The sequence below is a fragment of the Idiotropiscis lumnitzeri genome, chromosome 5 (genome assembly GCF_059441095.1).
Source record: "Idiotropiscis lumnitzeri isolate Australia: NSW breed Sydney's pygmy pipehorse chromosome 5, RoL_Ilum_1.0, whole genome shotgun sequence".
NCBI classification, from domain to species: Eukaryota; Metazoa; Chordata; class Actinopteri; order Syngnathiformes; family Syngnathidae; genus Idiotropiscis; species Idiotropiscis lumnitzeri.
This window is the reverse complement of record NC_142395.1, coordinates 3,563,999-3,667,362: the sequence shown is the minus strand read 5'-3', so window position 1 is coordinate 3,667,362 and position 103,364 is coordinate 3,563,999. Positions and strand designations below refer to the sequence as shown.

The 103,364-nt window shown below is 40.5% G+C and overlaps 3 protein-coding genes and 1 pseudogene across 6 annotated transcripts; 3 read left to right on the top strand and 1 right to left on the bottom strand.

The window, feature by feature from the left end:
• The first annotated feature begins 3,974 nt into the window (after window positions 1–3,974).
• On the top strand, window positions 3,975–7,162 carry tlnrd1 (talin rod domain containing 1). Its single transcript, XM_088297234.1, has 2 exons — window positions 3,975–4,581; window positions 4,655–7,162. The coding sequence occupies exon 2, from the start codon at window positions 5,509–5,511 to the stop codon at window positions 6,571–6,573; it is 1,065 nt and encodes a 354-aa protein (XP_088153360.1). The 5' UTR covers window positions 3,975–4,581; window positions 4,655–5,508; the 3' UTR covers window positions 6,574–7,162.
• Window positions 7,163–18,159: 10,997 nt separating this feature from the next.
• Window positions 18,160–76,467, top strand: il16 (interleukin 16). Of its 4 annotated transcripts, XM_088295604.1 has the most exons (25): window positions 30,182–30,205; window positions 30,351–30,391; window positions 32,558–32,801; window positions 32,883–33,129; window positions 34,670–34,809; window positions 36,409–36,523; window positions 41,846–41,989; window positions 42,180–42,285; window positions 42,866–43,014; window positions 43,154–43,261; window positions 43,601–43,715; window positions 45,329–45,402; window positions 45,625–45,871; window positions 46,353–46,470; window positions 53,735–53,867; window positions 54,431–54,524; window positions 60,468–60,691; window positions 63,202–63,307; window positions 63,453–64,561; window positions 64,704–64,858; window positions 65,062–65,227; window positions 67,879–67,980; window positions 70,514–70,733; window positions 74,652–74,780; window positions 75,029–76,467. In XM_088295604.1, the coding sequence occupies exons 2-25, from the start codon at window positions 30,379–30,381 to the stop codon at window positions 75,187–75,189; spliced, it is 4,419 nt and encodes a 1,472-aa protein (XP_088151730.1). In that variant the 5' UTR covers window positions 30,182–30,205; window positions 30,351–30,378; the 3' UTR covers window positions 75,190–76,467. The 4 variants fall into 4 exon arrangements, with proteins under 4 accessions (XP_088151732.1, XP_088151733.1, XP_088151730.1 ...); XM_088295606.1 differs by lacking the exons at window positions 30,182–30,205; window positions 30,351–30,391 and adding an exon at window positions 18,160–18,296; XM_088295607.1 differs by lacking the exons at window positions 30,182–30,205; window positions 30,351–30,391 and adding an exon at window positions 21,452–21,489.
• Window positions 47,586–53,335, top strand: LOC148335997 (uncharacterized; annotated as a pseudogene).
• A 1,728-nt stretch (window positions 76,468–78,195) lies between the features above and the next one.
• stard5 (StAR related lipid transfer domain containing 5) lies at window positions 78,196–95,798 on the bottom strand. The gene is made up of 7 exons (XM_088295608.1): window positions 95,658–95,798; window positions 95,269–95,457; window positions 92,665–92,714; window positions 91,337–91,469; window positions 88,079–88,196; window positions 82,183–82,276; window positions 78,196–82,056 (listed from the first exon to the last, which is right to left on the bottom strand). The coding sequence occupies exons 2-7, from the start codon at window positions 95,356–95,358 to the stop codon at window positions 81,906–81,908; spliced, it is 636 nt and encodes a 211-aa protein (XP_088151734.1). The 5' UTR covers window positions 95,359–95,457; window positions 95,658–95,798; the 3' UTR covers window positions 78,196–81,905.
• Window positions 95,799–103,364: the final 7,566 nt, after the last annotated feature.

Here is a 103,364-nt window from a genome sequence, read left to right as displayed (position 1 = left end):
AGAGGGAAGTATGGGCTGCCCTGCGGAAGCTGCTGCATCCGCGACCTGACCCCAGATAAGCGGCGAATAATGGATGGATGGATGGATGGTTTTTGTGCCCATTCTTGCTCTTGTCCGCTTCGGCCTGTCTAAGTGGAGAATCGATTTGTGGAGGTAATCACATGAGCTTATGTTTGATGTCAATAAATCCAAACTATTGTTTATAACGCTTTTATACTTTTATAGTTTGAAGTGGACAAAAACAGTAATGAGCATTTCCATTTTGGTGGCAATCTGTCGCCATTTTAGATAACAGAACTGACAATTCGAGCAATATTACCTCGCTCACCTCCCTGCTGTGACATAGACACTGAGACTGGGAAAAAAATAACAAGCCGAGCTCCAATAGGACGCGTTCCAATTTGTCGTAAATCTCATCACAAAAAAAAAAACTTAAATCACTACAAAGTCTTTTGGGGGGGTTTGGTACATTTTAGTACTGATGTAATTTATACATGAAAACCTATTATATAATTGCTGTTGTTATTGTTAACGTCGATGAAGTGTCCCTTTAATGAAGGTGGCCCACTTGATTCTGGTCATCATTTGCCATTTTTCACCTTCTCATTCCACAGACCAAGAACATATACTAATTTCCTTCAGCAGTTTTTCCATATACTCAACTCAGAGCATTATCCCATTCTGGCCGCAAATGCAGAATTTCCTCATGCAGTTGAATCTTGGTCAGTGGATGACGATGGCTTGCATATCAATTGCAGCATCAGCTATAATCTTGGTTTCCTGATCGCAAATGGAATTTGTTGTTTCAACAATACTCTCACTTTATCGGTGCACAGTGCCACCAGCACACTCCTGCGACACATCAATAATGTTGTAAAGTGCCCATCTCTGCAGCCCACCCAAGTTTCTCATACACAATCCAACCAGTGAAAGAAGGATACTGCTAGCCAATCTCAGATAAGGGATGTGGCATATTGCAATATAAAGCCAAACGGTCATGTGACATAGCCACACGGAAAGGGTTTGAACACAAGCGCAGAGACAGTACCACTGGCGGTTACCGGGAGTTGTAACAAAGTGTTGAATAAAACTGAGTGTTAAATACAATACTGTATGAATCAAAAATAACACATAATACCAGGCGCGTAGGAGAATAGTTCCAATTTCAGCCAAAATCCACTATATTTGAATAGCCAGATCCCACTTTGAGAGGAGAAATAATGATCCTACACATACAATTTTTATATGAAATAAATCACCTTAGGCTACAACCAAATAATCAACTTTTACATATTTACTTTGACTGAAATTCAAATACATTGTCCAACATCAATGATACAAAGCACATCATTGTCTAAAGAATTTAGACAATGGAGTGACTGGATGCAGCACTTCCGCGTTCTATGTCTTAAGGCACCACAGCTTCTGGTGCGAGGTAGACACTATAGCGCAGGGGTGTCAAACTCTTTTTTGTAGACGGGCCACATCATAGTTACTGTTTCCCCCAGAGGGCCGTTATGACTGTGAACCTTACGTTATCACATACACACAACAAATTGATGGAAAGCCACTTTTGAAATCAGAAGTCAGTCAATAATTGTTTGTTCAACAATTCTTTAATATATTTTTTAAAGGGGAGGATTGGTAACAGATAAATGGCAATATCTCATATCTCGATATTGTTAAAAGTCAAGAAAATGTGCTAGAAACAGGAAATTGGCACACATTATTTGCCCTCCGCGGGCCACATAAAATGAGGTCACGGGCCAGATCTGGCCCCCGGGCCTTGAGTTTGACACCTGTGCTATAACCCAAGCCTTAAGTCCATAATTGACTCAAAAAGAACAGTGACTGCTCCTTTCTTTAACACTGGGACTACCAAAATTCTTTTTTTTTTTAAATAATTTAGATCTGCTACAGCCGTCATTTTTCTTTGACAGGAAAGTCTAGACATTAAGCTTGAGTGTGCATCTCTGGAGAGGAAGACAGTAGTGCCCTTAAAATCCAAAATACTGTGGCAGTTATTTTGATGTGATCAGAGGTTGAATAGGGCATACACATAGCATGTGAATTTTGATAATTATTGGTCACAGTTTTCTGACACCAAGCTGCATCAAGCTTTTTGACATGTAGGGTGTAAGACTATCACACTTTGACAGAATGTACCTTGGCAAAGACATCTTTCCCTAAAAACTACATATTTCACGACCGTAAGGAACACATCCAAGTCCTAGTTCTTCCTCAAGACAGACAAAGCAACCTGTACCACTGCGATGTGCTTTGTGCACAGACAGAGACACATATTTTAGTACAGATGCCATCTACTCAAGCAACTAGCTTGATACACTGTTGTGCATTTCAGAATGCACGTTAACCAACTCTACAAGTTGACGTTGGTGAATGCTGTGTGCAAAATACACTGCCCAAAGCACACCACTTGCAACATCTCCCTAACCAGCCATCTGATTGGCTGAGGCTGATAAGCTCCCAGAATGCCTCAGTACTCTTTTTGTGTTATTTTTATTTTGGGGGGGGGGGGATATGAATGGCATGAGAGATGCATGGTTTGTGTTAATTGTATTTCTTTCTTCCAGTTTTGCTTGTTTGCTTTTCAGTGATAGTTTTGGTTTTGATTTAAAACCGTGACTCTAAGGGGTGCCGTGACTAATGAAATCCCTCCCCTGACTGCAACTTCATTTACACGCAAGGTAATACGCTTCACTGGCACTATCAATGTCAAATATCATTCCTTTAAAACGCTAGCAAGCATGCGCGAGCCTTTTGGCCGTGGAAGGACAGTATTAATACTCACTGTATGAGAAACTTATTTAGGCCATTTATTTATTAAAAGTCTGTTCTGACTATCTTTTAATGTAAATTATGTAATGTAGCTCCTCTCCTCGGAGCACCAGTCCACCAAGTCCCGTCCATCCCTCTCTGAAGCAGACGAGTGTGGGTTAGGTGGTTGTGCTTCAAACAGAGCCTGCGGTTGTCCCCTCTATCACATCTAACCACCAATAATTTCCTATCAGATCATAATAACACCTTCAACTGTGCCGCCGTACAGCTCTTCACTGGAGGGAGGCTGCTCTTGCTCGGACTTGCTGTCTCAATCATCCTTGGACTCAGCCTCGTCATCATTTTGAAACAGAAGCGTCCTCAATGAACAATGCTTACACATTTAACTAGATTTTTTTTTTTTTAGAATGGTGACTTTTCTCCAAAATCAATGCTGCTGCTCAAAAGTGTTGGAAGCACAGCACATGAATAAGGACTCATATTCATAATATAATAAAATGGCATCATGAGAATAATATAAATACAGACAGGAAAAATTAAAAGGCCAGGAAAGTGTTTGATCTATGTAAACTGAGTAACAACACATTCAGCTTTTGAACAGTGAAAATGACAGCAGTGGGAGTTCTAGTCAACAAAGAGTGACCTTCTGGGGTTGACGGCTGCATTATTACATCAGCAATAAGTAATTGACTTTGGTGCTTTCTGTCTCAAACAATTTATCTCTGCGAATGTTAACAACCCAATGCCTCTACTACTCATCAAAGCGGATATACACTGCAAAGAATCAGTATATCTGGTCAGGCACACAGTAGTTATGGCTTGATGAAGTGTCCTCTCTCCTCTCGAACCATCGCGAAAAAATAGCCCAGAACGTTGACAATTGATGGAATTCTCAGCGATAAAACGGCTTCAAAACAACATTGTTTGGCATAACACCGGAACGGGACATGCTTTGGAGATTCTACCGGAAATACGTCACACCACCCGGTGCATGTCGTCTTTTGTTTAGAAATGTTCAAATTTAACCGAAAAAAATCAACATCTGCTTTTATTTGTTGAGTGTACATGAAGGGGGCGGGGCAAATTAATCATCATCTTTTTTAACCAAATGTCTTAATCGTGACTTTTCAGGCGTGCATTTTTTTTACAAATGTGAGCGTCGTATTAAATATCGCCAAAATGTGTACCTTTATTTTTTTAAACTTCCGGTAAGTGTTGGCTCGCTGGGTTGGTCGTACACTTGACTCGGGGATGTCTCATGGCAGAACTACGAGGAGTTTAACAGCAAATGTAAAGGCGTTGCCAAATTTCGCCGACCGTGTTCCCCCGATCTCCACCTTGAAGTCCGTTTATCTGGGACTGTCGAGCCCCCCAAAATGGAGGGTGGTTCGTCGTACGCGAATGGCTCCTCATATCAGTGTGTTTCTACAAGTTGGCTCACTCCAGCGGCCGTTCAGCGCGACCACACCCTCCCCTCTTCCTCATAGTACTTCAGCGGGAGCGCGCAACGCCACTTTGAATCGCTGGGAATAACGGCCACTACTTGGAAACCCATTTTTATTTTTCGGGGACACTGCCGCCTGTTCTCACAAGTGGATTACACGAGGGACGACCGCCGTGCGGTATGGATATAAAAGGCGAGTGGTCACAGGGTCTGTGCGGGGTTTCACGCGCTCTAGTCCCGGGTTAAGACGCCAAGGAGGAGGTGGACATACGGGCGACGCATATGGAGTCGAAGAGACCGCTAGCGTGTCACCCGGGCTTGTGTTTGAAGAAGACGAGGTTGAAACTCGATCGTGGCGTCGGCGCGGATGGACTTTAACCGAGAGGATTGATTTTTTTTTTCTTTCCCCAGCGGATTTCATGAAACGATGGCGCTGGAGGGAAAGCCACCTCTTCTCGCTGTCCAAAAGTGCTGCCCGGGTGGTGCCCCGTCTGTAACAAGCCTGAGTACGACAGACTGGTCAAACTTACCGGGAACCAGTCGGGCAAGATGCTGTTCTAGATCCGCCCTTATTCGAGTGGACATAAGATGATATTATATTGAGTTAAACCGAAAGAGACTTCAGTTAGTTATCTAAAAAGTTTTTTTAATCGTCACAGATAAACCAGTGTAATCTCAAATCTTGCTGAACAGCACAGACAAATCTTCCCAATTCAACTGAAAGTTGTTGTTTTTTTCAATGTAGATTGCATATTAGACCATTTTCAATCTGCACTTTGCCTCTTGGAAGGCATTTAGTTGGCACTGCAATTTGTGATTTCATTTTAAATTCTACCTGTGAATTGTTCTGTTCTACAATAGCCTGAGACTTTTATGATACTAGCATCTTTAATTCAGGGCATTTACATTAATGGGTCTGCCTATGCACTTATATGTATTAGTAAATAACTGGGGGACAATGAGAATGTCATCTTAAAATGCAGTCAATTTATTTTTTCTTTTCACCGGTGTTTACAGTAACATTACAACTTAAGTGCATCAGCATTTAATGTGCAGGTTTTTTTTTTGCCATATTGTGAAGGAATTTACGGAAGACTTTTGGCCAGTTGTTTTTTGGAGATTTTAAACTGCAGTGTGCATTAGCTTCATATTTACATTTCTTGAACAGAACGATGCAGTTTGCAGTGTCAGCAACAGCAGAAAACTATAAATAACCCTGTCAAAAGAGCTGTTTGACCGCCCCCACCCCAACTCCCCTCCTTATTATGGCTAGTGGTGGCTCTGGCAAATCGGCTAGTGAGGGATCCACCAGCACACCCAGTGGCAGTCTTCAGCAGAGAAAGCGTCTTTCGTCTATCTGTGACACATGTAAGAGCAAGATGCAGCTGGTGGCCGACCTCCTTCTGCTGTCCAGTGAGACCAGGCCAGTCATGACTTCTGACGGTGTGGCCGTGGCCGACACCTTTGAACAGTGTCGCGACACGGTCATTGCACGGACTAAAGAGCTCTCTATTCTCACCCACGACATACAAAGCCAGCTCAACATGGGCCGATTCACAGAGGTGGGGGACCGCTTGTTGGAGATGGCTGATCTAGTGGTTTCTTTGACTGAGTGCTCTGCCCATGCTGCATATCTGGCAGCAGTAGAGACCGCCGGCTCACAGCCTTGCTTGCCTGGTCTTGTGGACCGTTACAAAGTTACCCGTTGTCGGCATGAGGTTGAACAAAGCTGCAGTGTCCTCCGAATCACACCCCTGCTGGATCTCACTCCCCAGATCCTCCTCGAGCTCTCCCAGAACATCTCCACCAACCTCAAGACTCTGACAGACATCTCGTCGCTGGCCAGCGAAAGGTCCAGAGACCGCTTTGGAAAAGAGCAGTTCAAACTGAGCGTCAAGAGCATGAGCACGAGCGGCACTGCCTTCCTGGCTTGTGTAAAAGAGGTCAAAACTCAGCCCAGCGAGCTAACAAGGAATCGTTGCGTCCTCTTCAGTGCCGCGCTGGTCCAAGCAGTCAATGCGCTGGTCGGCTTTGCCACAGAGCCTCAGTTCCTGGGGAGAGCTGCGAGTATCTCTGCTGAAGGGAAAGCTGTACAGACTGCAATTTTAGGGGGCGCTATGAGTGTGGTTTCAGCTTGTGTCCTCCTCACCCAGGGACTCAGGGATGTCGCCCAGCACCCTGAGAGCAGCTCCAAAATGGCTGACTACCGGGAACGCCTACGAAACTCAGCATGTGCTGTGTCAGATGGCTGCACCCTGCTCACACAGGCACTCAGAGAGCGCTCGTCTCCAAGGACTCTGCCGCCAGTCAACTCTCAATCTGTGACTTAGTTCAGGGAGAGCAAGTATGATTTCTGCTCCAACTCTGTCCAATTTGAACATACCAAAGAGACACATATTATCCCTTCCAGCTCATGAGGTTTGAAAAGGTTTGGGAAAAACATGCTCGGAAGTCTGGTGTCTGTTCATGAAGAGTGCTTTAACATGAGCGAGCACTTCTCTCCAGGGATTTGTGTCATGCTGGTTGTGACTCTAACCCAAGTATACAGGCCACTTTGCCACAATCAGCACAAGGTGGGCTCAGGTCTCCTCCCTGATCTTCACAAACTGACACCACACCTCTTAACCTGAAGAGTTTACCTCAGTTTTCAGCTCTGGTGAAAATGCCAGCCTTGATGTAGGATGGATGTAGCTTTGCTATGTGAACCTATGATTGACTGACCTGCTCTTGCTTGGTAGGAGTGACAAGTGTCTCGAGTTTTGCTTTTTTCAATGTGTGTGAATCCCTACTCGGTAAAAGCTGCTGTGAGTGTGCCATAGGTTTTTACACATTTTTAGACTTCACATAGTACTTTAATGTGTTTGACCATGCATGTAATGGAGTATTTATTTCAACAATTAAAAATGTTTCTGAAAAGCGTTTGTTTGGCTCATTTACTACATGCAATTCATTTATTATATTAAACCAACATTTTTTTTATATCACCCAAATACTACTGGATGCATAATATGTGCAATGGCCTATTTTGGTTCTATGATGATTCATTCAAGGACATTTAATGAATAGACTTGTTTTCAAAGATGCGGCCTTGGGTTTCCAACTGGCAAAAATGCTATTTGGCTTCCACTTCAATGTTCTTATAGAATGTTTAGTTTTCCATATAATTAAGACAGCACAACTTGTTGCATTTTTAATCGGTCAGAAGGAATTTACCAGAATAATAATCCAATTCTTAATGTCCAAATGCTTACTGTCCAACCATACTTAGTGGGTGATTTTATTGACAGACCGACACACAGACAGAGGGAGAGGCGACAAGGTCGTCAACTGGCAAGCACGTCCGCCTCATAGGACAGAGGTGCAGGGTTCAATTCCGGCTCTGGCTTTTCTGTGTGGCGTCTGCATGTTCTCCCTGTGTGTGCGTGGGTTTCCTCTGGGTACTTCAGTTTCCCTCCACATTCTAAAATTACGCATGGTAATGGTAGGTTGATTGGACACCCTGAATTGCCTCGAGGTGTGTTTGTGAGCGCGGATGGTAGTTCATACGGCGATTGGCTGGCAACTAGTCCAGGATTGACTCCGCCTACTGCCCTAAGATAGCTGGGACCTGCTCCAGCATGCCTGCGACCCTGGTGAGGCGAAGTGGCCCAGATGATGGATGGATGGATATATATTCATAATTTAAGGGGAGACTGGGGCTTGATGGAATCAAAACAGTATGTAGAAACAAAATGTGTACAAGATGAAAAACTAAATTCTCAGGTACATATTTTATATGAATTATTTTGTATCAGTCAATCAAATAGGGAGTGTGAACATGTGACATGTAGCCCCATCATCGAGTAAGTTGTCTCACTTTATCCAGTAAGATGTCGCAATAGATTTTGCAAATAATGGTGAAACAGGTCAGCCTTGGTTTCAAAAGTTTCCAAGAACACACTTGAAACACACTTTTTTCTAGATGCATGCGGGAAAACGTGTTATTGTCAATCGTCACTACGCAAGAGAAGTGTATCAAAACATGATGGAGGCTTAAAGACAATTTTTGGGGATTTAAAAAAAAAAGTGAAATTATTATTTTGATCAGGTCATGTTCAATGAAACATAGATGAGTAATGCATCTGCATTGGGTTAAATATAATTCATATGTTGCCCAAAATATGCCACCAAAAATCAATAACAAAATAATAGCATTTGGTAATATCAAACTAAACTAATACTTACTGTTCCATTTGACAAAATCTTTATAGCCTTGGATTATTTGGTCACTTTATGACTTTTGCAAATTCTGGAAATGAAGAAAATTGCTGTTTTTGTCCGGTTCTCCGATCAGCTGAAAAATCACATGATTGCCCCTGATTTCTGATCTCTGTGATCCAATCGGGACATCCCAGATTTCTACTAATGCACCAAGTTCGAGCAAGAAATTTCTAATATTTTCAGCATTGGTTTGTCAGAGAATGTCTTCCTTATGAAAGTGAATTTGTTGCTCTGTGAAATCCTGAGCTGAAATGAAAATCAAAGTGAATTTAATTGTATAGCTTGTCGGCAGCACTAAATGTGACTAAAGATGTCATTGTTTAAATCGTATTCAAGGATCAAAGTAAGCTATTCAAACAGTCTTTGAATTAGATAAAGTTAATATTTGGTGATTTTGCATTAATTCCAAGATATTATTCACGTAAAAGTCTGTGACAAGTTTCCCAAAAAAGAGTAATTAAAAAACTTGTTTAATGGCAATTTATATATATATATATGTTTCCAATATTTTTTCCAGTTCCTGCTTTACTTTCAGAGAGACTATTCCTCGCATAGAGGAATAGAACTTCATGCCTCTGTGTCAGCAAACACAAGCTGAAGTGTTGTGGGTAAAAAGATCCTTGCCTTTAACCTCTGTGTGGAAGACTTAAAAATGCATCTGTGAGATGGTCTTATGTGCTGGACTAAAATTTCCACTAATATTACCGTTGCAGATTCTCTACATTTAATGATTTTATTTGACATGCCAAAAGGAAAAGAACACGTGACTATTTAGTGTGATGATAGCTGTGCCCTTGGTATTTACACTGCCCCACAATCTCACAGTCATGACAGACTGATACATTTGTCAAGTACAGAGCCGAACCGCACTGAATTGAGGTTATTGTAAGGTGCTCATCCTTTCTCGTGTGGGTTTTTCCTACACTAGTTATCAATATATTGTTATTCCAGTGAACACATAGTAACATGAATCTTAATAGTTACTAATATTGCCCAAGGAGGCCAATGGGTATAATAGGTATCACTACTACAAGCCAGAAATATCGAATGATAGGCTAACCTAATCAAACTGCTAAGTATATATATATATATATATATATATATATATATATATATATAGTACATGACCTGTTTTATGGGGGAGTGGTGAATTCTGGAACAATGGAAAAAAGTCGCATGAAAAACCTAGTAAATTTTGGTAAATTTGTTTTTCTTCAAGAACAGTTTTATCAAGTACAGTAAGAAAAGGTAGCTTTGTTTATATATTTTTTTATTTAATTACATTTAACTTCATTTATATTTATCTTTATATTTCATGCACAAGGTAACTCAATAAGCTTCACACAAGCAAAGACAACACCTACAAGAATTTACAAACAGCAGATAACGACATTCAAAAGAAAAGCAAAGAAAACATGAGCAGCTTGATATATTTACTAAAAGAATGTACAATGTCAAAATTTAAACACTTTAACAGAATCAAATGAATGGTAAAATCACAAAAAGATGTTTTAGAAAATTACTATTAGAAAAGAAATGATATAATAGATGTAGGGCAGATGTAGAAAACAAACAGTATTATGCCTGAAAAGAGTTATGCCTTTATATTTTACTGGGAAAAATCTGCTTGAGTACTCTATCACAATTTTAAGAATTTAAGAGAATAACGTCAACTTTTGCACCAGAATCAGAATCAGATTATTATGCTATTTGAAAAAAACCTGATATGTAACCTGGACTTAATATTTTGGTTGGACATAACTAATAAAACAATAGCCTCCTAGTTTTGTCATTAAAATCTTAGTAATTAATATCAAGTTTAATGTTTTAGCGTCTTAAATGAAAATTATTTACTTTATTAAACTAAGTTGGATTTCTAAGGGGAATGCAGAGTCAAGAAGATGAATTTACCTAAAAGATGCTCACATAACATGAACTAGCTCATACAATGTCTCTGTTTGAACACCCCAATGATATTATAAAAAAATAAATAAAAAAAAAGAGGTTCATTTTTTTGCATATGTAGCTCAATTTGTGTACTCCAAAAGATTATATTGTAGTGGTTTCCGAGAGGACAAAAGAAATAACTTTTAATTAATGGGAGGCATTTTTTGTTTATGACGGCCCTAATTATTTTCTCGGAGGCAAATCATTTAAATGCTTGAGGGCTCAGGAGTCATCGTCCTAATTTTTTAAAACCATTACAGATTGCCAGTCACTAATTTTCAATGGAGCTCATAAGTATTTGTTTTATTTAAATGTATAGTCTTTGTCTTAACCCTCCATTTAACGGTCTATTAGTGTACAATTAAGACAAATGCACTATAATAGCCTATTTGTGACATGATCCCAAGCAGTAGTTAGACTGGGCTGCTCATTTCACAGCATTCTTCAGCCTTCCTGTCTGCACTGAGTGAAGCCAAAGCCATGAGCCCTCAACAGGAAACCTATAGCCTGCACTATCAGGAGTGGCTTCCTTCAAATGACAAAAGACTGGAGTCATAATTTTGGGCAAGGCTTCGCCCATTTCCTGCTCCAGGAGGGAAACACTTGCCTATCCGTTTCCCCCGATGGGCTCCCATCCTTGTTCCTTCTGTGTCTTAGAAGGATGCTGATTGACACACACACACAGACACAAAATCCTTGTTTACATTTAGCCCTGTGTTTAAGAAAATTTTCCAAAGAACATTTCAGTTTTACGTTTTAACACACAAAAAAATGCATGTGTACCAATATCAGGATGACATAAAACTGATGTGCTCTCTGTTTAGTTAGTAAGCAATTGTAACCTGATAAGAGCAACTGATCTCGTTTAAATAATTTATATCTTTGGCTGATTGAGTGGTATAGCAGCCATTCTACTGTTACAACGAATTTCACAATAAACCATGTCACTAAGACACCACATGGCTCCAAGATCTTGACCAGAGTGCCTAATCTTTTTCAGCTCATGTTATAACAGACATTATTAAATTATCATAGTCAATTAAAACTGTGCATTGTAGTCATTGAAGGTGCAGAAAAATGGGCCAAAGAATTAGGCCTTACAATACTTAACTTCTTTCACGCCATCATTGTAAATAAAAAAAAAATCAGCAATTGTTTTATCTGTAAGAGCAAGATCTCTAAAATGATATGTCATTACAAAGCCTCTGTCTTATTCTCAACCATGATTTTGCTTGGAAGAGGCGCTTTATTATCAAGCAGCCAAATTATGCGTGTTAATTTTGTGTGAAATTCGTGTAAATTGCACCTTGTAAGGATAAATGGTGAACTATTTTGTTGGTGAAAACAACATCTTAAATAATGTGTTAGGACCGTCACATGATAACTGCAAAGCGCTGTGATGAGAGGTTGGTGCGACATCCCTGCAGAGCTGGTGAGGCCAGTGAAGGAGGTTCATCTGCTGGTATTTTAGGTGATATGACTGAACTGATGTTCTTTAGTCTCAACATGTTTAGTTTTACCTTTAGAAAAAATCACCATTTCCTTTCATCAAAAGAATATGGAAACCTGGCTGTCGAATTTAGAATTCCTAGTCCAGTTTTTCATTGGCTTACATGCCAGGCCAAGTCTGACCTTGGACTTCTTTTGGCCATCATTTACCTTTGGATTTCCTGACAAAATATGTTTGGCAAGACGCAGTCACACCCACACACTGACCTACAAAACATAATGCTTCCATGATCATATTCTATGGTTCATGCCATTTTCACAATTTATTTTCAGCGGCCATGGCACCCCCGTTTGCCTGGAACGGATTGGGTCATAGGATTTTGGCATTTTTTTCTCCTAATTCAAGTTTTCCAACAATCTATCACTGTATCTTTGATGGGAGGAATAGGCTACTGAGTTGATGAGGCTCAACGGCGCACTCTGGTTCTGTCATGACTCTGTTCTGTTTTGGTCTGTTCTCAGCTAGAGTTGGTAGGCGTTCACTCCAGCGGCACATCTGTGACGTGTTATGTCTCTGGGAGTGGGGAGCGTTCCCTCCAGCGACGCACCTGTCATTCATCATAGTTCCAGGCTATTTAAAGACTTCCAAACCAACAACTCAATGTTGGATTATTCAAGTCTCTTGCTCATGACGTTGGTCTCAAGACATCCGCTATTGTTCTTGCTACGTTTGTTCACGCCTTGTTTTTGCACTTATCCATATTAAGTACTTTTTGGTTTTTAAACTTAGCCTGGGTTTGTTTTGTATCTCTCCGTGTTTGGCCACCATCTTGTCTTTTTATGCTCTTTCCGTTATCTTTATCCTTGCCTTTTTACAATCGTTTTGGGTTTATTTCTTTTTCCAAGTTCTTTTTACCAGCGCCCTCTGTTGTACTTTGTCGGTTCAGCACGTTTTTGTGTCAATAAACTATTTTTGTTTAAATTCCGTTAGTTACACGAGTCCCATTCAGTTATGGATTCTTCCGGAACTTAACAGAATAAGCCGACCATGGACTCTGGGATCTAAAAAAAGCACTGTCCAGCCAAGGACAACGATTGGGTTGGCGGAACTCTGGGACGCAATAGCCTTATTGGCTCACAGGTTTGACGAGTTGGGTACTCGTGTGACGCAATTTAGCACCCAAAGTACTTCACCATCACTTTTGTCCACATCCATTACTAAGGTGTATCCACCCACTGTTGTAGGTCGCAAGCCATCCCTCCCTTACCCATCTCATTATGGTGGGAACTGGGGCAATATGGCCAGTTTATCTCATATCAGCTTATCTATCATTGTGGACTTATTTTTCACCAGTAGCCTCTTGCAAAGTGGCATTCATTTGACTGACCAGGCAAGTTTATGGGCCAAGGGCATGAGCAATTCACGCCCTGAGTTTTGGTCTTCCTTCCCGGACTTTATGGGCGAGTTTCGTCGGGTGTTTCACATCTGGTTCGAGAGAAAGAAGCCGGAAGCCAGTTACTAAATTGGCATTAGGATAATCAGTCTGTTGCAGACAATTCTTCTCATCAAAATCCCCACGAGGTGCAGGTTTGTTTTTTTTTATTTCCAAGAAAGTCAAACCCCTGCAACCACGCGTGGATTACCATGGACTCAATGAGATAACCATTAAGAACAAATATCCTGTTCCATTGCTTGATTCTGCTTTTGCCCCTCATATTTTTATCCTTGCATTTTTGCAAGCGTTTCTAGTTGAGCTCGTTTCCTGGTTCTTTGTTCTAGCGCCCTTTGTTGTACTTTGTCGGTCCAGCGCATTCTTTATGTTAATAAACTCTTTTTTTTCCAAATTTAGTCTTTGTCACCCGTTTTTAGAGGCCCATTCGGTTCTGGATTCTTAACAGGTCTACTGTGGATGCTTGTATGTTCCCATCACATTTCTAAAATTTTATTCAAGATCGGACCCATTAATCACATTCAAGGCTTTCTATGGAAGCATTAGCACTTTAGAGAGAATCTCCCGTCCCACTATTGCCCGGCCCCAAGTTTTCCTCGGCTCTATTACATTTCACTCTTTACACATTTTGTTCCACTGGCAAATAGGTTTAGAATATATACTGTGACAACAGTAGCACAATTTTTGAAAGTTTAAAAATCTAGATGGTCACATTTATATATCTATTTCTCCACAGTTGGCCTGAAACATGACTGCTGCGGCTTCAGGGAATATTGTGTAAAGGTATAGTATTACATTGTGTCCCTGTTCACTTGAAGTCTTCATGATTGAAAAATTGTGATGTCAAATGTGTTGTTTGAAGATCCAACAATCAAATATCATCTTTATGTTCACTAAAATAACTTCTAAGAAAGTCATCCCAATTTACTGTTAATTATATTGAAGATTTGATTTGTATTTAAGCCTTTGTAAAGGTGAAAACAAAATACTGTGGTCACAAATAGTTTCATTTGAAGGATTTATTTTACAGATATTTGTAGCACTCTACACTGCAGTCAATCGGTCGATTAAAGTTTAATTCATACAGTAGTTTTCATACATATAAATACAACTGAAAGTGCTTCACATGAATTAAAATCCCCTATACCCCACGCTTTTGTCTTTGGCACATGATAGGCATGCTGTATTGGTTGAGATCAGGCGCCTGATAACAAGCAACAGAAGTGATGAATACTCTAAATAAGGAAAACATGATTGTCAAAATCCCGAATTGAGAGACATCTTCATAAATATACAATAAATATTTATAATGAGGTGAAAACCACTTGGTAAACATTTCGGAACAGCAAGGTCAGATTAGACGATGACAGAAAATAAATGAATAATAATTAAAGCAAGTGACAAAATCCAACAGAAGTAATACTGACACAATTTGAATGCCAATTATCAGTTAAAATAATTGAGAGGTAGAATGTAATTTTTGTTAAAATGTGCACATGATCAGAGGGGACTTGTCAACGTTTGCTTTTTTTTTTTTTTCTCTCCGTGTTATTGTTTCGTGCTTACTTGATAGCCCTTAATAGGTGTGGTCCATTTCCTTTACACAAAAACATTACACAGAGTTGCCACAGACGTAGAATCATTTGACTTACATTTAGGTTATATTCTCAACAGGAACAAACAGTAAAGCAGGAATCACTAACATTTATGAGACAACTTTTGACTAAACATATCAATATTGAACATATAAAATAATAATTATGTCTTAGATACAGTTATATTTTATCTAGTCAGTGAAGATTGCATTACAAATTTAAAATTAAAATTTACCGCATTTGTTGAGTAGGCGTTGAGTCGCATTTACCTTGCTATGCTGCATGCTTTAATGTAATGCTTACTGCATTAAGAATTTAGTGCCATCCTCCATAAAGTTCGGGCACTAAGCACATAATTTTTCAGAACTCATTGAAATATTTAGGTTCTGCATCACTAGAACAAGTCTTGCCGTGGCAGCCCAAGAGGAGGAGTCATGGTCCAGGGTTCCAAAAGTTGCCAGGCTACTAGGCCCAAATTAGCAAGGTGCCCGTGAAACATGCTCTGAAATGACACGGAGGAGTTAAAGGCCTCAATGAACATGCTGACAAGTGAGGTGAAAACCTTCACAAAACAACAGGCCACAATAACGGATTTAATGGAATACAATACAATAAAACTCACCCATTTCACAACAGCTGGAGTTGTAATAAAGCGCTATATATATTTATCTATCTATCTATCTCTCTCTCTCTCTCTCTCTCTCTCTCTCTCTCTCTCTCTCTATATATATATATATATATATATATATATATATATATATATATATATGCCTTTATGGAATTTGAAGTTACACAAAGCAATGTATTCAGGTCAATTATAGTGTAGTGGTACATTCGCCTGACTTGTGTGCGGGCAGTATGGGTTTGGTTCTCAGTCTGTGACGGTGTCTATGTCAGTCCTGAGACTGGCTGGCGACCAGTTTAGAGTGTCGTGCGCATTTCTCCCGTAGTCAGCAGGGAAAGGCTCCAGCACCCTCCCGCAACCCTGTCCAGGATAAGCGGTATGGATAGTGACCAAACGATATAAGGGTCGGCTGAGCTGGATAAGCTTCTCTTCCTTTCTCCGCGCCTTCTCTAACTTGCATTTTATCATATTGTGCTTTTCTCCTGGTTTTGAATTGGCTGCAGCCAGAATGAAACTAAATTTCTCCGTCCATTCATTTAAAACAACACGCATCGACCTTGCTAACTTTTCAGCAAGGCATACTGTCAGCAGCACTCTCTTCCGGTCTGCTGCGCAATTGGCAGTGGATCGTAAACAAAAGATTTGATTGGCTCAAATCAGTGAGGCCTTTTCCGTATTTACTAGAATTGCAGCGCCAACGTTTGCGTATGCGTCCTGAAAAAAATTCATCATAGATTGGCCATGGGTACGGCCATGAGTCCGAATCCGGATCGCGGTCCGCCATTTGTTGATGCCTGGCCTTCGACATAAAAGACACTGTAGCGACATCTAGTGGTTATCGGTTGTGACCGGAACAAACAACAATGAGAACCACTGTTCCCCAATAATTGAGTCAATTAATTTACTTAGACTGCGATTGGCTGGCAACCAGTTCAGGGTGTACTCCGCCTACTGCCCGAAGATCGTTGGGATAGGCTCCAGAAGATTAATGTATCTTCTCTCTCTTGGCATCCATGCTCCATGCCGAGGCAGCTACACATGGAAGCAAACTAAAAACTAACACAAACTAAAACAATTCATCAAGTTAACATAAAGCGTAAAACAACTAAGAAAAAAAAAAGCCTGTCATGGGTGCAGTTATTTACTTACTTAAGGCGGATACATTCTATTACATTAGAATAATGTCAAAAATGTAATTTATTTCAGTATTTTAATCCAAAAAGTTATCCAAATTATACAGATTCATTTACTTTTGAGAAGGCAAATTCCTCATTTTTATATTTAAAATCTTTCGATTATTTCTGAAAAATAATTTCTTGAAATACTGAATTTAGGGTTTTGGTAGGCTGGAACGCTATAATCAGCAAAATTATTTAAATGAAAAATAAAACCATGACATTTTTCACTCGAGTTTGTCTTCAATCAGTATTCGTTCAATTCCAGTACTGAATACCTCCAATAGATGGCAGGAGAGACCATTAAAAAATACACCTAATGATGAGCTCAGACTCACTGTGGTTGGGGGGAATATACAGCTAAATATGATTTTAAGTCGGTCGGAGCAATAAAATTGTAGTACAGTACTTTATAACTAATACAATATTTATTGTTTGTTACCCTCCCCTCCCCCGCTTTTTTTGCAAACACACATTAGGAAAATCGATATATTTAGTTAACTGTCCCTTCAACCAGGGATGTCAAAGTCAAATAGACATGGGGCCAAATTAAAAAATTTCCAACAAGCCGAGGGCCGGACTGATCGAATGTTCATTGAAAAAAATAAAATTATCACACATAGTTGAGTTAACCAAATTGAACATACCTAACATATATAATTCTATATGATTGGATCGGATAAATAAAGCAATATTTTGTTATGGTTCTGTCAGTAATTTTTAATTTTCAACAGGCACAAAAGACAAACTTTATAAAATCCTTGTAACATGCACATTAAATGAATGAAGCGGTATAATTCAAAGCACCATCAGTCTATTTTGTCAGGGAAATGAAAAGTCAAAAGGAGGCTAAATTTACTTTTTATCAGTTACTCAATTGAAATATTTTTAAAACAATTGGATTGAAACGAAATCAAGTAATGTGCAAACATCCTCTAATAATAGAAAAACAACACTTTCTTCTAAGAAAAGTCACATGTGCAATAAAAACAAATATTTAACTTAACTATAGTAAAAAAAAATCGAAATATGTTATTGCACAGTAATGTTCACTTATTTGAGGCTGAGGATGATACTTGGTGGTGTCTAATCTTTCGTACAAGTTCATCAAAGTCAGGCTCTGAGCTGAGGATTGAGTGAAGGTGTTCAGCAGTAAGTCGACTTCTGTGTAATGTTTTGTTCAGCTACATTAAAGAAAACAGTTGTTCACACAGTTATGTTCAGCCAAACAGAGCCATTGTTTGAGCACTTTGAATGCGCAGCTGGGGCATTGTGTCGAGAAGGAAACGGGAAAACTCCGCAGGACCCACTGCCGCATATTTTGCCTTCTGTGCGTCATTGCATTGGGGCTCAATCAACTCGATTGAGAGGTTAGGTGGTGAGCTTTCCACATCAACTAAAAATGGATTGCTGAGCAGTTCAAACTTCCCTTTTTGTGCTTCAAAGTCAGTAAATCGGCTTCGGAAGTCAGCGGCAAGTACACCAACTTTATCAGCAAACTGTGCGCTCAGGAACACACTGGTAGAGAGCTTCTGTTGCATGGTCTGACAGGTAGGAAAGTGGCTCAAGTTTTCTTTCCGCAAATGTGCCTGCCACAGTGTACGCCTTCACTGTACAGTACATATTAGAGATGTTCCCGTCTCCCGCTCAGCACGCCACCGTTGCATTATGGGAAATGTAGTTTTGGCGCAAGTGAAACACCAGCTGCCTACGGGCCGTTTCAAATAATAAATAAATATCATCCCGGGGGGCCAAATACATTTCTGGCATATTTAACTCAACCTTTAATTTGCGAAGGCTTATATTTCACATCAGAAACTATTGATAAGGCAGCTTATACATAATTATTAGGTACCTTCAGTTATCTAGTGGAAGAGCATTTTCATTGATTTGCCATGTGTTTGGAATAAATTAACGAACAATAATTCATAACTTATAACTCACAATATATGTTGGTAACTGAGGATATCTCTAACAGTGCACTGGTTGAGAATCACTGCTTTACATAACATCATCATTGTCCCTGCATGCAAAGACACAAAACTTTGAGTCGCAAGAAAAAAAAATAATACTGTAGCGTCACTGGGAAGCTGGTGTGCTCCCAGCATGCTTTGCGGCACTTGGAATATGAATGGCACTTGAGATGCATGTTTTGTGTTGATTGTATTTCTTCGATCCTTGTATTGGTGTTTTCATTGTTTCCTGGTTTGCTTCCCAGTTGATGTTTGGTGATAGTTTTGGTTTTGATGTGACACCGTGATTGTACATTAGTGTGCTGACTAGTGAGTTGCCTACACTTGGCATTTTGAGCATAAGCGACTGTTAGGTTTTTGTATTTTTATTTGCTGGGTGGTAACAAAAGTTGCTGGTGTCTCTCTCATTGATGTGTGGGTGTCACAACATTGTACACTAAGAGTAAAGAATTTATAAGAATCTAGGAATCAATTAAATTATATTTTCCACGAGGAATTAATAAAACTCAGAATTCACGTTGGCTGTTTCGCTTGGGCACGCCCACCACCGGGACAGCACGCAGGGCCCAAGCGCCGCGCACGCACCGTCACACATACTGGTGTCGCACAAACACGTCCGCGGTCATTTGTCTCGGCTCGCACACACTGATAAGCGTTCCTTCGACAGACCATGGCGACAGTGACACTCGCAAAGCTACTTCACGCTGATAACCGCAATCTGGTACAAGTAAACAAGACATAGGTTTGATAGAGTTTGTACTTGTGCTACTGTACTATTTACAAGTCTACTACAAGTCCATGTTGTTAAAACGTTTTTATTTTATGTTGCTTTAAGTGAAATAAAGCCACAACAGTTGCCAAATGAAACATTTTGGTTCTTGGCTTATTTTGGAGCAATGAGCGTTGATTCCACTGTTGCGTTATCTGTTTGTAATGCATAATCCTTAATAGTCCATCAGAAAGTCTTTGCTATTGGATGGAAACTTTGTATGCCTATTGTTAACTAAAACGGACTGAAACCTTTTTGCGTTTTCGTCGACTCAAACCTTTTTGAGTTTTCGTCGACTAAAACTAGACTAAAACTACCACAAAAAGGAATGATTAAATCCGACGAAAACTAATAAGCATTTTGGTCCAACTAACTAAGCCTAAGACTAAATCTAAAATTCCTGCCAAAAACAACACTTAGAGCAGGGGTGTCAAACTCCAGTCCTCGAGGGCCGGTGTCCTGCATGTTTTCCATCTCTCCCAGCTGCAACCCACCTGATTCAAATGAGCAGGATACTTATCAGGCTTCTTCAGAGCTTGCTGATGAGCTGATCATTTGAATCAGGTGGGTTGCAGCCGGGAGAGATTGAAAGCATGCAGGAAAGTGGCCCTCCAGGACTGGATCTTGACACCCCTGACTTAGAGTCACGGTTTTAAATCAAAACCAAAACTATCACTGAACAGCATATAAGCAAACAATGAAACAAATAAATAAAATTAACACAAAACATGCATCTCTCATGCCATTCATATCAGCAAAAGATATAACACAAAAAGATTACTGCAATGAATTCTGGGTGCCAATCATCCTCAGCCAATCAGATGGCTGATTAGAGAGATGTGAGTGGTGTGCTTTGGGCAGTGTGTGTGTTTTTTTTTTTTTGCTGAGTCTGTTGTCTAAACCTGTGATGTTTCGTGCTTGCAATAACATGAATGATAAGACGGACTACATCGTGGACAGCTCCCCTTTTGTCTGGCTTTCTCCTGCAGTACATACTGGTCTGTCTAAATGACTGTCTCAAACCATAACTAAAACAAATACTCACAGAGTTTATTTGTCACAGTCGATTCTGAGCCCTGGGGTCTAAGACTTGAGCCAGCAGGGTGTACTAACATTCACTCTGAAATACCCTAAGATGCTTCAGGCCCGTTAGTTGAGAGAATGGTGAGAGAATGGTATATGTATAGATCTCAGGGTTGCAGATTGTACACAAGGCGCGCCACATCACATGGTGACTCATGGTCGCAAAAATATGGTACATATACCTTGTAAACGTCTTGCAATCCTACATAAATGAAAACATTAGATCGATACGACATGGCATTGCATGGACAATAGGATTCTACAATAAAAAACTGGTCAGTCTTGAAGCAACACTTACTGAAGGGATCTATAGTGTCCAGATTGGTCTTCAATAACAAGCTCATTTTAAAGGAGGACAAGATCCAAGTGGCCCATTTTTCATTAACAAGCTCAGTTTGTATATTCTTTTATCAGGAAACTGAAATCAGATATCATTTTCTTTTTTATCTCTATATTTTGGAGAAATTAGAAAAAGAGTGAAAACTTGAAAAATGCCTACTTTGACTGAGGAATATGGCCACGCCCCCCTCCACTCTGCCCATGTTATGGTCGGAGTCATTGAAGAGACCGATTACAAACTCTACATTGTAAATTATTTTACTTTCATTGCTTATGACGTCCAACAAAAACAGTGATCATTTGGCACCAAAATTCATGTGGACATCCCTACCTATGACCACTATTAAAATAAAGAGTAATGGGTAGTGATGGGCACTCTGAAACCGAAGCTCCGGCGCGCGTTTCAAACCTGGAAATAAAATAGCTTCGGAACACTGTTCAGTCTGGAGAAAAACACGTGACCTATGAAGTCCAAAGCAATAACGGTTTTGTTTCCTTCTCTAAATGAACTCTAGTAAACCCTGTGATTGTCTCCTACAGGGTGTGCGCGGCGTGCGGAGACCTCGACGCTCAAATACCGGTAACTCGATGATTGTTTACTTCAGACAACAGGAAAAAATAGTGAAATTCACATTCACAACATTTCTTAGCTGGACATTAAACAAGGTATAAGGATTTTTTATTTACTCAAAAACTGCCACAATACACAAAAACATATTTTTTAGTATAAAGAACGAGGTATCCAATCATTGTGTTCAATCGGCCTGCCATGCATGTTTTGGAATGTGGGAGGAAACCGGAGTACCCAGAGGAAAACCACGCAGGCACGGGGAGAACATGCAAACTCCACACAGGATGAACGGAGCCGGGATTGAACCCACGCCCGATGCTGTCTCTCACTGTGAGGCCATCGTGCTAACCAGTCGGGATATATATATATATATAAATATATATAGATATATATATATAAATAAATATATATATATATATATATATATACAGTGAACCCCCGCTACTTCGCGGTTCACCTTTCGCGGGTTCAGTGCTTCGCGGGTCTAAAAAATATTCGGGGGCATTGTAGTTTCGCCGAGCGGCACAAGGGGGCGCTGAAGCGGTTAGACGGCCGGCGTGCGCCGAAGAGGAGAGTGGACGAAGAAGAGAGTGGTTGAAGAAGAGCAGGTTCCCCCGGACACGATTGGTGGCGACGGACACGATTGGTGGCGACGTTTCGCGCGGTTCGGACCGTATCAGAGCTCCGGCCGGCGTGCGTGGCAGTTAAGCCGTAGATGAGCAGCTTCCCCGGGCACGGGCGGTGCCAAACGGCCCCTAAGTTTAACTGAATGGAAGCTCCCGAGGAGGAGGGCATGCTCGCGTCACAGTAAGCCGAAGAGGAGCACCTTCTCCGGGCACCGGCGGAGCGCGAGGCTGTCAGTTATGAATGAATAAATAAATAAATAAATGAAGAATGCCACCTTTCATTTCACTGTCATGATCCGTGCCTGTCATGCCGCGTGTGTTTTTGTTTTTTCAGCTGTGTGTGCGTTCTTCCAGCGATCGTCTCGTGCTGCGAGACGCGCTGATTACACTGACTATATTGTGATTATAATAAATATCTTTGTATCACCACCTTTTTTCCCGGGTCTGCGTTTGGAGAGTCCTGTTCAATCCTCCAGCTCTGCTGGAGGATCATAACATTCACAGGGCACACCGGACGGCGTACCAGCAGGTAAAAGTTGAAGTAATTAAATAAATACAAAAAGAAGTAATTGAATAAATACAAAAATAATGGCTGGGGAATAAAAAAATAATAGGTTTTAATAATAATTTGTTTTTTTGTTATAACATGAATTTCACTCTCTCTCTCTCTACCCGTATTCTATATGGTGTACTGTATACAGGGGGGTATATAATTGCATCATTTTGCAAAATTTTAAAACGCAAAGAAATGCACATACAATACGGTAAGCACCACGGGCAATTGGGCAATTGGCCAATTCACTACAGTAGCTCAAGCTTCTCCCGATGCCCATCAGTCCACGCTCATCTCGTATACGTATGTACAATACGCTTCTGGCCATAGATCGCGGTTAGTTAGTCTTTGTCTCGCAGTAATTTTTTAAGTGTAAAAGTTTTGTGGAGCCATTCGTGATGCCTCCCAAACGCTCTTTATCCCTTGGTGCATCTAGTGAACCGAAGAGGAGCAGTAAAGCTCTTCATGCCCCTGCGCAAAATGACGGACTAATTATGTTAGTGTTTGCTTGTTTTTGTATGTTTGTTTTGTTTTTGTTTGGTTGTTCGTAAGTAAATTGTTTGGTAGAACAGTGTTCTAGTGTGTTCACTCTCTCTCTCTCTACCCGTATATTTTTTTTAATATATATTTTTTTAAGCATTTTTGAAGGTGCGCCGCTATATATAATTTATTTATTTTTTTTTTTTTTTGAAGGTGCGATGCTACTTCGCGGATTTTCAGTTTCGCGGGTGGTCTCGGTCCCCATTAACCGCGATAACCGGGGGTTCACTGTATATATATATAGAGAGAGAGAGAGAGAGAGAGAGAGAGAGAGAGAGAGAGAGAGAGAGAGGAGAGAGAGAGAGAGAGAGAGAGAGAGAGAGAGAGAGAGAGAGAGAGAGAGAGAGAGAGAGAGAGGAGAGAGAGAGAGAGAGAGAGAGAGAGAGAGAGAGAGAGAGAGAGAGAGAGAGAGAGAGAGAGAGAGAGAGAGAGAGGATTTTTTTGTACAATGTATGCAGATGTAGCCAATCTCGCTGGCGGCGTTCGCTTTTCAAGTAAATTGTCTGAGAAATGACTGCTGTCCTGACAACTGGCTTTTTAATTCCTTCATCTTTCTCTTCCTCAGCTCGCTTTTTGGCGGAAAGTCGGTATCATATTTTCCATGAACAGTTCGAAAATACCGCTCCACATTTCCCTTCTTTGGTATGCGATGGTAGACTGGCAGATGAGGCAAACGCACTTCGAAAATGTCATCGTGAAAAACAACTCCTCCTCCCATTTCGTATTAAAGTGATACGTTTTTGTCTTCTTACTTGGTCCAGCACCCCCACTCATGATCATACCCCCCTTGAGTTCAAGAGAATAAAACGAGGGCTTAAAATTAGAGGTTACCAATACGCTAGCTTGTTAGTTGTGCTGCATTTTAGCACCGTTGTTTGCGCATGCGTGGTGACCAATGTGCCACCAAAAAAAAATCAGCTGTCATCTGACTGGGTGCCCTGTATCAACCACATGACGGATAATGATAGGCTGACGTCTATTTTTTAATGTCATGCGATCTACCCATACTACCTTTGCGATCGAGTGGTCGATCGCGATCGACTTAATGAGCACCCCTGCCAGAGTCTGTAGTATATGACTGCAGTTCTAGTTTTTCGTCACCAGATGTCCTTATCACTGACGCTTTGAAGCTTCAAACCATTTTGAACCGATTGCTTCAAATGGTTCAGCCCTTCATAAAAGCTTCAGGATAATGTTAAAGTCTATTCTCTGAGAGAGCCAGGCAACCAGTGTAGAAACATCAGAACACAAGTAATATAGTGCGCCCTCTTGGTCTTAGTAAAAACTCTAGCAGTAGCGTTCTGGATCAACAGTAGTTGTCTGACTGACTTTTTGGGCAGACTAGAGCCCAAAAAAGCAACTACCTCAGTTTTTGCTCTGTATAACTGTAGAATGTTATGGGACATTCATTATTATTTTTTTGTTCAGTGCATTTACCCAGTGCTTGTATGCTGCTATGGTAACCTGAGGACTGATGAGCTGTGTATCATCTGCATAGTTATGTTAATGGATTGCAATATTTTCCAATATAAGTGGAAGTAATGGAAGCATGTAGATGTTAAAAAAGAGGTCCCAGGATGGAGCCTTTGGAACCCCCCCCCCCCCCCATGTAAATTTGGGATGCCCAGATTTAAAGTTACTTATTGACACGGAAATAATACCTTCTCTTTTAGTGGGAGGCTAACCAATCAATAACTGTGCCAGATATTCCCACCCAAGTTTCCATCTGATAAATTAACGTGTCTTGTTGATGGTCTCAAATGCAGCACTGAGGTCCAATAACACTAACACTGAAGATCGACCATGATCATTGTTTAAGCGAATGTCATTAAATACTTTGACCAGCGCACTCTCAGTGCTGTGATGTGGTCTACAACCTCATTGGACGACAATGAAGCAGCTGACTACAGTCAGCAAGGGGTTGAGCTGTTGAGACACAGCGCTTTCGATGATTTTACTTTAAAAAAAAAAGATTTGATATGATATTGTTGTTGTTGATATTGTTCATTAAGGTCTTTTCAAAATTGTTCTTTTTCAAAGAGTGACTGCGTAGTATATTTTTTAGAGGCTGAGGGAAGAATCATGAGTTTAGACACATGTTCACGATCTGTAGCATCTCATCTGTGGGGACACATTTCAATAATAATATTCCCTTTATTAGTCCCACAATGGGGAAATTCGAGATTCGAACCCAGGCCTCCTGGGGAGACTGGGTCCTGAACGCGGCGCCTTAGACCACTTGGCCATCCTGGCAACATCATCCAATACGCATGTCGTGCATGTTACGTATTCAGGAAACAAAAAAAACAACTGACTGTATTCCATTACAGAAAAAAATGCAGAAAAAACAATCAGATTACTGGTATATTAATAAAAATGTGCATTGTTTTGCAGAATAAAATATTTAATGTCTAATACTTGCCGCTCTCGACTTGTTGGCCAAACTAGATTTTGCAGAGTTAAGTGGATAACTGTTCACAGTACACATCAATGGTCATCCCACATATGTTTTATTTGGCCAGCATTTAAATAACTGAGACAGGTCAGGGCTGCATGGATACATGGTGGTGTTAGCGCTGCAATTTCATATGTGACTCGATGGTGACTGTTTTGTATCGTATTCTCAGTAGGACTTATTCGTTTTCAAACAATTTTATCAATAACAACAACCTAGCAGTGGTAGACGGTCAAGGCCTTCAAGGCCTTCCCTGCTGGCCTAACATAATCAAGGAATCATGATTATATTCTTCACATTGATGTCATATTAATCGTAGTGTTGTATTTTTAGGTTTGACTTTTTATCCAATCAGAATCCAGCTAGCTTGTTTTGCCAGGTAGATTTCACGATACCACACGCACTATTCGTCCGAGGCCTTCAGATACAATTGTGCGGCATCTGTTCTGTGTCTCTAGGGGGCTTTTACAGTTGATACACAGATGCGATAGCCAATCAGATGTCGAGTTGATGACAGTAAGGCCTTCTTGTTGGCCTTACGCCTAAGATGATGAACTCGTTTTGTGATTGGATATTCACTCATGAGAGGGCAGCGCTATGCGGAATCAATTCACCCGGAAGTTGTAACAGGCGACCGTTCGAAAATATAAAATATATTCTTGCTTTTTTTTTAACCACAATGGCCGAAGGAGGGAAAAGTGTGGATTCAATTGCAGATACACTAGTGAGGCCATTTTCAAGTCGGACTTTTCAATAGAAGCTACGTCATCCAACATTCACTCAGTACTGTGTCAGTGTGTTTCTGTATGTTATTTGTCCAGCCGTGGTGTCATAAATGATGGTATTGTGTGGAGTATTTATTCAAGTCGGACTTCACTGAAGGCCTACGTGTGAAATGCACGGCCCGCCACTGCAACCTAACAATTTTGAAACATGTGAACGGTCAAAATCATCCTTACTGCTTGTTACCATGGAGGAGCGCATAGAGCTAGCATGCTAGCCCTACACCTGCAACTTATAAGTAAATACTTCACATATTTCCATCACAAATCACCCACAGCTTTATGTTTTAAAACACCTTTTACCAATATCAGCTGCTAAATTAGTCACCGGGTATGAAAAAATAAATAAAAATACAAATGTTTAATATAAAATAAAAATACAAACAGTTAATATGGAGAAATCACAGAAGGTCCGCATGTGTGTGTTTGTATGAGGTGGTGGTATGAGACCATTATTGTAGCAAAACTATTTACAAATGTGCATTGCAATCCACAAATGTGTAAAAAGAATCCATAACCAGAGTCACAATCGCGTACCGAGAATTTACAAATGCGTAATGGAAGTCACAAATGTGTACAGAGAATCTATAAATGCGTAATTGAAGTTACAAATGTGTTCAGAGAATCTACAAGTGTGTACAGTGATCCCTCCCTATATCGCGCTTCATCTTTTGCGCTTTCGTGCTTCGCTGATTTTTTTACAGTGGAATTGTGCTCAGTGTAGCAGCCCCTTGGATTTCGAATAAGGAGAGAGTTTCAAACGGGTGTCGATAATCTTTTATCTCTGAACAAGCATATTCACCATTCTGCACCGTGAAAACTACAGAACAATAGAAAAATACAAATTGTAATAATAGTTTCACAAATAATTCACATATCAATCATATATGCACAACGCTCCTATCAACTAAATACATAGGAATAAAGAAGTACAAATGAATCAAATTACACCATATTATTTGCCATCCAACTAATAACTTACATTTTTAATATATTTAACATTTTATACACTACCGTACCTCATTCCGCTCTCCAAGGGCGCTAGTTAACAGTTCCGCCAGTCAGCTATCTTGCCTTAGCTTGGGATACATATCGAGATTCTGAGCTACGGACAATGTAAAACAACGAAAAATCACAATGTCAATTCTTTCCCAAAACAATCAAATGAATGCTCTATACCTAGTGTGTGTTAATATAGATGGCTTTTTTACCACTCCTCTGTCAACATATGAGCACACGCCTCAAAGTGAAGCAACCCCGAAGTTGAATAACAAAAAAAAAAAAAGCGAGAATAAGAAATAACACGCTTAAAACGAAGGTGACACTGCAGGACCACAACGTCCCATCGACACGCGCAAACAAACCACAACAATGCATCATATTAAATGCATTGTAAAATAATAAAAACTTAAATAAATAAAGCTGACTACTTCACGGGTTTCACTTATCACGTGTTATTTTTGGAACGTAACTCCAGCGATAAACGAGGGATCACTGTACATGGATTGTATGTGCACTGGGCCTCCTGATTGGCTGCGTTCTTAGAGCCAAAAATGCGTGTGGCGAGTTGCAAATGCGTATCTGGAGACTTGTGTGGCTCCATAGATACACATTCAGACCACAAGGGGACGGTAGTACTCTACCAGCCCAGTACCACCAATATATACAAGAATAACATGGATAGTATCGACGCACGGTCAAGTATAATTTATTTAACATTCTTTAAATTGGAATCAATGCAAGAATAAAGTGGAACTAACTGCATTGTTTGTACATTACACATCGAACTCACTTAGTCAGTGTGTCTTATTTCCTCATTCCTCCACGTTAATATCCGGTCACAGAACAAAATAACCTAGGCACTACTGCCCTCTAGGGGTAGTAACGTGAACATTACATATCGATACGCTAACAAAATATCAAAAATAATATGATCACAGAAGCAAACAAAAAAATGGATGAAACTTCCCTAAACCTGACAATTGACACATTAACTATGCTTCCCTTTAATGCATCTCCTAAACACTTCTTTTTTTCTAATTAAGTAATTTATTTTTTCAGTAAACACTGCACGCCATATAGACTCCATCCGATCATCTGTCTCCCGCGCCTGTCGAATACTACCGCAGCGCCCCCTTGTGGTCTGAATGTGTTATTACGGAGCCACACAAGTCTCCAGATACGCATTTGCAAATCGCTCCACGCATTTGTGACTCGTGCGCGACAGGACTGTCGCAAAAGTCACGTGAAAGAACGCAACCACTCAAGAGGCCCAGTGCGCATATAATTCAATGTACACGTTCGTAGATTATTGGTACACATTTGTGACTCTGGTGACAGGTACGGATTCTTTTTACACATTTGTGGATTGAAATATGCATTTGTAAATAGGTTTGATACAATAATGGCCCCATACGGTGGGACGGAGAGGTGGTGTATGGTGTGGGATGAAGCGAACGTCTTCTCTTTTCTACATTTCACAAATGATCAAACTGGTCATGTGGAAATGTTTGGAAAATCTTACGAATCTCCGAAGTTTTCTTTCCCTCGCCAGATGAAGTTGTCTGTCTGCCTGTCTGTCTGTGCAGCATGGTGCAAAAGTGATTAGTAGCTCTCCCTCACATATCTTGTGTTTTGGATTTGTGGATGTTCAGGCTTCCTCCATAATTCCAAAAGCATGCATATTAAACAACCATAAGATAGGAAAGACCAGATAAATATTCTGTTTTATTGAATTTCTGATATATCTGGTGTTGGTATAATCCAAAAGTCATTCAACATATTGAAGTTATATTACGTTATTAAAATGGCACTTTGATGAATTACTAAATACATTTTTAACAGGTGCATCTTCTTAACCATCAAACGCACCAACCATACATGCGCACTAATATTTTGTTCCATGAAAATTTTAAAATTGTGATATCCGGTTGTAGTGGGTTCACCATTTGACTTTTCACTTCAAAGTGGAAGCAGCGGTCCTGGCCTATGTCATATAGATTTAGCACCACCTCCTGGAGAAAACAAATGCTGTGTGTCGTCCAAATGTACATTTGCATCACTTTTCATTCAAGATACTATGTCATTAACCATGACGAACAAGGATGCACAGGTCTCCTTTCATTGACAGGTCCATCCCATCATCATTAGCTCATGATGCCGTCAAATCATATAGAGCTGCAAAAATATTCATTTATGTGGCATAGAAACAAATGTCAGACTTACTCATCCAAAAAAGGGGATGTGTTTAATCTTGGCACTTTTAATCTTCATTCATTCAAATGTATTTTGTAAATTACTGATTAGCATGCATAATAAGTGAATAAGTGTTACAAAATCTGGAAAAAAATATATGGATAAATCATCATCCCCATCATGTCTCACCAATGAAGGTCCTGAGGTCAGCGAGAGTGGTCCTTTTAGTGTTGGTCCACCACTGAACTCTAATCACATTTTTCACTTCCTTTGAGCAGCACAGACCAAAAGCAACAACTTCACTCATGAAAACAAAAGAGGGGTTTGGGTTCCCAGTGTAAATTAGAGTGGGCCACAGAGAATTCATTCATACTCTACTGCCTGCACACACATGCAGGAAGCCTTGAAAGAATGCAACCAGTGTGTGATGCAAAATAGGTGTGTGGTCAGAGCGGTGTGGTTTTTTTTTTTGGAGTTGGCTCTTAGGAAAGGGGGAGTGATTTTGAGGGACCTTTCTGAGACGCACCACTATACTCTCCAAGTTCAGGGGGTGGAAACTGCCAAAGAGGAGGAGGTAAATGCACTCTTCCCTAACGGAATCATGTTTAGCTTTTCATTTGAATTGTCTGGTTTTGATCGTTTGTTGATGTTTTTTTATTGCTGTGCTTCTTTTCTTGGATAAAATACATTATTTGGGTCTCTTTTTGCACCTCTGGTAGAAGCATTCAAGTTTGACTGAGACTTAAAATGATCGACTACGGTGAGTACGAATGTACCCTTTGAATAATCTACCAATTATTCCATTCCAGGTTGGAAAAACTACACAGACTTATTATTATGTTGTGTATGTTGGAGATTTAAGCAATGATTACATCAAATGACCGAAGATAGATAAAACGTTACAGCACAAGAAAGTTTAGTAGTTCACTTGCTAACTTCAAGGCTGGATACATAAAATAATATGCATGTCAGCAAGTGGAGGTAATCTTTGTAGCACAGATCTGTAAGGCCAGCAGTGGATGGTTTGACTACCTCTCTATGTGTCCACACCCGCAATTGTGATATGAAGCCACACAGGATATAACCACGTGGAACATATTTAAGAACATATTTCTGTTTGTCTCTGCATGACCCATTCTAAGGCACAACCATTTTGCAAGGCATGACTGAAAGTGTCCCTCTTACGTTTTACTGTTCATTGTCAAGCTTACTTTGGCTCACCGACTGGAAAACTCCCACTGCAAACTCCAAACAAGACACATGTTGTTCAGCTGCATGGAAACCCCACCCCTCGGCATATTCTCCAATCAGGGTCTTTTCAACTGCAGTGCGTGTATCTGTAAGGCTATAGAGATCATGTTTGTATCGTTTCTCTGAGGGCACACTGAAATGTGGACATGTTTATTTAGCCGTCATGAACACAGTTTTCCTTAAACTGTTGCTTCTGTAACACCAGTAGAACTGAGCTTGTGTGTCTAAAAAAGGAATCCATTATTTACATTACCGGACATTTATTTATGAATTGCTGCTGTAAAAATGTAATTGAATAAAGGTTGAATCATTGTGCAAATTAACTGTGCATTTTTTCCCAAAGTTTTAATCAGTTCGAAATTGACTTCCATCAGTCAAAAGGCAAGCTAAGGGAAGGTAGCTTTATAAGCACAATAAATATACCAGGCAACTCATTGTGCTTTGCATAAGCAAAGACAGAGTACCTAAACGCGTTTAGAAAAATATAACTGCAAATGACATTCAGAAGCAAAGAAGAGAAAACAAATGTAGCTTGCAAAAATTACAAAAAGAACGTACGGTGCCGCCATTAGCGTCCACTGTACTGCCTATCTTGCGAGCAAACAGGTCAGGTTTTTGAAGAAAGTTTCCATCACTGCTGGTAAGAAGAATTAGTTTACTGTGGCTAACAGCTGGAAGTCCCATACTATTAAAATAATAATAATAATAATAATAATAAAAACTGGCAAAAAATAAGAGAGCAATAAGGGAACAACATCTGGAAACATAATTCTGAGATATTTCAGTTCACAGGGAGTAAGAAATCCACCAGTCATGCAGAGAGTCTAAAACTCTATATGTATTTCAGATTTTAAATATGAAACATGTCAGTCAAGGAGACGGGGCTTGGATAATGGATGTATAAACGTCCTGCCAATAAAAGCTGCTGTAACTTGACCCAGATGATCCTATCTTCTCAAATTTCACAAATTTGAAGATAGTCCTGGCCAGAAGACATCTACAAACTTATTTTTCATTGTGGTGGTAGCTCTACCTACTGGCATGAAACGCTGCTGGCAATAATGACATTAAGCCTGACTAATCAATATTTTACTAATTTAATGTGCAATTTTTTAAAAATAGCTCAGTATTGCCCCCTACAAATTTAAAATGAATTTTTACATGAGAACAAATAATTCCTGAAAATATACTGGATTGCCCATGGTACTTCTGACACTCCCAGGAAGGGATTCACTGAACTTGAGGTGTTCCAGATAAAGAACCATTGCCTGTGTTTACAAAATATTTGTGGTGACTTAGAAAAGCATCCACAACAACATGTATAATGCATTTGAGCATCTTTCGGTAATGTGATGTTGAAGACTACAGGCCATTAGTCAATTTAGTCCATTATTATGGAGAGCTGTGCATGGCCGCGTAGAGTGAGTGAGAGAGTGAGTGAGTGGGTGGGTGAGTGAGTGCGTGGGTGAGTGGGTGAATGTGTGTGTGATAAAGAGAGAGAGAGAGAGTCAATAGGTAACTGACAAGTTTATTTTTCTTCCAAATCTGGAGAATAAAAGTGCTTCAGTACTTTAATCCCTTGATGTCTCCATAATTGGCTCTGTAGTCTCTCAGGACACTCTTATTGATGGATTCAGTCAGACTGTCCTAACTGAATTTGTTAATTGCTCTCCAGAGCATCCCTCTCCATTAAGCTCGGGACCAGGAGTGAGTGGTGCACTGGTTCCCGAGCTGCCAATGCACACATATCGACACCCACTGGCCGCCATGCCTCAAAGGTACTCCCACCAGAGGAGGAAAGCCAGCACAGCTGCTGCAAGGCGGATGGAATTGAGAAGCAGGGACCAGCGCAACACTAAGAACAGCATCCCAAACAGCAGCCATAACCAGCGTTCCAAGAAGCTCACCATGCTCTCCAGGTATCAAAAGCAACAACTGGGCACATTAATGTTACTGCCCGTTCTTGATTCCTGCTAACTTTATTCTGACTCTCTCTCAAGGTCCTTGATTCTGTGTCACTCTAAGACTAACGATGACTGCCCCAGTTCTGAAGGGAAGGAGGCTTGTGGGAGGGAGATGTCAGAGGAGAAAAGGACTTGGAGTTTAGGCTGGAGGACAGATGTTGCCACTGAGGAAAAAACAGGATATAGGAGTGGAGAAATCAAACACTGGAGGACACGGCATTCAACCTTGGACACACCGTTAAGTAAAAATAAAAAGAGCTCGCGGAGATCTTTTAGTATCAAGGTATGAATGCAGAGGCTTTCACTCAACATAATCGACTGAATCCAAGCATGTATTTTTTTTGTAAGAGAGATGTTTCCTCAATCGCTTCAAAACATTCGGACTGCATACATAGTATATAGCACATACATTATTAGGTTAATGAATAATTTATGGTGTATGTGCTACCACAATAGAATAATGGGGAGCTGCATCCATTTTAAGCAGAGTACAATTAATAATTTGGAGACAGTCGACTGAGAAGTGGTTAATTGTGCTATGCTCCATTTCCTTGATACCTGGGCCACGACGATTCCAAACTGGAGTGATCATTGATTTACGTAATATCGATGCTGGTTACAAACTACATATGCACAACTACTTAATACGATGTAAACCTCCCTCTCATAGCAGCACGGCATAATAAACATGCACCTTAAAAAGGAAGCTCGGCTAATTCCCGATTCAATTTAGGACAAGGACAGTCGTCTCTGGAAGCTAGCTGTAATTGACACACACAGGCTACCATGTGGGTCTGATGGAACACCACATGTGATGTCGTGTTGTGGTTCGCTCACATAGTGTTGCGTCTGCTGTGGATTACGTCAGCCTAGTCAGTGAACTCACGTTTATTCAAAACAAAAATGCATTTTTTTATATATCCGTGATTTTACATCAAAACAACAAGAACACATGTGCTACACTGTAAAATCCAATAGCTGCACTGACATGCAAACACGAGTGAACTACTAGTTTATCAAAAATATGCCTCTTTGACTGGTATTTATTAATCACTTGCATGCTTAAAAATCCAAAGGACTTCATGTTTTGAGTAGCGATTACTTAATTTATAGTTAAGATCAACAACAAGTGGCAATAATATCTTCTGTGTTTTTAATCATGGCCATTGTTAGACTGCCATTCTCCCATCGGTGGAGGAAGATTCATCAATTTTTGACAGGAACTCGTCCGGAGTGTCGGGGCAAGTGCCCTTGACCAGATTGTTCCCGGTTTACATGGTAAACCAAAGCATCAACTGTTTTTGACAGTGCGGGTTTGAGTTTGGCACAGCTTCTCGCGGTTAGTTCACGCAGCAGGGAACTATTATTTTACTTTTACTATTACAATACAACCCCAGATAGTTGGTGAGATTTGAATCAAGGTTTTCTATAAACAATGTTCAGAAACTTGGATCTTACGGATCGCGTTTAAGTACTCCAAAATATGCATCACTCCAGCGGCTATAATGGGATTTATGAGGACCTTGAAAGAGCGGCAAATTTGAGTTATTATGGCACCACTGGAACTGGTCACCCCCACCCCAGAATCATAATGGCATTGCTTGTCTGTTCATCATCCTCTATCGGATGTAACCTGCTAAAACTGCTCTTCTCAGTGCACTTAGAAATTGCACCATTTATTTTCTTTGTCCTTTACTGTGAACCCAATAACCTACCGGTAGATAATATAATAGTCATAAAGCTTACTTTATCTCCTTGCCTGAAAGATTCACTCCAGGTTATGGTTGTTTACTCTCTTTTTCTCACGTGTATCTGTGTTATAGGAGAGCAGTATTTGGAAGATGTGTGTAGCCACAAGGCCAACAGAGGAGGTGTGTATACCACAAATGGCAGATAATTGCGGCTTGACAGAACACAACGACCAAAATATCGAGCCAAGAAGGAATGGAGGTGATGCAAACAGGTAGAAAACTATGTGTGCTGGACAAAGAGTTAAAATGTTACGTGAGCACATTTTACTTTCTCTGGCAAAACACTTCCCGCTCTGTCAAGCACATTGGACAATATTATAGTCTGAAATACTAAATATCATACACGTGTGCTGTAATTAGGGCCGGTCCTGGTCTTTGTGGGCCCTCTAACTGATCAGCAGCACCAACCGTGCCACTATTGATTACTCTAAAGCTCATTATGTCAATGTGACTACAGCAATCTCTTCATTTATACTTTTATTCATTGCAAAAACAGCACCACTAAACCATTGGATCCTTTCTAATCAGTTACCACTGCGTAAGTCAAGTCAGGACTACACCCCAGAAAAATTTACATTTTCCTGCCTGCTAATGCATTTTAATTTGGTCCAGTTGCGTTAAGTCATTGCATTTACACTTCAATGCAATAGTCTGATTCATAATTATACAAAGACAAAATAATTTTATCCTAACATCAGATAAGAAGAATGAGACTTAATGCATTTATGAATTATATGATAAACAAGCCCAAGGAAAGTATCTGAGGTAAATTATTATTAAAGTGCCATAATGAGTACCTATACGTAATTACATACATGTTTTTTTTCTTTCTTTCTTCATGGTATAAGATCAAATGTACCATGTATCATTAGAGTTGCATTGCACATTCGTACCAAACCAATTTTAAATAAAACAATAAATAAAAAAGTCAATAACACGAAGACATAACCAAAAAAGCCTAATGCAAGATCTAACGTTGAGTACACGACTTATTTCTTTAGTTAATGCCAGCGAACTCTAACGGTCCTGAGAATAAAATTAAGAGGCATGTCGCTCAGACACAATTTAAGCTTTTTTTCCTTTTAAAATGTCGGTTAAAATAAATAAAGTTCCGACGTGTGATGATGCAGCCAAGTCTGAGCGAATACACCCGCATTGTCACTCGACAACGTAGACAACGTAAGTTGCTATTCTCAATTTAAACGCTAGGCATTAACATCCTCTGCGTTTACCTCGAGATTGTTGCTTCTTTTCTTCACATTTTCTTTTTTGCTTGGTGCCCTTGTTTACACACAATTGCACATTGTCTTGCGGACCAGTCATCAGAAAGTGAGATATTGTGTCATTAATTGGTTTTCCATAAATGAAGCGCACGATGTGTGTGCGCATTAGTGTTGCCAGATTGGGGCCCTTTGGTAAAGTCTGGGCCCTTCATGGCTGCGAAATTGGCATATAGGCAACTGACTCTAATTGATACTTTGATATGCTTGTGTCAAAAAATTCTTGAATAATAAAACATTTACACAACATAAAGCATGCCTGGTTTATCTAAACATCCATTTTCAAAAAATACACATTGTCTGTGATAAAAAAAAATACTGAAAATACCAAAATTCAAGAAGCAGAAATTGATGCATGTCTGACAATGATTATCATTATCTTTGTTAAGTTAAATATTGAAAAATAAGGCACACAAAACATAGTGTAAAAGTGCATATACTTACAGAGCAGTATTTAAAATATCCTAGTGGTTTTATTTCCCATTTAATTTGTATGCTAAGCACCATCTTGTGTTCGATTTTTTTCTACAGCGGTTCCACCTTCTTGAACCAAGACAAGCTGGCACCTATTAACGGACAGTGTTTAAGCAATGGTGCATGGATGGAGGGGGGTGGAACAAAAAGCATACATAGAGCCGATAAAGAGGTAATCACACTAAAGCAATCACGCTTACACTATAAAAACATACATAATATTTGTTGGGTCATATTCTACCTGAGAGAAAATAGTCTACACCAGGAATGGGCAACTTAACTGCTGGAGCAGGCCACAGTTTTTCGTCAATGCCACTGGAGTGCCACTCACTTCCTACCCAGATGTTTGACAAAAATGCAATTTTAAATATAGACAAAATATGTGCTCATGTGCAAAGGTGTTCTTAATAGATTCCACTTTTGATAATAAATTTTTCAATGCATGTACAGTTATAACAGATCCACTATCCTAATCAAACTACAAAATAACCATATACAAAAATTTCTTTTCCCATTGTAAAAGGCTCTCTTACATAAAAATACCATTCAAGGACATCTCAAAACTGTTGAACAAGAATCCAACATTAAGTGCAAGAACTGATTTTGTAAAATAATTTTCACAAAAATTAGTCCATTCAAAATTATTATATTATATAAATTATATATTAATTATTGTCCTACTCACATTCTAGCATAGGACAGCATAAGACCCAGTGTAATCGCAATCAAGGCTCTGTTCACACTGTAGCTCAATTCTGAATATTTTTGCCCATGCGCGACACGTATCAGATTTTTTTTTCACGCTGTGTGAACAGTACAATTCGATATGCGATACATCTGCAGTAACAACGATCATCCATACACATCCAAACTATGTCATCAAAAGCCCAATATTTGCGCTGGCTCAGCTTCCCTCCGGACGGGTCGCCAAGCATGGCAGAATTGGTGATGGAATAAAAAATTCTCTGACACAGCCATTTTGGTTAGAAAGAGATTTTATTCTCGTCACATGCTGATGTCCAAAGAAGTCTCCCCAAAAAGAAAAAGGGAAAGGTGTCCCCTCTCTCCGGAGTTCCCTTCTTATAGGGAATGGCCACACAGGACATGAATATCTAATTTTACCTTGTTGCATATGCATTCTCATTCTACTAGTCTTCAACTTTGCCCGAGAAGCCCCCTTCGGTGAGAGCAGATATTTTTGCTCTTTGAAGTGGCCTTCTGATGCCATCCAGTCTGCTACTATCCCCTCAAGTGCTCTTCACATCCTGAAAGGCCTGCCATAAATACTGGTCAAGCCTTTTGTCCCCTAGGACAGTACCTTGTTACATTCGAATTTCAACACAAAGGTTCGTCACTTCTTTAGTCTCCAATTCCCTCATAGTTTTTTAAAGAGAATTACTAAAATGTTCATAATAGTGGATATAAAAATACACTACAAATCCTTCCTCCTTTATCGTCCACATGGTGTCCTCAGTCACGGCCGCCTTTCCTCTATGTACTGTAAGCAGCGTGTCGGCAGCAAATGCTCCCAGACAGTCCAGCGGCGCGCTCATCAAGGTCACACAACAATTACAGCTTTTGGAACTCGGTGCACACATAAGGCATGCATTATAAGATGGCTCCGTCCATTTTGGAGAAAAATCATGTATATATATATATATATATATATATATATATATATATATATATATATATATTGAGATGAATAAAAAACGCGTTAAAAAAACATAACGCCGTTAATGGAGCTTATTTACTTCCGGTGGGGGCTGACCTTTTACCTCTGTTCACGAGGTACAGTCAAACTTCAAGGAGAATCCCTGACACAAAGATGGACAAAGACGGGCTTTTAGGTGTCTTAAAGTTTTACTTTAAAAAGTTGCTCGACAGCTCATTGGAGAAATCTCCAGTAGTTTGCTCACTGTGTAAAGCTGAATTTAAATATCACAGAAGTTGTTCCTCTTTGTCGTATCATCTTCGAGCAAAACACCCTGCTGAAGTTAGCAACACGGGGCATCGCCAAGCAACGCTGCTTGAGTGTGGTGCTCGTGGGCGCATAACTAAAGCTGTAAGTGAGAAAGTAACCGATACCTTGGTTATGTGGATAGCAAAAAACTGCCGCCCAATTAGCATAGTTGAAGACGACGGACTACGAGAGATTATTCGAGCAGCATCCGGAGATAACCTGTATAATTTACCTTTGAGGGGAACTGTAGTATCACGAATACACACTTTGGATGAGGATGAGAGGGCTTGGCGAAAGAACATGCTTAAAAAAGCAGCGAATATTGCTGTCACGGGTGATCACTGGACTTCTGTGAACAATGATAATTACTTGGGGGTCACAATGCATTTTCTTGGCAAAAAATGGACTCTGCACTCATTTGCGCTCGCTGTAAGTAAAACCGAGCAATGAAACTATGCTGAGGCATGCACTGACCATGTTGTGGATATTGCAAACAAATGGGAAATAAAGGAGAACTTAACCACTCTTTGCACTGATAGTGCCCGTAACACTACTCCCATTTCAACACTTGCCCTGCACAGCCCACAGTCTGCAACGAACTGTGACAATTTGCTTTAACAACAGTGGATTTGAAAGTGTTTTGGCCAAGTGTCGCAAGATTGTCGGGCACTTCAAGCACAGTCCATCAAACGCCCAGGAGTTAAACGAACAGCAAGTTGCACATGGACATAAGCAAGAATCGCTGCCGCAGGACGTTCCAACAAGATGAAATTCCACCCTCGAGATGGTAAAGCGGATCCGGAGAAGCAAAACTCCTCTATCAACTACACTGGCGCAGCAGAAGTGTAAGGTTGCCATGCTGACTGAACAGGAGCTGTCCAAATTGCAAAAGCTAGAAGAACTACTTGAACCTTAATGGTGATACGAGTGTTGTTTTTCTGTGTTCTGTATAAATGAAAACAGACGTAATTAAGAAAAAAATCACGTCTTTCCTATTGCAGATATGTGACAAAACCGCTGGGAGGGGAGCAGTATGTCTCCTGTTCAGTAGTATTGCCCGCATACTGTCTCCTGTTCAAAGTTATGGAACCTTCAGATGATGATCCAATCTATGTTTTGCGGTTCAATAAGTTATTTACCACAGACCTAACTCAGAGGAAGAACAGCACCATCGTCACCTGCCTGAAGATCGCCACTGCCCTTGACCCCAGGTTCAAAGATCTTAAGTGTCCCCCCAAAGATGAAAGAAGTGAGGTGCGGGCTTCATTGCGTGGCCTGATGACACAACAACCACCCAGTGTAATGACAGAACAGCCCCCAAAAAAGAGAAGGCCATCCAACTTGATGGGGAACGTCAGATACATCAGATGAAGAGAGGAGGAGTCCCCACAGCATTGTTTGGACCACTACAAAGCAGCCTAAAATGGAATTGGAGGGGTGTCCACTACATTGGTGGTCACAGAGAGAAGGAGCACATAGCAGGGTGGCACCATTGCACGCAAATACCTGTCAACTCCTGCAACCACGGTGCCCTGTGAGAGATTGTTCTCACTCTTAGGCCACATCATTCAAAAGAAACTTGCTTCTCTGTCCCCTGATAATGTGAACAGACTGGTATGCCTCAATAATTGGCTGAGTGTAAAGGATTAACCCAAATTTGTGTCAATGGTTAACTGCACTTTCTTCTGTATTGTTGGATTTTATATTGACTCATGCACTTTTTTGAAAGTTAACTGACATGAGGTTGAGACACTCATTTATATTACCAGTATTTCATGAAAAATGTTAGCGCCCTTTCGTACTTGAAAATTATTCTGGGTTGTTTTTATTTATGTTAGTGCAAAGAGAATGAAGAGAAAAGATGCCAGGAAAGCTAAGTCAATATTGATTTTGTTGAAAAGGAGGACTTTTTTCAGAGATAAGAGAAAGCTGTTGAAATAATTGCTATTAGAAGTATTTGAATATAAATATACTTTCTGTGTTGATGACATGAATTCCAAGATTTTACTCATTAATATTTGTTATGAACTTTGTTCGAAAAGTTTTTTTTAAATGTTTAAATTAGTACAAATTTAGATTAATCACGATTAATTACAGAAAATTGTGTGATTAATTAGTTTAAAAAATGTACCGTATTTCGCAGCCATAAGGTGCACTTTAAAGTCCTGAAACTCGTCCAAAAAAAGCCAGGGCGCCTTTTGAGGCGGAGGGCCCATTATGTAGACCAAGTGCACCGCTAGGCTGACTGCGAACATTAACTGCACACTGCTTATATAGAGAGAAGGCGGGCGTGGCTAACGACAGCAGGCGGACGTGAGAGGGGAGATGGGCGTGAATGACAACGCAAAGGCACGCCCCCAGTGCAAAGCAGCCCCCAATACCCCTATATGGGCAAACGTGTCTGCTAGCTCTGTTGTTAGGGCTTTCGCAAAAAGCCGGCATCATGAGGAGCCGCATTCAGCAGCAACACGGGGAATCTGACATTGACGAGAGGGAACCTGACGTGTTTGTGGGAGAACTTGCCCAGCTGTTTATTTCTGATACAGAAGACGATTTTGATGGATTTGTGGATGATGACTGATTAATAATAATGTGAGTACATTGTTAAATAGTTCAATAAAATACAACCAAACTCAGTTTTGCTCCTGTTGCCTTTTTAAAAACAGCTAGCTACGCTAGCCATGCTATCTTCAGTTTTAGTGTGCATGCATGGAAACTAAGGTATTGTATGGTAGGCAGGGAGGCGGAATTTTGCTGGGCCTACACTCTTATGCTATTCAGATTATTTGGGGTGATAGTTTTAGTTTTGATGTAACACCGTGACCGCACATCGTTTGTTGATTAGTGACTTGCTCACACCGGCATTGTGTCAGGATACCATCTGAGGGGCTGCGCGGCAACGAGACGGCAAGGCAGACTGATAATGACTCTCGTGTTTGGTGGAGAACGTGTCCAGCTGTTTATCTTGGATACAGAAGACAAGGACTTGGTGCATTTTTGGATGAGGACAACTTCAGCACGTTGTTAAAAGCTAAAATAAAGTACCACCGAACGCCCGCTGCCATTTTAAAAACACGCTAGCGCGACTGAGCAGCAAGCGCGACTGCTCGGTTGCTCGATCCTGTCTAGGCCCAATGATACGGTGCGTTCGATTTATGTATCAATTACAGAAATAGCACCCTCACCCGTCTTTTGGCCGTAAAAATACGGCAATCGCTTGACACCACTAATATATACACATTAGTATATAAGGTGTCCATGGAGCCACCAATTGCCAGAAAAAACTTGGGTTTAACTTTTTTTCAGGTTTAACTATGGCATTAGTGTTGAAGAAGTAATACGGGCGTGCTGATGTATTTTGATTTTCAACAAAATTAATGTCACTGCTGTAGGGTTGGAACAACGTGGTCACCAGAGGACGCCCTGTTGTAAAATAATTTGGGTGGAATTATGCTTTGTTAACGTTTTGATCTTTGAAGATATCATGATGGGGACATTTTTAACTATTTCTTGTTGTCACGTTAATTACAGCCAATTTCACCATGTGAAGACTCTCTCCATCAGCATATACGTACCACAAGTCTACAACATCCATCTCTTATTTCCACATCAGATCAGCTGTCATTGTCTGTATACATAGACAAAGAGCTCATTGTCAAAAACAACAATCTCAAGGTATCTACTGTACATGTTTAATCTCCAAAGCTAATATTGCGGCGACTGTATTTCATTTGTTTGTTTTCCATCCATTTATGTTTGTGTGTGCGTATGTGCGTGCGTGTGCGTGTGTGTGTGTGTGTCCGTGCGTTTGTGTTGGGGTGCATGCGTGCGTGTGTATGTGCACATACATGCATGTTGTATCAAGTTGCCTATTCCTGAGGTCAATGAAGAAAGTTGCCGGGGCACAGAAAAATGTCAACAGAGTCCACCAGGACAGATGAGCAGCAACGAGACGTACTCCAATTCACATAGTGTGTATGAAGTTCTCCCCTGTGTATTTTAGATGTTGAGACAAAATAGCCTTGCTCGTACTTTAAGTTTTGATCACATAGGTGACAGCACAGTTGAAGTGCTTCAGTGATAAGCAAAGTCATTGTTTCACAGTTGCCTTTTATAATGCAACTGACTGTAATTTAGGATGTTGGTTGATCATACTGTTTCATAGTCTTAGCACACTGAACGGCCTGTTTTTCCCCAACAACAGAAAATGCCTGTGTGTCACTTAAGAATGGAATCATGAGTATCAATATAAAAATGAGTTTTCTAGATTACTGATGATATTGTGGTTCACTTGCATACTGTGCAGGTAGTGTGGGTACAGTTTCCCCACACAGTGACTTTCACCCTCAGTCATCTCTGAGAAGCCCAATTTCCACCAGTACCCTGTCGGTCAACACCCGTGTTGGTGGTCACTGTTAACATGGCCCCAAACTGATCCAAACTTATTCAGAACCCAAGTGGCTATTTACTGTTGCACTATGTACTTTGTATATGAGAAACCTGTAAAATTCCTGAATCTATATTTTCTACATGTGTATTATATGTATCCAGGTGTTCATCCATATTGGATTGGCGATTTGGACAGCATCATTATGAAGAACCCTGATATGTATATTAATGACCCTCATTTGAGTGGTCATTTATATGGGAACAAAACTTCCCTATCTCAGCAACTGGACTTTTTACACAATTCACTTCAGGTACAGAAACTTAAGTGACATATTGAAAATGATACATAGTCAAAAGACATGCAAAAAAAGCCAGACATACTGTAATAACTGTCATGAAGCTATGACTCATGGCAAATGTGTATGTGTGTTTCTTTTATCTTGCCTTCAGCCTGGTCGCCCATTGCGCTCTCTGAGCTCTACACAGCTGGCCAATCCCTGCAGCAACGCTCAAGCCTTTGTTATCTGTAACATTGTGTTGATGAAGGGCCATGGCAAGGTAGGAACCATACGCTGAAGCTGACATATCTACTATACACACTTGGACAAAAAAAAATGAACAAAAAACAATACTAAAACATTCAGCCTGGAGAAGGCATTCATCAAATTTGAGACAATTGAGGCAGTTGGATAAATCACTTTGTGGTACTGGTAAGTTGTGTCAAAAAGAAAAAAAATAGTTTCTACAAAACTGCTGTACATCAACCATCAGACAAATGTTGTTTTTTTGTATGGCAGTCCATACAAAGACAGATTAGTTTATGAAGAGAACATAACACCTGTCTTTCTTTGCCATTTGGAACAATACAATCACAACAAATTCTGCTGTTATTTTCAGGGTCTGGGCTTCAGCATAGTTGGTGGAAGAGACAGCATGTTTGGACCGATGGGGATTTATGTCAAGACCATATTTCCTGGTGGAGCAGCGGCTGCTGACGGAAGGCTCCATGAGGGTGAGGGTTACTTTTCTTATGTATAAAAGTGGTCTTCGGTTTTGCAAAAGAGTCACAGCAACATTGAACTACAGTGCTATTGCAAAAGCCACAACGAAAGTGACCGAAACGCCCGCGAGATGGGAAAAGAAGCAAGGATGGAAAAGTAATAAAAATAATGATTTGTTTTATTGTCATGTAGCAATGTTAGAAATGATTTATGCTGTTTTTCCAATCATTTATTTGTGATATTCCTGTGGTTTGTCCGCGTTTACGATGGCTTCAAGTTACGACGTACGAGAAGACGCATTAGACGTTCCTAATGTTGAGGTAATGTTAAATAAAACACGGCTTATGCGGTAAAAATTGCAGTTTTGATAAGCAAAGTTGGAAAAAATAAGACAAAGTCATTTATTTACATGGTGCTTTTCAAAGTATTTTAGCGTCTTCAAAAGACACGATGTCAGACGATCTCCTTTTTTATTGTTACAACACGGCTACTGTGGCCCGTAGCCATCGCCAACCTCGAGCAACCCGTTCCGTCATCATATGAATCCCTCTCTCTTCTCTGGCTGCTCTCTCTCCTCGCACACCCCTCTCATCCAATTTGTTGCAGCATTTCCAGTGTTCCGTGGATGATAATATTGGGTAGACTTAAATTTTAACGTTACAATTGTTAAGGTTTAACATAGTGATAGACCAACATGCTTTTTTTCGGGGGCCGATACCGATTATTAGTAATCATGGAGGCCGATAACTGACATTTCAAGCCACTAGTCATTGGCTGAAAAAAGGGGGAACTGGTGTCAAAATTTAAAAAAATAAAAACTCCAAAACTTGACTCAGTTTAAATGCCTATGAGCACATGTTTATTCAATAACTTTAGTGATTTACAACATGTTAAAGCTTTTTTAGATCTTAGAAAATAGAAAACTTAATTTTAAAAGTCAAACAAAAAGTGCACGGAGCTCCCAGGCTCAGCTGCATGTATTATAGTTCAATGAAAACAAACATCTCTTTAAAGTTTACTACTGCAAATATTTTCTATTAGTTGTGAGTTCTAGTAGACTGTTGAAGTGCGTGTGACTCGAGGTGAAAAAGCAAACAGACAGCTTACTGCTGATTGGCAGCTACCTACTGCACAAGGAAACAATGAGATGGTGCTGTGGGCGAGCCAATCTGCTTCTGCAGGCAGGGCGACAAGCTCAGCAGAGAGAGAGAGAGAAATGTGCTGCAGCCAAAATAAAGGCAAAATGCCAAATATCGTCCCCAATCATTGGCTCGGCCGATAATCGGTCTATCACCAGTTTAACATTACCATTCTTTTCTTATCCCATTCTCATCCCCAGTTTCGGTCACTTCCGCTGTGGCTTTTGCAAAAGCACTGTTGTTCATTGTTGTTTTGTGTCCTTTGCAGTCATGCCGAGGTTCAGTGTTTTTGTGTTGTGGCGTTTGCAATTGGTATGATCTTTCTCGGCCACCATTAGGACCTCATGTGCACCATTACCTTTAGACTGACAACCCCTAATGAATGAGAATCACACAATATTTATTGCACAAAAGCGCCCATATGCGTGATCAAGATGCAACACTGAATATTGGAACTAAGATATTATTTATGCTATTGTGTGTAGGTGATGAGATACTGGAGCTCAATGGGGAGTCGATGCATGGATTGGGTCATGATGATGCACTCCACAAGTTCAAAGTAAGTCTGGCTGCCAGCCCGCAGCAGTCGCTGCTCGGCCCCTAGTTCGAGGTTGTAATATAACGAAATGGGGAAACAGCCAAGGCCAATGGCAAGCCTTGGCAAGGTGCTGTATACTGTTTTACAATGTATTTATAAATCACCATGCAAATGCTTGATGAAATTAATAAGAAGCAGAACAATTTGCACGGGACACTTTAATAACATGAATGTGTTTTCCAGCAGATCAAAAAGGGTCTATTGACTCTGGTGGTGAGGACAAGCCTGCGAGTGGGGTCCTTGTGCGGCCAGGCCCAGGTTGCTCAGCTGTGCAGATCACGCTCACTCAGCTCCACTACGGGCATGGCCAGAATCAGTGATGAAATGGCAGATTACAACTACAAAACTTGCAATGATTCCATCATTACTGTTCCTAGTTCACCTGCTAAACCAGGGGACCGCATCATGATGGAGATCATCCTGCAGAAAGGTTAGACTCATGAGTTGACAACAGGTGGTCGTCGTAGTTTTCGTTCATTGCTATACTTTAATGCAAACATGCAGACAACTTTTTCATTTCCATGGGATTTTCAGTTTATTTATTGTGTGACTGTTTTTGAGAACTCTACTGGGATTTCTCTAGGAAGTGGGGTTCAAAGGAGGCCCCTATTTCATTTTGGTGACAATCCACAAATGGTTACTCTCACTCTCCCGCCCCAATCTGTGCAAAAGTAACAATCACTAAACATATCAAGACATTTGCTTATGAAGATCCGGTTTATCAGATCAGGTTTTTGTGATTTTTACGGAATTAATACATTTTGTTCACTTGGAGCCAAAACATAAAATTCGAACCCTTGAATATCGTATAGGTCCCTGCTTTCCGTCAGATTAATTCTGCCAAAGACTTTTGGCATACATTTCACATCCAGTTAAATAAATACAATTTGTATCAATCTTTTTCTTTCTAGAGGTCAGTGTTGGTCTGGGTATTGGACTGTGCTGTGTTCCATCCACAGACGGATGTCCTGGAATCTACATACATACCTTGTCACCTGGATCTGTTGCACACATTGATGGAAGACTTCAGTAAGGGTTCATAAATTATCGAACTGCAAGTTGCAAAAAAAATAAATAAATAAAAAAGTTTTTAAAAAAGTACTAGTGCATATTAAATAAACTGCTTGTGTATGAGAAACTACTCATGAATATTGCTAGTAATATTTGAATATTATGATATTATATATATATATTATATTATAATATTTGAGTAATATTCGACATGACACTATTACCAAGGAAGTCCAAGAAATAAGAACAAGCATACATTTTACTCAAAACGAGGTAGATGACATTAAAAAAGCCCAAACAAATCAAACTGATCACTGTAAAAACATGCAACTAGAAATGTATAAAATATGTGACAGTATGATACTATTAACAGATAAAATGGACTACTTAGAAGGCCAGATAAGACAAAAAAAATTAGTCATTGATGGAATCGAGGAGATACCTGGAGAAACATGGACTGATACGGAAGAGCGAGTGCAAAAAATTTTCAGGGAAAAGTTGCAGGTCCAAAGAAATATTGAGTTGGAGAGAGCCCACCGCACTGCGAAATTCGAACCTGGTAGAATTAGACCCAGGCCAGTTGTGGTGAAAATTGAAAAATATAAAGACAGAACGATAATACTGCAGAGAGCTAAATACTTTAAAGGATCTAACATTGATATAAATGAGGACTTCACTGATGCTGTGCGTCAAAAAAGAAAAGAACTACTGCCAAAATTAAAAGCTGCGCGTGACAGAGGGGACATTGCATATCTAAGACATGATAAACTCATAGTGCACCCCAGCACCAGCACAGCAACATGGCATACTCAACTATAACACCACCAAGCAGCATGCTGAGAACTGTAAATGAACCACCTGATCAACAACGATGGACCCAACTACAACTGAAAATCTAATGTCGTTGCACACTTGAGTACAATGACAATAAAGAGATTTCTGATTCTGATATATATATATATATATATATATATATATATATATATATGGACTTCAAATCCTTTGAATATGCTGACTACAAGAGATCCGATCCTGAAAATACCTTGGACCCAGACAACCAATATTACAACAATCGTCACAGCATAGTAAATTTTGAATATTATATGGATGATCAATTAAACACAAATATAAAAATGGTTAACGTACTTTCAATTATACACTTTAATAGTAGAAGTCTCTGTAGAAACTTCACTAAAATCAAAAAACAACTAACTAAACTAAATTAAACTAATTCAAAATAATTGCTATATCAGAAACCTGGCTTGATAATAAAAAGATGAATGACATGAATATGGAAGGATATACATTATTTACAACAAATAGGGAGAATAGAAAGGGAGGGGGTGTTGCAATGTATGTGGATAATTCTCTTAGATGCACTATCATATATTGCATGACAAACACAATAGATAACATAATGGAATGTTTAACTATTGAAATATACACAAAAAACGTATCAAATATCATCATAAGCTGTATTTATAGGACACCAGGATCATGCATTGACATATTCAACAAAGAATTAATGAACATGCTTAGTCACTCAAATGACAAAAAAACACGAATACGTGACTTTAACATTAACATGCTAAACCCAAACGGACACCAAAAAACAACCGATTTTATAAATGCAATGTATAGCAACGGTCTTTTCCCTGTAATTACGAAACCCAGTAGAATAACAGTTGATACAGCCACACTAATAGATAATATATTTCTAAATAAAATTGACTATAAAATACAAAATGGACTTCTAATCAATGACTTAAGTGATCATCTTCCTGTCTTTGCAGTTCTTCAAAATTATTTTGATAAAAAAACAAAGGTAACAACTCAAATATCAGAAATAAGACCAAAAACACAGCGTTCCATTGCTGCCTTTAAGTTGGACATCGAAAATCATAACTGGTCTGAAGTTTATTCAAACAAAGATCCAAATCTTGCATATGACGCATTTCAATCTATAATAATCTCCTTATACAATAAATATTTTCCATTAATTAAAATAACTAAGAAATATAAAGGCTTAGATAAGCCTTGGATGACAAAGGGTATAGAGAACGCATGTAAAAAGAAAAACATTTTATATAGAACATTCATCAAACTGAGAACAAAAGATGCCGAAAGTAAGTATAAAACTTATAAAAACAAATTAGTAAATATTATAAGAACAAGTAAGAGAGATCATTATCATACATTGTTAGAGCAAAATAAAAACAACACACAAGAAATATGGAAAATATTAAATCACGCAATTAAACATTGTTCCAAAAAAAGAGACTATCCAGAATACTTTATAAAAGATACAAATATAGTTATTGAAAAAAATGTAGAAATTCCAAACGAATTTAATAAATATTTTGTCAATATCGGCAGCAACCTAGCAAAGGAAATTCCTAAACCAAAGAACACCTTTGAAATAGATAACTATATTAAAAACAACTCCTCCACTATGTTTCTTAGTGCTGTAAATGATAGTGAGGCATTAAATATTGTAAAATCATTAAAAAATAAAGTCTGCTGATTGTTATAATATTGATATGCCATTAGTAAAAACTATTATTGAAAATGTAGTGCAACCCTTGACTTACATATGTAATCTGTCATTCAAATCTGGTATCTTTCCATCCAAAATGAAAATAGCAAAAGTCATCCCAATTTATAAAAATGGAGACAGGCACCTATTCACCAATTATAGACCAATTTCATTATTACCACAATTTTCAAAAAATGGAGAAAAACTATTTTCAAATAGACTTGATAACTTTATCCAAAAACATATGCTCTTAAATGAACAATAATATGGCTTCAGAGAAAAACGTACCACTTCAATGGCAATAATGGAACTTGTAGAAGAAATAGCCACTAGCATAGACAGCAAAAAGTTCACTGTGGGGATTTTCATCGACCTAAAAAAAGCTTTTGACACTATAGATCAGGCATCACCAAATGGCGGACCGCGGTCCGGACCGCAGGATGGTTCGGACCGGACCCATGGCCAATCTATGATGAATTTTTTTCAGGGCGCATTCGCAAACGTTAGCGCTGCAATTCTAGTTAATACGGAAAAGGCGTCACTGATTTGAGCCAATCAAATCTTTTGTTTACGATCCACTGCCAATTGCGCAGCAGACCGGAAGAGAGTGCTGCTGACGGTATGCCTTGCTAAAAAGTTAGCAAGATCGATGCGTGTTGTTTTAAATGAATGGACGGAGAAATTTAGTTTCGTTCTGGCTGCAGCCAATTCAAAACCAGTGTGCATCATATGCTCCGAAACCGTCGCAACATTGCAAAGCGCCACTGCGAAACAAAGCACCGCTCTTTTGTGCACAGTTATCCGCTGACGTTTGAGGTGAGCGCAGGCAAAAACATCGAACTTCGAGTGCAGTACAACAGATTTTTACATTTTCGTTTACATCCCAGCGGCATGCAAACGAATATTCAATAAAAGTATCATGGATTTTGGGGAAACATAAAAAAAACGTTCAAGTGATGGGGAAGTTGTGAAGGAGTGCTTAACTACGGTTGCACAAACATTATTTAAAGGAAAAGACAAAGGCCAGATGGGTGAAATAATCTACCAAATCCCAATGGCCCTGACTCCGTTCCAACCCAGATTTAAGTCACTGGCAGGGCAGTCACAAACTCATTTTTCTCATTAAGAGAAGTTAAAAAAATATTCAAAAGAAAAAGTGTTGTCAAAGCTCATTTTGAATTAGTTTTTCATGAGGACAGCCATTTTTATTGATTGTGCACTGAACATGTTGACCTGTTTTACTTGGATAATTAGGCTTTCCGTTATTTTTAGGCTGATAACTCTTTGATTTAAAAAAAAAAAAAGGTAAAAGATGTTAACTCAATGCTTAGCACTTGATATAGTTCTGCAGGAGATATTTTACTGTTTTTTTCTGGAAGTGGCAAACTTAAGTTCCTGGAGCCACATTTTCTTGAACGTGAAATAAACGCCTTATATTTGTTTGACTGGCAAAGGTGTTTAATGGGAACATTGCTAAATATTTAGTATATAAGTGCGCTCTGTTGAAAATGACTAAATATTGAAACTATATAAAAATGTGAACATAGGCTCGACATTTCGGGAAGTTGGACTTTGGTTCGGACCTTTTAATTGGAAGAAATTTTCGTTATGGACCTCTGTGACTTTTAATTGAATACCTCTGCTATAGATCATGGTATATTACTAAATAAATTAATGAGATATGGCATAAGAGGTGTAGCATATGAATGGATGAAAAGTTATTTAGAAAATAGATATCAGTATATGCAGTTTAAAAATACAAAATCCAATCAACTACAGATTACACATGGGGTTCCTCAGGGGTCTGTGCTAGGCCCCAAATTATTTATATTGTATATAAATGATATTTGTTGTGTCTCAAAAACACTAAAAAGTGTTTTATTTGCAGACGACACAACTTTCTATTGTTCTGGGAAAAGTCTCAAACAGCTTCTGACTATTGTGGAAAATGAATTGATCATATTAAAAAAATGGTTTGACACAAACAAATTATCACTCAATTTAGACAAAACAAAGTTTGTTGTTTTTGGCACTAGACCAATCAAACACCAAGTAAAAATCAATGTAAACGCAACTGAAATAGAAAGAGTGTATGAGAATAAATTCCTTGGATTAGTAATTGATGCCAAATTATCCTGGAAGTCACATATAGATAATGTAAAAAATAAAATGTCAAAAATTATTGGGATCTTATAAAAAAAAAACAAAGATGTACTAAATAAGAAGTCTCTATACACATTATATTGTTCCCTATTATTACCATACCTGACTTATTGTGTGGAAATATGGGGAAATGCCCATAAAACCAACACTCTACTTCTTTTTAAGATGCAAAAAAAAAGCAATCATAATTATTAATCGATCAAAATTTAACCTACAAATCCATCCATCCACATCCATCTTCTGTACCACTTCTCCTCACTAGGGGTGCTGGAGCCTATCCCAGCTATCTTCGGGCAGTAGGCGGGGGACACCCTGAACCAGATGCTGTCTCTCACTGTGAGGCCATCGTGCTAACCAGTTGTCCACCGTGCCGCCCTACAAATCCATTATTTATCAAATTAATCACTATGAAATTTTATGATCTTGTTGAATTTAAAATCGCGCAAATAATGTATAAAGTACATAATAATATGATCTGCCGCAATACTCAGAAGCTGTTTGAAAAGAGAGATAGTTGTTACAATTTACGGGGCACAAGTTTGTATAAAAAACCTAAACCAAGAGGCTTAGGTGTGTTTCTGTAAAAAGTGTAATTCTGTGGAATGACTTTGAAACGGACATGAAAAGATGTAAATCACTTATTGTGTTCAAAAACATGTTCAGAATCAGAAATCCCTTTATTGTCATTGTACTCAAGTGTGCAACGAGATTAGAGAGCTCCCCTCTCCAGTGCAATACAACAATAATTCAGATAAATATATATTATATATATATATATATATATATATATATATATATATATATATATATATAAATATATACATATATATACATATATATATATATATATATCTATATATATATATATATATATATATATATATTAGGGATATCAAAATTAAAGCATTAACTCAGGTGATTAATCCAAAAAACTTTAACTCAGTTAAATATTTTAACTCAGTTAACTCAGTTTGATTTACTTCAAAAATAATTTGCATACTTTGCAAATATTGTGCCGTATTAGCTGTCTTTAGAATTAGAAATCCCTTTATTGTCATTGTACTCAAGTGTGCAACGAGATTAGAGGGCTCCCCTCTCCAGTGCAATACAACAATAATACAGACAAATATATAAATTAGATAAATAAATAAGAGAGTGCAATGGAATTTAGTACTGAATAGGGTATATAAAAACACATCACAATGCTGTTCTGCAAGGTAAGGGTGTTCTCGTGTGTGTGTGAGAGTTCAGAATGGAGATGGCTCTCGGAAAGAAACTGTTTCTCAGTCTATTGGTCCTCGATTTGATGCATCTGTAGCGCCTGCCAGAGGGCAACAGGTCGAACAGGTGTGAGTTTGGGTGGGTATTGTCTTTGACGATGTTGAGAGCCCTTCTGAGGCACCGGGCGGTGTAGATGTCCGACAGTGAGGGGAGAGGGCAGCTAATAATCCTTTGCGCTGTTTTGACTGTCCTCTGGAGCCTCACTCTGTCCGCCTCAGTGCAGCCGCTGTACCAGGTGGAGACACAGTACGTCAACAGGCTCTCAATGGACGAGTGGAAACCAACACTGCTGGAGTGTGGCGCTTATGGGCAGTTTTGAAAAATGTTTCTAAGAAAAATGCCTGTAATGTCTGCATGTCTCCGTTTAGATCAGGGATTTCAGACTCCAGTCCTCGAGGGCTGGTGCCGTGCATGTTTTCCATCTCTCCCGGCTGAAACACACCTGATTCAAATGAGCAGGATACTTATCAGGCTTCTTCAAAGCTTGCTGATGAGCTGATGGGTTGCACCTGGGAGAGATTTAAATGCAGGAAAGTTGTCCTGCAGGACTGGATCTTGTTACCCCTGCTTTAGATTGTGTTCAAAAATCCAAAAAAGTTATTAGAACAGTCTCTGAATTAAATATACTTCATATTTTGTCATTTTAAATGAATTCCAAGATATTATTAAATTCAATTCGCACAATATTATAGTTTGTTGGTGTGACTTTTAGAGGACAGAGCAGAATTTAAATTAACCCCTCTTAAATTCCTTAATAATTTATACTTGTTGGTAATATAAATCATCCTATAGCATATGCAAGTCTTGTTGCTTTTTTTTTTTTAAATGCAGAAATCAAAACACAAAGTTCTTGTGTGCATGGTGATCAATGTGCAAGATGTTGATAGAACATTCCAGAGTTAAGGAAACAAGTTATTAGCGTTTCCCTCCCAGGGTGGACTAAAATGGTGCATCGCATGGGGAATGAAGGAATTCTTCAGCCTGTCACTGGAGCAGGGTAGTTTACCGCAACCTGTCTCCATAGGTAATGAGGCAATACAAAAAAGTTACACAAGACGTGGACGGGGACAGATGATTTAATCTCAAAATCTCTTTTGAGATCTCTTTACTTTTTTGCAAAATGGTTTAAAGTGTTGTTTAAAGTGTCCATTTTTCCATTTCTTTAATTCATGGTAACGAGGCTATATCGTGTCAAATCTGGAAAAAAATAGTCTACCTTTGAAATTTTCTTCACTTAATCTTCTTAATGGAATTTTTTTCCCTGTATCTTTACTTATCGTTGGCTTGACCTGCTATTTTTAGGTGTGGGGATGAGATCATGGAAATCAATGACACTGTGGTTTACAATATGGCACTAAACGATGTCTACGCAGTCCTGAGCCAATGCACACCAGGTCCAGTTCAGGTTATCATCAGTCGACACCCGGAACCCAAAGTACGTAATGCTTCAATTTAAATTTTGTACTTTTATTATTTAAAGTATTACACTAAACTCAGTCATACTTGTAAAGTTTTGGATACGCTTTGCAAATGTTGTCTCGCCAGTTTTATTTCTGAAACAAAACTTTGCTGATTTACCATTAAATGTACCTACTACCTACACTAGCATTTCCTGTAACTCTGTAATAGTGTTACTGACAATGTGTCTTTACTGTTTATGATGTTCCAAATTCTGTCTTACGTTGGACGGAGATGAGCAAAGGGAGTCCAATAATGACTCAGCCAAATTGGAACAGTCAACAATTGTGGCCAGCACTGATACCTTGTGATTTTAAATGTATCCGTGGTTTTTAAAAGGTCATTAATACAAAGAAGACATTAATTAAGGACACCACACATTGTGACTGGTTTGAATACAGTACTGTATGTTGAGTTGTAAAACTGTGGATTCAAGTTTGGAAAATGTAATCAACTCTTCCCCACCCCGCATTGATAATATGAATTCCAATACAACTGTACTGTACTCTCACCCTCCTCTACTCTTTTTGTATTCTTTAGGTATCAGAGCATCAGCTGAATGATGCTATAGCTCAAGCTGTGGAAAATAGCAAACTGAGAAAGGACAAGAGCCAATGGAGTAGTGATGCAAATGGTAAATTCTTATTACAGTAATACCCCGGTTATCGCGGTTAATGGGGACCGTGACCACCCGCGAAAACTGAAAATCCGCGAAGTAGCGGCGCACCTTCATAAATGCTTAAAAAAAAAAAAAAAAAAAAAAAAAATATATATATATATATATATATATATATATATATATATATATATATATATATATGGGTAGAGAGAGAGAGAGTGAAATTCATGTTATTACAAAAAAAAAAAAATTATTAAAACTTATTTTTTTATTCCCCAGCCATTATTTTCGTATTTATTCAATTACTTCTTTTTGTATTTATTTAATTACTTCGACTTTTACCTGCTGGTACGCCGTCCGGTGTGCCCTGTGAATGTTATGATCCTCCAGCAGAGCTGGAGGATTGAGCAGGACTCTCCAAACGCAGACACGGGAAAAAAGGTGGTGATACAAAGATATTTATTATAATCACAATATAGTCAGTGTAATCAGCGCGTCTCGCAGCAGCTGACCGCATGGCGCGAGACGATCCCTGGAGGAACGCCCACACAGCTGAAAAAACGAAAACACACGCGGCATGACAGGCACGGATCATGACAGTGAAATGAAAGGTGGCATTCTTCATTTATTTATTTATTCATTCATAACTGACAGCCTCACGCTCCGCTCGTGCCCGGGCGGAAGAGGTGCTCCTATTCGGTTTAACTGTGACACACGCCCGCCCTCCTCCCCCGGAGCTTCCATTCGGATAAACTTAGGGGCCGCTTGACACCGCCCGTGCCCGGGGAAGGTGCTCCTATTCGGCTTAACTGTGATGCGAGCATGCCCTCCTCCTCCGGAGCTTCCATTCGGTTAAACTTAGGGGCCGCTTGACACCGCCCGTGCCCGGGGAAGGTGCTCCTCTTCGGCTTAACTGCCACGCACGCCGGCCGGAGCTCTGGTACGGTCCGAACCGCGCGAAACGTCGCCCCAAATCGTGTCCGGGGGAACGTGCTCTTCTTCGTCCACTCTCTTCTTCGTCCACTCTCCTCTTCGGCGCACGCCGGCCGTCTAACCGCTCCAGCGCCCCCTCGTGCCGCTCGGCGAAACTACAATGCCCCCGAATATTTTTTAGACCCGCGAAGCACTGAACCCGCGAAAGGTGAACCGCGAAGTAGCGGGGTATTACTGTACTTATTTTTGAATTTTTCAATATTTTTATTGGTTTTTGACAAGAACATAACCAAGTAGACAAGTCAACTGGATTACTATACAATCATATATCATATACCCGAGTACCCTTTTTCCCTCCTCAACCCACCGTCCTCCGAGCCCAGACATCAGACATTGCAGTGAGGTAGTCACCGCACACAAAAACATCAAAATATTTAAGAACACACATACACACATTTAAGAAGGGATTAAAAAAAAAAAAAAAAAAAATTATATATATATATATATATATATATATATATATATATATATATATATATATATATATATATATATACAAAAAATATACACATATATATACCTTTTTGGGGAGAAAAAACAAACAAACAAAAAAACTAATTTCAAATCAAAATAAACATTCGTTACAGCCTATTCCTGCTCCACCTCAGGAAACAATGTGATAGTATCAACCATTAACAGAAAAGGTTTCCAATTTTCTTTAAATTTATTGGTTGAGCCTTTTAGAGAGAATCTTAGTTTTTCTAGTCTCAAGTTGAAAAGAACTTCTTTTAACCACAAGTTATGAGATGGGGGGCGAAGAAGCTTCCACTGTAGTAAAATGAGCCTACGAGCCAACACAGTAGTGAAAGCCAAGGCCTGTTTAAGCGGACCGGTTAAATTTATATCAGGAGGCACACCAAATATAGCTGAGAGTGGGTTAGGGGGGATGGTTTGACCATATGCTTGGCTGAGTGTATCAAAAATCCCCCTCCAAAACAAATTTAATTCAGGGCAACCCTAAAACATATGGACATGATTTGGCGGTGATTGTCCACATCGATTGCAGGCGTCTTTAACCGTTGGATACATTTTAGATCATTTCGCATTGGTATAATGTATTTTATAAAATATTTTACACTGGATCAAGGAATGACGGGCACAGATTGAGGAAGAGTGAGTCAATTTCAAAGCTATGTCCCATTGTTGCTCGGATAGTGTCATCTGGAGCTCATCCTCCCAACTCCTTTTAATAGCATGAAGCAACTTCAAAAGTATGCTATCAAGTATTTTATATAAAGTCGAAATGCATCTCCTCTGTTGAGGTATCATTCCAAGTAGAGTATCCAAATGAGTTTCAGGAGGTCTGTTGGGAAAGTGAGGAAACTGTTTTTCAGCTAAATTTTTCGCCTGCAGGTAACGAAAAAAGTTTGAATTTGGCAGGTTAAATTTAGATGAAAGATCGGCGAAGGACGAAAAGACATTATTCTCATATAAATCCTTAATCTTCTGAAGCCCTTTATCATGCCAACTTCTGAAAGCCCCATCAGTGTTTGAAGGTAAGAAATTACAATTCCTTAACAGAGGCATGAATACAGATTGACTAAGCAGTCCAAAGTGTTTTCTCAACTGTCTCCAAATAGCTATAGATTCCTTGACTATTGGATTGTCCCCAATGTGGGATAAAGACAAAGGGAGTGATGAGCCAAGTATTGACAGTAGAGAATAGCGGCTTGACAACTTCTCAATTCTTACCCAGCCAGGTGTAGAATCATCTTCCTCATGTGCCCAATACAAAACTTTCTGTATATTGGCCGCCCAATAATACTGTCTAAAATTGGGAAGAGAAAGACCACCGTTGTTCCTTGGAGATTGAAGTATAGATTTACGGATACTTGCAGGTTTCCCATTCCATAGAAATTGTGAATTTGATTTATCCAACCTATCAAAAAAGGATTTGCTAAGAAGAATGGGAATATGCTGAAAAAGGTACAAGAATTTAGGAAGAACGGATGTCTTGATTAAATTGACACGTCCTACTAACGACAATGGTAGTAGAGACCATCGGTCAAAATTTTTCCCAGTACATTCCAATAAAGATAGGAAGTTCTGTTTCATCATTTCAGGTATAGAAAGGGAAACAAAAACTCCAAGATATCGAAATCCGGTTTCTACCCATCTGAGGGTACTACTGAACGAGAGAGTTCCTTAGCCAAAGAATTGAGAGGAAGTAGCTCACTTTTTTGATAGTTAAGTTTATAACCAGAAAGAGCGCCATACCGGTCTAGTATCTCAATAGTATCTCAAAAAGCATTGGTAGTGAAGTATGAGGATTTGAGATATACAAAAGCAAATCATCTGCATATAGGGAGACCTTATGCATCATACCCATCCTCGTGATACCTTGAATTCTTTCTTCTGAGCGCAGCCATATGGCCAGAGGCTCAATAGCAATGGCAAACAGAAGAGGAGAGAGAGGGCAACCTTGCCTGGTACCTCTTCCCAGTAGGAAGGGCGAAGATAAAGTATGGTTTGTACGAACTGAAGCAGATGGGGAGGAATATAGTAGCCTCACCCAACGAATAAAGCCTTCGCCCAAGCCAAATTTATTCATCACTTCATATAGGAAACACCATTCGACACGGTCAAATGCTTTCTCTGCATCTAGAGACACAACGATCTCTGATACTGAACTGCCTGAAGTGTGAATAACATTTACTTATTAACCACTAAAAAGATTAAAAAGATTTGTTCACTGAATCGTTCATGCCCCCTGAGCCTCTCCCCTGGGCACGGAGGGAATGAGTTTAAAAAAAAAAAAAACTTTTGCTCACCTCGATGTTGCAGGAATTTGAATTTGTGCATTTGTTTTGTTGTTATGATTTCTATTAAATACATAATTTACGAACGAGAATGGCAATTGCCCATGTTCACTAACTGAATCATTTGTGAATGGAAAATATCAACACATTCACTCACTGAATCGTATGTGATTGGGAAATTACCTTACTGATTCCGTGAATGCCAAAAATTCCTCCCACATCTGACTCTGGCTGTTGTTTGGTTGTTTGGATGATTGACAAAATGCGCGTTCCTGAGCTCAAATAAACTGAGAAAAGAGCGAATCTCTTCAGAAAGTGATCCATTCAAAATGTGTTCATTTTGAGCAAATTGTTCAATAACGACCCAAAACTAGTTCACACTGTTGGACTCTCGTGTCAAACTCGTGACACCATAAAAAGCAAGAAAAAGAAAACTTCTTGGAAGAAGAGAGAAAGAAAATGGAGATCAGGTCTGGCATCTCTAAGAGCACCAAGGCAAGAGGTCACACACAAAACGCCAAAGGTCCGGCTTCCAGTTGGTGCGTTTAGGCAAAGAGAGAGAGCAGAGGACAAAGGTTCTTATCTTATCCAGATTCATACTTAGGCCACTCCCAAGGTCAGTCACGTTGGAATGGCACTTGGAATGAACATTTTTATCAATGGCCCTTAAATGTTGCTCCACATTCCCTCCTTTATCCAGCCAGCAAGCGCCACCAGTCAGTCGGTCCAAATCGCTACCCCCACTACCACCACACCATCGGCAGACACAACACGCACCATTGGAGGACACCTGGCCCCACACTGGGTGTTCGGGTGGAGGTCTGCTCCTCCGTCCGACGGGTCATTCTCCAGCGCCGGGGAGTCGTCCGCTCCCTCCTTGCCTGCCGGCTCTGCTGTCCGAGTCACACCATCATCCGGCCCCACAGCAAAATAAATAAATAAATTAAGAAATCCTCCTATCACTGTAAAGAAATACTTGGCTTAGTTGTTCCCCTAATCATTTTAGACTTTTATTATTTAGGTCAGCGTTGACAGAACAAGATGGAAACTGCTACAGTAGTTTTTGTAGCCTCGTACGTGTAAGTGACAAATTTCATAGACAATTTTTTTTTCCAAACTCATTCACTGCTACTGACAGGCAGTTATATCAATAGTATAAAACTGGGAAGGCTGTCGATGTTTGAATTAATGCCATGAGAGCTACCAACAACGCCTTTGCTACCTAATTGTTGATCACGAATGACACTCTGAGCACCACTGATCTAAACATAGCAAGCTGCAGAACTGTAATGAGACATGAAACGCATTTACAATATTTTGAAGCGTCTACTCAAGAACACATACACGTGAGGCTTCATATTTTAATTGTTCTGTGGCACACAATGATACTTGCAGTTCATGTAGGTGTCGTTTTTGGTATCATGGCAGGGGTCCTCCTCCCCCACCTTGGAAACAAAACAAAGTTTCTGGTTCTTAGGAAATGGCGAAAGGAGTCTCCTTTCATTTTTTTAATTCTGGAAACTGCCACATATAACTATATATGAAAACACCAGGAATTGCCACCATTATTAATATAATGTATTCATCATAAATTCATATAATGTATAGATACATATTTTTCACATTATACAAATGCACTAAATATTTCATCGGCTCATGTATTGACAAATGTAAATTTTTAAGCGCATGTTTCCCAGCAGGGAAACGGAATACAGGTTTCTTATTTGCATTTAATTTTGTGCTGTCAAACCAAGAGTGCTGATGTTCTGGAATGCGATTTCTGTAAAAAGATCAAGAAAGCACATATCCCACTGAAGGGCGAATATTTCTGACTGTTGGTGAAGGTCACAAGACATTTGGCAAACGTTCACCTGTACTTTTCTTGTTACAACAATCACTCAAACTATTGGCAAATGTTTTGCGATCATTTGACATTGATCCCAGACAAACTCTGATGTATACGCAACAACAACACGCAACACTCGCAATTATTTGCCCCACAGTGGGATAGGGGCTTAAGGGTGCTGATGATTTAGTATTAGTATATCCGTGAATGTTCCTGTTCACTTTGATTCCAATCACAACTTTCAATTTCATCTTCCTCAAATTAATTTTTTTGTATATATATATTTCAAAAGTGTATAGCAATGCAAACTGTCTCTTAAACTGAGGAGGGAAATGTCACCTATTATATTTTATGTTACAGGATTGCGGAAATTGGAGTCATGTTCTCACGGCCAGCCAAGATGCAAACGTTGTTTGGAAAGAAGCTTCAGTCAGGTTGCTGTTCGTCAAGTTCAAAAATCCATGATCCGCTCCTGCAGTGACAACACCGAAAAGCACCACCATGACCGCCTCCTCAACATCCACAACTTTCCCAACACACGTTATAACCCATCGGCCCGTGTCCACAGCTTAGTCACACCAAAGGTAAGTGTGGTCAATGGCTGTTGTATAAGGAATCAAATTTAATTACATTAATGGTTCACAAAAATATGTAACCCTTGATTGGGATCATTCTGTTATTTATGTAGTCAGAGGCAACAAACTTTTTACTCATTGCTGGTATTGTTCAACTGCAATTTCAATGTTTAAACAAAACTGACAACCATGAAAAACAGACCATAAAGGGTCTGTCATGCTATTTTAAGCCTTGCACAATTAATATATATATATTTATATATATATATATATATATATATATATATATATATATATATATATATATATATATATATATATATATATATATTAGCTTTGGCACATTGTGATCTAGTTTTGAATTTCTTATGAAATATGAGTTATTTTGGTGGCTATTTTTCTAAACCGGAAATAAGTCGCCTGGATCACTAAAGCACCACCTCTCCCCCAATGGCTGCTGCGCCCCTTGCATGTCAGTGTACGAGAAAAGCACCTTGGCCGCTTCATCGGTCACGTATGTGCCGATGAGCGCACAGAATTGGGCTCAGAAAAGTTTATGAGCAGCGCTGCTCGAGCCGAGGTGGCCAGCGGCTTGTCACCTCTTTGCTTGTCGGGCATCCCATTGTTCTGCTCGACAAAGTGAGAGTTTTTTTTGCCTGCAAGGTCAGTATGGAGCTGGCTCCTCAATCTTATACAAAGATAGAGGTTCTGAGAATGTACCGTGATTGGTGAATGGAGGAAGTCACCACTCTGGGGGTGGTTTTGGTGAGGATTGAACATTTTAACAAGCTAAGAGTAAAAAAAAAAAAAAAAAGTAGATTTTGCGTGTAACAGACCCTTTTATTTGTCACGGTACATGTAGTTGGGACGTAAGTGCAGGGAAGCAGGAAGGCGGTAAAGGCGGATTCTCCCAAAATTATTTATTTTTCAATAAACAAAAGTGTGTGTAAATAGATAAAAAAAAAGTCCAAAAACACATTTAAAGCGTCAGTCAAACATTCGGACATGACTTGACATCACTAACCGAGATGGCAAACACAATAAGCTGACAAAGAGAGAAAGAAACCAGGGAACTAATGCTGCATTCGAGGAAGGTGGGAAGTATTTTCCCACCTCTGACCTGGAACGCCCCTTTGAACTGGGAGGTCCAAATTGCTAAATTGGGGAGAAAAAGCTTTGACTGGGTTGAATCTGACGTCACCCAACAATGGCGACCAACATGGACACAGACCGTGAAAGTCAAAATATTGCCACTCCCTGAGGAGCTTTTAAAACTTAATGGTATTTTAAATTTTACCCATGTCATGCAGCCAACTCACAACAGGGACACATTCTCGATTTAGTTATTTCTCATGGGCTGTCCGCGGATGAGTCCGCTGTTGTGGACTTGGCCGTCTCTGACCACCACTGTGTGTTTTTTTTACAATATTACCGGTTTTAACCTTGCAAGAGGCCTCTGTGAGATCTGTGATAACATGCTATCTCACCTCCGAAGTGGCTGCAATTTTTAGAAATACTTTTAGCAAATGTTCTCCAGCCATTTTAACTGCCCCCTGTGATTTTATTGTATCTGTATATGGGCAATGTTCATTAACTAAAGCTATTGAAACATACTAGGCATACTATAAGATTCTAGTCTCGCATAGATAAATATACAGAGATGTGCATGGACGAATGCCCATTTTGTGGGCAGAGACCAGAGGACGAGAAGGTTTTTTTGTTTGTTTTTTCTTTTTTTTTTTTTTTTTTTAATTTTTCTTTTTTTTTTTTTTTTAAAGAACGGATTAAGCAAGGACGGATGTGGTTTTTCGTCTGTCCCTTTAATCGTCCCTAACCGGGTCAAGTACCCATGTGCGCCCATTTCACTGGCAGAAACAGGCCCAACCTGTCTTGCATGTGTAATCTGCCAATACACTACTTCAGACCAAATGTGAAATATCACAACACGCCGGGCAATAGGGGGCTGGGCGAACCCACCAATGTGCTCAGGACAAGGATTTATAAAAATATTTTTCTTATTAATTAATTTTATCATAGTAGCTAAGTTTTTGTTGTGAAATACCAATGTTGAGTTGCTTATAAGTACGGCATTAAAAGTATTTTTAAAAATGTGATGTCATTTTTGTTTGATTGATGGCCAGTTTTATCATGACAGCCAATCACGGCTTCACTGAAAAAGTTTGGTACGCAGACACTATTGAAATTCTTTGCAACCTCTCATGTCAAAAAGCATTAAACATTTAGTTATTGATGTATCAAAAAAAAAAAAAACATATATATATATATATTGTGTACATATGGCTTTATTGCAAATTAGTCTTTGCTGTGTACTAATTTGTTTAAAATTTAATATTTTTTAATACTATACAGCTTAAGATCTACTCTTGTGTGTGTATTTCAATTGGTATGTGTGCGTGTGTGTTTGTAGCAGTGTGTGAATGTTGTGTGTGTGAGTGCCTGAGCGGAAGTGGTCTGAGTTACGGCATTTCGTGACACATTTCTTCATGTTTGTCAATCAGGAAGAAGAACAAATGAGAAATCAGTCTGAGAGGAGCAAAGAAGAGTTCACTTTTGACGCCAAGCTACGCACCGATAAGATATCCTTGCATTTGCAGGGGGTTTCTAGTAAATTACAAGCTGTTGTTCAGTCTATTGTAGGGTTCAGTCTATTGTAGGGTTTTTGTCAAGTTTATAACAAATAATGGACATAGTGTAAATATAAATTCTTATGCTAGTTAAACTCATACACTCCTTTATGTTGTGTGGAAAGGTGGATCATCATCCGAGCTTTGCTCACAATCAAAAAGAGGAGCTCTTAGGAGGCAAGCGCGCATTGGACACCAGCTTCAGGATCCCTGGGTTCGCCTTGTGGACACTTTGTCTCAAGATTTGCGAGAAGCCGGAGACCTACACATCACAGCGAGTGCTGTTACAATGAAAAATGAAGAGAACATGGCAGAGTTGAATTGCAGTAGCATGGATGAAACTGCAAATTATCTGTCTGACGTCACCCCTGAAGACAAAGATGAGATCTCCACAAGATCAAAAAAAGGCCCTCCAGTGGCACCCAAGCCTGCTGGGTTTCGCCAGAGCCTGAGAAAAATTCGGCATCAGCAAGACCAGAAGATGCAGGGTGAACCTGTAAAACCTTGGCATGCTGTGGGCTTCTACAGAAGCTTCAATATGAGATTTGACTCATCTGTTTCCAACCTGTCCATTAAGGACAAAATCCACTCATTTGAGACTTTTTCAACCACATCCAGTTCACACAAAGTGGACAGTAAGAAGCATGTAGTCCCATCTATCTCGCTTCCTCTGATGGAGCGAGAGTTTGACAGAAAATATGTAAGAAACAAAAATGAAACCTCACAAGAAATCCCGGAAAACCAGCCTGCATCTTCTGCAGTTACAAACATGTCAGTTTCTACCTCTTATATCCCATCATTCAATCTTGAGACAACTGGGACAAACAATGTGCCAAGGGCTGAACCTCAATCTAACCACTCATCTACAGGTCACTTGACTTCTCAGGCTGATGAAGACTCTGGGACACTGTTCTCTAATTTAGTTCCAACCGAACATGCCTTGCATATCCAACCCTCCAAAAAAGTGCTTGTGACTGAAATACCAGATTTACAGGAAGTAGATGTCGGCAGTACTGTGGAGTCCAATGCCTGCTCCAATCCAAGCCTCACCTCCTTGGGATACAGTCATGCCAAAGATGGGAGTTCTCCAGAAATTACCGAACAGGAAGAAGTAAAGAATCAAACAGAACATTGTAACTTGAATACAAGTGACAATTCGTCCACAGACAATAACACCGCTTATCGAGACCTGGAAGGGGAGAATTTTGGCAAAATCCTTGCTTTTAGCAACCAGGTATTCTTACGCTCAAAAATGTTCCTTCACTTTTTACAAACTTAGCCTGGATAATAATCACACTGTACTCATAGCGTGAAAATGTTGAGCATTTAAAGAAAATGTTGATTCAAGTATTCCATTTGTATTGACATGGAAACAGGTTTCCCAAGCATTGATGCGGACCCTTCCCATGCCCACTGACCATGGTCTGGCCTGTTCCTCTCCAAACTTTTCATCGTTCACCGCTGAAGATGTAATAAACCCTCATGAGTGTGGTCCCATTTCAGATGTCACTGACACTGGATTTTCTATTAGGTAAGTACTTGCACATTTCGATGTGGAAGCAGGAACTCTAGATAAAAGCTGAGTTTCTGTTCAACAGGAAGTGGGTGTAAAACGAAAGTTAAAAGAAGCCACTTCCCATTTTATCATCACAATTGTACAGATAATAGTATGCAACTACTACACAATGTGTGATGATATGCCATCATCTGTTGTTCTTTTTTCCCTTAACACAGTTTGGCCACCCTCAGAACGTGTACCATTTCTTGTGGGGAGGGGGCATCCCCCCAGGAAATAGCAGTTCCCTCTGTTTGTGCTCAGTCAGTCATCTCAGCTATCCCATCAGAGGAAATAGAGATGATGATTAAAGAAGTCAGAGCTCTGGACGAAGATGCGCTTAAGGTAATACGATGGCACCAAAAATCAATATCGTGTTCAGTAGTTATAGGCAACTGGCGACCCACCTACCTGACGTTGCTATCAGCAGAGAGCTTGTCCTCTCTTCAGAGCAATGTATGAGCAATGTTGGTGTGATCGTGGCCTAGAAAAGAAAGCCAAAGAGAACAGAAGACAAAGAAACCTCTACAACATTATGCACAAATAAGTCAAATTATCACTAGATGAAAGTGAAGAGCGATTGACTCTTCATTAGACGAGCATAATGTGTGATTGAAATTGGTCATATTTTCAATGCAGTAGGCTCGCACATGTACATTAATTGTGTTTTTCTGGAAAAAAAAGGTTCATCACTCATTCATGTGGAAATCAGAGTGGCAGTGTGTACCCTGGACTCATCACCAGCCAATCACAGGGCACTTATGGAAAAGAAAAAAAAAACTTTCACACTCACAATTACAACTCTAGGCTATTTAGAATCTTCAGCTAGCATAACATGCATATTTTTTAAATGTGGTAGGAATCTGACACACAGAGAGCCCACATAAGGATGGGGAAAAATAGGTAAACTCCATACAGGAAAGCCAGAATCGAGCTTGGAACCTTGAACTTTAGAACTGTGAGTCATACGTGTGAATCTCAGCTACCAGGATGCCCTGTTATTAATGGCTTTTACAGTTGTCAATTTTACCCAACCCAGATGTGGATTTGGTGTAATCTCTGTAGTCATCATGCACCCAACATCTCCTGAGTATTATAAAACAATTTATGTTACTTCAGACATGTACAATGTACAAGATGTACAATATTATAGTAGATTTGCATACAGTTTGAGCAGCCCAAATTTTCTTGTCCCTCTTCCCTCCACAATACAGAAATATCAACGTTGCTAACACTAGAACCACTGCTGTCATGTGTGCTAATCATTAGTTTGGAAAAATATACACAAGTATACAAACATGACACATTGAACTTATTTGCAGTATGGAAGCATATTGCACCAAAACAAAAGATTATTTCATGATCGCTTATTTTTAAAAAAAATAGTTGCTGAAGGGGTCAGAAAAGTCACTAAATATAGCAGAAAAAATGTTACTAAGTTGTTACTTGCTACCTCGTGGAGGTGGGTATTCCGTCAGTACCAATGAAACGTCTTCAGTCCGGCACTGATGGACACTCGTTTTGCTGACAGTTGACGAATGGCGAAACTTAAAAAAAAAATGACGGACCAAGCATTGCCCATCAGTGTAATCATCACTAACCGACTCAAGTAGCGACTGACTTTTCAGTCCCTGACCGTCGCCCGTTTTACCGACAACTGGCAGAAACATGCTTCGCCTGTCTCGCGTGTTTGTTCATGGGGCTGGATACAATTAGGGTTGCTTTCTTAACTATATATAGTAAACACTTTGCGCTTCCTGTATAGCAGTTAGGGGGACGCACCAAAGAACTGTAATTTGTTAATGAACCAAGATGAAGAAGAAGAAGACCACAATGATTTTTAGCCAGGAGTAGGAGTGCAAGCGAATTGGATTGGATTTTACTGTTGACCTCAATGCGTATTGAGATTCTAGTCAAGGTGAGCCATTTTGAACTTTTCATTTTTGTTTTTGGAGTTAAAACAGCTACAGGCCGCCATCAGCATCATCTTTCTATACTTAACAGTTCAATAGAATAGAATAGAATAGAATAGAAATCCCTTTATTGTCATTGTACTCAAGTGTGCAACGAGATTAGAGGGCTCCCCTCTCCAGTGCAATACAACAATAATACAGACAAATATATAAATTAGATAAATAAAGAAGACAGTGCAATGGAATTCAGTACTGAATAGGGCATATAGAAACACATCACAATGCTGTTTTGCGAGGTTAGGGTGGTCTCGTGTGTGTGTGAGAGTTCAGTAAGGAGATGGCTCTCGGAAAGAAACTGTTTCTCAGTCTATTGGTCCTTGATTTGATGCATCTGTAGCGCCTTCCAGAGGGCAACAGGTCGAACAGGTGTGAGTTTGGGTGGGTATTGTCATTGACGATGTTGAGAGCCCTTCTGAGGCACCGGGCGGTGTAGATGTCCGACAGTGGGGGGAGAGGGCAGCCAATAATCCTTTGCGCTGTTTTGACTGTCCTCTGGAGCCTCACTCTGTCCGCCTCAGTGCAGCCGCTGTACCAGGTGGAGACACAGTACGTCAGCAGGCTCTCGATGGACGAGTGGTAGAAGGCCAGCAGCAGCTTCCTGTCCAGGTTGAATTTCCTGAGGACTCTCAGGAAGTGCAGACGTTGGCGGACCTTCTTTACCACTGCTGTGGTGTTGTGACTCCAAGAAAGGTCATCGGAGATCTGTACTCCCAGGAACTTGAACGTGTGGACCCTCTCCACACACACGCCTTCGATACAATAAATAGGCAAATACATGTATTTGAGTGTTAAGTATATGTCAAAAATTTCAAAATGACACCACCATATCTTACATTTTCCTTTGACCTCATGGCCACTGAGGGCTGGTCAGAGACTGTGGGCAGGCCGGATTTGCTCTGGTCTGATTTGCTATGTATATGTTTTCCATCAACATCTGTGTCCATCGTGTCTGTTCATTGTTGAGATTTAACAAATAGACATGTAATTATTATGACCGGTGTGAAACAAGAGCTTTCTCCTCAGCAACTGCAAGACATCCATGTTGTGATTCTGCATAACGAAGAAGGAGCTGGCTTGGGCTTCAGCATTGCTGGAGGCTGTGACCGGGAGTGTAAAGCTCTTACAGTGAGTAAGCGTCACTCAAAATAACTTAACTAATGTGTGGGGCGGTCAAAATTAAAGCAATAACTCACGTGATTAATCCCAAACATTTTAACTCAGTTAAATATTTTAACTCAGTTAACTCAGTTTGATTTACTTAAAAAATAATTTGCATACTTTGCAAATATTGTGCCATATTAGCTGTCTTTAGCACGTCTCAGAACAAAACATCGTGTTCAAGTTACCACTGTGCCTTGCAAACCAACACTGCTGGAGTGTGGCGCCTGTGGGCAGTTTTTGAGAAATGTTTCGAAAAAAAATGGCTGTAAAGATGTCTACATTTAGATCGTATTTGAGAATCCAAGAAAGCTATGAGAACAGTCTTTGAATTGAATATACTTCATATTTGGTGATTTTGCATCAATTCCAAGATATTATTCAAGTAAATACAAGCTTCGCAAAAAATAGTATTTAACACACCACACTTTACACCAGAATTGAAATGGACATGAAAATAGAGCCCAAAGAGTCATGTTGTCGGTTGTTTAGTTTGATCGCCATGAGCAAGTAATTTTTGAAAGTAGCACTTATTGTACATTCCAATGGGTACTAGCATGTTTTGACCACAAACCATTTCCAGATCACATTTACTTTACTAGATCTGTTAATGACTGTATTTTGTTATACAATGTCAATACATCTAAAGAACATTTCAAGGTATTGCTGTAGGCTACATCTATTAATAATGCTAATTAATAGTAATAGTAATAAATCCTCTAATCGACACTGCCACTGAGGTCGGTGGGTCAGGAAAAAAATAGACCCAAGCCCCAACCACTGGTGCTTCTTTGAAAACTACACAAACTTCTCTTGTGCAGTCTTATCAAAAGGTGTGATCAGGTTCAAAGTTTTAATAGGATCTCCACTACAGTCAAGTCAAGTCAAGTCAATTTTATTTGTATAGCCCTTAATCACAGACAGTCTCAAAGGGCTTTACATAGCCACAATCGACATCCCGGATCTTAACCCCCAGGAGGGCAAGGAAAAACTCACAAAACCTCATTAGGGGAAAAGTGAGAAACCTTGAGAAGGGACCACAGATGGGGGAATCCCCCTTCCAGGATGACCAGGCTGCAATGGATGCCAACTGGGCAACATTTGACACCTACAATGATGCTATGCAATAATAGATGAGATAATATAAGAGTCAATTGAATGAAGTGCTGCAGGATGATGACTTCAGTGGAGTGGGTCCTCATCCAGGGCCGTAATATCCATGGCAGCATATCCGAAGATGAGCCTTCGATCTTGTACCGGTCAGTTGGTGTAAATTCAGTACAGCCACTTCCAAGTGAATCGCCATCACCTAATTCGGGGAATTGGGAACAGAAAAGAAAGAACAGAAATAGCAAACAGGCCAACAAGTAGTTCAATGAAGTGCTGAAATATAAGGAAATCAGAAAAGGCGCTGCATGAAAACGACTTCGGCAGAGCAGGTCCCTTCCCGGTTCGTCAGTTCCATAATCTTCAAAGCATGTCCCCATCACCTAATTCCCAAGCAGGGGAAGGAGGGGGCAGAAAAGAGAAGAACCGGCAGTAAACAGGCCAACAAATAATTAAATTAGATGCTAAAGTATATAAATAAATTGATCAAATGTCGCGCTGCAGGAAGACGACATCACTGAAACAGGTGCATGCCCAGTTGGTCAATGCCTTAAACTTCCTAGTGGGTCACCGTCACCTAATCCCCCAGCCGGGGGAAAAGGGGCCAGAAAAGAAAACAAAAGAAAAAAAAGCGGCAGTAAACAGGCCAACAAATATTTCAGCTAAATGCACAAGAGTATAAATGCGTCTTTAATAGTGTTTTGAACATTTCTACTGAGGTGGCGCCTCTAATATCTGAGGGAAGTGCATTCCAAAGCATTGGTGCCCGAATAGAGAACGCTCTAGAACCTGCGGACTTCTTTTTGGCTCGCGGGATCACTAAAAGACCAGCATTTTGTGAGCGAAGGTTTCGGGACGGAACATATGGTACCACGAGGTCAACGAGATAAGAAGGTGCTAAGCCGTGCAATATTTTAAAAGTAAGTAGCAGAACTTTAAAATCACATCTCAAGTGGACCGGAAGCCAATGCAAATTGGCTAATATCGGGGTAATATGATCAAACTTTCTCGTCTTAGTTAAGAGTCTAGCTGCTGCATTTTGAACTAACTGCAGACTTAATACTCGACATGGGGAGACCCGAGAGCAAAGCGTTACAATAGTCGAGGCGAGACGTAACAAACGCATGGATTAAGATTTCCGCGTCACACGTTGATAGAATTGGGCGAATTTTAGCAATGTTACGCAGATGAAAAAACGCAGTTCGAGTAATATTTTTAATGTGCATTTGAAAAGACTACAGTATTGGACCATGCCTCTCATCTTTGATGTAGGACACAAAGGAGGTTAGATTTTATGTGTCCCTGAATCCCTGCCATCTGTGTCATTTAGTGCAGTGGAAATATCACCATCAGTGAGGGTAATACAAGTGGAAAATTTGTCTTCTTTGTGCAGGTCCACAAAGTGTTTCCCAACGGCCTTGCCACACAAGAGGGCACTATCCAGAAAGGAGATGAGGTTTTGTCTATAAATGGCCAAACACTCCGTGGAGTCACACACGCAGATGCCACTATGGCACTACGGCAGGCCCGCACTCTAAAACTTGCTGTGGTCGTTGTCTGCAAGAGAGCAGAGGAACAGAGAGAAGGCACAAGTGAGGACTCCATCTGTGCAAGTGCGTAAGTTCATCTAGAACACAGGTGTCAAACTCAAGGCCCGGGGGCCAGATTTGGCCCAGCACATCATTTTGTGTGGCCCGCCAAAGCAAATTAAGTACAGTGGGTTTCACAAGTGTTCATACCCATAAGCAATGCTAAATTTCTGAGCAAAGAACAAAGGAAAAGTGTGTTTCACCTGTTTGCATGAAAAAAAGCACAAATACAACAATCCATCCCTGTTGTTGTTCATAAGTGCTCTTTACTATGGATAAATTGCATAAGTCTGTATTTCATTGTTGCAAAAGTATTCACATCAAGTCATAGTCAGTACTTGGTTGCAGCTCCATTGGCCACAGTAACAGTTCATCTGACCAGATCACCCTTCCCCGGATTGCTTGCAGCATCTTCAGATGTCTGGTAGAAAACTGAAAACAAGCCTTGAGATGTTTTTCTCCAGGTATGGCTTCTTTGCAACACGCCCAAAGAGTCCTCTCTTTGTGTACAATGTGTGATATTGTGGACTTGAGTACATTCATCCCAGCCACCTGGAGAGACTTCTTCCTCTTGCCTTTTGCTATGACCTTTGAGGGATGTCCTGTTGTTTGGAGGTTCACAGTGGTACCATAGCGCTTCCACTTATGGATCAGTGATGCAACAGTACTTTTTGGCACATTGATGTACCTACAGCCTCATGCAATACATCTGAAGTAAAGAATGCTTATGAACAAAAACAGTGATGGATTGTTGAGTTTTTGCTATTACCTTTCATGCAAACAGGTGAAAGACTTTTCCTTCATTCTGTGCCGAGAAATTTTGCAACCCACTGTATGTCAGCTTTCATAATGCTTGCTAAAATCTTTACCAAATTTTCAAATTGTCATAGGAAATAAAGAATTATGTTGAGATTTTCTTTATTATTTATTTATCATCATTACAATAAACCGAACAATAGTTGAACAACCTATCATTCTAGACTTTTGAGTTCATCAATTTGTTGTGTACTGTATATGTAATAATAAGAAGAGGTGATTAAATATTTATGTTATGCTCAGTTCACTGTCATAATATACTGCCATACACCATTATCAAATAGTGTCACAAATAATGAACGCATTTATCAATACAACCCTGTTGTGCATTTCCCTGTCATAAAATCAGAAATTGGATACATACATGTGTATTGTATTGCATACAGGGGGTTGTCGATTTGCGAGAGGTCTGTTACTACGGCAGCAACATTCAGTGTACAGAAGTCTACATTCAATTGATCAAATTCCAGGTTTTTGTGATAATATAAAAATAGACCACAAGAAATCATTGTATAACAAATGTGACCCATAGCCTGTACAACTCAATTGAAGAAGAAAAAAAACTTTTCCAAAGAGGGAAAATAGCAAAACATCGTCCAGCCATGACAGAGACATGAAAAGTTATGTCCCTCCGAAAGGTGTGAGAAAGGGAAATACCCGAATCCCTCCAAAAGGCCTCCGATCAAGCAAGAGAACCCCGGTACCTCAATTGGAGACATTGCCAAGAAGCTTGGAGAGTTGTGGTCCACACAGAGTGCCAAAGACAAGGCTCCATATGAGGCTGGCAAATTAAAGGAGAAATATATATATATATATATATATACATATATATATATATATTTATATATATATACATACATATATATATATATATACATACATATATATATATATATATACATACATAGATATATATATACATATACATATATATATATACATATATATATATGTATATATATATATATATGTATATATATTTTTTTTTAAACAGCTAATATTGTGTGGTTGCACATATATGCACACCCTCTTATACGTAAGTGGGGATGTGGCTGTGTTCAAAGTGTGTTCACATTCAAATTTGTTAAATGGGAGTTTGCACACACCTGCCATAGACTGTAAAAGCTCTTGGGTAACCCAACATAAATTTCAGATGTTCTAGTATGCTTTTCTTGGGATTTTTGTAGTCATATTTTATAGCATAAGCCAAGGTTTTACACAGCATCAGAGGGATCTCATTGGTGAAAGGTACAAGTCAGGAAAGGGTACAAACGATGTTCTACGGCAGTCATCACCAAATGGCGGACCGCGGGATGGTTCGGACCAGACCCATGGCCAATCTATGATGTTTTTTTTCACGGCGCATTCGCAAACGTTGGCGCTGCAATTCTAGTTAATACGGAAAAGGCGTCACTGATTTGAGCCAATCAAATCTTCTGTTTACGATCCACTGCCAATTGCGCAGCAGACCGGAAAAGAGTGCTGCTGACTTGCTAAAAAGTTAGCGAGGTCGATGCGTCTTGTTTTAAATGAATGGACGGAGAAATTTAGCTTCGTTCTGGCTGCAGCCAATTCAAAACCAGTGTGCATCATATGCTCCGAAACCGTCGCAACATTGCGAAGCGCCACTACGAAACAAAGCACCGCCCTTTTGTGCACAGTTATCCGCTGACGTTTGAGGTGAGCGCACGCAAAAACATCGAACTTCCGACTGCAGTACAACAGATTTTTACATTTTCGTTTACATCCCAGCGGCATGCAAACGAATATTCAGTAAAAGTATCATGGATTTTGGGGTAAACATAAAAAAACTTTCAGCGATGGGGAAGTTGTGAAGGAGCGCTTAAATGTGGTTGCACAAACATTATTTAAAGGAAAACACAAAGCCCAGATGTGTGAAATAATCTACCAAATCCCAATGGCCCTGACTCCGTTCCAACCCAGATTTAAGTCACTGGCAGGGCAGTCACAAACTCATTTTTCTCATTAAGAGAAGTTAAAAAAAATATTCAAAAGAAAAAGTGGTGTCAAAGCTCATTTTGAATGAGTTTTTCATGAGGACAGCCATTTATATTGATTGTGTACTGAACATGTTGACCTGGTTTACCCCGATAATTAGGCTTTCCGTTTTTTTTAGGCTGATAACTCTTTGATTTAAAAAAAAACCCGTAAAAGATGTTACTCAATGCTTAGCACTTGATATATTTCTGCAAGAGATATTTTACAGTTTTTTTCTGGTAGTGGCACCCTTAAATTCCTGGAGCCACATTTTCTTGAATGTGAAATAAACGCCTTATATTTGTTTGACTGGCAAAGGTGTTAAATGGGAACATTGCTAAATATTTAGTATATAAGTGCGCTCTGTTGAAAATGACTAAATATTGAAACTATATAAAAATGTGAACATCGGCTCAACATTTCGGGAAGTTGGACTTTGGTTTGGACCTTTTAATTGGAAGAAATTTTTGTCGTGGACCTCTGTGACTTTTAATTGAATACCTCTGTTCTACGGCATTATATAAACCATGGAAGACAGTGAAGACAGAGCTGCAGATATTTCTAGTGATTACTTGCTGTTAATACATGGGACCTTCAAGCTTCTGTTATTAAAAAATAAAAAATAAATAGAAATGTCACAAAATGCCCCAGAAAACTACTAAACTTTTTGGGGGGTTAATTTGGGGCCCTTAAATTGTAGCAGGAGTATACTGACTCGCTTTTAAGTTGAGTTTGAACGGGATTGGTTGATTCGCAACACGACCACATCCCCAGTAAAAAGAGGTGAGCACACTTGTGCAACCACATTATCTCAGTTGTTTATTTTTACTACCTCACTTAAAAATATGTAATTAATTTTAATTTGGACTGGTTATCGACCACGTTGGTGGTGGAAAAAAGTTTTGAAATGTTTTTTTTTTAATCACAACGGGTGGCATTTCAGAATCAGAATCAGAAATCCCTTTATTGTCATTGTACTCAAGTGTGCAATGAGATTAGAGAGCTTCCCTCTCCAGTGCAATACAACAATAATTCAATTAAATATATAAATTAGATTAGAAAATAAATAGTGAGATGGAAAATTTGGCCTTTGTAATGTTTTTGTGTTTTCTGTATGTGTGTTGGCAGTGGACGAGCCAGGTACTTTGGTGAGTGTGGAGCTGAAGAAAGGTCCAAGTGGAATTGGCTTCACTCTAGAGGGAGGAAAGGGTTCGATACATGGAGATAGACCATTATTCATCAACAGGATCTTCAAAGGTGAAGGATGAGTTACAAGGTTAACTCAATTATATTGTTGTACATGGTATATGTTGAGTTGTTTGCACCGGGATTGGAGTGGTCATATATTGAGATCAAAGTGTTGAAGGGTAATAGCTTCTTGCTTGCAATGGGAACAGTCAGTTTTGTGTGGAGAGTAAAAGAGACTTGACGAGCCCTAGTCTCCTTGTCTTGTCATTTACCGCACATCCACATTATTATTATAATACATTCACATTTATTTTCAGGTGGAGCAACAGAAAGATGCGGCCTTCAGTGTGGAGATGAAGTTTTGCAAATCCAGGGTAGCAGACTTGAGAATATGACCCGCTTTGAGGCCTGGAACATGATCAAGGCTTTACCTGATGGGCCCATCTCAGTGGACATCAGGAGGAGACACAGCCACTAGACGCAGTTACACGTCAAGAGGCCCAAAATGCAACAACGGATTCATTGAAAATGATCTGATGCAATGTCAGGTTTAAATGTCCTGACGTCTTTTGGGAGAGCTTATTGAAATGGCCAAGACCAGAAAGTAACCAAGCAAGGTTGTTCGTTTTTACCGGTCGCGAGTGGGAGAGAGGCCAGGAGGGGACAAGCGACTCGCTCAGTTCAGCTCTGCGCACTCTCTAGCCTCTCCTCTGTTCCACCTCCTCTTTTATTAGAGCTTGAAGGAGAGTCATAACGAAACTGAAACTAGCACATCATGGCTTACAATGAAAGCAAGGAAATAGAAACTTATTAGACAACAGAAGCAAAAATGTAGGTGTGTGTGCGTGTGCAATAATTAATGCAATCAGTGTATAAAAACATGATTAGAAATATACAAAGTAACTATATAAGGTTACTTGAGACTATTATGATCTTCAGCTTATCTTACATGCAACTCAAGGAGTGTCCTTGGGGTAAATCACGAAGCAACAATGCTGTACTTGGGTCAGAAAATTCATGTAAATCAGCTATTAGAGCCTGTCAACATGATTCAGGATCTATCTTCAAAAACAATTTCATTCATTTACAATAATACAATAATAGTTAGAGGACGACTCAGGAGTTGCTGTCGGTCCTTCTCAATTATGCAATTTAACATCTGATTGAAACTGTCAAGAATTATTGATTAATTTCAAATCAAGAATCTCAGTGATCTTGTATGATAATGGCTGGTTCGATAAGGACCCTGTTCAGCATTAATCAGTTCCAATTTACATTGTGTTAACTATCAGGGATTGATAATATATTTAAAATATAGTACAATATTTAAAAATAAATAAATAATTACATTTTAACGAATATCTAACCAACAACATGGGAACAAATGGGATTTTTGTTTTTCACCGCCAGTAATTTAAAATGAAATACAATACAGTTTAAGTTTCCACTCTTGGTAAACTTTGCTTTGCTTCTCTGAGAATGTTTGTCAATTATACAGAAAATAATTTGTGGTGAGAGGTCACTGTTATTGGAGGCACAAGGTCATCATTTTCTACTTTAGTTCATAATAGGTACCGGTTCTGTTGGTGTCTGTGTATTGATGTTAGCACATTGGCCTGACAGATTCATGTTCACATGTCATTTGAAGTTTGTACAATATGTTCTCACTGCTTCCAGATTTTCTATGGTTTCCTTCCACATCCCCATATCGTGCTTGTTTAGTTAATAAATTGAGTAGTCTAAATAACATCTCACAGTTCGGTTTGATCAGGATCCTATTCGTCTTATGGTATGATATGAAAATTATTACAATATCATGAGGAAGCTCACGGTTTTGCAGGAAGTTTCCCGACACATGTGAGGCTGTTGAGGCCCATGCAGGAGAATGGAATGACGTCTCTTTCTTGCCGGCTGAGTCCAGTCTTGGCTGATAAGGTCTTAGCAGTAAAAAACATCTTCAAATCAAACAATAGAATGCAATTCTATACATGTCAAGTCAAGTCAATTTTATTTGTATAGGCCTTACTCACAGACAGTCTCGAAGGGCTTTACATAACCACAATCGACATCCCCTGATCTTAACCCCCAGGAGGGCATGGAAAAACTCAAAACCCCATTAGGGGAAAATTGAGAAACCTTGAGAAGGGACCACAGATGAGGGAATCCCCCTTCCAGGATGACCAGACTGCAATGAATGCTAAGTGGGCAGCATTTGACACATAAAATGATGCTATACAATGTCAGCTGAGATAATTTAAGAGTCTATCCGAAGTTTACACCAAAATGCTTTTATTGCTGTAGCAATATTTTATTCAATATTATTTCAATATATGCTCACAGTAACAAAACTGTTGTTGACTAATTTGACAGCGTCTTCGTCTTTTCCTTTCTTTTTTTTTTTTTTATTACTGTTTATCACAACAAAAGTTGGATACTGCCTATTAACAGTGACTCCTTTGCTGAAGTCCAAATATTTCAGGTCAACTCAGAAAGATTCCTAAAGTAAAACGCAGGTATAGAAACTGCAAACTAGCGAGAAATAAAATCATCCCTTTTTCTCCGCTTAGCACAGTGCGTAAAGGGAGACTTGAATGAGCTTAACATTGGCACTTATATAATAGGTCTGCATATTAAAATGACGTCAGTACTAAATTAACCCTCCCCTAAAAGTGTGAAGTAAACTTGACCAACTGTATTTTGAGGAATAAATATTTTAAGAATATTCATGTAAGCTTTTTTAACACAAACGTCCTAGATTCATAGTTAAACCTATAGCAACGGCCTAACAACAAAAATACTTTTGTCCGTCAATCTACGGTATTCTTTGGGAATTATGTCATTTACAGAATGACGAGTCGACCGTCGCCATTATACTGCAGTGCTGATTGCACGGGGAGCTGCTTAACTGCCATTAAATTAGCATTATTCAGTGAAATGCCTCAGTGCTGTGTGGCAATGCGTTGTTCTCATTCTGGGAAGCATCTGTTTGAGTGGCTAAAACAAAAAAGTAGGGCACTTAAATGGACCAATTTCGTTGTGGTAAAGACAGGGTATTGTGTGACCGCATTGGAACGTATCATTTCGGCTGTTGAGTTACAAATTGGAAGACATGTGGTTGGTCAAAAAACTGGGATCAATGCTCATCCAAACAAATGTGCACATCTACACATTCCCACTTCTTTGTAAATATCCCAACTGGTGCTTTAATGCCATGCGCCCTCACCTTGCCATTTAAGCATTCTCGAGTCTCTGTCTCTAAAATATGTATGAAATTCAAAAGATGGGAAGTATGGCAGCCTGCGGTTTAGCATGTATGCCCCACAGTTGTGTAGCGCGGGTTTTCTCCAGTTACACCAACTGACTCCCACATTTCAAAGAAATACAGTTCACTCCAAAAGTATTAATATGACAAGGTCATTTCCTTTGTTTTTGTAAAACACTGAAGAGAATTGTGTTTCAGATAAAAAAAAATGACACAAAACAGTTCAGAATTCCAGCTTTTATTTCATGGCATTTATATATAGATGTGTGAAAACAACACACACACACACCCACCCCCGCACACACCCCCCCACACACACGCACGCACACACAGAGAGCACCTTTTGTTTGAAGCCGCCCACTTTTCAAGTGAGCAAAAGTATTGGAACATGTGGCTGATGGGTGTTCCAAGTTGCTCAGGTGTAGCCTTTTAGATAGATTGCCTAAAAATCAGAAGGTGCTTGGTTCTTGCTTTGGATTTCAACTGTGAAAACTGCATTTGCTTTTAAGCAAGCGTGAAGCAAACAAGAGCAGTCAATGGGGAATAAAAGCAAACAAATTAGAAACTAATAGAAGAGGTAAAAATCTAACAAAGCTATTGCACAAAAATTGGGCCAAGCTTATACAAAAATATGGAATGCTCTGAAAAAGAAAGAAACTACTGGTCTATTGAGCAACTGACATCAAACAGGTTGACCACGGGTATCAACGGTAGTTGTTGACAGAAACATTGTAAGCTGTGAAGAAACACCAAAAGACAACAATCCCTCCAAACAGGGTAGGGGTGAATGGGGCACACACTTGTATAGCACTTTTCTAACTTCAAGGCAAGGCAAGGCAGTTTTAATTTTATAGCAGTTCATACACAAGACAACTCCATGTGCTCCACACAAGCAAAGCCACGACACAGACATGCATTTAGAAACACAACAGATAGCAGCGTTGCGCAGCTTACAAAAATTACTAGAATGTACGTTGACGACATAAACAGATAACTTTAAAAACATTACAAGGTAATGTGAAATAAATGTGACTTTATAAAATACCTAAAAGAAAAAAAAATAAACCAAGGCTTTTAAACCGGATCTTAAAGTATTTAGACTCGGGGCTGACTTCACTTCTGTTGGCAGCTTATTCCCTTTTTGTGCAGCATAACAGCTAAATGGAGCTTCACCATGTTTACTTTGAACTGTGGGCTCCACTAAATGACCCAAGCCTGCAGATGTTGGAGACCTACTGGGTTTATATTCAATCATTAAATTTTGTCATGTATGTAGGACACATGCAGGATTCTCTCTGTCTCTCTCGCTTTTTTTTTTTTTTAAGAAGGGGCTTGATGGTGCCTACTTTCAGTGGTTTAGGAAACTTGCCTGACTGAAGGCATCACAATCAATTCACTGTTTGTAGAAGACTTTAAGAGAAGAAACATCCTGACCATACCATCCATCAACTTCCGCTTATCCGGGGTTGGATCGCAGAGGTAGCGGCTTCAGCAGAAAAGCCCAGACTTCCCACTCCACAGCCACGTCTTCCAACTCTCCCGGAGGGAACTAAGGATGTGCCCAGGCCAGCCAGGAGACATAGTCTCTCCAGCATATCCTGGGTTGTTCTCGTGGCCTCCTCCCAGTGGGACATGCTCGGAACACTTCACCAGCGAGGCGTTCGAGCCACCTAATCTGAATCCTCTCAACGTGGAGGAGCAAGTGCTCAATTCTGTTTCCTTCTGGATGACCGAGCTTCACACCCTATTTCTAAGGGAGGGCCCGGACACCCCGCGGAGGAAACTCATTTCGGACGCTTGTATCTGGGATATTGTTCTTTCGGTGACAACACGCAGCTCATGTCCATAGGTGAGGGTAGGGACGTAGCTCGACAAGCAGATTGAGAATTTCGACTTTGGACTCAGCTCTTTCTTCACCCCGACAACATACAGCGACTGCATCACAGCAGACGCTGCACCGATCCACCCGTCAATCTCATGCTCTCTTCTATTCTGAGTCATGAGCAAGACCCCAAGATACTTGAACCGCTCTGGTTTGGGCATAATCTCATCCCCGCACTCTCAGATTTGCGAACCGCTCCAGTGAGAGTTGGAGATCACGGCTTGAAGAAGCCAACAGTACCACACCCTCTGTAAAAAGCAGAGATGCAATACTGATGCCACCAAACAGGACCCCCGCAACACCTAGAAGAATAGAATAGAAATAGAAATTCTGTCCATAAAAGTTATGAACAGAATCTGTGACAAAGGGCAACCATGGCAGAGTTCAACCCTCACTGGAAACGAATCAGACTTACTGCTGGCAATAAGATCCAAACTCTGACATCAGCGGTACAGGGACCAAACAGCCCGTATTAGGGGGCGAGGTATCCTGTACTCCCGAAGCACCCCCCCATACACCCACAGAACTCCCTGAGAAACACGGTCAAACACCTTTTCCGAGTCCTCATATGCAGACTGTTTGGCATACTCCGATTCCCCCTTCAAGGACCAATTGTGTAGAGTTGGTCCACAGTTCCAGTACTGGAAAGAAAACCACATTGCTCGTTGTGAATCCAAGAATTCGATCCCCCAACGGACCCTTCTCTCGAACACCCCTGAATAGACCTTACCAGAGAGGCTGAGGAGTGCGATTCCTCTGCAGTTGGAACTTAAAAGAGGGACCACGGCAATTGAGAGACGCTGTCTCTGATGTCCATGCAATGTTGTAGAAGCGTGTCAACCAGGACAACCCGCCAAAATTCAGGGAGAGCTAGTTTCAGGGATCGGACAACCTAGGCATCATGGAAGAAGGTCTTTGACTTGCCAAGTTGTTCACCAAATTTTAACCCAAAAAAGCATGCATTTTACCAACTGAAGGCGAGAACAAAGAGAGAACCCCCTAGAAACAAACAAGGGCCGTAGACCGGTACTGGGCTGCGGCCAATTTGGACCAAGGCGCACAGATAAGAAAAAAAAAATCTTACAGCACTTCCAACTAATTTATTAAACAATGCTAAAAACTATTTTACAGACTCATGATGTATGTCTTGTTTGCGTAACGGTAATATTAAACCCAAAAGCTAGAAAATCGGGTGAAAAAAGTATTTGGAAAATTTCTTTGCATTGGGGAAAAGGCCCAATAAGGATTCAACACAAGAGCATGTGTCCAAGAAGAAAAAGACAAATGCATTTCACAGACTATACCAGGAGACCTTCATGAAATATGGATTCAACACAACATGTGATTTGCAAGCACCAAGCCCGCTTTGCACAATATGCATCAAACTGCTCTCCAACAATTCAATTAAGCCTTCAAAACCGATTCATCAACACATTTAAGTGCCTTGAAGGATCACTCTTGGTGGATAACCGTATTGCTAAGGCTAAAAAGTCATTCACTATTGGTGGGAAAATAAACTGTGGATTACGTTTGTTGTAACAATGCACCGCCCTCCCAAACCCAATCCCGCCCTGAACCCCCAAACACACCCACTGACCCCCAACTACCTCCTGCCACACACCTCCTGTCGCGATCCTGTACTGGCATGCAATGGCGAACTGGGTGGTGGTCCGTGAAGGGTATGTATGGCCTTGTACGAGACAGTCCGTGGCGGGGAAAAGGTTGACAACCACTTAGTTATGCAACCAAATATTAAATGATCTACTTTAAGTTAATTTAATAAAAATGACTGCTCAAATACTTTTTCTCACTCAAAAAGTTAGTAGGTTCTGTGTCGTTTAACACACATCTAGATTTAAACAGCATAAAATAATAGCTGCACTTCTGAACTTGTGTCTCATTATACTATATTTTTGGACAACACTGTATGATCCCGGCAATTGACTGGCTACCATTCAAGGCTGTAACCCGCCTTGCTTGTCAGTTGCAATAGTGTCCAGCTCACCCACCACCCTAATTATGACAAGACAGATATACAATGGATGGAATTTTATAGGTCTTTGAGAGATTTAACAGCCTTGGTCAGGTTGCTGTAGAACTCTGTCATGCTGGAGGGGAAAAAGGAGTCAACCACAGAGCGTGGTAGTAAGCCACCAAGGTCAGTCTGGAAGAATGTGAGGACCTGTGTTTTGTTGGGGTCTCTGCAACGAGAGAAGGAAAGATTTTTCTACACTGCATGAGAACATAGACACTTATTGCAAGGCAGAGATAGATGCAGCTATAGCTGATCAACCAAATACTGACCAGCATGTACTCAATACACTTACGTTGATTTGGGAACACAGATGCAGCCACACGGATGGTTGAACCCTCTCACGTAGCCAGACTGAATGGGGCAGCCTTGATGAATCACGTTAGTGGCTGGTTGGTAAGACACAGAACACGCACTCATGTTCACACACATAAGTGTTCCTAGGGCAGTGAAGATAATTCGATATCGATATGTATCGCGATAGTTGGGTGAGTGATATCAATAGAGAATAGTATTGATAAATTATCGATCCCTCCCAAAAAAAAACAACGGAGCAAATTCGACCTATCACTGCCCTACTCGTCACAAACTCCCTCCCATTGAGGAAATACAACCTGAGGTTTACGCATGCGCCGCGGAGCTAGCGTGACTCAAAACAAAACAAAAAAACAGGTGGCTAAGGTGGACTTACCGACCAACTTGAAAAAACGCTTGCTTAATAGTTAGGCCGATAACAAGCACTCCCTCCCGCACACACACGGGACAAAACGGCCTGGAGCTCTAGTACACGCGACCTCCGTCGCATGGGAGGCGGGCGTACGTAGCAATGAAGCCGCTAACTAGTACCCACCGCGGACACGCACGGGTCGTGCACCCACCGCGGACACGCATGGGAAAAAACGGCCCGTAGCAGCAGCACACCAGATCTCCGTCGCAAGGGAGGCGGGCGTACATTGCAGTGAAGCCGCTAACAAGCACTCTCCGCGGACACGCGCTGGACGAAACGGCCCGTAGCACCAGAATTGTTCCGTCTCAAGGGAGGCGGGCGTGCGTTGTACATTTTAAAATAAGACAAATCGGAATTCAGCCCTTTTCCCTGTTTTATTTTCAATAGTTGTTGTAAATTCCTCATTACTGCTCTGTTTATACAGGTATTGGTTTGCTGTTTAATTTGCACATTTAACAACTGGCATGTTTTCGGGCAGTAATAGGTCATTGTATTTACGTTAAATTATGTCGGGCATATTGTTGGATAACTAAGCGGTCCTAAGAGAGACGTATCGAGTCCATCAGCCGTTAGCTGCGGATGCGCGATTGGTACACTTTTCGTCGTCGTGTATGCGCCATTATTGAGCTCTGTTGAATTGATTGGAGTGCGATTAAAGCTACGTTGTTCTCTATCCCTGTGCCCGGTCACGCTCTTTGATTCGAGTGACTGTTTGGATGCGGCGCTCCAGTGAACCCACCTAAATTCACATACAGCCCCAGCTCTCCGCAACAATCATAAAAAAAAAACAAAAAAAAAAAAACAATATAATAATAATAATAATTCGATATATATCAATATCAACCGATATGACATACATGCCTACTGATATAGTTTTCAGCCATATCGCCCAGCATCTTCCAATCTTTGTTTTGAACATTTACATTTTCTACTTGTATTAATAATAGGGATGGGTTTGTACCGATACCAGGTATCCATAGCTTATTCCAAGTTATCATGTACTCATCAAAGATGCAGATACCATCCACCGGTACTTAAGGCATAAAAAAAAAAAAAAATGACATTGAAGTCTTGCTTGCCAGTAGTTGACACTGTTTGACATAATGTGAAAGGTCTTTGTTCAAAATTATCTAGGGGTGTTACAAACCTTTTTGGAATTGATTATCATAACGATTATTCCATTGAGTGCTTGGGATCACAAACTATTACATGTCTAAGAAACAAACAAACTGTGACGTTAGTGTGTTTGCTTGCACTGACGCTTGAATTGTCACAATAACTTGTATCATCTTTGATGGGCCGTTGACAATGACGAGAGGGAATCTGCCGTGCAGGAATGAGGACTTTTGAGGATAAGGATTGATAAATAAATAACATGAGTACATTATTAACTCATTAAATACCAACCATTTTCACTGGAGCAACCCGCTCAATCCCAGCGTTTTCCTGGGTTTTGACTAATATTGCAAGGCCCACAGAATATTGTATTCTAATGCTATATAGACATGGAGCACACCAAAAGAAAGATGAGACTCTCTGCTTTCAACAGAAAAAAAAGGTTGTTTCTATCTTTTTCCATTCTTGAGCAATCGGCATTTGAAAATAGCTAAATTTCATGAAAACTCCAATCCCTGGGGAAAAAACTGAGAAAATGAGCTTTTTGTAAACTGATGCATTTCGACCATAATTTGAACTTTGACACTATTATTTATGGCTTTTATGACACCTCTAACATCTAAATAATGCATGCCTTCTATAAAATAACAAAAAAAAGCACAAAAAACGTTTTTGATAACAAAATAAATTTATTTGCACATAACACAAAACGACTGAACTGTTGAATGATGTACAAAAATGAATTACAGTGTCATACATGTTTTTTTTTTTGTGTGATATAAAATAAAACAGTTGCCTTGATGCAAGGGCACACAACATAGTTCACACCACATTCTTGTTTCACTCCGTTTGCCTTTGCGCAAACAGACCCGACACTTTCGTTGTGGTCTGGCTTTGCTGGTCCGTGGCAAATAGGCGAGCTTGTGTTTGTCCACTGGGGTTTGTGTGAAAATAATTGTCTGGGAAGTGATTGGTGGCATCCGCGATGTGCTGCAGAAGCTCATCCGTGAGAAACAGCTGCAGGAAATCAGCTGGCTCCTCAGACTCCAAATGGGCAGCGGCATTCAATGGTCCAGGGGTTGCTGTAAAGTCGATTTTCCTCGGTTGCCATCCAGTGTGACGCCATCCGGAACCACTGCTTCCTGATGCACAACCTGTAAATTACAGAAATATAAACAATTGGAAATATATATTTATTGCTGCATTTTATTGCTGGCGTGTGAAGTTTCATATTATAATTTACCTTTCTTGACACCAACAAGACGAGGAGGAACTTTCTTGCCGCGGGATGCACAATCTGTGAATTTTAGAAAGTATGTATGATTACAACACCATTCAGTATTGTTGTTTCCTCGTCGGGGAGGACTTACGCTCGCGTGTAATTGTGCAATAGGCGCCCGGACAAGAAAGTCAGCGAGCAAGCTCGCGTCTAACTGCACATTTACGCGACATTTTTTGCTCGCAAGATGCATGATATGTACAATAAATGCATGAGGGGTAAAACCACATGTTCAATGGTAACTTGCGAGCGTTTACTTCCTCATCGGCGAGGACTTGCGCTCGCGTGTAATTGTGCAATAGAGGCGGCCGGACGAGGAAGTCAGCGAGCAAGCTCGCGTCTAACGGCACATTTACGCGACATTTTCTGTCCGCAAGATGCATGATATGTACAATAAAAGCATGAGGGGTAAAACCACATGTTCAATGGTAACTCGCGAGCGCTTACCTCCTCGTTCGGGGGGATCTGGTGAGGACTCTCGGCTGCTTTGGCTATTGTCCGAAGGCAGGCGATGCAGGCCGCAAGGCATGCGCAGCCTCTTTAGACGCCTGTTTGTTGTGACGATGACGAAGCGTCATCCTCTCAACCAAAGCGTCTCCATCGCCTTGATGCTTTTAGGAAGCTTTTTTTACAAAAAAGCATTCCTCGATCGTCATTTGCTTGGAGGATTTCATTGCTAACGCTACTAATGCGACTGCTGCTAGTGCTGCCGATGCTGCTGATACCCACGCTGCTCTCCACACTTATAAGTCTACCCCAGGATCCCGCCCCCCATTTCTACCTCTGGCGCAGATTCAAAGCGGATCTTTTGCAACCTCTGCCCCCTGCTGGGTGATTTTTACATGATTCACAATGCGGACAAGGCTGATTCTCAGTCAGAGGTTGCATCAGACCCTTATGTACACTATGACGTAAAAAAGACCGGAAACGTACTTATACGTCTTTGGTAGAGGGCGCCATTGCATTAAAAGACGTCTTTGTACGTCTAAGGGAGTAAATGAGTTAAATACTTCAATAAAGTACAACCCAACTCAGTTTTGCTCCTGTTGCATTTTTCAAAACATATACTAGCATGCATGTTATCTTATATTTTAGCTTGCATGCTGCTAAGTTAAGGTGTGTCATACCTGCGGCCAATAATACGGTGCGCCCTACGTATGTTAAATACAGAAATAGCACTTGCAACTGAGACTGCGCCATTTTTCACGGTGCGACCTATGGTTGTGAAAATACGGTAGTTTCCATCCATTGTTTCGAACTACTGTATTTCCACGGCCAAAAGACACGCTATATCAAAGGGCGCAGCATCAGTTGTGGGTGCTATTTCTATATTTAACACACGCACTAGGCGCGCTGTACTATGAGGCGCATGCTAGCTCGCGCATGCTATTTCGCGCATGCTAGCTCTCCATCGAAGAGAGGCATCTTTGCCGATGGAAGTACCATTGACGCTATAAGAGCTATATCAGCCTCAGCCAATTAGATGGCTGGTGAGAGAGATGTGAGTGGTGTTATTTGGGCAGTGGTTTTTTTCAGTCTGTTATCTAAACCTGGGATGTTTCTTGCTTGCAATAACATGAATGATAAGACTACGGCATTGTGGACAGCTGCCCTTTTGTCCAGCTTTCTCACGCACGTACATATTGGTCTGTTCTGATTGTGTGAAATCATCGCCAAATGAGGTATTCAGAGAATGTAGTTGTCGCAGTCTGCTGCACAGTAGTCTCAGACTTAAACCAGCAGTGTGCTAACATGCACTCTGAAATGCTCAATGGGGCAGCAGGCCCGTTGCTTGAGTGAATAGAATGTGTACAGATCTATGGGTCTCAGTCTGTACGCAAGGCAGCATTGCAGTACAGGGCGCCTCGTCTGTTGTGGGGAAGATTTGGGACTTTAAAGTGCGCCTTATGGTCGAGAAAATACGATAGTTTTGTGGTCGACACGACCGATTAGGTCAAGTTTTTTCCGCAGCCCTACAATGTGTCATTTTAAATTTTTACTCATGGTCTCGGTACTTGGTATCGGCTTCTGTTAGTACTCAAGGGTGAATATTCGTACTGGTATTGATCTGGAAAAAAAGTGGTATCAAACAGCACGAATAATAATAATTCATGATGCATTTATCTGGGACATGATTACACAATGAGGTATATAATTTGGCTTTTTTTCCCCTTCATGTTATGTTCAAGTAAATCAATTGATCCAAGCAGTACTGTCACCTATCACAACACATGAATCAATTAACAAAATTAAGAAGTTTGTATCATATCTGTTAAATATTTCATCCATAGATTCAATTGATCCTGTACAGGATTACAGGGAGATGGGAGGAGGCTAAGCAAAAGGGAGACGACAACATGGACTGGTTGCCAGTCGCACAAGTTAAAAGGACACTTGGATGAGCAAAAAATTGGCACTTACATACCGTATTTTCTGGATTACAAGGCGCGCCGGAGTATACGTCGTAATTTTTTGCGGGTAATTTATTTTACAAAACACTATAGAAAACTGAAAATTCATTTTGGATGCCAAGTTATAACATTGATAAAAGAATAACGAACAGGCTAAGATATGCTAACACAATGAAGGTTATTTAGCGACAAGAAATATAAACATGAACAGAAACGCTGTCCAGTGTTCATGGGACGCCACTGTCCATACACGGCTAAAGAGTTCGTTGTGTGCGTGAAAACGTACAGTGAATGCACTGTTGACAAGACACTGGTGAACCTGTTCCTCACGCAGAAAAATGGGGGCGTGAAGGAGGCGTTGCCATATTAATCATAAAAAGTAGCCGTTTTTAAAGTCATCCCTAATTTCCCAATTCACCCAAAACGAGTAGATAAAGTAAATGAAAACGAATTTCAGTTTCTTCATCAAAACATATATAAACTGAGCTTGCTAGTGAAACATGGGCCATCTTGGATCGTCACCTCCTTTAAGAAAAATACATTGTTATATTTGTTTCATTCAGAAGACCATCAGTCCAACCCTTATTTTAAGCCAAAAAGAATATTTCAAATTACAAAACACATTAGGTATGGGGAATCCCATTGAATCACTACGCACCGTTTGATGAAATTGTGCCATCTTCATATTGCCTGACTAAAATAACATCAACAAAGTCTCGAGGTGCTATGATACCCATAGCTGCTGAGGGCGTGACTGTTCGGCAGATGGAGATGTCCTGCAGAAGAGTTGGAGACAAGACTCAGAGAACTGTTTAGAAACACAAAATTTACATTAAACCATGTATTGCACACATTAAAAGCTGTACTGCAAAGACTATAAGGCAGCACCGCTATCAATGAATAATTTATTATTGAACTGAGAAGAGGACTGGCGAAACAAAAGCAGGTTGAATCACAACTGGGATGAAGGTATGAGGCCTTTATGACTCTGGTCAATTTAAGTTTCTTTTTTTGTAAATGATTTAAGGGCGGCACGGTGGCCCGACTGGTTAATACGATGGCCTCACAGTGAGAGACAGCATCGGTTGTGGGTTCAATCCCGGCTCCGGCCATCCTGTGTGGAGTTTGTATGTTCTCCCCATGCCTGCGTGGGTTTCCTCCGGGTACTCCGGTTTCCTCCCACATACCAAAAACATGCATGGCAGGCCGATTGAACACTCTAAATTGCCCCTGGGTGTGAGTGTGAACGCGGATTGTTGTTCGTCTCTGTGTGCCCTGCGATTGGCTGGCAACCAGTTCAGGGTGTACCCCGCCTACTAGGGTTGGGCGATATGACCTAAAATCAATATCGCGATAAATTGGGCAATTTTACCTCGATAACGATAAATGCATGATAAATTCCCCCTGAGGACCAAAATCAAAATAAATGCATAACTGCTTTTTTTAATTGACCAACTGGTACACATTACTTTCAATGAAATATAAAAGTTCAAAAATCATTTGTATAAACATTCCAAATAGCTTGCTTTGCATGATTTGAACAATGTCACAAAGAACAGGAGAAAAAGGGTACCTCTCACAAAATCTTTTTCTGCAAATAGATTGTGCCGAGACGCTGTAATGCCATTTGCAAAGGCCTAGATTTGTGTGAAGGTATCTTGTAAACAATATAAATAATGCCATGTGCAAAGGAGCTAGACGCCTGTAAACAAAATGCTAAATAAAATGAAATAAATGTCAATGGAATGCCAATGCCAAATAAACAAGTGCGCTCCATCAGGAAAATGTGCCGTCTCAAGTACTCTGGTGCGCGGTCGCCACTTGTCGTCTATGTACTGCACATTCAAACAGGCTCAAATAGGGATCCATGTTGCAACTCGACCACAAGTCGAATGTGGATGCAAAAAGCTTGACATGTCTCCGCTCCCGTCCCGATGTTGTCCATATCGGGAAGTACGGTTTGCAACAAATATTTTCGTACCTCTTGTCGGCTACTTTCATTAGGCGTTTCAATCCTGTGCGCTCCACTGTAACTAGAGGAGCTATATCTTTAGCTATGTGCTCGGCTATCGCGTCCACCTCTGAGACGGTCTCTCGTATGCTGTCGCTTCCGTTAGTGGGCTGTTGTCACTTCTCCAACCTTGCTTCTCACTTTGAACTTTTAGCACAAGCTCCAAGTCAACAGCATGGTTGTGTTGTGGGTGGTGAAAAAGAAAAGGTTGGACGCGCTGTTTTGGTGCTTACGACGCACTTTGTAGTTCATGTTCTTTTGCTTAAACATCGTCTTTATGGAACCCAAAACATTTCCAAACGACAGATGTCCAATTTCTTTTCGGGACAAGCGCGACAGGAACAATTTCAACTAACGTTACTTCGTCTTCAGCTGTGTCAGCCGCTTCTGGATTTGAATCGCTGGCTACGAACGCGTCTTCTGTTTACATTCTTGTTCAGAAGGGTGGAGTCACGTGACGACACGCGCTGTAGCCGTCTTAAAGGGGCATGAACATTGCCGCAGACAGAAAAGACTTCTTTTTCTTTTTTTTTTAGACACTGAATTTACCGACATGGCCAAAATTATGTCGGTCATTATAATACATTTCGGTAACGGTAAATTTTCGGTTTATCGCCCAGCCCTACCGCCTACTACCCGAAGATAGCTGGGATAGGCTCCAGCACCCCCGTGACCCTTGTGAGGAGAAGCAGTACAGAAAATGGATGGATGATTTAAGGATTTTTCAGTGTGTGTTTGTGCGCATCCAAGTTTGTGTGTGTGTGTCAAGTTTTCAGGGCCATATCTTGTTGATCGGAAGCTTAGTGGAACCAATTATGTAATTTAAACTCCAGATAGGAAGAAAAAAAAGAGAGAGTATGGCACATTAACATGCTTAAAGGATATGATTGTCGTGGAAGGAGTGCTGAATTGTCCTCCCCTGTTGCCCCAGAGACATCCGTCCGTGGCTGTTGTCAACCCCTCACCTACATATTGTGCCAGTGACGACGGGCTTGAGTACAAGCACAGTCCTGTGTCCTGTGCACGACTGCGTAGTTCTTAAATTCTGCAGAATTTACATGAACATTTGGAGCAACTTTTAAAATTGGCAAGGGTTGACATTTGGAGCCTCATTTACCCCTTTTTGTGACATTCCCACCCAAACCAATAATGTACTTAAGCATGACATTGATGTGGTAAATCACAAGCCTCTGAACCATCTGAAACATGCCTGTCATGTTCACCAAGCAAAACGAGCTGTGATGAGACAAGTGCAATATCTTCTTGATAATGATTTTGCGATTCCAAGTATAATCATTGGCGTTCTCCCTAACGCCTCATGCTGAAGTCTGATCAAACTCCGCCTTTCTGTAATGACCATCGCAAGATTAATGCCGTGACCAGGCCTGAACGTTCCTGTTGCTGCGTATGGAGGACTGGGCAAGCTTTTTAAAATCATCAAGTGCTGCCAGTCTCACTCTCTCTCGCCGAGCCCTCCATCTTCCAACCTGGCCAGATGATCTTTTGAGTGCCGACAACCGTGTTGAGATTATCCGTAGTCGGAGGGAGAGGCCATTTTCTTTGTTCCTGTTTTCTCTTATTTATTCGTTAGGTCGGTTAGGTGTTTGTTTTTGATCTGGATAGGGTTTTTACTTTTTTTTTTTTGCGTTGGCATATTTCTCCCTCTGAAGTCAAAATAAAAATTGTGAAAAAGAGTTTTCGTGCACACTATTTGGGAGAGGGAGGATGGAGGGGGGAGCATTTAATGAGTTTATGATTCAGGTTCCTCTAGGCCAAAAACATGACACCTTGAATTGTTAAATGACTTGACCAAATTGATTGAAAACAGTTTATAGCTTTGTAAAGCCAACCATACTCCAAGTTCAGTTGCAAAGAGGAAATGAGTATTAATACAACAACACAAACCTCTGTGATTTGTTCCAAAAGCTCAAACTTCTTCACATTATTGTCCCACTTGACTCTGAGCCCCTTCGGTACCGGTTTCAGGCACTCCCATACCTTCTCCAGGCTGTCATTTATAACTCCATCCCCTTTATAGCTGCAGAGGAATTCAAACACAAAACACAGTTGAGGCCAGGAGACAGCTTCATAATGCAGGATCAACCAGAAGCAAAAGAACGAAGATGGACAAGTTCTACTTTAAACAACTTACTGACGCAAAATGAAAAGACCTGAAGAAATACAAATTATTTTTTTTCTTTAATCTGTGCGGCCCGCCGCGGCCCAGTCCAATGTGTCCCATGGCTCGTAGTTGGGGTTAAAAATTCAGACTTTAAAGTTATCACAGATGGGCATTCGGTCCCTGGGATGAAACAGACGGACCCCCATTTTGTGGATGGAGGATGGGGGAGAATAACTGTTTTCAAAGAGGGCCAATAGACTACTTCAGACCGAATGCGAAATATCAGGACCGGGCCATAAGCGACCAAGATGCTTGAGGCACGGATTTTGAAAAATAAACTTTTCATTATTATTTAATTTTACCATAGTAGCTACCGTATTTTCGCAATCATAAGGCGCACCTAAAAGTCCAAAATTTTCTCCAAAACGGGCGAGGCGCTATAATGGGAAGTGACTTGTGTACGGACCGAGTTCCATGGATCAGTACACGTTACTTTCTTGAGTAATCCACCTGACCCCAACTGGGGGGAGTGAGGGGTATTTTACAACATGTGTTGGCACCCACTGTTAGTAAAGTTTGAGACTACAAAGTGCTGCAGAATTGACTGGTGTGAGCATTCCTGTTGGTCACGGTTTGAGACAGTCAGTTGACAACAGACTAGTATGTACGTGCAGGGAGAAAGCTGGAGAAAAGGGCTGCTGTCCACGATGGGAAAAAAAACTATAAAAAAATACATATTTTGTGTTAATTTTATTTCTTTTGGGGATATAAATGGCATGAGAGATACATGTTTTGTGTTAATTGTATTTCTATGTTCCTTGTTTTCATTGTTTCATTTATTTGCTAGTATGCTGTTCAGTTATGGTCGTGAAAATACGGTAATACATACAGCTTGACAGAGCGAGTTGCAAGCATAGAGGCTATACCGTTCCACATCCCTTGTGACCCTGAAAATGTCTACAGACATTCAGCAGAAAAGGCAATACATTGATTAACCTTCCTTTGTCACGTCTGCATCTGCAACAGTACTGCTTTTACACCCTACTCATTTCTCACAAAAGAGTGTTTTACTGTTTTAATGGAATAATTTTACGGGGTTGAGGTGTCTCACACATTCCCTGGGAACTCAGATGATGGTCGCCATGACACAACCAAGTCATTCTGTGGAAGACAAGAACATAATATTTAGCATCATAGAAATACTGGTGGCATTTGGAGATGTTGTGAACATAACTAGACAGTGATTTTGAAGATAGATTTACACTGCAGGTCCAAGTGTGCAATTAAAATGCGATGCCTTGCGCCTTATTGCCAATGTGATCAATGTATTTTGTCAAGCTGGCAATAATGAGGTTTATCTGATCCGTTTACAGACGCTGCACTCACACTTACTCACATCAACACATACTGTACTGTGCATCAGATTTTTATCTGCATTTGAAAGAGCCTGATCTGAAGGTGTTTCTCTACAGTTTTCTCTCTTAAGATGCCGTGACACATCTAAATGGTGCCAAAAATAAAAATTGTAAAAATAGAAATTGCGTCACTTGAACCATAGAGCGCGAATACTGCAAAACCCAAGACTGTTTGTGACATAAAACTTGTGTCATCAGACTTGATGAGAGGAGATTGTTCACATCACATTGAAAGCTTTTAAACAATACATACAAAGTACATCATATTCCTTGTATTAAGCCCGGCACACACGAGGCGCCATCCGCGCTCAGTATTTCACACCAGCGCCTTGTGTGCCCCGGCCTTAAAGGACCTTGAAACACAATTTGTTATCACCAAAATTTATGTGCACAAGTCTCACAATATTTTGGAAGCCAGTGACATCGCAAGCCTTAATATGCATATGTATCTTAATGAGGTTAAGATTTGGGTTTCGGTCTAATGTTTTCAGACTATGGTTATCATATTTTTATACCTGTCCAATGGGGCTGCCAAGATTAGTTGACTAATCACAACGACATTGAGCCTTAAAATCGTTGACAATTAAGTTAAATAGTCGGCGAGTTGTTGGGGTACAAAGTGCTTTCGTTTTTGGTGTTTTATGTGCGGAAAAAAAATGTATGGTGTAAAAAAAAAAAAAAAATGGGACATTGTGTAACATTCTTTTAATACATGTCATGTCATGTCATGATCCAGATCACTTATCCTGTACAGGGTCGCGGGAGGGTGCTGGAGCCTATCCCAGCTGACTATGGGCGAAAGGCGCACTACACCCTGAACTGGTCGCCAGCCAGTCACAGGGCAGACATAGACATCGTCACTGAGTGGGAACTGAACCCACACTGCCCGCACACAACTCAGGCAAGTGGCCCGTGTTTTAATACATCTCAACAAGAATTCAAGACAAGCATTATATAATTAGGATGCATGCATGCATCTATCTTTAGAAGCAGTATTATCCACTGCACTTAATGTAATACAAAGTCAGTGGAATCTTAAACGGTACCTTGTAATATCAAAATGTTTTAAAATATTTTTACAACACAATACCATGGTGTTTTTCCAATGTTGCACACAAGAAAAACATCTTTTAAAAAAAAAATAAAAAAATTAATGCAAATTAACAAAGCCACACTGAAAACTCAAAAACGGGAAAAAACAAACTAAAACATATCAAGCCTGGTCCAAATGCAATTCAACTGATGCAATTCAACTGATTCCTCTTTACAGTCCATATATATATATATATATATAAATGTGTGTTTGAACATTAAAAAATTTGAACATATTGCTTTTAAAAATTATGATAAATCTGAACTGTATAACATTCCCAAAAGAAATGAAGTGCGATATTTAGGTATCTTGATAACAAAAGATCAAAACATGAGATGCACTGCAAATTTTTCTCCAATTATTAATAGAACCCATAACAAATTAAACCAATGGCTTCTACGTGATCTGTCGTTGAGAGGTAGGGTCTTGCTGGCCAAATGAGAAGGGCTCTCACGTCTTATATATGCAGCTATGGCATTACATGTCGATAAGGAGATCCTTAAAGAAATTGATAGAATACTCTATAACATTATTTGTAAAAACAGACCTCATTATCTAAAAAGAATAATGGAGAAGCACTGCATTAATATTAAGTATATACACAGTAAAGCACTCCCGTAGTAGTCTTACCATCTTTAATCGTAATAGTTTCTGGGTAAATATTTCATCTGGAAAAGTATGTTATCGTGAAACTGACGAAACTGAATCATCTATTATAAAGCCGGTCAACTTATTTGCTGCTTGCGTACCACTGAATGATTTGTGTAACCTCTTAATAGCTACATATTCCAATTTTGTATGAACACAGTACAAAGAGGATGAGAAACTCGTTTGGCCTAGGTTCCAAAGTATTCCTATATTTTTTTAAACTGGAAATATCACGTGACTCTACGGTGAAAAACACACTCGCGCTAACTATAAAAAATCTCCAACCCATGAACTGGAACATCGGACTCCAATGAGAGGGAGCAACCAAGTTGCCAAACGAAAAATCAATGAAATTTGAAGTTGGCAAGCTGTTTTTAAGAACACATGCATAGATACCACATCTTGTGTTGCCAAACGAAAAAAACTCACTTTTATATGAATTATATTTATTTATTTTTACAACAAAATGCATTATCTTGGTATCTAGATTTCATCAATCGAGTGTCAAGGTAGCTAACTGTCTTCCATGTAAATGAGCATTTTAGGAGTATAAACCTACCGATTTTTTGCAGACCTTCCAACCGGATTCATCGTTTCTGTAGCTCTGCAAGCATTCAGCCACCACCTTTGCTTTATGCTCATAATCCATGGTAGTTGGGAATAACTAAATACAGTATATCATAAATAACTGCAGCAGGTGTGCTTAGTAGATTTACTAGTCAACTTTCGTCACGAGCAACATATCTCTCTGAAAATAAAAACGAAAAGAAACGGTGCATTTTGGTGTTTCGTGTACTCCCTCGAATAAGAGTTAAGAAAATGTAAAATAAACGTAAAGTAGGTAAAATACGTTAGGTACGTCGGCCAAATTCTGTACAAGCGATCATGTTTGGTAAGTCCGAAGCTAGCGTTCGCCACAATGAATGAAACGTGCTATGCATTACTGACCCAACAGCAAGCTCGTAAAGGTGAGGAAATAAAGGGAGGAATACAATACAATACACATTGCAAGCGCAGTTGTCAGCTATCGATAACTGTCAATATTAATACTCCCAATGGAACGTGAAGTCACCAATATACCACGTACTACACTTGGGGGGGGGGGGGGGGTAGAGGTGCGGGAGATGTCGAGGCGACGCATGTGAAACACTACTTCCGGTGAAGATTTTTCAAAAGAAATTCAACAGCTGCAATGGTGGATAGGGGCGCCTTTGTCCACTGAGAAATACAATAATTTTAACTAATGCTTTTAGCGCAGAAATATATTCGCATAATGACGAGTTAGGGCCAAATACGATCCCAAAAGGTTATTCAGTCTTAATCCTTTCAGAACTGGTCTTGAGTGATTGTTTATGATTTTTTTTGGGGGGGGGTTGACTTATTGGTGCAACTCCAAGCAGCAAATGAATGACGCTTATTCACCAATAGCACCGCTTTTTCATGTGCAACATTCCAACATGGAATCATGGACGTAACAGTAGGATGTCTATATTCACTGTCAGTAATAGTAGATGAGCAACGTCAAAGTACAAAGCAAAGTCCGGCTTTTGATATGGTAGGAAGTGAAAAAAAAAGATTTAGAATAAGAAAAAAATAATGGCTATCATTATGCAGTTTAGATGTTCAAAGGGAAGTAGGAAGAAGTTTTGACTTTCATATTTACACTTTCAATACAATAATTGGTCATTCTTAGTGTGCGTCCCAACAAGAAAAGAAAAGGGGGGGAAAGTCATTATATACACTAAACCAGAGGGGCAACTACCTACTTTCTGGCGCGTATGCAGACACATAACAGACCTCCACCTACCCCCAAAAATATGAATACAATACAATACAACTTTATTTATGTAGCGCACAACAACTGGTGCTGTAACAGCGCGATCCATATGGTGTAATATAAAATAATAATAATAATAATAATTTAATTTTTTTTATGTAGCTTATAAATACATTTTTGTGGGGAATATAACACTTTTATTTCAAACTTTTATTGAACGTTTTATTGAGCCATGTGTGGCTCTTACTATGCTGACACATCACAACTTACCCACTGTCTTTTAACCACTTTGAAAAACTGTTTTTCATGGCTGCATAGTCTTTCTCCCTCTCCGTTTCTTTTTCGGTTTTGTGCCCCTGAGCACTTTCTATTTTGCTTCTCCATTTTGGCATCATAAGACGTTTGAATCGTAAACACTCGCCGCTCGTGTTCTCGAGGACGCACAACACGTGACTGTCTGCATGACGTGCCTCTATTAGCATTAGTGATTAGATCAAACCAAACCCGTTAACAAACCCGTTTAATACGTAATACATAATTTGTTTTTTTTTTCCAAGATGGCGGCGCGCATAGACGCAGCGGCTAACGGCTCTCCCAGTGCTCCTTATTGCTTTTTATTTGTGTTTGCTTGGGCTTATTGGCACCAACTGAGGCACAGCATCGATATATCCGCCAGGACATCGTGGACATTGGATATCGATGCGAAATAACCATCACAGAGGAATTTTGCTATGATCGCAAAATTCCTGACGAACTGGTGAGGCCCGTCTCACCCTGGCTTGTCATCGGGACTGGGAGGCGGCGCAGGCGACGCAGAGAGAGGAACCAGAAGCGGGGCTGCAGGTCCGGTGTCTTGCTACGGCTGCGACGGCAGCCCCACAGGCAACCACTGCAGAGTCTCTACCTCGCCAACGCCAGATCCGTGGTCCATAAATTCGATGATCTGGGATTACAAATCCTGGGTAACCGCTATGTGCGAGACAGCAGTGTGATCGTCATCACGGAATCCTGGCTGCACGCCAACGTCCCCGACGCTAGCATCCAGCTGGCTGGGCGCCCGCTACATCGCGCGGATCGGACGAGGGACACCGGTAAGAGCAGGGGCGAGGGGCTCTGTGTTTATGTGCATGAGAACTGGTGCGGCGATAGCACGATCGTTGAGAAGCACTCTTCCCCCGACATCGAGTACATGTCCGTTAAATGCCGGCCTTATTTTCTCCCGAGGGAGCTAATGGTAGTGATCGTCACAGCTGTTTACATCCCTCCCGACGCTAACACTAGCACCGCGCTCTCGCTACTCGCGTGCATCATCAATAACATCAGCGGGCCCACCCTGATGGCGTTCACATAGTAGCGGGGGACTTTAATAAGGCCAATTTAAAGACTGTACTCCCAGAGTTCCACCAGCATGTCAAGTGCCCAACGAGGGGAGACAACACTCTCGACCATGTGTACTCGAACATCAATGACGCATACAGGGCCCTCCCACTCGCCCCCCTCGGCCAGTCAGACCACCTGTCCTTGCAGCTCGCACCTGCGTACACCCCTCTCAGGCGCAGATTCAGGCCCACCACAAAGACTGTGAAAACCTGGCGTGATGACGCCATGAGTGAATTACAGGACTGCTTTCAAGACACCAACTGGGATCTCTTTGATCATCAGGACCTTGATGTCTACACACATTGTGTACTGGACTACATCAAGTTCTGCATGGAAACTGTGTCCCTAAACAGGACCATACGGACCTTCCCAAATGCGAAGCCCTGGATGCTCAGCCAGCTCCGCTCTCTCCTCAAGGCCCGTGACGCTGCCTTCAGGTCAGGCGACAAAGCCCAGTACAGGGTGGCTCGTGCTGACCTGAGCAAAGGCATCAAGCTAGCCAAGGCAAACTACAAGAGGAGGCTGGAGTCCCACCTTGCCAGCAACAGACCACGGGAGGTGTGGCAGGGTCTACGGAGCATCACCAACTTCAGAGGCAGCAGCACGACCTCTGTAGACCCGAGTGCATCGCTGGCAGAGGAGCTTAACTGCTTCTTCGCTCGCTTTGACTCGTCCCAACCGTCACACCCACGCACTTCATGCCTCAACTCCCCCCCACTCACCGTAGAGGAACACGATGTGAGGCGCGCGCTCCTGGCTGTTAACCCCAGGAAAGCTACTGGACCCGACGGAATACCAGGCAAGGTCCTCAGAGCATGTGCCCACCAACTGTCACATGTTTTCTGCAGGGTCGTCAACCGCTCCCTGACTCAAGCAGTCATCCCCTCCAGCTTGAAAACTTCCACCATTATTCCTGTCCCTAAAAAGTCACCCGCCAGTCACGCCAGTCATCATGAAGTGCTTCGAGAGGCTGGTTCTCCAGCACATCAGGGACTGCCTTCCTCTCACTCTGGACCCCTACCAGTTTGCATACCGGGCTAACAGATCCACTGAGGACGCCATCAACACTGCTCTGCATGTTGTGCTGGGCCACCTGGAACAACAGCAGAGCTATGCAAGGATGCTCTTTGTGGACTACAGCTCGGCATTCAACACAATCATCCCGGACATCCTCGTCGCCAAACTGGACATTCTCGGCCTCCCTGCCCTCACACGCATCTGGATTAAGGACTTTTTGACCAACAGACCCCAGAATGTGTTGCTCGGCCCCTACACGTCCTCCACCCGTACGCTGAGCACCGGTTCCCCTCAAGGATGCGTGCTGAGCCCTCTCCTATACGCCCTCTACACCTACGACTGCAGCCCGGCCCACGGTAACAACACCATCGTCAAATTTGCTGACGACACGACCGTGGTTGATCTGACCTCGGAAGGTGACGAGGCAGCCTACAAAGAGGAGGTCCAGAGACTGACGGCTTGGTGCGAGGACAACAGACTGCAACTCAACATTGCAAAAACAAAGGAGATCGTCATCGACTTCAGGAGGAACAAGACGGTGCCGCCCCCCCTCTGCATCGAAGGTGTGTGTGGAGAGGGTCCACACGTTCAAATTCCTGGGATTACAGATCTCAGATGACCTCTCTTGGACACACAACACCACAGCAGTGGTAAAGAAGGTCCACCAGCGTCTGCACTTCCTGAGAGTCCTCAGGAAATTCAACCTGGACAGGAAGCTGCTGCTGGCCTTCTACCACTCGTCCATCGAGAGCCTGTTGACGTACTGTGTCTCCACCTGGTACAGCGGCTGCACTGAGGCGGACAGAGTGAGGCTCCAGAGGACGGTCAAAACAGTGCAAAGGATTATTGGCTGCCCTCTCCCCTCACTGTCGGACATCTACACCGCCCGGTGCCTCAGCAGGGCTCTCAATATCGTCAAAGACAATACCCACCCAAACTCACACCTGTTCGACCTGATGCCCTCTGGCAGGCGCTACAGGTGCATCAAATCAAGGACCAATAGACTGAGAAACAGTTTCTTTCCAAGAGCCATCTCCATTCTAAACTCACACACACACACACGACCACCCTTACCTTGCAGAACAGCAACGTGTTGTGTTTTTATATATCCTATTCAGTATTATTTTCCATTGCACTAACTACTCTCTTATTTATCTAATTTATATATTTATCTGAATTATTGTTGTATTGCACTGGAGAGGGGAGCTCTCTAATCTCGTTGCACACTTGAGTACAATGACAATGAAGGGATTTCTGATTCTGATTCAGAAAATCCCCACTCAAAAATTATTTTGCGCCCATCACTTTGGCACCCCCGCTAGCGTGGCGCCCCCATGCGCCGCATATGCCGCATACATACTTTTTGCACCACTGCACAAAACCTATGTACTCATCCATACAACTGCACATACACTTGTGTTTACATATGCCTACTGTAGGAATCATGTTTATTCCCATTTTTCTAAACTGGAATAACCTTTGCCATTTTCTTTTTGCCTGGAAACCCCTGACATACATGATTGACTACAAATATACACCAAACGTTCAATAACCAGTTCAATATCACCCTTTACCAATCTCGTCACTTGTACAACTTTCCACAACATTCAACATCTTCTTTTTCTTACGTGCCTCTACTTTTTGTCCGCTTTCACAACCTTCTCAACCTTTTCTTCCAATTTTTATGTTTGCCAATGCTGTCGCCACTGTCGCCAATTGATGCACACTACGTCTGTCCTCCTCTACCATTGCCAATTCTTTTTCCATTTTACCTTTCCGAATCCATTTAGCTTTATCTTTTGCCTCTTTCAATTGTTTGATGTCATTCAACATTTTCCTCTCTTTCTTTTGCACCTGCTTATCCAACTTAATCAAATCCCATGTGGTCATCCTTTTGTGATTTCAAAAACACCTTCCGATACCTCTCTTTTCTCCTCAATTCCACTCATTAATTGCGTTTCCAACTTCACATAATGTCCATCAATTTCTTGCCACACACCATCGCTTTCATACGGTTCATCGCAACCGAGCCCCATATCACACCTACCTCTACTCATCCTGAACAATCCACCCCCGTGCGTCCCGGCCAAATATCAAACAAAACAGTCCAAATTGTATCACACCAGTCACACCGCTTCCACTTTCACACTCTAAAATACAAAATCTAACTTTTTGTTGCTACACCGACTTGTGATACGTAAATAACAAATTTTACACCGTATCAGGACCACGAATAGTACCAAACTATTCCAAATAGTACCGAACTATTTGCGTAGGAAGTAAATACCAAATTTTACACCTTTCTACCGGACCACGAATAGTACCAAACTATTCCAAATAGTACCAGACTATTTGCGTAGTGGGTAAATACCAAATTTTACACCCCACTACTGAACCACGAATAGTACCAAACTATTCCAAATAGTACCAAACTATTTGCGTAGGAAGTAAATGCCAAATTTTACACCTTCCTACCGAACTACAAATAGTACCAAACTATTCCAAATAGTACCAAACTATTTATGTAGTGAATAAATACCAAATTTTACACCTCACTACCGAACCACGAATTGTACCAAACTATTCCAAATAGTACCAAACTATTTATGTAGTGAGTAAATACCAAATTTTACACCTCACTACCGAACCACGAATTGTACCAAACTATTCCAAATAGTACCAAACTATTTACGTAGTGAGTAAATACCGAATTTCACACCTCACTACTGTCCACAAAATAGTACCAAAACCTTCCTATTTCAGTACTAAGTAAATACCAAATTTTACACCTCACTAACTGTCCACAAAATAGTACCAAAACCTTCCTATTTCAGTAGTAAGTAAATACCAAATTTGACACCTTACTACCATCCACACATTTATTATACAAAATCCAAATTACCGCTGTTTTCCTCTGTTCAATTTAGTAGTCAATTGTGCAGAATTTAGACTTTAAGTAACAGGCATTCTGCTTACCTGTTAGATGTGGCCAATTTGCGATGTCCGTTTTGGCAGGTCGTCACCTGGTGTGGATGTGGACGCTGGGTTCCAAACCCTGTGGTTCTTTCCTGTGGTCTGTGGTCACTCAAAGTCTTCCCTCATCACGGCAGGGTCACCAAAAATTGTTGGAATTTTAACTATTATCTGACTCCATTAACCAAACACGACTTACATTCATCCAACAATTATGCATGCTCGTTTTGAGAGAGAAATGACCAGGAAGCCGGCGATTTCACACGGGAGCGGATTTATTCCTAACAGCAGATCTAGTACAAAGTCTGGGGCTCGGTTCCTACCATTACAGCTCTGCGCGTCTCTGTACCCAACAGAAGACGACGCCCCCCGAGTTGCCCAGGATCATTTATACAGTTCAATAAAACAAAGCAAAGACATCCTACTCCTCTCCTATTTGCAATGTGTCATCTGCAACTAACTTTTAGCTTTCTCTTATTGGATATCTTCATCCCGCCGGATGCCGTGTCGGCTCTTCCCATGGGTGCGCAAGGCAGTTGTTTGTGCGCTCAACTGCCCATGAGCCACTGGATCTGTTATTCTGCTTTCACGGTCGACCGTGTGACCATCTCACACAACAGCGCCTTGATGTCTGGAACGTTCTGCGTCAGCACACCCAGTTCTCAGACGTGCGGCTCGTCCTGTACAAAACATCTGCCACCCATGCATTTCACACAGCGTGCCCTGACCTTTTACTGTACATTGAATTAAAGCACAATCAGTAAATACCTATATTGCATTAAACTGAATACATGTAACTTGTAGTCAATCGTATAAAATCCTTTATAGTCAAATGTATAAAATCCTTAACTACATATATGCAGTGAATAGGCAAGCACTAGGGTTGAATGATTTATCGTTTTGGGACCAAAATTGCAATCTCGGATAATGCGATTTCGAGATTGTCAAAGCTGCGTTTTTTTTCAAAGGGCACTTGTGCCCCACACTCACGAAGCAGATGACACTTACCAGTGGCGTACCGATTTTAAAAAACAAATGTTGCGCTGTTGCCCCGGAAGTACTTAATTTTGCCGCTGCTTGAATGCTAGGCGCCAAGCAATCTTGCCCCGCACCAGTACAATTGTATTTGTACTGTATGCAAGTCCATGCGCAGCAGCAGCTTCAAGCAGCGTGATGCAGATTATCTCCTCCGTTGTAACAAATAAACTACCCCACAAACAGGTATCGTTTAAACAGAGGAGGCGAATGAGCTAACTTCCCACGAGCGTAGGGGTTTCATGAACTGAGAACGCATACCAACAGAGTTGGAAGTCTTACCACCAGTCGTTGAAGCGGGACTCTTGCAGTCTGAATTGAATTAAATATTTATTTTCACATTTCACATAATATCATATACAAAACAAAATACTGTGTTTACAATGTGAAAAATGGACTCCCTCTGAAACTAACAGCTTATGAACAGGGATCCAGCACACCACCACCAAACAAAAGATTAACCTTGTACTGAT

Bases quoted from the DNA above. Each gene is read 5' to 3' on its own strand.
- tlnrd1 (XM_088297234.1), top strand. From the start codon at position 5,509: ATGGCTAGTGGTGGCTCTGGCAAATCGGCTAGTGAGGGATCCACCAGC.
- il16 (XM_088295604.1), top strand. The intron at 32,802-32,882 runs GTATCAAAAGCA...CTCTCTCTCAAG, and splicing joins AAGCTCACCATGCTCTCCAG to GTCCTTGATTCTGTGTCACT. The intron at 54,525-60,467 runs GTAAATTCTTAT...TTTATGTTACAG, and splicing joins ATGGAGTAGTGATGCAAATG to GATTGCGGAAATTGGAGTCA.
- stard5 (XM_088295608.1), bottom strand. From the start codon at position 95,358: ATGGATTATGAGCATAAAGCAAAGGTGGTGGCTGAATGCTTGCAGAGC. The intron at 82,277-88,078 runs GTGCGTAGTGAT...CTTACCAACCAG, and splicing joins TGGCACAATTTCATCAAACG to CCACTAACGTGATTCATCAA. The intron at 82,057-82,182 runs GTAAGTGTATTG...CTCTCGTTGCAG, and splicing joins ATCTGTGTTCCCAAATCAAC to AGACCCCAACAAAACACAGG.